This window comes from Aotus nancymaae, unplaced genomic scaffold, assembly GCF_030222135.1.
Source record: "Aotus nancymaae isolate 86718 unplaced genomic scaffold, 86718_ANA_hifiasm-v0.15.2.pri h1tg000193l, whole genome shotgun sequence".
Lineage (NCBI taxonomy): Eukaryota > Metazoa > Chordata > Mammalia > Primates > Aotidae > Aotus > Aotus nancymaae.
In genome coordinates, this window is record NW_026988608.1 from 50,479 (window position 1) to 179,913 (window position 129,435).

The window sequence follows — 129,435 nt, forward strand, 5'->3', positions numbered from 1 at the left end:
CCGGCCCCTCTGGCCTCCTCACCGGGCCCAGGGTCAGTCTGGCTCTCTCGTTTCCTGTTCTTTCCCCTGCCCCTGCCTGTGCTTGGCGCCCCATTCTGATTCCAGGTTCGAGCAGAGCTAGAGGCCCGGAGGCCCGCAAGGTCTGAGCGTGACCCCCGGGCGCGGAGGACGTGGGGCGGGCACACGAACTGCCGGCCTTTGGTGCATCGGTTCTCACCCTTTCCCAGAGGCTCCAACTGGCATGGCCAGGCCACGGGCCTGTGGCCATGGGCCCTCCGAGGGTGCTGCGTCCGGTCAAGCCCGCGCACCCCCTGATACTCCAGGGGACTTGGCTTCCAGGAACTCTCCGCCCAGGCTTCTTAACGCCGGAAATGCAGTTTATTACGCTTTGGAAGGATGTTAGGGAGGTAGGCGGGTGCCCTGGGCTAAGCCTCGATCAAGCAGAGGGCATTCACCCAGTGCCCTGGACCGCAGGCCTCGAGCCCTGGGACTCCAACTTGGCCGAAGTTTCTGGGTGGGGGTGGCTTGGAGGCCGGTACCAGCTCAGGTCCCCGTCTCAGGGCCTTGCACCAGGCACCAGTGGAGGATCTGAGACTGACTCCGGCTTGACATCTGGGAGCCCACTGGTGTGTGGCACGCGAAGCGCTTGATGCCGCTATTTAAATGCAAATGTGAGGGGGCTCATTGAAGCCTCTTCCCGTAAATCCGCACAAAAGGAATACTTCCCACCCTCCGAGGAGGCGGCGGCGGCGGCAGCAGCTCGAGGGCCACCCGTGCAAATCGCGTTGAGCGCGGGGCCCTGAGCGGTCGCTGCGGCCGTCGCGGCCAGCGGGGTCCCCTGTAAAGGTCAGGCTCTGCCCAGTCAGGCCCCTGGACGCCGGTCCGCCCCTGGGAGTGCTCTGTGCATCGAGGTTAGACCTCTGGCCGCTGCGGGCCTGCAAAATTTCCAAAGTAGCAGCCTGTTCCCCCTCCTCTCCCTTCTCCTGGGCACCCAGCGCCCCGTGTTCCCCAGAAAGGGCGAGGAGTGGGGGCAGGACTCCCTCGGGAGGCGACCGGACGCCGGGACGCACTCCCAGCGTTACTCAGGACACTCGGGATTTGACCTGCTCTCTTCCCCATCCCTGGACTGGCTGCGGTGTCCCGCACTCCCCTCTGCTGCTGCTCCAGCCCCATCTAGTCGAAAATCTGAGGGTGGGATAGGGTGGGGGCCCAGGGGGTACCCTCCCAGGTCGCTCGGCAGCAGGCCAGGGTGGAGACCCTGACCGGTCGGCGAGTCCTGGTGCCCACAGCTCCGAGCCAGCAGTGGAGTGACAAAAAAGATAAAGTTGGTGAATGATAAAGGCCGTATTTTCCACGCTTTGGGTGCGGGACCAGATGATCTAGAAAATGAGCTGAAATGGATTCAGCCTCCGAGCCTGTGGTGAGAGCAGCTGATTCCCCCATTTCGGGCCAGATGGCTGCTGAACACAGATTTGCATTCATTTTCGCTTAATATCGTCCAAAATAGTGGGGCAGCTGCATTTGTTGTCAAAAAGGTTTAAAACCCCTTTTCTTTCTGGGGCAGGATCGTTACCTTATGTGATGGGCTTATAGAACTTTTTTTTCCTCTTTAGTCAACAGTATCAGATTTAGAAGGATTTGTTTTTAAACCTTCTAATTTGGTAATCAGATTTAAATCGCCTTGGCGCGTGTAATCTGAATTAAAGATACTGTAAATGATTTTAAGCATGATACTTTCGTTAGTGCAAGGAAGGGGCACCTCTAGCACAGGCTGGACATTTTAGGAAGTGTGCTACAAAGGAAGCATTGTTTCCTATTTCCAACTTCATCTTTCCCGAAAAGGCACTTTGCATATTCTGACAATCACGCTTGCCTGGCCGCTTGCCCTGCGTGAGCCCCTGAAGCAGCGAAACACGCAGAGACAAAGCGTTTCTCAACCCCACCCTCCCCCGATGGCCAACTTTATTTTGCGTTGTTTCTCCACGAAGAAAGTGTTCCCTCCTACACAGGGGTCCGCTGAGAGTGGAAAGCGCTGGGCTTATTAGGAATACAGAAATTTTCTTTTAATTTATCATGAATAGTTTCCATACCTTTGATTTAAGGTTATTAACATTCTATAGACAGTGGCATCTTTAATATGTGGCGATCGCTTCTAAAGACTAATCTCATTACCCTCAAATAGTCACAAAATATGATTTTATTATACTTACGTATTTAATTAGACGGCTGGCACCGTAATGGATTTTGAGATGGGACTGGTGCAACAGCTTTGATAATTCACTTATCTTTGGCAATAGTCATTAACCCCCAACACCAGCAAAATAGATCTCTTTCCAACACATCTTTTTTCTCACTCCTTCCAAGAGGCGCGGGGGTCCCCAGATAAAGTGAATCGGACTTCGATTTTCCTGATTAATTAAAATATTAGCGTACACACGCTGCCAATTCACGGGAAAAGGGAGTGCTGCCCCAGACCCGGCGGGAGGAGGCTGCCCTGCGACACACTTGTGCCCTGCAATCTTTTTTTTTTTTTTTTTTTTAATAAAAAGGGCCTGATTTCTCTTGGCAGAGAAGTGCCTGGGACAGTTCCTGGTCGTCCCCTGGGTCTCCGCTTCGTGTCGCGCAGAAGTCCTTTGGGCGGGCCGCGCGCCTGGGCGCGGACTCCCGGCTGCAGGAGCTGGGCCGCGGGGCCCACCGGCTGCTCGCGCCCGACTGCCCTCCCGATTCCTAGAAACCAGGTCGGGAGGCAGCGGGCCGCGCGCTCACCCGGGTCCGGCGGCACTGAGGGCCGGGCCACAGCGCCCACGGCGTCCGCTCGAGTTTTGGAGCAGTTGGCGCCAGGGCAGTCTGGCCACCGCGCGGGTCGCGAAGCCAGACACCCAGCTCCGGGTCGCCGGAGAGGCCGGGCGCGCTTCCCGTCGGCCGGGAGAGACCCGAGCCTTCTTTGTCACTCGCTGTGCTAAGAACAGGCCAGGGGCCGGGGTCTACCGCGGCCACCGGGAGAGAGAGCGCACCTGGCAGAAGCTGCCTCCGACGTGGATTCCCTGCCCCGCACTCGGCGGCCTCCGCCGGGGTGGGAAGCTTGGGGCGCCCGGCGGGGCTCAAACGGGGACCGGCTGGCCCCGCAGCAGCCTTAGGTCTGCTTAGAAATCAGGCTGAGCTGCGCGTCCAGCCTCGGCGGGGGAGCCCTGGGCACCCCTCCTCCCAGTCCGTTGCCCGCTCCTCCCTCCGGCGCCCTCCCTGCCTCTTCCCACTTCCCCTTGGGGCGGCCCCAGGACGAGCCGCAGCCCCTTGCATTTATTGCAGGCATCTGGGAAACTTGGGGCGCCTCGGCATTTTACAGCCCCCCGCCCCGCCCCTAGTGTGGGACTGCGTGGCAGGTTTTGCAGGGAGGTGCGAAGCGGCCAAGCCGCAATCAAGCAGCGGCTGCGTTTGTTTCTTTTCGAGATTTATTTGGGCGAGTGGTAACTTCCTTGGCCGCGGCTGGGCGCGAGAAGCCGCGGTGCGTGGCGGGGGGCGGCGGCGGCGCTCGGTGGCGCTCGGCTGCGGCGGGGCTCGCGGGGCTCGGGCCGGCTCGCGGCGCCGTCAGGCAGTCAGTCGGCGAGCGCGGCGAGGGGCGGCCGCTCCCATATACGGCGCAGGCACCGCCCCCCGACGTCACCCTCCGACAGCGCCGCTCCCGGGAAAGGGTCCATTCCTCGGGGAGAGAGGGCCGAGTTCCGTGCGCCTCCGTCCGCTGCCTGCGCCCGGGACTGCGCCGCAGCACTCACGGCCCCGTTTGTCTGTCTTCGGAGCAGGCGGGCCGCGCCAGAAGCGGCCGATCCCGCAGTGTCCTGCAGCCGCGGACGCCGCCTGGCTGGGATGACACCGCGTTGAGCGCGCCTGCCAACAACAACAACGACGACAAGCGCCGCCGCGGCCGCCGCGTCCTGCTCCTCGGACTTACTCGGGGCGAGGACATCACCGCGCTGCTCCGAGCTAGGAATTCTGCCGTGTGTGGGGCCGAGGGCCTCGGTCTCGGAGGGGGACCGAGCGCGGTGGCCGCGCCTCACGCCGATCGCACTAAATGCAATTATTTATCGTCACTTTCAGGAGCCAAACAACGAGAAAACCGACAACGGCATCCACTATAGACTCCAGTTACTGTACAGCAACGGTGAGTGCCCGCTGCCTGCTCGCCGCCCCTGCAGCCGCTGGCTCTCCTTTTCCGCGCTGCTGAAAGGACATAAAGATTTTGAGATTAAAATGACATGGATGGAAACACGAAATCTTCTCATGGCCTAGAAGGAAAACAAAACATAAACGATCAATAAGTCGATGGCACTTCACATGATTAACCGGTGGGGCTTGAAGTAGGAAGTAAAAAAAAGATCGATACGGGCTCCAGCAGAACATCACTTTTAAGTGACTTTTTTCAATTTTGCAAATTAATGTTAATTATTGGGATGGGGGTAGCACCATAAACGGAGCATAACTTACTTCCTGTGCACTTTTTGTTTTTGTTTTTTTTTAAATCCTCGAGAGACATTAGAAAGAGTTCAGCCTCTCACTCAGTTTCCATTTGGTGCTTTTTCTTTTCTAAAAATAAACGACCACTTGGGCCCACCACGCACAGCTACCAGGCCTGCTCTCTACCAGGCAAATTCCTTGCATATTGAAATGCAAACCCTAAGAGTCTTAAGGATCTTAATTAAGAAAAGAAAAAAAAAATTGAGCTAGAAGTGGTGGGGTTCTCTTTCTCCCTTTCAAAGGGATTGCCTGAGTTTTGCTGCATCACCGTGGCGGCAGTCCTGAGTTACAGACTTCCTGTGCCCCGTGTGCCCTCCCCGAGGTGCAGCGCTCAAATCCTGATGAGAATTTGTCTCTGTTTTTTGCAGGAGTCAGGACAGAGCAAGATCTGTATGTTCGCCTCATAGATTCAATGACCAAACAGGTGAGGAAGTTTTTGCCTCTGCACGAGTCTTCCCTGCTGGGCCTGGGTTGTTCTGGGCTTCAGAGGCAGGGGCGCTGACAAATGGATCTCGTGGGTTTGCTTTCCATTGAGCTTCCTTGACATGCTAATGAGAATTCCATATTTATTGGAATGACTGAAGCGATTGGTAACATAGTTGATGTTGTCATTAGAATAGGACGTATATGCTTTATTAAATGTCTCGTGATTGGAATCATGTTGTTTTAATTAATTACGGTAATTAATATTTGACAGAAAAATTTCAAGATGTCCCCCTCTTGTTTATTTTTAAATGCTCTGCTAGGAATCAGTTCATTAGCTTTTTTTTTTTCTTTAGCAAAGGCAGCTAACTCCTCTCCGAAGCCCATCGAGTTGGACTTGATTAGTTCGTTTTTCCTCCTTTCCAGTGTGATGGTCTAGTAACAGGAGACGTTTATTTGGATTTAAAAGTTAAATGTGTTGGGGCGAAAAGTCACCTTGTTCTCCTCTAGCCCATCTTCACCTCGCAGCCCCCCAGCTCCATAACTCAAACTCCAAGCTCCAGGGGTCACTCCAACCCGTCCACTGCTCTGCCCCCTCTCCCACCCTCTGTCATACCTTGTAAATAACATAATTACAAGCAGTTCCTTATTAAATTATTTAACCTGTCTTGGTCAACTTTTCCGATGGTAACTATTGGCTATCAGTAATGTGATTAAGTGGAGAAAAGTGCGTCACTGCTTTTTGACATTGTGCAGTCTCTGGCTGCTGGTTTTGTGCCGGGTGGTGTGTTGTTGATTTGGTTGCTTTAAAGATTCCCCCTCTACCCCCGATTTTCTTAAAAGAGTGTTGTGGTGGGGAGGGGGGCAGGTCCAGTTTGTAGATTCAATAAACTCGATTGTTTTAAAATATACTTCTAAGCTGGACTTCACACTTAGAAATAAAAGTGGCTTCCTTGGTTTTGATGCTAACTTTAAGATATATATATTTTGAGACGGAGTTTCGCTCTTGTTACCCAGGCTGGAGTGCAATGGCGCGATCTCGGCTCACCGCAACCTCCACCTCCTGGGTTCAGGCAATTCGCCTGCCTCAGCCTCCTGAGTAGCTGGGATTACAGGCACGCGCCACCGTGTCCAGCTGATTTTTTGTATTTTCAGTAAAGATGGGGTTTCACCATGTTGACCAGGATGGTCTCGATCTCTTGACCTCGTGATCCACCCTCCCAAAGTGCTGGGATTACAGGCGTGAGCCACTGCACCCGGCCTTTATTTTGTCTTCTATAAAATACCTGTACACCTACTGAATACTTCCGTGTGTGACTGCATATGTCATGAAGAATAATTATCTACAGATCACAGATAGAGCTCTTAGGGTTTAACTGTGTATGCATTCCTATAATCTCATAAGAATCCGAGGCTATCCCTTATCTTTTGAAACAGAGATTGGCAATCCCAGGTTCTCAGCTGTTACACTCTAAGCTTAGTAAACATCAGTGAACATCTTATGCTGATCTTCTGAGTGTAAATATTTTCATGTAACTGGCGGGAGGGATCAGGTTCTCCTTTTTAGCAGCTATTTTGCAAGATGTTTTCCTTATGGGCTTGGTCTCGTTGTCCTCACCATGACCTCATAACCACATCAGTCCCAGTCCCAGCTCATTTCTGAGAAAGCTGGGGCTCTGAGCCCCACTGAGAATTGGTGTCTGGGCTCAGGCAGCAGGGACACAGCGAAGGGGGATTTTGCAGGTCAAGGTCGGGAGATGCAAAGCTGGGAGTTGCAGGGGAGAGAGGTTGCTGGGGATAGGATGATGCCAGAACAGCTCAGGATTGGCCTTGAGTTCCCCACCAGAGTTGACCTGATTCTGAAGACCAAGGCCACAGCTCCAATAAACCAGATCCATCCTCATTGTTAGTCTCCTGGGGCCATAAAATATAGGGGAGACAGCGTCCCCTGACAGAACAAAGTTAAATTTCCCAAAGCTCTAGGCATTCATTCACCCTGATCCAGAGCCTTCACACATCCAGGGAAAGAATCATCATTCCTACAGATAACGGACTAAGGCCATAATTCCCTGTGCATACCCAGCCATCTGAGCTGAGTTGCTGAGACTACAGGTGTATACCACCACACCTGGCTAATTTTGGTATTTTTAGTAGAGACAGGGTTTCACCACATTGGCCAGGCTGGTCTCAAACTCCCACACTCAAGTGGTGGCGTACGTGGTCTCCAACAACCTCATCTGGACAAGGTGGTACCGGTGCCGGAAGACACTCGAGTGGTGGTGTACGTGGTCTCCAATGGTCAGGATCTGCAGACGGTGGTAGGGGTGCCGGAAGACACTTGAGTGGTGGTGTATGTGGTCTCCAACGGTCAGGATCTGCAGGGTCTCTGTGGGGCTCTCATGCAGCCTCCATGCTCCTGCTCACACTTCTTGCCCAGCCAGGAGCCTTGCAGCTCCACCCGAGTTACACAAACCCCCGAGTGACACCAACCCGCTCCAACCTTCTCTTCCACAGCCTCCTGTTTATTACTACGAGATTTGATCTCTTTCTTTTGCACCCTGAGTCCCTTCACTTGTGCTTCCACTGTGGGTGGTCACAAGCTCTGTGCCCTTTAGTGTGGATCTCTCTGCTGGAGGACACAGGACACCCTGCAAGTCAAGGACGGGTGTCATCCTTCACAGAGATGGCCCAACAGCTCAGGTTCTATACACACCTGCAAAACTGCTATTTCTGGCTTCTATACACAATCTCTGGCTGGGCTACTGGCTCACGCCTGTGATCGCAGCACTTTGGAAGGCCTAAGTTGGCAGATGACAGGAGTCTGGGAGTTTGAGACCAGCCTGGGCAACATGGTGAAACATGGGAGTTTGAGACCAGCCTGGGCAACATGGTGAAACACGGTCTTTACAAAAAGTTAAACAAAAAAAGAAGAGAGAGAGAAAGAGAAAGAGAAAGAGAGAGATGGGCACGGTGGCTCACACTTGTAAACCCAGCACTTTGGGAGGCCGGGGTGGCTGGATCACTTGAGGTTGGGAGTTTGAGACCAGCCTGGCCAATGTGGTGAAACCCTGTCTCTACTAAAAATACCAAAATTAGCCAGGTGTGGTGGTATACACCTGTAGTCTCAGCAACTCAGGAAGCTGAGGCAGAAGAATCACTTGAACCCAGAAGGCAGAGGTTGCAGTGAGCTAAGATCTGAGATCGCACCACTGCACTCCAGCCTGGGTGACAAAGCAAGACTCCATCTCAAAAGAAAAAAGAAAGAAAGAAAGGCTGGGCAGTGTGGCTCATGTGTGTAATCCCAGCACTTTCGGAGGCCAAGGTGGGCAGATCATGAGATCAATAGATCAAGACTGTCCTGGACATGATGAAACCGTGTCTCTACTAAAAATACAAAAAATTAGTTGGGCATGGTGACATGGGCCAGTAGTCCCAGCTACTTGGGAGGCTGAGGCAGGAGAATTGCTTGAACCTAAGAGTCAGAGGTTGCAGTTAGCCGAGACGACACCACTGCATTACAGCCAGAGTGAAACTTTGTCTCAAAAAACATAAAGATAAAAATAAAAAAGAGCCAAATGTGGTGGTACATGACTGTAGTCCCAGCCGCTCCTCTGGAGGCTAAGGTGGGAGGATCACCTGAACCCTAGAGATGGAGGTTGCACTGAGCCAGGATTGCACCACTGCACTCTAGCCTGGGTGATGCAGTGAGGCTCTGTCCCCACAAAAAAATAAAAAATCTGTCATTATCTACAAGAGATATCTGCTGCCAAACTCATGATGAGGAAATAATGCAACTGACTGAGTACTCTCAGAAACCTGACAAAACTGACCAAGATCTCAGCCAGTGTTAGCCTTGTACTGCAAAGCCCTGCAGTACCATCTGCGACATTTCTTCTATTCACTCAAGAAAAGAAGAGATGAACTTTTTTCACAAATTACTTTATACCATTCAAATCAATACATCAAGTGGTGCATTTAGACATGTTGGTCGAGGTGTCAGAGGCCAAGTGACTAGAGGAGGGGGTGAAGTCTGAGGCCAAGTCAGGTGAAGGCTGAGTGTCAGCTGAGACAGCAGGTCAGCCAAGTGAAGGAGGTGGCTGAAGTACTAGAGAAGACCTAGGGGAAGGAGGTGGCTGAGGGCTGAGAGGTCGTGAGGAGATTTTTTTTTTCTTTTTTTTTTCACACATGAAAGTTCTTAGTTTATTAAGCTTCTCATGAAAAGTCCACAGTGGCCATAGATGACATCATTGCAGCACCTTTACTCCTTCGGCTGTGATCCAATCTCCAGCTCACTTTTTGCCAGCACCAACACTGGCCTTTGCAGTCGCCCTGACTTTCTTCATTCTGTTCTTGCGTTTCTTTCGTTGCTTTCTTGAGGTCGTCTTCTTCTCATACAGGCCATGTCTTGCAAGTCTATGTTTGGGTTCATTTTTCTTTGCATAATCCAGGGAATCATAAATCATGCCAAAGCCAGTTGTCTTGCCACCACCAAAATGAGTTCTGAATCCAAATGCAATGATGACATCCGGTGTGGTCTTGTGCATTTTGGCTAGTTTTTCCCGAATTTCTGTCTTGGGCACCGTTGCCTTCCGGGGTGAAGGACATCAGTGACCATTTGTTTCCTCTGATGTAGTCGGTTGGTCATGAAGACAAGAGGTAGAGGTACTAGAGTACACTCAGGTAGAGGTATCTGTGGTCTCAGAAAATCATCAAGAAGGTGAAGAGATACCAGAAGACACTCTATTGAAATAGGTAGTTGAGGTCCGAGGGGACACTCAAATGGTGGAGCTACCTGTAATATCAAAAAATTATCAGTTGGAGAAAGTGGTTGAGGTCCCAGAGGACACTGGATGGACAGTGTATGTGGCCTCAGAAAATCATCAGCTGGAGACAATGGTATATGTACCAGAAGATACTGGAGTAGTGGTGTCCGTGGTCTCCAAAGATTATGATCTAGAGATCTGGTAGACATGCCGGAAGACTCTCGAGTGGAGATGTACGTGGTCTCCAATGGTTATCATCTCGACAAGGTGGTAGAGGTGACAGAAGACACGCGAGTGGCAGTGTACGTGGTCTCCAATGGTTATCATCTGGACACGGTGGTAGACGTGCCGGAAGACACTCAAGTGGTGGTGTACGTGGTCTCCAACAACCTCATCTGGACAAGGTGGTACCGGTGCCGGAAGACACTCGAGTGGTGGTGTATGTGGTCTCCAACGGTCAGGATCTGCAGACGGTGGTACCGGTGCCAGAAGACACTTGAGAGGTGGTGTACGTGGTCTCCAACGGTCAGGATCTGCAGACGGTGGTACTGGTGCCAGAAGACACTCGAGTGGTGGTGTACGTGGTCTCCAACGGTCAGGATCTGCAGACGGCGGTACCGGTGCCGGAAGACACTCGAGAGGTGGTGTACGTGGTCTCCAATGGTCAGGATCTGCAGACGGCGGTACCGGTGCCAGAAGACACTCGAGTGGTGGTGTACGTGGTCTCCAACGGTCAGGATCTGCAGACGGCGGTAGGGGTGCCGGAAGACACTCGAGTGGTGGTGTATGTGGTCTCCAATGGTCAGGATCTGCAGACGGTGGTACCGGTGCCAGAAGACACTTGAGAGGTGGTGTACGTGGTCTCCAACGGTCAGGATCTGCAGACGGCGGTACTGGTGCCGGAAGACACTCAAGTGGTGGTGTATGTGGTCTCCAATGGTCAGGATCTGCAGACGGCGGTACCGGTGCCGGAAGACACTCGAGAGGTGGTGTACGTGGTCTCCAACGGTCAGGATCTGCAGACGGCGGTACTGGTGCCAGAAGACACTCGAGTGGTGGTGTACGTGGTCTCCAACGGTCAGGATCTGCAGACGGCGGTAGGGGTGCCGGAAGACACTCGAGTGGTGGTGTATGTGGTCTCCAATGGTCAGGATCTGCAGACAGCGGTACCGGTGCCGGAAGACACTCAAGTGGTGGTGTATGTGGTCTCCAATGGTCAGGATCTGCAGACGGCGGTAGGGATGCCGGAAGACACTCGAGTGGTCGTGTACGTGATCTCCAACGGTCAGGATCCGGTGATGGGGGTAGGGGTGCCAGAAGACACTCGAGTGGTGGTGTACGTGGTCTCCAACGGTCAGGATCTGGTGATGGCGGTAGGGGTGCCAGAAGACACTCGAGTGGTGGTGTATGTGGTCTCCAACGGTCAGGATCTGCAGACGGCGGTACCGGTGCCAGAAGACACTCGAGTGGTGGTGTATGTGGTCTCCAACGGTCAGGATCTGGTGATGGCGGTAGGGGTGCCAGAAGACACTCGAGTGGTGGCGTACGTGGTCTCCAATGGTCAGGATCTGCAGACGGCAGTACCGGTGCCGGAAGACACTCGAGTGGTGGTGTACGTGGTCTCCAACGGTCAGGATCTGCAGACGGCGGTACCGGTGCCGGAAGACACTCGAGTGGTGGTGTACGTGGTCTCCAATGGTCAGGATCTGGTGATGGCGGTAGGGGTGCCAGAAGACACTCGAGTGGTGGTGTATGTGGTCTCCAACCGTCAGGATCTGGTGATGGCGGTAGGGGTGCCAGAAGACACTCGAGTGATGGTGTACGTGGTCTCCAACGGTTAGGATCTGCAGACGGTGGTACCGGTGCCGGAAGACACTCGAGTGGTGGTGTACATGGTCTCCAATGGTCAGGATCTGGTGATGGCGGTAGGGGTGCCAGAAGACACTCGAGTGGTGGTGTATGTGGTCTCCAACCGTCAGGATCTGGTGATGGTGGTAGGGGTGCCAGAAGACACTCAAGTGATGGTGTACGTGGTCTCCAACGGTCAGGATCTGCAGACGGCGGTACCGGTGCTGGAAGACACTCGAGTGGTGGTGTACGTGGTCTCCAACGGTCAGGATCTGCAGACGGCGGTACCGGTGCTGGAAGACACTCGAGTGGTGGTGTATGTGGTCTCCAACGGTCAGGATCTGCAGACGGCGGTACCGGTGCCAGAAGACACTCGAGTGTTGGTGTACGTGGTCTCCAATGGTCAGGATCTGGTGATGGCGGTAGGGGTGCCAGAAGACACTCGAGTGGTGGTGTACGTGGTCTCCAACGGTCAGGATCTGCAGACGGCGGTACCGGTGCCAGAAGACACTCGAGTGGTGGTGTACGTGGTCTCCAATGGTCAGGATCTGGTGATGGCGGTATGGGTGCCAGAAGACACTCGAGTGGTGGTGTATGTGGTCTCCAACCGTCAGGATCTGGTGATGGCGGTAGGGGTGCCAGAAGACACTCGAGTGGTGGTGTACGTGGTCTCCAACGGTCAGGATCTGCAGACGGCGGTAGGGGTGCCGGAAGACACTCGAGTGGTCGTGTACGTGATCTCCAACGGTCAGGATCCGGTGATGGGGGTAGGGGTGCCAGAAGACATTCATGTGTAGGTGTCTGTAGTCCCCGAAAATTAGCTAGAGAAGGTGGCTGAGGTCCTAGAGAATACACGAGTTGAGTTGTCAGAGGTCCCAGAACACCTTTAGCTGATGGAAATGGTTGAGCTCCCAGGTGACACCCAGATGGAGGAGGTGACTGGCAAGCCATCAGTCGCCTTGAAGGGTCAGCCATGAGGTAGGGTGAGCAGGGCAATCCTGAGCAGTGCGGATGCTGTGCTGCAGCCATGTTAACCTGCGGGCAGGAGGAGGAAGCGTTTTGAAATGTATTTTGATGGACAGACCCACCATCAACAGCACAGGCTGAACCTTATGTTGCTGCTGATAGATTCTGCACCTTTCCATCCTCCAGGTTTCAAAATAGCACATCAGTATCATGAAGTCACCCTTCCACTAAGTACCGGTGACAGCTGGGGAGTGAAGAAAAGTCATTGTGACAAACTGTTTTCTCCACACGCCACTGTGTCTGTCTGCAAATGTAGGCAGGCTGGGGGCCTGCCCCAGGGGAGACAGAGTCATACCACAGTAAGGAAGAAGCAAGTTTCAAACATGGGAGTGTCTATGTCTATTCTCATTCCTCCCTCACTGCCATCACCAGAGCATGCTCCTTGTATCAGATAAACAGCGAGTAAGAGAGGCATGAAAAGCCCATTGCCCACACGTGTGTTGCAGCTTCTTTTTGGAGAATGTCCTCCAGGCCTTTTATGTTCCGTCTCTGATTCTCAGAACTCTGCAAGTGAGTGAGACCACCTGCTCCAAATCTAAGAAAACAGAGGCTCCCCAAGGAAGGAGAACATGTGCCCTGGGTCACACAGCTTGCAGGAGGCACAGTGGGAGTTGATTCCAGCTCTGCCTGCAGGACCCTCTCATTTCCCCTCTGCTTCCCTTTTTGACAAAGGGTCTTGTTCACTCTGGGGCTGCCCCCCGTGAGCACAAATGGCTCTGGGGAAATGTGCGTTCCTGACGACATTCAGGGGAACTGGGAGAAGGTTTTTCTGACAGAACAATCCGACATACAGAAGTCAGTTAGGCACAGCTGGAATAGTTCTTTGAATTCCCAGGCTATACAAATTTTAAGTGCATTATGACATAAATAATACTTTTGTACATGGAAAAATGAGGTATGAATTCTGAAAAAAGCAAGTTTTAGAAATGTGTTTAATTTCAAGTGCACAGTTCCCATCATGTGGAATCATAAGCCTCAGCAGCTACTGTAAGCACAGAGGCCACATGATAACCAGCATAGCTGAGCATCATTTAAGGCCTTCGTTGGGAATCGTCACTGTGGGAAATAGGTTATATTCACTTTCACTAACTCACAGTCAAGACATATCTTCTATTACAAGTACAGAAACTCTGACACTTAGAATATTAGATCAGGACACCACTGAAGGGGGGTGAAGGCGAGTTTTTGCACAACACAGTTAACAACAGGAATGGGACTGTGATGAACGATGGAATTGACCTTGTTGAAGAGCATTCACAACTGCACAAAGCACATATTAATGTTGGATTAATGAGTTTTCACTTTTGTCACTTCTGGGAACACAGCAGATATTTCAAATGTTAATCACCTACCTTATAGAAGAAAACAAACAAAATCACAGCAAAATAAAACCCCACATATTTCTGAAATAAGATCCCACAACACCTTGAGTAAAGGAGATCAGTCAGAGTTCACTGGGCCATGAGACCTACAGAGGTGGAGGTCGGTGGCATTCCTCATGTTATTTCTGGAAACAGAACAGTAAAAGCCCTTCAGCCCTCAGTCCCTAAGCATTTATGGCTTCTGTAGGTGCCACCCAAGATGACTAGCTGGGAATGGAGAAGCCAGAAAGCTTATGGGGAAGATGTTGCTTTTGAAAAAGTCCAGAGAGAAAACGTATCACAGAACCCACAGAGCAGAGGCCAGGCCAGGAGAGGATGATGGAGGAAAAGATTACAGTGTCCTGTTACAGGTGGAGGGAAAATGACCCCAGCATTTACCTTTGTCTTCTCTGTGTTTTCAGTTGGGATGCAGCTGCTGTTCCTCACAGGAACGGAATGAGGTCCTGAATCTGCTAAGGTCCAGAGAAGGAAATGGGGCTAAATCTGGCTTGCATATTCTGTGCCAAATAAGAAACCCTCCACGCCCTCCGCTGCCATCTCACTCTCTTTGCCACACTCATGTCCCTTACGAGAGGCATAGGGTTTACTGGCCAAATGCCTCAGAGGACCCTGGAGCCTTCTGGGCCTCAGCCCTGAGGAAGACACTGCAGATTCCTGGTCCAGGGCTTTTCTTAACTCTCAACAGGCTGTGGACAGGTCAGGCTCTAACCAGCTGGAAATGAGCTTGAAATCAAAGGTTCCCAGTACACATCAAAGGAAATCACCCATCATGTGATCACAGACTCCAAATTAAAATAGAAACAGTCATAGATGGGAAGAACATCGATAGGCCCCGGACAGGAGCAGCACTGCTACTTTTCTTCAAGCTATAGGGGCATTTAAAATTCGGGGGATTCGTAGTGAATCTACCCTCCACATCTCACCAGGCATCCATATTTATGAACAGAAATGAACATAAAGAGACTTAACACTCATGAGAAAAGATCAGAGTTACCGAAAATAAATGGAGGCTGGGTGCGGTGGCTCACACTCGTAATCCCAGCACTTTGGAAGACCAAGGCGGGCAGATGACTTGAGGTCAAGAGTTAGAGGCAAGCCTGGCCAACATGGTAAAACTCTGTCTCTACTAAAAATACAAAATGAAAAAATTTGCCAGGCATGGTGGCAGGCACATGTAGTCCCAGCTACTTGGGAGGCTGAGGCAGGAGAATTGCTTAAACCTAGGAGGTGGTGTTTGCAGTGAGCAAAAATTGCACCACTGTACTCTAGCCTGGGAGACAGAGCAAGGTTTTCAAAAAGAAAAGAAAAGAAAGAAAGAAATTAACCAGAAAGTTTTAGGGTCACCGGAAAGTTTTAGGGTCACACTTCAAATGTTAGAGGAGTAAGATTACACAGATATTTAGCTTACTAAAGGAGTTATATAATTCACAATAAACAATTTAAACAAGCAAAAAGAATGAAGGAAGTTCCAAAAAGTGCAAATAAATGATTCTTTTCTTAAAACAGACCTCATGATACTGCCTTATTGATCCATGAAGACATTGCCCAAAAATCTCTGCTCTCATCATCACTTAAGCTCCCATTTAAAATGCTATTGTTGCCGGGCGTGGTGGCTCACGCCCATAATCCCAGCACTTTGGGAGGTCGATGTGGGTGGATCACGAGGCCAAGAGATCGAGACCATCCTGGTCAACAAGGTGAAACCTCGTCTCTACTAAAAATACAAAAATTAGCTGGACATGGTGGCGCGTGCCTGTAATCCCAGCTACTCAGGAGGGTGAGGCAGGAGAATTGCGTGAACCTAGGAGGCGGAGGTTGCGGTGAGCCGAGATCACGCCATTGCACTCCAGCCTGGGTAACAAGAGCAAAACTCCGTCTCAAAAAAAAAAGAAGATAAATAAAATGCTATTGTTGTGACTTTTCTCAAATGAAAGAAAAATAAAGGCTTCACACTGACTCAAGGTGGGAAGGGGAGCTGGCCCATTTGCCTTGCAGGCTTATCCTCACAGTTAAAAGTAACCAAGATGTCAGGGTGGGGCAATGTCCACAGTCAGTGGAGGGACCTGAACTGCACCATTCACAGGGGACCAGCCAAGAGCCATTCAGCTAGGGCACCCAATGGGACAGCTGTTCTCTTCATAAGTGCTTGGAACTCTTTCCAGGAAATATGACAATTACCCCACCTGAGCCCTCACCCCCAAAAGGAGAAGCAGGGTGTGGATTGTGCAGCAGAAATTAAGTGGCTGCCTTCATGGGAGCTCCTACCTCTCCAGAGAGCGTTCTCCAGGCACAGGCATCTCTGGGCTGGCTCCTCACTCCTGTGTCTCTCTGGCACTTTCTGCTTTCTCCTCCTTTCCCATACAGAAAACAGAGAAAGAATTAACTTGAAAAAGAATTAAAACACCATGTTCTTTACTAGATACTTAAAGCTTCATCTTAACCCAAAAACATCCTTAAAAGTGACCGTCACAACTGGGCATGGTGGCTCATGCCTGCAATCCCAGCACTTTGGGAGGCTGAGGTGGGCAGATCGCCTGAAGTCGGGAGTTCGAGACCAGCCTGACCAACATGTAGAAACTCTGTCTTTACTAAAATTACAAAATTAGTCAGGTGTAGTGGTGCATGCTTGTAATCCCAGCTACTCGGGAACCTGAGGCAGAGAATTGCTTGAACCTGGGAATTGGAGGTTGCAGTGAGCTGAGACTGCATCACTGCACTCCAGCCTGAGAGGAGAGAGAGATTCCGACTCAAAAAGAAAAAAAAAAATCCATCACAATGACCTACCTGTGCTGCTTGTAGGCAGGCTTCCTCTCGACCATCTCCCTCTCCAAGGCTTGAGCACAGAGCTGTGGAGAGAAAAATACATCCACGTCCTGACCTGGCAGACTATGCCCAAAAGCAAGGAAAACAAACAAACAAAACTTGCTCAGTTGTCAAACTTACCCTTTCTTGCAGAGGGATAATCTGAAAAAGCCACCATGCCCAGCCTGAAAGAACATCTTTCAAGTTCTTTGTAGAATTTGTTTTTTCTAATTTTCACTTCCAGAAATTTGTATTACCTGGGAGTTAAAATCAGAACTGACACATTAAAAAACATCCCCTCCCCAGGCATGGTAGCTCAGGCTCGTAATGCCAGCACTTTGAGAGGTCGAGGTGGGTGGATCACTTGAGATTGGGAGTTTGAGACCAGCCTGGCAAACACGGTGAAACCCCATCTCTACTAAAAATACAAAAATTAGCTGGGTGTGGTGGAAACAGCCTGTAGTTCTAGCTGCTCAGGGGTGCTCAGGCAGGAGAATCACTTAAAGCCAGGAGGTAGAGGTTGCAGTAAGCCAAGATCACACCATTATACTCCAGTCTGGGTGACAGAGCCAGATTCTGTTCAAAAAAAGAAAACTTCCCCCAATTTACATCGACAATTCTCTGTTCAGGACTAAGTGGGGTAAAGACTGATAAATGCGGCAGGGCATGGTGGCTCACACGTGTAATCCCAGCACTTTTGGAGACTGAGGCAGGTGTATCACCTGAGTACACAGTTCAAGACCTCCCTGGCAAAAATGGTGAAATCCCATCTATAACAAAAATACAAAAATTAGCCAGGAATGGTGGTGCATGCCTGTAATTCCAGCTACTTGGGAGGCCGAGGCAGGAAACTCACTGGAACCTAGAAGGCAGAGGTTGCAGTGAGCTGAGATTATGCCACTGCACTCTAGCTTTGGCCAGAGAGTGACACCCCATTTCAAAAAAAAGGAGAGACACTGTTAAATGTGCCTAGAAATCTTCATAATTCATCTATTTTCTGCTTTCTACATATCTTGAAAGGCAGTCCCGAAGGGTGGGTAATTATCTAGGTAGTAAAAATAAAACATACTTCCTCTTCCCTGGAATATAGAACACCATTGTGGGATTAGTGCTTTTTTCTTAGATCACTGTTCAGAAGGAGGGTCAGCCCCCAGACATTCACGTTTTTACTGCTATGAAAGGCAAGAGAAAATGTAGAGCTCAATTTACCCAACGGACAGAAAAGCGCAAATGATGGCACAACATAGGAGCCAAATTCCTATCAAGTACAGACTGTGGACATACTGATCCCTCTCTACCTGCAACTGGGAACATGCACTTGGATGACATCATTCAAAATTACCCTGCCCAGACACACTTTCCACTGATTATCTGAGGGGCAGTTCCAACAGATCTTCTGGGGCTTTCTCTGCATCATGAGATGCAGTGCAGCTCTGCCCTTCACCTTCCTGCAGTTTGTCACCTTGTCCCTGTGATCTCAGAGGAACTTTGTCTCAGGCCAACCGTTTGTTCCTTGGACTCTTTCATTTCCTTTAAAATTCATTTGCTGTCCCAATAAACTGCCTCCATCTCCATCTATCTCCCTCGCCCCTGAAAAAAGGGTGCTCTTTAACCATCTGACCCTTCTTGCAGTCTCATTTTTTGCCCGGCTCCTGTGTTTGTGCCTGTTCTATGCTTTTCTTCTCCTGCTAAGCTGTCTGTTGTTAGTTCATTGCTGCAGTGAACCATTAGAGAGGACAGTGAAAGCTTTCCTTCCAGCCATACAATAGAATTATAAAGCAGAAAGGTGTAGACAGAATTTCCTATTTAAGTGCCAAAACCTCATACTCCACTTCTGATAAAGAGCACAAAGGTTTAAAAAAAAAACAAAAAACCTACTTTGGACCCAAAGCTCTGCTGACATTCTATTAAACAAACATCAACCTATTTAATTTTCATAATGGAAATGGCAGATATTTTTATAATTCTTACGCTAATAAATCATTTCCCTGATGTTTTTGGTAAACCGGGAATATTCATAATAAAGTCAAGAACCGTGAATTGTTTTAAATAATTTCTTCTTTGTGATTACAAGTATACCTCCACAGGAAGTTAGTATACTCACACGGAAGATAATTCTTCGGAGGAAAAGGCCAATTGTGGAAACTCCCAGGAACACAGTAGCAATCGACCTCCACAGAACACGGAGAAAGTCATGTCCAAGACACAAATGATCAAGTAGAAACCTGACTGCCTGGAATAATAATAGTCGAAATAATGAAAAGGTCAATGACATTTATAATATTTCAGTCAATAATAATAATCTTTAGAAACCATCAACCTCCTCCAAGAGGAAACCACACCCCTCAGATATCACCAGGGGATTCCACTGTTTCAAAACAGATTGGAAGTTACCAGTCTCATGGTTTTTGCATGGCTGGTAGTGTTTTTAGGCATTCCAAATGTAGAGTGTGTTTTTTTTTCTTGATGTAAAGCAGGGATATCCAATTTTATGGCTTCCTTGGGCAATATTAAAAGCAGAAAAGTTGTCTTAGGCCACACATAAAATACGTTAACACGAATAATAGCTGATGATCTAAAAAAAAAAAAAATCACAAGAAGGCCAGGCACAGTGGCCCATGCCTGTAATCCTAGCACTGTGAGAATGCTGAAACTAGTGGGTCACCTGAGATCAGGAGTTCCAGACCAGCCTGGCCAACATGGTGAAACCTTGTCTCGACTAAAAATACAAAAATTAGCCAGGTGTGGTGGCGAGGGCCTGGAATCCCAGCTCCTAAGGAGGCAGAGGCAGCAGAATCACTTGAACTAGGGAGGCAGCGGGCTCAGTGAACTGAGATCGCACCATTGCACTCCAGCCCGGGAGACGAGAGGGAAACTTGGTCTCAAAAAAAGAAAAATTACCAACCAAAAAAAAAAAAAATTTTTCTTTTTTCGAGGCAGCGTCCCACTCAGTTGCCCGGGCTGGACTGCAATGGCACAATCTCGGCTCGCTGCAACCTCTGACACTTGGATTCAAGCCATTCTCCTGCCTCAGCCTTTAGAGTAGCTGGGATTACAGGTGCCTGCCACTATGCCCAGCTGATTTCTGTACTTTTAGTAGAGACAGGGTTTCACCATGTCGGTCAGGCTGGTCTGGAACTCCTGACCTCGGCCTTCCAATTATAGGAGTGAGCCACTATGCCATGCCTGTCATTTCTTTATATTTCGATAACATAAGGACTTGTAGACCCTTTCTCCTTTGGGTCACTCAATGACTTACACCATACACACTTTACAAAACAAAGGACAATACAGTCATTCACATCCTGGTCCTGTCACTCCTAGTGACTCCCGCATTGCAAATCTCCCAGCAGGTGCAGCCCTTTCCTCTCCAATCTGATGGGCTTCTCAGCTCCCGTCACACTGACTGGACACAGACTCCCTAGAGGCAGCCCCCAAGAGCACAAGACAGGGATGACACAGAATTTCCTGAAAAGTCATCCAACCAGATGACACAAAACTCAAATGACATTTCACTTTGTTTTATTTCATTTTGTTTTAGAGAAAAGTGCTGTGGGTGTTCTCAGCCCACTGCAACCTCCGACTCCTGGGCCCAAGCGATCCTCCCACCTCAGCCTTTCCAGTAGCTGAGACTACAGCCATAAGCCACCAGGCCTTACTCATCTTTTTTGGAATCTTTTGTCGAGATGGGGTTTGGCTATGATGCCCAAGCTAGTCTTGAATTTCTGGACTCAGGTAATCTGTCCACCTTAACCCCCCAAAGCACTGAAATTACAGGCCTGCACTGTGTAATGTGCCACATGACATAGCCCAATAACAAGGAAGAAACCCTAAGGGTCCAGTATCTACTCACCAGGGTGGATTGATGGGTGGGAAACTCCAACAGGAGAAGCCAAAAGAGCAGCCACTGCACCTGCATCTCCTGGTCTTCTCAGGGTGCCCTGAGGTGGCCAGGACACATGGCGGTGGCTTAGGGCTGGGGGAAGGAAGGGGATAGGGATGGGGTGGGATCTGAGTTGGAGAGGGGCATGGGAGGGAAGGGGAGGGAGGGGAAGGGGACTGTTGGGCACACGGTGGAGGGGGAGGAGAAAGCGGTCTGGGAAAGGATCCGGTTTAAACTAAGTCTTCAAGCAAGAGTGGGAGGTTCAGCTACAAGTCAGGGAGAAAGTCTACCAGGGAAGCAACAGGATATGCGGGTCAAGAAAGGAGGCTCAGGAGCAATTAGATGGAGACCAGAGCTCTGGTTTCCACCAAACCTTCTCCTGTCTGGGCGCTGCCTAAGGAACCCTGGGGCTTTATACTCCCTCTCCACCAATCCCTGGCCCCGGAACATGGTACCTCACAGTGGACATTCCATGGAGCACCTGTGTCCTCCAGTGCCCCTCCCCCATCTCAGGCCCCTTACTTGACTCCTAAGGACAGGTCCTCTCTGGAACCATCACAGACCTGACTTCTGGTCTTTCCCACCAGCTCCCTGCCCCTGCTTCTGAGCGGCTCCTTCCTTCCTGAGTTCCCAGGGTTTCTCACAGTCAGTCTTGGCTGCAAAACATAAGAAACAAATGATGGCAGGATGGCAGGAAGAACCTCAGACACAAGCAGAGTGGGAGGCTCCACAGCCCCCCTCAGCCATTCATATTCTAAGCAAGAAAACATCAGAAGGATGCAGAAGGTCCCAATAGTAAAGCATCTCCATCACATCCACGGAGCCAGCGTCCATCATCCTTTATCTCTGATGATGGCAGATGAGGGGATGTGGAACAACATTCATTTTAAGTATGCATGGTACATTTACAAAAATTAAACTCAATTATCTTGTTCATCAAGCAAATCTCAGCATATTTCAGAGAAGTCCAATCACTCAGCATGTTTCTGATCATAGAATTGTGCTAGAAGTCAATGATTAAAAGCTATCCAAAAAATATATGCTTGGAAATTCAAAGCATATAAACATAAGAAAGAATCCAAAATGAAACAAGACTGCTTTTATACTCGGTGATAAGATCATAACATGACAATCAAATGTCTCCCTCTGGCCCAGGAATTCCACTTTGTGGCACAAGGTTGTGTGGTCTCAGATCACCCCTAACCCACCCAGCCATGTTAACATCTGAAATAGGGTGATGCTGTCACTCATCCATATTATCTTACTGCCTGTGAAGGTGGACTTTTAATTCTGAACTCTAATGAGGGGGAGAAAACCATGTTGACTCTCATGGTTGACTTCCCAGGGATGGCCAAGGAATCTGTGCGTTTCAAGAGACAAAGTTCGTCAGCTTCTCTCCTGGGGGATTTGGTCACAATACCCAGAGGATTTGGCAGACCACGAGTGATGGGTGGGGAGTGCCAGGCAGGTGGGCAGGACTCAGGGGTCTGGTGAGCAGATCAGACCCCCACTGTCCATCATCTTTCCTGGCCCCATCCTCAGCTAAACTTCCCAAAGGCCTGCTTCTGCCTGATCACACAGAGTGTGCTCAAACTCACTCAGGCCTCTCGCAGCTGAAAATCACTGCTTTCAGTGTCTTTACCATTTACTATGATGTAAAGTTTTGGTAAACTGCAAATATTCTATTCATGCTACAAATGCCTTTATCATAAATAGAGAAACAACCCTGAGACACAGGCAAAATGAAACAGGGATAACACAACTATGGCATTCAATTCTATTTGTATGTTGTCACCTGCATAAAGAGCCCCAGATTTGGGTTGTCTTGGTTGTGAAAGGAGAGAACAAGTAAGTGAGTGTGGAAGTCAGATTAGCCCGAAAGTGAATGGCAGAGAGTACCATGATGTCCATGAAGGGTTGCTGGGGTCACCTTGATTATAGCCCAAGCAGAGACAGGGCAAGGCAGGATATATGAGCAGAGTTTGGGGCCTCAAACAGGGGAGGTGATTCATGTAGCCCAGGAAAGGCTCCCCAAAGCCAGGGTCAACCTCCTTGCAGGCAGGTCCCTCGTGGAAGCAGAGCCAGGCACCTTAGATTTGAGACCAGCTGTGTGACCCTAGGCTGGTTTCCTTCCAAACACTTAAGCTGTCTTTGTCCATTCCTGGGTGTAAGCTGAACTAGCTTTGGGAAGGAATTTACTTCATGGTTTGACTCTGAAACCAAATTGGTAACAGCCCTTTCCCAAAAAGAACCCCTCTTGCCTGGGGACCAACCTGCCTTTGCAAGACTAACATATTAGCTACAAGATTAGAAATTACAGTTTAGGGGTCATGCAGTCTCTGCTCCAAAAGTCTGAACTTCCCCAAATTGCTCCTGTGGGTAACATCACAATTGTAAAGCCTAAGATAAGTGCTTGATATATGCTGCAGACCCTGCCCAGGCGGGTAATCTGACCCAACCACCAGTTGTGCCATCATACCCATGAACAGACGACAGCAAGAAAACATCACTTCAACCTCCTGTGATTCCATCTCCAACCTGATCGATCCCCACTTCCCAAGCCCCTACCTACCAAATTGTCTTCCTCTGGTTCCCGAATGCTGGTGGAGATTGACTTGAGTAATACATTCCCATCTGCCACAGTTGGCTCTGCATGAGTTGCTCTTTCTCCACTGCAAACCCCCTGTCTTTATAAATCAGCTCTGCATAGGCAGCTGGCAAGGGGAACCCACTGGGCTGTTACAGGACATTTTATAGATTTAAAGACCCCCCCTTTTTTTTTCCTATCTTAGACTTTGAGATTCTTAATAACCTGTTTCACAACCCTAGGCAGTTGTCAGCTAAATAGCCTTAAATTTGAACATTAAAGAAAATAACTCAGTTGAAAATCAAATGGCAAAACTTAGATCATGAACTACAGAAAGAAAAACTCTGGTGGTGCTAGGCGGAGACACTCATATTTTTCGTTGAGCAAAATTAAACATAAAATTAAACTATGCTCTTCCTTAAAAACCCAAGAGTAATTCCTAATAATCCAAAAAGAAAGAATCCTTCCCAAATCATTTTATGAGACCAACATCATCCTGATACCAAAACCCAGCAGAGACTCAACAAGAAAAGAAAACTACAGGCCTATATCCACGATGAACATAGGTGCAAAAATCTTCAATAAAATACTGGCAAGCCGATTGCAACAGCACATCAAAAAGCTTATCCACCATGATCAAGTAGGATTCATCCCGGGGATGCAAGGCTGGTTCAACATACGCAAGTCTATGAATGTAATTCACCACATAAACAGAACCAAAGACAAAAACCACATGATTATCTCAATTGATGCAGAGAAGGCCTTCGACAAAATTCAACAGCGCTTTATGCTAAAAACCCTCAATAAACTAGGTATCGATGGAACGTTATCTCAAAATAATAAAAGCTATTTATGACAAACCAACAGCCAATATCATACTGAATGGGCAAAAACTGGAAGCATTCCCTTTGAAATCTGGCACTAGACAAGGATGCCCTCTCTCACCACTCCTATTCAATACAGTACTGGAAGTTCTAGCCAGAGCAATCAGGCAAGAAAAAGAAATAAAGGGTATTCGATTAGGAAAGGAGGAACTCAAATTGTCTCTATTTGCAGACGACATGATTGTATATCTAGAAGACCCCATCGTCTCAGCCCAAAATCTCCTGAAACTGATAAGCAACTTCAGCAAAGTCTCAGGATACAAAATCAATGTGCAAAAATCACAAGCATTCCTATACACCAATAATAGACTTAAAGAGAGCCAAATCAAGAATGAACTGCCATTCACAATTGCTACAAAGACAATAAAATACCTAGGAATACAACTAACAAGGAACGTAAAGGACCTCTTCAAGGAGAACTACAAACCACTGCTCAATGAAATAAGAGAGGACACAAACAGATGGAGAAACATTCCATGATCATGATTAGGAAGAATCAATATCGTGAAAATGGCCATACTGCCCAAAGTAATATACAGATTCAATGCTATCCCCATCAAGCTACCAATGACCTTCTTCACAGAACTGGAAAAAACCACTTTAAACTTCATACGGAACCAAGAGAGAGCCCGCATAGCCAAGTCAATTCTAAGCAAAAAGAACAAAGCGGGAGGCATCACACTACCGGACATCAAACTCTACTACAAGGCTACGGTAATCAAAACAGCATGGTACTGGTACCAAAACAGAGATATAGACCGATGGAACAGAACAGAGGACTCAGAGGCAACACAACTTATCTCCAACCATCCGATCTTTGACAAACCTGACAAAAACAAGCAATGGGGAAAGGATTCCCTGTTTAATAAATGGTGTTGGGAAAACTGGCTAGCCATATGCAGAAAGCAGAAACTGGACCCCTTCCCGACACCTTACACTAAAATTAACTCCAGATGGATTAAAGACTTAAACATAAGACCTAACACCATAAAAACCCTAGAAGAACATCTAGGCAAAACTATTCAGGACATAGGCGTAGGCAAGGACTTCATGACCAAAACACCAAAAGCACTGGCAACAAAAGCCAAAATAGACAAATGGGACCTAATCAAACTCCACAGCTTCTGCACAGCAAAAGAAACAGTCATTAGAGTGAATCGGCAACCAACAGAATGGGAAAAAATTTTTGCATTCTACCCATTTGACAAAGGGCTGATATCCAGAATTTACAAAGAACTAAAACAGATTTGCAAGAAAAAAACAAACAAGCCCATTCAAAAGTGGGCGAAGGATATGAACAGATACTTTACAAAAGAAGACATACATGAGGCCAACAAACATATGAAAAAATGCTCATCATCACTGGTCATTAGAGAAATGCAAATCAAAACTACATTGAGATATCATCTCACGCCAGTTAGAACAGCGATCATTAAAAAATCTGGGGTCAACAGATGCTGGAGAGGATTTGGAGAAATAGGAACACTTTTACACTGTTGGTGGGAGTGTTAATTAGTTCAGCCATTGTGGAAGACAGTGTGGCGATTCCTCAGGGACCTAGAAATAAAAATCCCATTTGACCCAGCAATCCCATTACTGGGTATATATCCAAAGGATTAAATCATTCTACTATAAGGACACATGCACACGAATGTTCATTGCAGCACAGTTTACAATAGCAAAGACCTGGAACCAACCCAAATGCCCATCGATGATAGACTGGACAGGGAAAATGTGGCACATATACATCATGGAATATTATGCAGCCATCAAAAATGATGAGTTCGCGTCCTTTGTAGGGACATGGGATGAACCTGGAAACCATCATTCTCAGCAAACTGACACAAGAACACAAAATCAAACACCGCATGTTCTCACTCATAGGTGGGTGTTGAACAAGGAGAACACATGGGCACAGGGAGGGGAGCATCACACACTGGGGTCTGTTGGGGGGAAATAGGGGAGGGACAGCGGGGAGTGGGGAGTTGGGGAGGGATAGTATGGGGAGAAATGCCAGATGTAGGTGATGGGGAGGAAGGCAGCAAATCACACTGCCATGTGTGCACCTATGCAACAATCTTGCATGTTCTTCACATGTACCCCAAAACCTAAAATGCAATTAAAAAAAAAAAGATTTGTTCTGCTGCTCCGATAGGAAGATAGCACTTTGTGTTATTAAAAAATGACCATTTGACTGTTAAAAAATGGCATCTTTTAAAGTGATGGAGGTTGAATGTTATTCACGTTTTGTTAAACATCTGTGCTTCCTCTTTTGTAATATCTACTTATTCATTTTACCCATTTTCCACTGGGACCTTAGTGCTTTTCCTGATAATCTGTATAAGCTCTTTGCAGAGCCTCTAGTTCTCATATTGGCTGCAAATGTTTTCTCGATCTATTTTCCTTCTTTTCCTTGACACACATTTTCACATGTGTGTGTAGTTTTACATTTGCATGTGGTGTATTTCTATGTAAATCGTCTTTTCCATTGTGAATTCTTCCATTGAATTTGTACTAAGAAAGTTTAGATCTTTCTCCATGATCAGATAGTAACCTATTACCTGTTTAAATCTTAATCGTTAATAGTTTTTGATGATATAAAGTGACAAAATAAATAGATATTTTCCTCCAAAAAAAAAAAAAACCCAAGAGTAGCCTCTGTTGCATTAACTATTTTAGTGAAAAAACATCAACAGAAAATAGAATTCAGTCAACTGAGAAGAAAAAGACAAAAAAAACAATTTTGCTGAAAAAAAAAAGACAAGGTCTTAGAAGAGTAAAACAAACAACCAACCAACAAACGAAAACATGAAGGACTTTCCAATGCAAACACACACACACGCACTCACTCGCCTTTCCAATGCAAACACGCACACACGCACACACGCACTCACTCACTCTTGGATGTTACCCTTTTAATTAAGCTAAATTTTAACAAGTAAGTTCCTTTTTTAAAAAAAAAAAAAAAACTCTTTTAACCTTATTACTGTATTTCAGCTAGGACAAAATTCTGCTAAACTAACAATGGTCGCACAAATTATATGATTTCTGAGCCCTCTTAAGTGTAAGCAGAAGTAATACCAGCTGGTTGTTCAATGCGAACTTTATTCTTTAAAAGGAATTTGCAAGACAGAATCCCAAACCAGTTTCTTACCTAAGGTCTCAGGCTACAGACTGCTCAGGATACAAAATCAATGTGCAAAAATCACAAACACTCCTCTACACCAATAATAGACAAGCAGAGAGTCAAATCATGAGTGAACTCCCATTCACGATTGCTACAAAGAGAATAAAATACCTAGGAATACAATTTACAAGGTACGTGAAGACCTCTTGAAGGAGAACTACAAACCACTGCTCAAAGAAATAAGAGAAGACACAAACAAATGGAAAAGAAAAATCCATGCTCATGGATAGGAAGAACCAGTATCGTGAAAATGGCCATACCATCCAAAGTAATTTATAGGTTCAATTATATTCCCATCAAGCTACCACTGACTTTCTTCACAGAAGTAGAAAAAACTACTTTAAATTTCGTATGCAACCAAAAAAGAGCCCGTATAGCAAAGACAATGCTTAGCAAAAAGAACAAAGCTGGAGGCATCACACTACCTGACTTCAAACTATACTACAAGGCTACAGTAACCAAAAAAGTATGTTACTAGTACCAAAACAGAAACATAGACCAATGGAACAGAACAGAGGCCTTGGAAATAACACCACACATCTACAACCACTTGATCTTCCACAAACTTGACAAAAACAAGCAACGAGAAAGGATTTCCTATGTAATAAATGGTGCTGGGAAAACTGGCTAGCCATAGGCAGAAAACTGAAACTGGACCCCCTACTTACACCTTATAGAAAAATTACATCAAGATGTATTAAAGACTTAAATGTAAAACCTAAAACCATAAAAACCCTAGGAGAAAAGCTAGCCAATACCATTCAGGACACAGGCATGGGCAAAGACTTCATGACTGAGACACCAAAAGCAATTACAACCAAAGCCAAAACTGACAAATGATGTCTAATTAAACTAAAGAGCTTCTGCACAACAAAAGAAGCTATCATCAGAGTGAACAGACAATCTACAGAGTGGAAGAAAATTTTTGCAATCTACTCATCTGACAAATGTCTAATACCCAAAATATACAAGGAACTTAAATTTACAAGAGAAAAATAACCCCAACAAAAAGTGGGTGAAGGATATGAACAGACACTTCTCAAAAGAAGACATTTATCTGGCCAACAAACATATGAAAAAAGCTCATCATCGCTGGTCATTACAGAAATGCAAATCAAAACCACAATGAGACATCATCTCACAACAGTTCGAATGGCAATCATTAAGAAGGCAGGAAACAAAAGATGCTGGCAAGGATGTGGAGAAATAGAAATGCTTTAACACTATTGGTGGGAGTGTAAATTAGTTCAACCATTGTGGAAAAGTGTGACAATTCCTCAAGGATCCAGAAATTCCATTTGAGCCAGCAATCACATTACTGGGTATATATCCAAAGGATTATAAATCATTCTACTATAAAAACACATGTACACACATGTTTATTGCAGCACTATTCACAATAGCAGAGACTTGGAACCAACCCAGATGCCCATCAGTGATAGACTGGATTAAAAATATGTGGCATATATACACTCTGGAATACTATGCAGCCATAAAAAAGAGTTCATGTCCTTTGCAGAGACATGGATGAAGCTGGAAATCATCACTCTGAGCAAACTAACACAAGGACAGAATACCAAACACCACGTTTTCACTCATAAACGGAAGTTGAACAATGACGAACATATGGACACGGGGAGGAGAACATCACACACCAGGACTCATCACGGGGTAGAGGGCAAGGGGAGGCAGAGCAGCAGGACAAATACCTAAAGCGTGTGGGGCATAAATCCTAGATGCTGGGTTGATAGGTGCAGCAAACCACCACGGCACACGTACACCTATGTAACACATCTGCATGTTCTGCACGTGTATCCCAGAACGCTTAAAAAAAATAAAAGGCCACAATAATTTAGTAGGTAGGCCCTGGTGGTTTCAATGCAATTCCCGTGTGTAAGAATCATGATCCATCAAGCACAATATCACCAGTGAGTGAAGTTTTAACTAAGAATTATGCAAGGAGGCCGGGCGCGGTGGCTCACGCCTGTAATCCCAGCACTTTGGGAGGCCGAGACGGGTGGATCACGAGGTCAAGAGATCGAGACCATCTGGTCAACATGGTGAAACCCCGTCTCTACTAAAAATACAAAAAAAAATTAGCTGGGCATGGTGGCGCGTGCCTGTAATCCCAGCTACTCAGGAGGCTGAGGCAGGAGAATTGCCTGAACCCAGGAGGCGGAGGTTGCGGTGAGCCGAGATCGCGCCATTGCGCTCCAGCCTGGGTAACAAGAGCGAAACTCCGTCTCAAAAAAAAGAATTATGCAAGGAAACATTACTGATAGATTTACCATCTATGAATGTATTTACATTCTTATAACAAACTTTTAGTGCAAGATTACTAATGTTGATGTGGCTATATACCTCTGCTCCCTCCAGAGTACAAACATGTACACCCACCCCCCCGGCCTTCACACAGACAATCTAGTGAAATCATGAAATTGTTAACTGCAAAGTAAAACAAGAGTATAGGTCACCAATGAAGAAATTATTTTCACAAATTTTTGGAAGATAATGAAGAATGAAATAGGAAACTGCTGTCCAGATTAGTCACAGGAGACAGGAGTCCACTGTCCTGAGTAACTTCTAAAAGGCTCCAGGCCCAGAACCAAAGGTAGGGTGAGTGAGGAAAAGAGGGGTGCTTTTTAACAGCTGAGTCTTACAAGCCACAAATCATTTATCTGAACAATTGCTCACTGATAACAGTGATGTTGTTACCAGTGCTTTGCTGCAACAAATGATGCTGTGAAGGCCACCCACGTACAGAAAATCCTTGCACTACTCTAAAGTACATCTACTTACACACACTTTCCTAAGGTGCTCCCCCACCGTCTTCTGAATCTGAGTCTACTCATGAAATGTCTGGATACGATGAAACAGAAATGTCATGCAAGAACAGCACAGTTACGTTTTAGTACGATAGTGAAGGGGCTTTAGAAATTTTAGATGTAAATATTTAAAACCTAAGAAATAGAAGATGAAGGGGAAGGGTGCCCACATTAATTATATCTGACATTACTGTCCCTTTTAATTTTAGCCAACTTGCTCACATACGGAATTCTTTACAAAGTTAACTTTCATCAGCTTTCTATAACTTGCTTAAACTTTATTTTCTTTCAACTAAAAATAATTCTTAAACTTTCTAAATTAGGCAAAACTCTTTTTTTTTAAGAAAAATCATATTTCCATGCCTTTTAAAAATCAAAAAAACATAATTTTTCTTTTCAGTGTAAGCAGTTTTAATTATGTACCACGTGCTGCAGAGTCTACAAGATACACGTATACAAGACAGAACTGCAGATAAAGTCTGACTTTCCAGCACAGCTAGGGGATGGCTAACTCCACCTGTCAGGCCTTACCTAGAACCCTATCGGCTCCAAACCAGGTAAATGGAACCATTTCCCAAAGTCAAAGAATCAATTTACTACATTAAAGCATTTCTAAAATTTAACCTCTGACTTAAATTAGACCAAATGGATAAATTTTAAAGATATTTTTATTTTACCAATGATTTTAACCAATGTCATCTTTATTTCCCAAAGATTACTGAAGTCACATGAAATAAAAGGCATTAGAGCTTCTACTTTTATGACAAAACATTTAAGAGCTTTCATTTTCTTTTAAGCTGAGCAATTAGAGCTCTGTTACATACACATCAGACACACACAACACTTCCAGACAGGAGAAGATCTCGCAGTCGTAAGTTCTTCTTTCCCATTTTATGAACCCTAACACAACTTTCACAGACCGTCCATGACGTGGGTGGAACTTTCTGACTTGTCCTGTATTTCCCGTCCATGATCACTCACTCTACTTTAGGACAGGAATGTGCCATACAAGATCCTCTCTTGTGCGCCATTTCTTTCGTTCATAAACTTCCTTATCCTAAATACATCTTCATATCCACAACTTTCTTTAAGTCTCTCTCCCCTACTAATTTCTGATGCCCACCCAAACTGAAAAACTCAGATAATGCAAGGTAAAGCAGAGCAGAGCCTGAGATTTTGAGAGGGACCGATCTACTCTACAGCTACGTCATTTAACCATTTTCCTCTGGATTCATTGGATTCTAACCCTACGTATCTCAAATCTTATTAATATTACTGAATCTTAAAGGGGGTTGTGATGTCTTTAGTCTTTAGAAATATTAAACCTATAAACAAAAGACTATATGAGGTTAAACACTATTCAAATTTCTATAATGCTTTAAAACACTGAGGCCATGTTTTGAGAATTGCACCGAGGAAACTGCAGCCAATCTACGACTCTCTCTTCAAACTAAGCTATCCAGTAGTATTTATACATATTCTCCCATGTATCAACAGTACTTCACATGCTCATAACCTTAAAAATAACTAAAGAAGTCTCAAAATTATAGGCCTTACACATTTACATGGGCTTCAAAAATGATACAATGTAGATCATCTTTAAAGCAGTCAATAAAATGTATATACTTCCAGCGCAATCAGTAAAAACATAATAACTTATACCAAAGGTAGTAATACTAGAAATGAAAGAGGGCGCAACACTGCACATGCTCAAAGGCAAAGGTTTAAAAAGCCTAGCTGTTGGTTGTGAGTCTTTGCCTTGGGACATTAGACATGACTCTCCCCCGTCCTCTTCCCGTTGCACAGATGTAGCGAGGAAGCGGCTCGTGCAGACGGCGATACCCTTAAAAATGGTGGCAGAGAAATAAAGGGGATACAGTCCACGTAATAATCTCATACACTGGAACTTATTACCCCCTGCCTCTTGCGTGTCTGCAGACAAATATCTGAGAGAATAAAATGGCTGACTGCTACCAATATTTTATGCAATGCTTCATTTTTTGGCTCCTTGAGTAACTACTTACAAGGCATTAGCCCAATTATGCCAGAGGTTACAATTTTTTTAATTTTTGATTGAGTGAAAAATCAGAACTTGTCGATGACCTTGAGGAGTAGGATATAAGTAACTCCCACATGCTTAGCATTGCAATCATGGAACACCAGGCATAACTGGGTTAGCAGGATTTCTATTCGCATAACTCATTATACAAGTAATTTTTTTCCTCATCTCTAAAACATAGCAAGGGACCAGTTTCTTAAAAACACAACACAGTAACAATTTAACTCAGTTTTGGTTTGTTAAGGCCATCTCTTGGCATAAAGGAAACAATAAAAGGGGAAACGACCCCCACCACGGGTGTTGCAGCACTTGATAGCGCCCCAAGAATAGAAACAGGAAATAGAAGCAGCAACAAAAGAAAATGAAGAGGAACAGGAAGATGAGGAAAAAAATGCAGACTGGAAGAAAGGAAAAACAACAGGTGCCGGAACTAGAAGCCCAATTATGATACATTTTATCCCTTCCCCAAATCAAGAAATTTGAAAAAGGCTAAGACTAACACAACAAAAAACAAGCAAAAAGATACACAAACATTCATCCCCTAAATTTCGTTAAGAATGAGACAATGTTGCAACTCACACCTGGCTCAGGCACCAGCAGGAGGAGGGCACCCTCCAGAGACTGCAGGAGGACGGGGAGGACTCCTCCTTGCCCTGGCTACGCCTCCACTGCTGCCACCAAGGCCTGTAGTACAAGACCTACAGCTTCCTCCCCACCCCAGGACAGGCTGGGCCCTGGAGCGAGCCTATGCCCCTTCCCGGCCCCCAGACTTGCTGCTCCTGCCACAACTAGCACTGATGCCAATACAACCACTGGGGCCACGGCACCCTCCATGCACCAGCCCACTCTAAAGGCTCCTACCACCTGGCCCCACCCTCCTACCACTGGGGTCAAGCTGCAGTCTCCATCACTGCCACCACTGGCGTGAGGCGAGCTGCAGAGCCTCACCACCTGCAGGCTCCAGCCTCCAGTGTACCACAGGTGCCTCCTCCTTCTCCTCCTCCTCCAGCCTGGCTTGGAGCAGCTGAACTGCAAAGCCTGAAAAGGCTAGAACAGGATTCAGGGAGTAGGAGCATTAGAGATTCACCTTGTCGTGCTGGCCACTGGGTGGCAGGTGCCAGTTTCAGCGAAGGCACTCATACCCACCCTCCAAAGTCCAGCCTCTCCTCCTGGCACAAGCTGGCCAGGAACTGGGGCCTGGGGTGGGTGTGAATCCCTTGACTGGAACCAGCCCCTAGCCAGGTCCAGCTGGCCAGGAATTGCTGTGCCAACAAGGGCTGCACTCCTCGAGGAACAGAAATAGCAGAAACTCAGACCCAGCCAGCCCTCCGCACCCAAGTGCCAGTTCCATTCCTGATACCTCCACCCACAGCACCCTGTCCTCCTCACCCCCGTGGTGCCCACTACTCTCCCTGCCGGGTGGCCCCCACATGGACTCCACAACACAGAGCACGAGGGCGAGGGCTGGGGAACCATGGCAGGGGTGTGGGCCCTGCAGTGCTCAGGATTGCCGGAGGAGGAGGAGATCTCCCTCTAGTCTCTAGAGTCCCAGAAGAGGAGAACGGTAACTTCTTTGGAGACAGCAGACCACCACTACCACTGTGGCCGCCACCTCTGCAGCCCGCCAATGCCACTGGCAGTGTAGCCCCAGGATAGTACGCCCAACACACCCCGCCCCAGCTGCAGGCAGTATAGTCCCAATACTGCCCCCGAGCCACCCCTCTGCCACAGACACTGTAGCACCTGATAGCGCGCACAGCCTGATGCCACCATGGGTGTTGCAGCACTTGATAGGGCCCCAAGCCCACCCCCCAACCCCTCCACGGGCAGGGCAGCCTCCGATAGCGCACCCCAGCCACGGGCAGTGCAGCCCCTGGCCATGCCCCTACACCACCCCGCGCTGTTGGGCATCGTAGCCCCAGGTAATGCCACCCTGCCAGACCCCCAACCCCCGCTTCTCCACGGCGGGCAGTGTAGTGAGAGACAGCGCTACTAACCCGCTCCCCGCCTCGGCAGTGCAGCTCAGCGCACACGGCCTGCCTGGCGCCGTCCCCCGGCCTCCCCTCTCTGCCCCGCCGCCAGAGGCAGCGCAGCCCCCAACAGCCAGACAACCCGCCGCACCGCCAGCAACGCAACCCCAGACAGTGCCCCCAACCGGCCCCCCGCCGCGGGCAGCGCGGCCCCCATAGGACGCCCGACCCGGCCCCTGAGGTGGGCGACGCGGCCCCAGATAACTCACCTAAGCGCCCGCGTTTCTACCGCTCTGGCCGAGCTGCAGTCTCCGAAGACGCCGCCAACCGCAGCGGCCCGGCAGGTGGCTCTTTCTCCCCGTCCGACGCCGCCGGCCGTCCTCCTACGGCTCGGACCGCGCTCGGTCACCGCCACCAGCCTCAGTGAGGCCGCGCCCCAGGCCCCGGCCGACTCCAGGCTCCAGCACGCGGCAGGCAACACGCCCTCCTCCCGCTTTGCTGCACCGGGGCGGACGCAGCCCAGGCGCAGACGCAGCAGAGCCGGATGTGGCCTGACGCCGCCGCCTCTGCGTGCTCTGCGTGCTCTGTGAGCTCTGCGTGCTGTACGTGCTCCGCGTGCCCCGCGTGCCCCGCGTGCTCCTCTGCGTGCTCCTCTGCGTGCTCCTCTGCGTGCTACGTGTGCTCCGCGTGATGTACGTGCCCTGCGTGCCCTGCGTGCCGTGCGTGCCGTGCGTGCCCTGCGTGCTCCGCGTGCTCAGGTTACAGACGTGGGGGCCCAGGCCTCCTCTGATTGGACTTTATTTTCATGCTGTGATTGGTTGTTTTAAGACTTGCTCTCACCCAATCCGAGCATGATAATAAAGTCCAATCCGAGTCAGCCGGGAGGTTTTGTCTCGTTCAATCAGAACATGCAGGACAGGAGCCCCATTTGCATAACCTCAGTATATAACCGATACTGAAGGGACGTCGAGCCACCCCAGGGTTCCGTGTCTGCGGGCGGAGCTGTTCCGTGCCCGGCTCAGAGGACCGGGAGGAACGGGAACCGCCGACCCGAGGCTGGAGCCCGCAGCGTTGCGGCCCTTCCGGCGTAGCTGGCGGTTGCGAGGGAGACGGCGGCGCGGCGGGAGCGGTAGGAGGGGAAATCGTTTCGGGGCAGATGGAGGGAGTTAAAGAGGGTGGTTAGTGACAAAGTAAAAAGAGGGTGACGAGAAGGAGAAGGCGTCCCAAAAAGGCTTTGGGGAAAAGGTGGTGGGAAAAACAGGATGGGGAGCGGTAGGGAGGGAAGGTTTTGCAGAAAGACAGTGGCTGAAAAGCTCGTGAGTAGATCGAGGGTGAGAGGGCGGCACGTGGGAGAAGGAGACGGCGCGGCGCGGCGGGAAACGGGCGGGCAGGAGGGAGCGAAGAGTCCGTGAACAGACAGCGGGGGGGAAAGTTTCTGGGTAGGCGGACGGGAAAGGGCGGCGAGCGGGAGGGGAGAGAAGGCTTTGCAGAGTGACGGCTGGGAGGGATGCCGGGCAAAGCGTTTTGCGGCAGACGGAGGAAGAAAAAGAGTCGCGAGAGGGAGGCGGCCGAAGGCGGTCGGGCAAAGACGCTGGGGAAATAACGGTGAGGGACAAAGGTTTTGGGTGGACTTTTAAAAATCACATTATTTGTATTTTTCTTTTGAGTAGTTTGAGTTCTTTATGTATTTTGTGCATTAACCACTTTCCTGATGCATAGTTTGCAAATATTTTCTTCCATTCTCTGTGTTGCGTCTTCATTCTACTGATGGCTGCATCTGCTTTGCAGAAGCTTTTAAGCTTCATGTAGCTCCATTTTTGCTCGTGTTGCTTGTGCTTTTGATGTCTATTTCAAAATTCCTTGTCCTAACCAGTTTCATGAAGCATTTATCCTATGTTTTCTTCTCTAGTAGCTTCATAGTTTCAGGTCCTATGTTTAAATCTCTGAGTAGGTTTTTGTACATGGTGATATTATGGTGTAGATGTATTCTCATACGTGGGGGTGTTGGGTTTTCCTAGCACAGTTTATTGAAGAGCTTGTCCTTCCCGTATGCGTGTTCTTGGTGCCTTTGTTAAAAATGAGTAGACCAGGCCGGGCGCGGTGGCTCACGCCTGTCTGTAATCCCAGCACTTTGGGAGGCCGAGGTGGGTGGATCACGAGGTCAAGAGATCGAGACCATCCTGGCCAACATGGTGAAACCCTGTCTCTACTAAAAATACAGAAAAAATTAGCTGGGCATGGTGGCGCGTGCCTGTAATCCCAGCTACTCGGGAGGCTGAGGCAGGAGAATTGCTTGAACCCAGGAGGCAGAGGTTGCGGTGAGCCGAGATCGCGCCATTGCACTCCAGCCTGGGTAACAAGAGTGAAACTCTGTCTCAAGAAATAAATAAATAAATAAAAATAAATCCCTGCCATTTGTTTCCTTTCATTGTTTTTATAAACTGACATCATACTTGTACATATTCGTAGAGTACATAGTGGTTTTTGATGCATTTACAGTGATCAGGATAGTTAGCATTTCCATCAGCTCAAACATTTACTACTCCTTTATGTTGGGAACGTTCAGTACCCTCCTCTTAGCTGTGTGCAACTCTGTATTATTAAGCGTAGTCATCCCACAGTGATACAGAACGCTACAACTTATTCCTTCCAGCTGGCCATTTGTATCCTTTAACAAATATCTTCCTTCCTTCCCCCTACAAAATCCAGCATCTAGTATCCTGTTCTACTTTTTACTAACGTGAGATAAACATTTTTTAGCTACCACATACGAGTGAAAACATGCAGTGTTTGACTTCCTGTTCCTGGCTTACTTCACTTCACATAACGTTCACCGTTTCCACTGGTGTTGCTGCAAACCACAGGATTCATTCTTTTTTACCTCTGAGTTCTCGTGTGTGTGTGTGTGTGTGTGTGTGTGTGTGTGTGTGTGTGTGTGTGTACCACAGTTTCTTCACCCGTTCATCGGTTGTCGGACACCTAGGTTGATTCCGTATCTTGGCCGTGTGAATAGTGCTGCAGTAAACATGGGGGTGCAGATGTCTCTTTGGTATCCTGATTCCTTTCCTTTGGGTAAATGCCCACCAGTGGGGTTGCTGTATCAGATAGTAGTTCTCTTTGTATTTTTTTGAGGAACCTTCAAACTGTTTTCCATAGTGTCTGCGCTATGGAGTTTATATTCCCGTCAACATTGTGTCAGAATTCCCTTTTCTCCACATCCTCACCACCGTTTGTTATTTTTTGTCTTTGTGATAAATAGCCATCCTGACTGGGCTGAAATGATACCTCATTGCGGTTTGACTTGCATTTTCCCTAATAATTAGTGATGCTGAGCATTTTCTCATGTATTCATTGGCCATTTGTATGACTTGGTTGGAGAAATGTCTCTTCGGATCATTTGCCCTTTTTTTTTTTTTTTTTTTTTGAGACTGAGTCTCACTCTGTTGCCTAGGCTGGAGTGCAGTGGCGTGATCTGCAACCTCTACCTCCCGGGTTCAAGTGATTCTCATGCCTCAGATTGCCAAGTAGTTGGGACTTCAGACCACCACGCCTGGCTAATTTTTGTATTTTTAGTAGAGATGGGATTTCACCATGTTGGCCAAGCTGGTCTTGAACTCCTGACCTCAGACAGCAAAATCTGGAGATGAGCCCATTCACATCCTGGGTTTTATTCAGATGTCTCAGGAGAAATTCACTGGGGAGGCCTTCAAATAAGCAGCTGCTTCCAAGTCTCAGGAAAATACCATTGCAGAGCCCAGTTCTGAAGTGGAATCGGATGTGGAGCAGGGCCCTGCAGACAGCACAGAGAGGGAGGGATGGGCCAGAGGGGAGAGCATCTGTGGTGTGGGTGAGCAGAACTGGCCGTCAGGTGATCCTGTGTAGGATCAAGATGGCTAGGCCCTTCTACGCCTCAGTCTGTCACTGGCTGCGGGTCCCTGGGAAGAGTGTGCCTCTGCAGCAGAGGCGCTGAGGGGCTGGCAGTCCCACCTAGAGGGCTCTGGACATCACATCATCATGTTAGCTATCTTCATCAAGTACCACTTGAGTTGTCTGAATGAAAAGACATCTTTGCACTGAATCTGAGAGCTGTTCCTTCGCTCTTGTGTGTGGAAAAACAAATGCCATGCTGCATATTGCCCTTTCGTGTAAAATGGATTGGGTCCCTTTCACTCCATTTTTCTTAACGGTTGTCTAAGACCTTTTTTAAAAATTGTTAGTCATTTTCCAGACAGGCATGTAAGAAGCCTGTAAGTCGTGATACCCATCTTCCCAAGGAAAAAAAAAATACGACATTGGAAATACCCATTTTCTAGGAATGCATTTGGTACAATATATACAATTCCTTTATGTAAAAAACCACAAAGCATTGCTCAGAGAGACTAAACGTCTTAATAGGCTGGACGCAGTGGCTCACGCCTGTAATCCCAGCACTTTGGGAGACCCAGGCGGGTGGGTCACCTGAGGTCAGGAGTTCAAGACCAGCCTGTCCAACATGGTGAAACCTCCGTCTCTACTAATAATATTAGCCGGGTGTGGTGACAGGCACCTGTAATTCCAGCTACTCGGGAGGCTGAGGCAGAAGAATCACTTGAGCCCAGGAGGCGGAGGTTGCAGTGAGCCAAGGTCGCACCATTGCACTCCAACTTGGGCAAGCGAAACTTGGTCTCAAAAACAAACAAAAAGACCAAAATTAAAAGATGTACCATGTTTATGAGTTAGAAGAGTAATATGGTTAAGAGATCAGTTATTCCCAACTGATCTATAGAATCAGCGCAGTTCAAATTAATTCCAGCAGGCATTTTGTAGAATTTGACAGGCTGATTCTAAAATGGATACACAAAGGACCTAGAGTAGCCAGAGCAATCTGGAAGGAGAGGAACAATGTTAGAGGACTTACATTATCTGATTTCAAGGCTTTTTTTTTTTTTTTTTTTTTTTTGAGATGGAGTCACGCTCTATCACCCAGGCTGGACTGCAATGGCGCGATCTCAGCTCATTGCAACCTCTGCTTCCTGACTTTAAGCAGTTCTGCCTCAGCCTCCCAAGTAGCTGAGATTACGGGCACGCACCATCATGCCTGGCTAATTTTTATTTTTATTTATTTATTTATTTTTGAGACGGAGTTTCGCTCTCGTTACCCAGGCTGGAGTGCAATGGCGCGATCTTGGCTCACCGCAACCTCCGCCTCCTGGATTCAGGCAATTCTCCTGCCTCAGCCTCCTGAGTAGCTGGGATTACAGGCATGCGCCACCATGCCCAGCTAATTTTTTGTATTTTTAGTAGAGACGGGGTTTCACCATGTTGACCAGATGGTCTCGATCTCTTGACCTCGTGATCCATCCACCTCGGCCTCCCAAAGTGCTGGGATTACAGGCGTGAGCCACCGCGCCCGGCCCGCTGAGATACAATTTATGCAGAAGAAAAGGGGCTCAATGCCTGAGGGTGCAGACGGGCAGTAGGGCTCACTGGATCACAAGCAGGACTCTGACTTTCGGTGTGGGTGGTGGGTTCACACATCTTTGACTTGATTAAACATCACTAATTACAGTGACGGCAGGTCAGAATCCAAGAATTATTATGTATCTGAGGCCCAGTTTTAAAAATCCTCCTACCAATCAGTTTGTTAAAATTTTTATTGATTTCAAGATTACTTTTAAATTAATTCTCTGAGGTTACCTGAAGCAGTGCTGCCTTCACACTGTTTCTTACCTGAGGAGTTGTTTGACTTCCCATAGTGGCCACAGCAATTTGCAGAAACTGGGGCTATGATTAGAAACCGCTTCCTTCCCTGGGTGGGGACTTGCAGAGATCTCCCTACTTGGTAAATTTAGAGGTGAAACAGGAAATTCCAAAGGGAAAGGCTAATATGATAAAAAGTTTAAACTTAGTTTCGAAGAAAACAGTAAGTGAAATGAAAAAGAAAGTAGCTTGACCTGGAAAAACTTTTTTAGTAACTCTCACAAAGCCTTAATATCTCTAATGCCATTAGTCTAGTAAGTCCGTTTGTCAGTTGTTGAAGAAGATACCAAGATTCCAAAGCATTAAAACAAACAAACAGGCCGAAGCTGGCAAGTCACAAATGAAGAAAAACGCAGGGGGACGTGGCTTGTGCCTGTAATTTCAGCATCTTTAGGAGCTGAGGCTGGAGGATCACTTGAGCTCAGGAGTTCAAGACCAACCCGGGCAACATGGCGAGACCCCATCTACTAACCTTTAAAAAAAATTAGCCACACATAGTGGTGCACGCCTGTAGTCCCAGCTGCTTCAGGGGCCAAGGTGGGGGGATCACTTGAGCCTGAGAAGTTGAGTCTGCAGTAAGCTGTGATCATGCCACTGCATTTCAGGCTGGTTGACAGACCCTGTCTCAAAAAAGAAAAACAAACTGGTTAATGCATAGAAATATGTTTCATCTCAGTGATAATAAAACAAATGAAAATTAAGGCCAGGTGCAGTGGCTCATGCCTGCAATTCCCACCACTTTGGAAGGCCAATGCAGGCGGATCACTTGAGGTCAGGAGTTCGAGACCAGCCTGGCAAACGTGGTGAAACCGTCTCTGCTAAAAATACAAAAATTAGCCGGGCATGGTGGTGCACGCCTGTAATTCCAGCTACTTGGGAGGCTGAGGCGGGAGAATCACTTGAACTCAGGAGGCAAAGGTTGCAGTGAGTGAGCCGAGATCATGCCACTAACACTCTAGCCTGGGTGACAGAATAGACTCTGTCTTGATAAATAAGGCCGGGCACGGTGGCTCACACCTGTAATCGCAGCACTTTGGAGGCTGAGGTCAGCAGATCAGCTGAGGTCGGGAGTTTGAGACCTGCCTGACCTACATGGAGAAACCCTGTCTCTACTAAAAATACAGAATTAGCTGGGCGTGGTGGTGCATGCCTGTAATCCCAGCTACTCGGGAAGCTGAGGCAGGAGAATCGCTTGAACCCAGGAGGCGGAGGTTGCAATGAGCCAAGATCACATCATTGCACTCCAGCCTGGGCAACAAGAGTGAAACTCCATCTCAAAAATAAAAACAAAAATAAATAAATAAAAGAAATACAAATTTAAAGAACATTCGGGTTAAATGATAAAAACAGAAGTGGCCCCTGGATGCTGTTGGGAAGCACCATGCTGGCTTCTGGCTCCACCTTGTCAGCAGGCCCTTGCAGGAGGGAAAGCCACCTGCAATTTTAAAGACGGTTGTGTGATCTAAGAAAGCTCCTGGGATGTGCTGCTAGGAAGGTCATCTGAAAACACACTCAAGGCTTCCCTGCCCAGAGCGGGTACTGTCAGGCTTGTCTCAGGCCCGAGCAGGAGGAGGGCAGGCCGCCCGAAGCTGCGTGGTTCATGCATAGGCCGGTGGTGTTTCCTTCACGTCTTCTGGACGTGCAGAACATGATGATGGAGAAGGTTTGCGTGACCTCACTGAAAGTGCTGCTCCCTGCTTTTGTTCCTCTGATGGACAGCTACATGGCCTGGGTGTCTTTCCCGCAGTTTTCATGAAGACCAGGAGGGAGCTGGCTTTAAGATCAGGATTCTGGTTTACCTGAGAAGTTCCCCGGTAGGTCCCTGCTCGGTTCACAGTCGCTGGGGATGTGCTGTGGCACCGCCTGCCTATCAGAACTCCTGCCTCTGCAGAGATGTCTCCAGCGAGGTCCCTGGGACATCCCAGGCCACAAGCCAGCTGAAATGGGGCACCCAAAGGCACAGACCGTCCCGTTGCATGGGAACTGTGAGGTCTCTTGGTGCATGTAGAGAAAGCTGGCGAGGTTGCCACTAGTGTTTCCTGCCCGAGGGTCTTGACAGCGGGATCCTTGGTGGAGACTGCACAGTGGGGTGTGTTGTAGGTGGTAGCCAAGGTCGTGGGTTTGACCTCGGCTGGAAGCAGTAGGGGATCCCGGGAGACACTCGGCCCAGAGGCCGGGCTCAGTGGGGAAGCCCGGGAGACACTTGGCCCACAGGCTGGGCACGCTGGGGGAGCCTTCACCCTGTGGGTGCACTTGCTGCAGGACAAGGGCTGAGATGCTACTTGGCTGTGCCAGACCTTGGCAGGGACAGGCCACACCCAGGCCAGCCATGGGGATTTGGGGGTCCAGGTTCTTACTAGGGGAGGGAGAGACAAGGAGACGAGAACAGGCACATCAGGAGGTGTGGGTGCTGGGTGCGGATGATCTGGTGGCCGCCATGTGACCTTTGGTTATCAACTGCGGCCTCCTGGGCCCTGAGAGGCTGGTGGGGAGGGGAAGCACGGGGGCTAGGTCGCCCATGGGCTATTCCTCAGCCTCGCGCCACAGGACCCAGAAGATACATGGCTCATTGGGCAATGAAGTGATAAGGTGGGGGACGTGGTGGGCGGCAGCCAGTTCCCTCCCCTTCAAGCTGCAGGAATCAGAGCAGGCTGAGAACCCCCAGCCAGAATGGCCAGCGGTGGAGCTGCTTTTCCAAGCACTCGAGGCTATGCCTGGTGCCCAGCTGAGCACATGGCCTCCTGAGCAGGTGGGACTGCCTGGCCACATGGGCCACGCCACTGAGACACATGAGGTAGGCCACGGGGCTGCGGCAGCCTCCCTGCCCCTCCAGGCTCGCGTCTGCATCTGCGAATGGGGACGCCTACTCTACTCCAGAGTTTGGCAGTGCCCCCTCTGTGGTGTGACTGCCCTCCCGGAGACCGCCGTGGAGGGTCTGCTGTAACAGAAAGAGCGGGTGGAGTGGGAAGCACTGTCTTCTTCCCTTTGTGCCTCTTAAACATGCGCAGGATTCGGGTGAGATGAAGGAATGCCCGTCAAGGAGCAGTCTGTAGTTAGTCATGCTGTCTTTGTGCAGCCCGGGTGCCCACAGGTCGGGGAGAAACAGCCCCTCCCACCAGCTAGACCCTACCCAGCCCAGACATCTGGCAGGTGGGCCGGCCAGACTTCCCTGAGCTGTGTGTGCCTGGCAGCCCCGCCCCGGCTGAGGTACATGTTCTCATGGTCCTGAGGGCCCCACCTGAAGCAGTGGGAATGCTGGATGGCACAGCGGGTCCTCCGTGGCACAGGGGTGTGGGGGCCGAGGGAGGCCCTTGGCTGTTGTGTGAGGGATTGAGACTTTCTTCTGTGGAATACTGGACCCCTTCTCTGCCTTTTATTAATTTATTTTAGTATCAGAATAGTTTTTTCATACAAATTGACAGATAAAGACAGAACTGGTCTCCCTTGCTATCCTGGGGCACTCTGGAGTTTCGTGGCACATGTTTGAAAACCACAGCTATAGGCAGAGAGAGCCAGTGAAAACATGAGCAGGAGAGTGACGGAGAGAAGCAGAGGTGAGGGCAGGAGTGGCGGCGTGTGGGGCATCCACGACGGTCACACTGCACGGGACAGCAGCAGGAAGCCTGGAGGGCCGAGGTTAGGAGGCTGTGACACCACTCAGTCTTGGGACACCCCTCCCAGAGGCAGCCTGACCCTGGCTGAAGGGGCTACAGCCCGCCAGGGGACGGAGGCCGTGTGGCGTGGGGGCAAGCGCTCTCTCTCAGGGTTCCTTGGCACACTCCGTTTTAGATGTCAGCACCTCATCGTGATTTTCTTTTCTTTTCTTTTCTTTTTTTTTTTTTTTTTTGAGACGGAGTTTCGCTCTTGTTACCCAGGCTGGAGTGCAATGGCGCGATCTCGGCTCACTGCAACCTCCGCCTCCTGGGTTCAGGCAATTCTCCTGCCTCAGCCTCCCGAGTAGCTGGGATTACAGGCACGCGCCACCGTGCCCAGCTAATTTTTGTATTTTTAGTAGAGACAGGGTTTCACCATGTTGACCAGGATGGTCTCAATCTCTTGACCTCGTGATCCACCTGCTTCGGCCTCCCAAAGTGCTGGGATTACAGGCGTGAGCCACCGCGCCCGGCCTCATAGTGATTTTCAAACTTGATTTCTGTTTCTCTGTTGATGAGGTCGTTCTTTTGAGTTGGTTTTGAGTGGCCGAATTTGAGAATGGAATTTCAATTTTTTGTGCGTTAAAAAAAGCAAATTACCTCACACCTGTAATCTTAGCACTTGGGGAGGCCAAGGCAGGTGGATCACCTGAGGTCAGGAGTTCAAGACCAGCCTTGCCAACATGGTGAAACCCCATCTCTACTACAAATACAAAAAAAATTAGCCAGGCATGGTGGTGTGTGCCTGTAATCCCAGCTACTCAGGTGGCTGAGGCAGGAAAATTGCTTGAATTTGGGAGGAAGAGGTGGCAGTGAGCTGAGATTGTGCCATTGCACTCACCTGGGTGACAAGAACGAGACTCCCTCTCAAAAAAAAAAGAAGCAAATGACTTCAGTAATAAGCGAGGCTAGAAGACGTGCTGCTGGTTTTTAACTATGTCCTTGCCTTGCTGGTCACGGCAGCCTGTCTCTGTACTGCAGCCCTGCCATCGGGCCGTGTGACCTGGGGAAAACCAGCTCTTGCCATGCTTGGCCATACAGAAGAGCACATTCTTTCTACATCCGGGAGAGAAAGGGACAGCAAAGTAGGCTTTTGTTCTTCAGATGATTTGTTTTGTGTCATTTTACATGAACAGATTACATAAACAAATTGGAAGTTTCTACTTTTCTGGAAAGTGCCATCATTTGCATGTGGAAGAGGAAGAAGGTCAGCTCACGCCTTGCGCACGTTTGCAGAAGCATTATGTGGGTTGTCTTGATTTGAGTATGCTGTTTAGTTGGACAAGTGGAATGCTTACGAGTTGTAAAATTTTTAAATGACTAGTTTAGAAATGCTGGGAAGACCCTCTTTCTAGCAAAGCGCCCTCTCCGCGCGGGCTGCCCCGGTGGGAGTTGGTCTCAGCGTGCCGCCTGTGTGGCACTGATGCCTTCGCTTCTGCATTTTCTGGATTGTGGCTTCTCCACGTTTTGCAACCTTGGCGTCGAGCTGTCTTGACAGTTCTATTTTAACACCTACAGAGACGACTCTGTTCAGTCCATGTGACAAGCTCCCTCTCGACCTATGGTGGAAAGAGAAGTAAACACGTCTCAAAAGTTTATCTTCTAATCTGATAAAATGCAAGGTCCCTGTGTGGCCGGGGGCTGACTGGAGCGGGCAGTTCGGGTCGTCCCTGTGTGTGCGGCCACCATTGTGGTGTGCGTCTGCCGGCACCTTGGGGGCCCGGGCCCGGCCAGAGTGGCTACGTGCACACTGCTGTCTCAGGGCGGCTGTGGGGCCATCTGGATGGTGCGGCCCACCCATGCCCCTTTTCCAACCCCCACCCTTCCCGGCCACCTGCCCTCGAGCCTCCCCTGAGATGCTGGTCTCCGAAGCCCCTGTCTTGTTTGACCCTTTGTTTCCTCTGGTGCCCGAGGCTGGTTTCCGACAGGGCCTGTGTTTCTCCCAGGGATGCTGGCTCACTGAAGACACACACTCACACACGTACACACGAGGTTTCTTTTTCCGTTTTCTTTTTTAATCTCTTGGCACCAGCCCTGCTTCCAGGTTAAAGTTACTCTTGGCTGCTTTAATTTCCATTTGTTTTTGCAGCCTAGTGTCTTTTTTTATTTTCAACATGTTGAGTTATGCCAGGATTCAGGGTCATGGACTCCTGACTGATCTGCCTGCTGAGCAGGAGAGGATCTCTTTCTTCCCAGCCTCCTGCCCTCGTGCTGCCCAGACACAGAGAAAAGAACCAAATCACATTCATTTTATTTTATTTTATTTTTTGAGAGAGGGTCTCACTCTTTCACCCAGGCTGCAGTGCAGTGGCATGATCTCAGCTCACTACAACCTCCGCCTCCCAGGTTCAAGCAATTCTCCTGCCTCAATTTCCCAAGTAGCTGGGATTACAGGCGCACGCTACCACACCCAGCTGATTTTTTTTTTGAGATGGAGTTTTGCTTTTGTTGCCCAGGCTGGAGTGCAGTGTTGCCATCTCGTCTCACTACAGCCTCTGCCTTCCAGGTTCAAGCTGTTCTGCCTCAGTCTCCCGTGTAGCTGGGATCACAGGTGTGTGCCACCACACCCAGCTAATTTTGTATATTTAGGAGAGATGGGGTTTCTCCACGTTGGTCAGGCTGGTTTTGAACTCTCGACCTCGAGTGATCTGCCCTTCTCAGCCTCCCAAAGTGCTGGGATTACACACCGGGCCTGATTTTTGTATTTTTAGTAGAGACGAGGTTTTGCCGTATTTGCCAGGCTGGTCTTGAACTCCTAAACTCAAGTGATCCCCCCGCTTCAGCCCCCCAAAGTGCTGGGATTGCAGGCGTGAGCCACTGTGCCTGACCCCAAATCACATTTTAAAAAAAATTCTGTGATTCACTGTTCTTTGTTTTGAAGCATGTGATGACTGCGAAGTTTTACAGAAATCACCCTCCCTTTTCCTGGGACTTCTGCTGTGTGGAGAACTGGGTTCCCCAAGGGCAGTATGGGGAGGCACTGGCTGATGCCCTGAGCCCGTGAGCTTGCAGGGTCGTGGGCGAGGGCTGGCCACGTGTGGATGGGTAAAGGACCAGCAGCCGGGCGTGTCCACCTGTCTCCTAGCTGGTGGAAGCACTGCCGCATGCCTCCTCTGCCTTTGCCCCCAGCCCGCTGTCCCCAACGTTCTCCGGCATCCTCAGGGCTCTGCTGGGGCCAGCAGGGCCGGAAAAGGGTTGGGTCCTTGACTCTACTCCCCTGCCTTCCCGGCCCCTGCCCTCCGCCCACCCCCGGGCAGCTCTGTCCGTGGCTCCAGCCCCCTGCTGCCTCTGTCCTCAGGCCTGAGCCAGTCTCCAGCACCTGCACTTGTACTTGGAAAGTCGCCGTGTGGACGTCTGTGCCTCTGGCCTTGACCCCCTCGGTGGGCACCTGGCACTGGGTCGGGGTGGTTCTTATCCTTGCTCTGTGGCCATGGCCTTGGGGCAGCTGGCAACCCTGCCCAGCCTCCCTCCACTCATTTGCCAGTGTGTCAGGGTGACCTCCACCTTAAGGCAGCCATGAGGACCACTTCTTGAGACTACATCTGGGTGGATATGAGGCTGAGGGGCAGCTAGTGACATGTGGAAGGAGGGAGGTGGATCCACAGAGCCCCCAGCATGCCTCCTGCCCGCCATGGGTCCCCTGAAGCCCACCTGGGGTTCCCTGATGGAGCAGGTGAGTGAGGGGTGCAGCATGGTGTGAGCTCAGACATCCAGGCAGTCTGCCGGCTAGTGGATATGGCTCACTCTGCAAATGCCGTGCAGCTGCCTAGAGCACAGCTGCCTCCAAACCATGAGACACTCGGAGATATGACGCCAGGACACTGGGAACATCTTTTTTTTTTTTTTTTTTTTGAGACAGTCTCTCACTGTTGCCCAGGCTGGACTGCAATAGTGCTATCTCGGCTCACTGCAACCTCCACCTACCAGGAGCACACAGTTCTCCTGCCTCAGCCTCCCCAGTAGCTGGGATTACAGGTGCCTGCCGCTGAGTCCGGCTAATTTTTTGTGTTTTTGGTAGAGATCGGATTTCACTATGTTGGCCAGACAGATCCCAAACTCCTGACCTTGCGATCTGCCCGCCTCGGCCTCCCAAAGTGCTAGGATTACACGCGTGAGCCACCACACCCGGCAGAGAACGTCATTTGAAGAGTAGCTAAGTATGATGAGTGTGTCTTCCTTTAAACTCTTTATTTTTAGAAAACTATTAAATTTATAAAGTAAAAAAATTGATGGCTTGTTAGAAGAGCAATTCCCCTAACATATTTAAATTCATTTTTATTACTTGAAAAGCTATAGGGTTTGGAATCAAACTTGAGGGTTGAGAACTGTTACTGATAGAAAATCAGTCAAGCCAGGAAAAACTGAGGCTGGGCGTGTTATTTTCGGGTGGATTCTCCGCCTGGGGAGGCTGGGGACACGGATGACTGGAACTGTGGCACGCTCGCGCGCTGGGGCCAAGCTCCTGCAGGTCCAGCTGGCTAGTTTCGCTTCCAGCAGTGTGCTCTTTCTGCATGGAGCATGTATTGTTTTTCTGATCAGCAAAATACCAGCTCGTGTGGGTTCTTACCTGGCAGACAGTGCAGGGAATCTGGGTCCTGCCTGGGTGACTCTGCCTGACCTGTTCTTGGCACTGTGTTTGTTTGCTAGGGCCACCGTTAACAAAACACCACGGATCAGGCAGGAATTTCCTTCTCTCAGCTCTGGAGCTGGGAGTCTGAGATCGGGGGGCCAGCAGGGTTGGCCTCTGCTTGTGAACGGCCGCCTGCCCTCTGTGTCCTCATGTGGTCTTCCCTCGTGTCTGCTCACCATTGCCCTGCTCTGACCACGCCCCAAGCAGTGGACATCAGGGTACCTGTCCTTGTGAGCTGAACGAGCAGGGACAGAACTGTGATCCCGCTGTGAAACTCTGAAGTGCTGGTAGGTAGCGCCGGCGGGGCAGTTTGCCCGCCGTTCCAAATACATAACTTTAATTATGCTGTTGGATATTTGTGCCACTTATAAAGGCTGGTTAGATACAGCCGAGGCTCTATCCCAGGGGCGGTGGACACTGGCTTTGCAGTGACCAGGCCAGACCTGGTGCTCCTGCCTGGGAACTGAGGCGTCTTGTAGACACGGAAGGAGACTAGAGGCTGTGTGGATGCCGGTGCCGGGGAAAATCCCCGTGGGAGGGATGTGGCACTCATGGGAGGACTAACGGGGGGCAGACGAAATCGCAAGGCATGGGCGGCTAGAGCCAGACACTGCCTTGTCCCCAGCGGTAGGGTGCTGGTGAGCAGTGCAGGGGCCGCCGGCGGCAGTTACAGATAGAGCAGAGTAGCTGAACTGGGAAGAGACACGGGAGCTGGGACTGTGAGGGCTCAGAGAGCAAGATGGGATGAGATGTGAGCTCTGAGGTGCCCGTGTGGAGCGGACACCACCAGGGCCCCCACGCTGGCTCTGCAGATGGTGCCCGGGCCAGACCCTGCGCCCACACTGCCAGGGCTGAGACCTTGGAGACTGGGATTTAGCACCGATTACTTTGAGTCTGTGTGACAGGGTGAGGCAGAGCCTATGCAGATTCACTTCTGTGGAAGATGCATGGACAGAGAGCCCTCAGTCACGGGCTGGGCCCAGGCCATGCGCATATGGTGACAGCTGCTTGGCCTCACACACCAAGGCGGGCATAGGAGGGCTAAGATCCTGAAAAACCTGGAGAATGAAGATGCGAAGAACAGGTGAGAGCAGGATCTGCCACCGCGGGGCCACAGCCAGCAGTCTGCCTGGGGCCCTGATGACTTGAGGCATTTTGTGGAAGCTGGGAGAAAAAAGCAGCTTACGCAGCAGCTTGTGTGATAATATCTTGTTATTGTGAGGGATGATAGGATGATTGATGATAAGGTTTCTTTTTCCTTTTCAGTGTTTCCTGATTCATCAGCAACAACGTTGCTATTTTTGATTGTGGCAGAATAGGCGTAACATAAACTTCACCCTGTCCTCACCGTTTTAGGTGTATAGCTCAGTGGCGTGAAGTACATTCACCTTACTCTGCAGCCACCTCCGCTGTCCATCTGGAGCTCTGTCCCGCTGAGCACCAGCTCCCCAGCCCCGCCATGCAGCCCCTGTCACCACCGTTCTCCTCTGTCTCTCCCTTTGACTGCTTTAGGTAATTCGTATGAGTGGAATCCTGCGGTGTTTATATACTTCTTTTTTTTTTGAGATGGAGTTTTGCTCTTGTTACCCAGGCTGGAGTGCAGTGGCGCGATCTTGGCTCACTGTGACCTCCACGTCGTGGGTTCGAGTGATTCTCCTGCCTCAGCCTCCGGAGTAGCTGGGATTACAGGCGCCCACCACCACGCCCAGCTAATGTTTTTGTATTTTTTAGTAGAGACAGGGTTTCTTCACAATGGTCAGGCTGGTCTCAAACTCCCGACCTCAGGTGACCCCCTGACCTCAGCCTCCCAAAGTGCTGGGATTACAGTCATGAGCCACCGCACCCAGCTTAAATACTCTTATTTCTATACAAAGAAGTCCACGAAGGGTACGGTGGCTCACGCCTGTAATCCCAGCACTTTGGGAGGCCGAGGCGGGTGGATCACGAGATCAAGAGATGGAGACCGTCCTGGCCAACATGGTGAAACCCCGTCTCTACTAAAAATACAAAAATTAGCCAGGCGTGGTGGCGGGAACCTGTAGTCCCAGCTGCTCAGGAGGCCAAGGCAGGAGAATCACTTGAACCCAGGATGTGGAGGTTGCACTGAGCTGAGGTCGTGCCTCTGCACTCCAACCTGGCAACAGAACAAGACTCTGTCTCAGGAAAAAAAAAAGAAAAAGAAAGAAAGAAGTCCGCAAGCACTGACGTGGACCAAGCTGCGCATCTGGTGTTTTTCCGTGGGTGTGACATCGGTGTGTCGCTGTGAGGAATCACAGCTGAGGCACGAGCAGTTCTCCCTGAGGCTGTCTGGGGCCCTCCTCCCCAGCCTCCCCTACCGTGGGGTCAGGAGGCAAAGCCCTGTGGGTGCCATGTGGGCTCTGTGGCTTCCCAGGCTGCTTCCCGAGCTGTCTTCTCACCGACCCGCTGACCTGCGTGGGGCCTGGGCATGGCTGGACGCGCCCCTAGGCCTCTCCTGGCACTATCTGCGTTCAGGCCACAGAAAGGGCAGACTGAGGGACTCTGGGCTGGAGCCGCAGGACACTGGCCTGTGGGGCTGAGGTATGTCCTCAGGCAGCCTGGCCTCGGAGCAACGTCAGCTCGCAGCTGCCTGTGTGGACACCACAAGGCCCCCCTGTGCTAGCTCTGCAGCGGCGCCCGGCTATACCCTGCACCCACCCGGCCAGGGCTGCCCCGCACGTCTCCTTTCTGAAGTGTGTGGAACAGGAAGCTGTGATGTAGAAGGAAGTAGATGGGAGTTTCTGCTACATGTAGATTTCTAGTGAGAAGCATTCAGAATTAACCTGCTGCTGTCAGGGGAGTTCCCTTACATGTGGGGCGGTGGGGTAGGCAGTGGGCCCAGTGCCTCTGTTCTCCCTGATTCCAGTCAGTTCCTGAGAGAATGGGTGGCATCTCACCTGCAATTGTGCCCTCATACCTGTGGAGCTGGCTCAGCACTCCCGGTGGATGCCTGAGCCTCCCCTGCAGAGTCTGTGTGTCTCCATACTTGCATCCTAGTGATACACTTTAATTTGTAAATAAGCACGGTAAGAGATCACAGCGATAACTAATAATAGAACAGTTGTAACAGTGTACTGTCATAAAAGTTACACGAATGTGGTCTCTCTCTCAAAATGCCTTTGGCGCCCGCGGTGAGACGGGCAGGGTGCGGCGAGGTGAGGGCACGGGCGTCGCGACGCAGCCTTCACCTGCCGCTGAGCTTGACCTCCAGCCCGGCGACACCGCTGCAGTCCCGCGCTGGCCACGTAGCTGGCTACCGAGTGGCTCGCAGGCAGGCTGCACACACAGCACGGACACACCGGACGAGGGGATGATTCGGGTACCGGTGGAGGAAGAGTTCATCGCCCTACTCACAACAGCGCGCTATTTAAAACTCACGAATTGTTCGTGAATGGAGTTTTTCTTTTAATATTTTTGAGGGTAGTTGACCTCAGGTGACTGAAATTGCGGAAAATGAAACTGATACTCACGGGTGGCTACGGCATTTGTCCTTCCAGCTCTGTCAGTTCTTGCCTGGAGTAACGAGAAGCTTTTTGGCTGGGTGCCTACACATTTAGGGTTGCTCTGGCTCCTTGGGGAGCTGGCCCGTCTCTTCTCTCTCTCCATAAGTTCCTTGCTCTGAGGACACCCCGGCTTCCTTTTGGCCAGCGCTGGCCCGGTTCCATGTTTTCCCCCTTTTGCTTTCAGCCTACCTACATGTACCAGTATATTTGAAGTGAGTTTACTGTATACATGGCATAAAGTTGGGTTAGGATTTTATTTATCTATTCTGACAATCTTTTTTAATTGGTGTTTTTAGATTATCATAGTTTAATTATCAATATATTTCTATTCAGGTCTACCATTTCATTCTCTGACTTCCGTTATATTGCTGTCTTTATCATTGCTCTATTTCCTTTGAGGTTTTTTTAAACATAGTATTCTGTTTTAATTTATTCTGAATTATCTATATGTTATCTATTTTGCTCTTACTGTTCCTGGAATGCAATGGAAAGAGAACAGATTAGCTTTTCTGCCTCAGAATACAACCACTAGAGACGGCCTACCTCAGATGAGATATTGCCTAGTTATTTTCAAAAGACAGTGAAAATGATGGATATAAATGTTTGCTACAAAATAAATGCATACTAGAAAAAGAAGCATCTGGGTCACAGATACGTTGCAGTCAAATGTGTTCCCCTGTCACTGAGAAGAAAACAAAAATATCCAATAAAATCATTCACAGTGTGGGAGAGGGGAAGTTGAAGGATGGAAAGGCCAGGCATAAAAGGATTTCAGGGTTTCAGTCCATAGAGACGTGGCTTTGTGCATTGTCTGCTGCCGTGGCAAGGGCTCCTTTGTCCATCTCACCCCTCTAGATACCAAGTTTCAGACAGGTGGCATTTTCATTGAAAGGCTGAGACATAGATATAAATATGTGCGTGTGTATATCTATATTTTTAAAGAACACTTGCAGTGTTTGGAGTGGCAAAGGCTACTGTGACAAAAAAGCAGGGAAAGAGATTTTTTTTAAAGCAAACAACATCAACAAAACACACACACACACACACAAAAAAAAAAAAAAAAAAGGAAGAAGTCAAAACACCCTGGGCTGTGACTCCTTCCAGGAAGGGGCTCCCAGAGGCAGCTGCTGTCACCTCTCCATTTACCTGGTTATCATCTATCTATTTACTATCTTTTCTACCTTAGGTCAAGCAGAATAGAATTCCAGTGTATGTTCAGTCCACCACGTGAAACAAGAGCTCTTGTAGGCATTCTCCGTCACATCACAAACCTGAGCTTTCTAAAACAGGATGTGGCAAACTGTAGCTTCCTGAGAAAAGGTAAAGCTTTGATGCTGTGCGTGTCCCAAAATGCCTGTGCTCTACTCTCACACTGGGTTGATGCTTTAGTTGGGTTTAATATATACATATTTCTCTCAGAATGTGAAGGCCAAATTTCATTTTCTTGTTATATCTAGAATTTCAGTGAAAAACTTCAGCACCATTTTGGTTCTTGATTCTTTGTAGGTGATTTTTATTATTATTATAAGTTCGGGGGTACAAGTGCAGAATGTGCAGGTTACACAGGTACACACGTGCCATGGTGGTTTGCTGCACCCATCAACCTGTGATCTACATTAGGTGTTTCTCCTAATGCTGTCCCTCCCCTATCCCCGGCCACCAACAGGCCATGGTGTGTGATGCTCCCCTCCCTGTGTCCATGTGTTCTCATTGTTCAACTCCCACTAATGAGTGAGAACATGTGGTGTTTGGTTTTCTATTCTTGTGTTAGTTTGCTGAGAATGATGGTTTCCAGCTTCATCCATGTCCCTGCAAAGGACATGGACTCATCCTTTTTTATGGCTGCATATTATTCCATGGCGTATATGTGCCACATTTTCTTTATCCAGTCTGTCATTGATGGGCATTTGGGTTGGCTCCAAGTCTTTGTTATCGTGAACAATGCTGGAATAAACATACATGTGCCTGTGTCTTTATAGTAGAATGATTTATAATCCTTTGGGTATATACCCAGTAATGAGTTGGTGGGCCAAATGTATTTCTATTTCTAGATCCTTGAGGAATCATCACAGTGTCTTCCACACGGTTGGACTAATTCACTCGATTTTGTATCCTGAGCCTTTGCTAAAGTTGTTTATCAGCTTAAGGAGATTTTGGGCTGAACAACAAAGTTTTATAAATATACAGTCATGAAATCTGCAAACAGAAACAGTTTGACTTCTTCCCTTCCTAATTGAATACACTTTCTTTCTCTTGTCTGATTGCCCTGGCTAGAACTTCCAATACTATGTTGAATAGGAGTGGGGAGAGAGGGCATCCTTGTCTTGTGCCAGTTTTCAAAGGGAATGCTTCCAGCTTTTGCCCATTCAGTATGATATTGGCTGTTGGTTTGTCATAAATAGCTCTTGTTATATTAAGATGCATTCCATCAATACCTAGTTTATTGACAGTTTTTAGCATGAAGATCTGTTGAATTTTGTCAAAGGCCTTTTCTGCATCTATTGAGATAATCATGTGAATTTTGTCATTGGTTCTGTTTATGTGATGGATTACGTTTATTGATGTTGAACCAGCCTTGCATCCTGGGGATGAAGCACACTTGATAGTGGCAGATAAGCTTTCTGATGTGCTGCTGGATTCGGTTTGTCAGTATTTTATTGAGGATTTTTGCATTGATGTTCATCAGGGATATTGGCCTGAAATTTTCTTTTTTTATTGTGTCTCTGCCAGGTTTTGGTATCAGGATGATGCTGGCCTCATAAAGTGAGTTAGAAAAGATTCTCTCTTTATCTATTGTTTGGAATAGTTTCAGGAGAAATGGTACCATCTCCTCTTTGTACCTCTGGTCGAATTCGGTCGTGAATCCATCTGGTCCTGGACTTTTGTTTTGTTGTTCGTAGGCTATTAATTGCTGCCTCAATTTCGGAACTTGTTATTGGTCTATTCAGGGATTTGACTTCTTCCTGGTTCGGTCTTGGGAGGGTGTATGTGTCCAGGAATTTGTCCATTTCTTCTAGATTTTCTAGTTTATTTGCATAGAGGTGTTTATAGTATTCTCTGATGGTAGTTTGTATTTCTGTGGGATTGGTGGTGATATCCCCTTATCATTTTTTATTGTATCTATTTGATTCTTCTCTCTTTTCTTCTTTATTAGGCTGGCTAGTGGTCTATCTATTTTGTTGATCTTTTCAAAAAAACCAGCTCCTGGATTCGTTAATTTTTTGAAGGGTTTTTCATGTCTCTACCTCCTTCACTTCTCTCTGATCTTCGTTATTTCTTGTCTTCTGCTACCATTTGGATTTGTTTGCCCTTGCTTCTCTAGTTCTTTTAATTGTAATGTTAGAGTGTTACTTTCAGATCTTTCCTGCTTTCTCTTGTGGGCATTTAGTGCTATAAATTTCGCTCTACACACTGCTTTAAAATCCCAGAGATTCTGGTACACTGTGTCTTTGTTCTCATTGGTTTTAAATAACTTCTTTATTTTTTGCCTCATTTTGTTATTTACCCAGTAGTCGTTCAGGAGCAGGTTGCTCAGTTTCCATGTAGTTGTGCAGTGAGGTTCTTAATCCTGAGTTCTAATTTGATTACACTGTGGTCTGAGAGACTGTTTGTAATGATTTCCGTTATTTTGCATTTGCTGAAGAGTGTTTTATTTCCAATTATATGGTCAGTTTTAGAATGAATGTGATGTGGTGCTGAGAAGAACACATATTCTGTTGATTTGGGTGGAGAGTTCTGTAGATATCTATCAGGTCTGCTTGGTCCAGAGCTGAGTTCAAGTCCTGGATATCCTTGTTAATTTTCTATCTCGTTGATCTGTCTAATACCGACAGCGGGGTGTAAAGTCTCCCACTACTATTGTGTGGGAGGCTGAGTCTCTTTTTAGATCTCTAAAACTTCTTTTATGCATATGGGTGCTCCTGTATTGCGTGCATATATATTTAGGATAGTTAGCTCTTCTTGTTGCATTGATCCCTTTGCCCTTATGTGATGCCCTTGTCTCTTCTGATCATTGTTGGTTTAAAGTCTGTTTTATCAGAGAATAGGATTGCAATCCTTGCTTTTTTCTGCTTTCCATTTGCTTGGTAAATCTTCTTCCATCCCTTTATTTTGAACCTATGTGTGTCTTTGCACGTGAGATGGGTCTCCCGAATACATTACACCAATGGGTCTTAATTCTTTATCCAATTTGCTAGTCTGTGTCTTTTAATTGGGGAATTTAGCCTGTGTACATTTAAGGTTAACATTGTTATTTGTAAGTTTGATCCTGTCATTATGATGCCAGCTGGTTATTTTGCCCGTTCATTGCAGTTGCTTCATAGTAGCGACGGTCTTTACATTTTGCTATTGTTATTGCAGTGGCTGGTGCCGGTAGTTCCTTTCCATGTTTAGTGCTTCCTTCAGAAGCTCTTATAAAGCAGGCCTGGTGGTGACAAAGTCTCACCATTTGCTTGTCTGTAAAGAATTTTACTTCTCCTTTGCTTATGAAGCTTAGTTTGACTGGATATGAAATTCTGGGTTGAAAATTCTTTTAGGAATGTTGAATATTGGCCCCCACTCTCTTCTGGTTTGTTGTATTTCCCATTTTTTCCTCCTCCAGCCTCTGGCCACCATTCCTTTTTGAGGCTGCATAGTATTCCACTGTGTGTGCATACTTCATGTTATTTATCCGCTCGTCAGCTGGTGGACGTTTGGGTTGTTTCTACTTTTTGGCCATTATGGATAATGCTGCTGTGGAAATCTGCATACAAGTTTTTGTGTGGACATATGTTTTTAATTCTCTTCAGTATGAAGACTTCAGTAGAATTGATGGGTCAAAGAGTAATTCTATGTCTTACTTTTTGAAGAACTTCCAGACTGTTTTCCAAAGCAGCTGTACCATTTAAATCCTATTGATTTCTTCTCTGATATTTTTATTACGTCTGCTTTTATTTTTTCTCTAAATATGAATCAGGAAAATTAATGCAGCTTCTTCAACAAATAAATTACAGGAAAATGATGCAGGGGATATAGGGGAAGTGTATACCTTATATAGACTTAAAAACACATCATCTGATCACAACATATGAATTTTATTTGGGAATATAGAGGGAACAGAATTGGCCACGTGTTTCTGGTTGTTCTGAAGGGTTATATATATATAGGGGTTTGTTATATTCACTGTTTATTTACATATATATTTAAAATTCTCCATATAAGGGTTTTAAAAATTCCACTGGAAGCCTTATGTGTTAAGGTCTGCAGACATGGAAGTGACTGCCCCATGGAAATACGTTCATACTCATAGACCCCTAGAAGTACGAGGCACAGGGAAGGCATGGGCAGGAGCCTCTGCTGTGGTCTCTGAGGGACAACAAGGCCCAGCAGGGCAGGCAGGCTTAGGCTGGCCAGTGTGAATAACTTCAGCAGGCTCTGGGGCATAGGGGCCATCTCTACCTGCCTCGTACCTGGACCTGGGGTGATTAGGGAAGGGTGGTATTTTCTCCTACAGTATCAGAACAGATAAGGTAAGCGGTTTGGAGTACGGGTTCTAGATTGGTAGTTTAATGGGCTGGCCATGGGAAAGGCAATCTTTTCCCAGTAAACCCCAGATGCTAGAGCATCAGTAAAAAAGAATATAAGAAAATATAATTAATGCATTCCGTATGCACAGATGGAGTCTTCCTTTGCTTCCCCAAAGGAAGAGCGCATGGGAACCTGGCACTCCTGGACCTGAGGAAACCCTGAAAGTATTGGTATCTGCAGATCTCCAAAAAGAGTTTGCCAATCTCTGTCTAAGACTGCAAGCCTGACCCCAGCATTCTGGGAGCCAAAGGAAGAAAGAGACTGCAGATCTCCTTGCTCAGTAAATTGGATTTCACTAAATACTCTGTTTGCCTAAGCAGTATTACCCAGTGTCCTGGAGCTTAGAAAAGTTCTGTTCTGATGTCTGAAGAAAATAAATTGCTTATTTTTCGGATGTCAGGGAGGAGTATTTGATGGCCAGTGTGGAATGAGGGGGTTATGGGATCACACTTCCCAACATGGTTTGAACCAATCGTTCTGTGTCTGCCTCTCCATCTCCTCTGCTTACCTCGAAACTTCAGATCGCTAACACAAGCCCTTCTAGGAGTCTGTGGTGTGGCTCAGCTGCCTCTGTAGGCATCTCTAGGAGTTAAACATTTTCCACTCTAAGTCAGTGCCATCTAACCCTAACCCAACCCTAACCCTAACTCTAACCCTTACTCTGACCCTCAAATGCTACCCTCTAACCCTAAAACACTAACCCTAGACCTAGCTGTAACCGTAACCATGACCCCTAACCTTGACCCTGACCCTGACCCTAAACCCTAACACTAATCCTAAACCCTAACCCCCAACCCTAACTCTAACCTTAACCTCCTAATCCTAACCCCCAACCATAACTCTCTAACCTTAACCTGCATAGCCGTGACCTCGTGAGGCTGCAGAAGCCACAGCCCCGAGTGGGCTTGTCGGTGAGACACACGTGCTCCACAGGCAGGGGCGGCTCGACACAGGCGCATTGCTCACTGAGCGGGGCTGCAGAACCAGGGCCAGCCCCCACGGAGGCCAGCACGCCTGCGCGGGGGCACCGGACACCGGGCCAATGGCAAGCCTGGACGCACGTGGCCCTTGCTGCTTCACGCCGGGTTTGCTGCCCTTGCGCCTTTACGCATGCGCACTAGCTTCCGGGCAAGCGCGCCGGACCGTTGCTCACCTGACCGCTCGAGCGCGCGCAGGACTGCACTGCGCAGGCGCGCTGCCCGGAGTCCCGCCTCCCCTCCCACCCCGCAGGGTTTGCTCCAATCAGGTGGCTCCCAAGGCGGCGGTGCTGGCGAGTCGAGAGGAAACGGCGGGAAGGCCCCTGGCGTCCGAGGCCGAGCGCGCCGCGGGAGCCATGGACCGGGCGGAGGAGGCGAGAGGTAGCGGTGGGAGGCTGAGAACGGTGCGCCGGGGGTTGAACTCCCCGAGGCGGGGCGGGTGGCGGCGGCTTCCTCCGCCCGGACCTGATGGCGCCGATGAGGCTCGGGGGGGTTTCCACAGAAGCTCTTCGGCCGCCCCGTCTCAAAGCCTGAAGCTGTGTCCCAGGGGCTCCCGTTTTGGTTGAAGTAATTAGTCACAAGGCGCCCTTTCCCTTCGTTCCACAGACCCCGTGCGCTCCCGGCCCCGGGGAATCCCTCGCGCGCCTCTCCCTGGAGCCCGCGGGCGTCCCGCGGAGGCGGGAAGGGAGGCCGAGGCGGCCGGTCGGGCGCGTCCGGAAGTCCGGGAGCTGCACGTTCTCCCGGCGTCTCCCCTTCCGGGCGCGGCGCGGCGCGGGGCGTTTCGCGGGGACTTTCACACTTAGACAGAGTGAACCGTCCGTGGCGTCCCTCCTGCTGTCCCTCGGCCTGTCACCGGTCCCGAGCGCGTCCGTGTGGCCGCGGGCCGGGTCCGAGGCAGGCGCCCTGTCGTGCCTGCGGTGATCGTGGCTCAGTGACAGCCCCAGCGAGGCACAGAGCGCGGAAACAGCCCAGACGCCTGCAGGGCGGCCTTTCGGTGTCGCGGTTCCGGGCTCCCCACATAACCTGGTGCATTCAGATGAGATGTGATCAGCGTTGCCGGTGCCTTATTCCAAACTGCTGTAACAGAAGGGCCATTATTTCTCGTAGTTTTCGAAACTAGAAGTTCGAGATCAATGTGCCATTCCGCTTCTGGTGGGGGCCTGCTTCCCGGTTATGGACTTCTGACTTCTCATTGTGACCTCACGTGGGGGGGGGGTTTGCTGCGGATCTCTCTGGGGTCTCTCTTAAGGGCACATCCCGTTGCCGAGGGCCCTACCTTGATGACCTAATCACCTCCCAAAGGCTGCACCTGCTAATGCAGTCACACTAGGGGGTTAGGATTTCAGCATACGAGTTATGTCTGTAGCAACCAGCTATGGAAGAAATTTAAAGGACAGGTTTTCAGTTTTAGTCTATCTGTTTTAAAAAGGAAGCAGGGATGTTACCTTGTTATCAGTGACACTGGATACATTTTAGTAAAAGGTCTATTAGTCTTCACCTAACTGACTGCAGTTATTACAAGAAATGGGAATAAATGGGGAAAGGGAATGTTGGTGTTTCCATTCCTTCTTCACGCTTTTTCACACATGCCAATTACTTGACTACTTTAAAACTTAATACAAAAATTTATGAGCAGTAATTTGTGTAAGATTTCAGATGGGACCAAAATGAGGGGACTCCGTCAACTCAAAAATAGGCATTTCATAAAATTTTATGCTTGATTTCTTTTTATGATTCATGTCATATGTTGAGATATGAATATATCCACACTTACACACACACACACACACACACACACACACGTATCTTGGATATTAGCTTTTAATTAAGCTAACTTTTAACCATTTGAGTTTCTTTTTAAAAATGTTTTAAAATCTCATCAATATATTTCAGCTAAGATGAAGAGCTGCTATTTTACAAGTACCTTTTGTTTTAAGAGGTGTTTTAACTTCAGGGCTCTGCTCTGTTGCCCAAGCTGAAGTGCAGTGGTACAATCACAGCTCACTGCGGCCTTGACCCTGGCCTCAAGCGATTCTCCCACCTCAGCCTCCTGAGTAGCTGGAATCACAGGTGAATGTCACCACGCCCAGATAATTTTTAAAAATTTTTATTTGTAGAGATGGGGTCTTGCTATGTTGCTCGGGCTGCTCTTGGACTCCTATACTCAAGCAGTCCTCCTGCCTCAGCTTCCCAAAAGTGGTGGGATTATGGATGTGAACCACTGAACCTGTCCTTCTGCAGGTATGCATGACTTTTTTGTTTTGTTTTGTTTTGTTTGTTTTTTGTTTTGTTTTTTTGAGACGGAGTTTCGCTCATTACCCAGGCTGGAGTGCAATGGCGCGATCACGGCTCACCGCAACCTGCGCCTCCTGGGTTCAGGCAATTCTGCCTCAGCCTCCTGAGTAGCTGGGATTACAGGCACGCACCACCATGCCCAGCTAATTTTTTGTATTAGTAGAGACGGGGTTTCACCATGTTGACCAGGATGGTCTCGATCCTTGACCTCGTGATCCACCCGCCTTGGCCTCCCAAAGTGCTGGGATTACAGGCTTGAGCCACCGCGCCCGGCGTATGCATGACTTTTAATGGCTGTAACCGATTTCATCCTGTGTGTGTGCTATAACTTACCTAACAAATCCCCTAAGGCATATTTAGGCTTCTTGCAGTTTTTCACTGTTATAAACAATATAGTGATGAAAACCTTGCCCATTATCCATATCCACACTTACTTAGGACATAGTCTTAGAAAAGAAGATGCACCCAAACTTTTGATGTTTACTATCAGAAAGTTTGTAAGGAGACACCTTAATTTTGCATATCTGGTTGACAAAGATGAACACATTTGAAAACATAGGTGATTGGTAAAAATGAAATCCTGGGCATCTTGTATACATCAGTGGAGAGTAATTTGGTAATATCAATGAAAACTGTGGCAAACTTTGATCAGGCCCCTCTGAGCCTTTTCAGCCACGCCTCAGCCTTGGCCTGTGATACGCTTTGGATCTGTGTCCTCACCCAGGTCTCATGTTGAATTCTAATCCCGAGTGTTGGCGGTGGGGCCTGGTGGGAGGTGGTTGGATCACAGGAGACCAATTCTATTTAGATAGGGACTACCTATCTTTTAACTAGATCTCTGAGCTCTGGGAAGAGGCCAAACTGAATTCCCGGTCTCCAAAAAGGGAGAATTATGAGGCTAGACCACATGGATGCTTTTAGAGTGCACTTAAAAAACATTTTTTTAAAGGTATTTCGAAGTGTCTAAAATATATTCTTCCTTAAAAACCCAAAGGTAGCCTTTGTTGCAATAACTATTAAAAAAGAAATCGGGTAACACAATACAAACACAAGCAGTTTAAGAGCTGAGATGAACTTGTCTGTTTACACTCTTAGGGTTGCATGAGGAAACCAGTTTTCTCTCCAAAAGGGAGTCTGGTGCCTTCTCCGTTTTCTTTAAGGAACCTCAGGCTGTTATAAACTATTTTAGGTCCCTCATGCAGCAGAGGGTGCAAGAGAAAGGAGAAACAGCAGAAGTAGATGAAGAAAACAGCATTCAGTCAACTGAGAAGAAAAAAAAATTTTTTTACTCATAAAACACAGGGTCCTAGGAGAGAGAAAAAAGAAAAACCATGAAGGCCTTTTTTTTTTTTTCTGAGACAGAGTCTCACTCTGTTGCCAGGCTGGAATGCAGTGGCAAGATCTCGGCTCACTGCAACCTCTGCCTCCCAGGTTCAAGCAAATCTCCTGCCTCAGCCGCCCAAGTAGCTGGGACTACAGGCACAAGCCATCACACCCAGCTAATTTTTGCATTTTTAGTAGAGACGGGGTTTCACCATGTTGGCCAGGATGGGCTCGATCTTTTGACCTCGTGATCCACCCGCCTCGGCCTCCCAGAGTGCTGGGATTACAGGCGTGAGCCACAGCGCCTGGCCTATAAAGGCCTTTTAAATACACACACACACACACACACACACACACACACACACACACACACACACCCCTTGGATATTAGCTTTTAATTAAGCTGACTTTTAACCATTTGAGCTTCTTTTAAAAAATCTTTTAAAATCTCAACGGGCCAGCGCGGTGGCTCATGCCTGTAATCCCAGCACTTTGGGAGGCCGAGGCGGGTGGATCACAAGGTCAAGAGATTAAGACCATCCTGGTTAATATGGTGAAACCCCGTCTACTAAAAATACAAAAAATTAGCTGGGCATGGTGGCGCATGCCTGTAATCCCAGCTACTCAGGAGGCTGAGGCAGGAGAATTGCCTGAACCCTGGAGGCGGAGGTTGCGGTGAGCTGAGATCGCGCCATTGCACTCCAGCCTGGGTAACAAGAGCGAAACTCCGTCTCAAAAAAAAAAAAAAAAAAAAAAAAAATCTCATCAACGTATTTCAGCTAGGACGAATAGCTGCTATTTTACAAGTAGCAAGTATCAAACCAGAAAGGTATTGATTTAGGAACCAAACCCAGGCTGTCATGGAAAACAGAAGACAGAACCTTAGCTATGGAACTGCAGTATGGGATGACAATCGTAGCTCTTTCAGTTTGACCTGGCTAGCAAAAAGGTGGCCTTGTTATGTAAATAAAGCCCCTTAAGCAGTCAAGATCAAAAATCTTCCCCTCACTTTTTTCCCCCACACCACCCCCTTTTTTGATGGGAATTTAACCACTTCAGAGGCCTTGTTCCACATAATTTGGAACTTTCCTTTGGATTTGATCAAGTGAGATAGAATTGGTCAAACCCAATGGGAAAAGGACCAAAACAGCAAAAACAGAAACAAACACCCAAAAAACCCCGTTAAGCAAAACAAACATATGATCTCCCAACTTAAGTGATTACTGAGCACTCTAATGGAAAGGAAAAATTAAGACCAGCTGGTTGTTAATCTTATCTTTAGTGAAGACAAACCCCAATTCAGTTACTTACCTAAGGATGGGTCTTAGGCTGAAGACTGCTGTCTATCATCTTAGAAGCAGGAAAAAAACCCTCAAACTTGTCTTCCCTGTTATGAGCGAGTTCCAACTCCAAGAAAGAAGAAAGAAAGAGAAAAAGAAAGAGAAAACAGGAAGGAAGGAAGGAGAGAAGGAGGGAGGGAGGAAGGAGAAAAGAAAGAGAAAAAAAAAGAGTTGTACAGCAAAATACACTTTGGATCTCAAACAGAGTTTGGAAGATGAGGGATTCCCTGGACAAGGGGCTTCCAGACCTCAGCAGATTGTCGTATTAGTTTGAGACATAAAGATAGCTCAAACTGCTACCAAGCACTGATAGGATATTTGTCAAAGGTCAGGGGCGCCGCTACTCAGCATCCCTTTGTGGTTGCCAAAATGTGAAAACCAAAAATTGAGACAGGTCTCAGTCAATTTAGGAAGTTTATTTTGCCTAAGTGAGGGACGCGTGCCTGTGACACAGCCTCAGAGGTCCTGATGACATATGCCCGGGGTGGCAGGGTGGTCAGAGCACAGGTTGCTTTTGCGGTTTTTAGGGAGACATGAGACGTGAATCAGCATATGTAAGATGAACATCGGTTCCATCTGGAAAAGTGGGACAACTCGAAGCAAAAGTGAGACAGCTTGAAGCAGTGCCGGGCGGGGGGGGCGTCTTCAAGGTCATAAATAGATAAAAGACAAATGGCTGCATTCTTGTGAGTTTCTGATGAGCCTTCCAAAGGAGACAATCAGATATCCATTTATCTCAGTGAGCAGAGGGATGACTTTGAATTGATTTATTTTTAAAGATTTATTTTATAAAAAGATTGATTTTCCTTTCACAATGTTAATGCCATAAATAGTAATTTCTTCAACCTACTAATTTATTAGGATGTTAAAAATAGGTTCCAATAATGATTATAAAAAATTAATATGAAATATTATTTTATGGGGAGATTTCTGATTTGGTATTGGTTGTATATAGGAAAGCTATTTGTGTTTATAATGCTTTAACCTAACATCTTAATGCATTTTGTTACTAATCCTTATGGTTTTGTAGAAAACTCTCTTAAGAACTTCCTAGATTATGCCATCTGCCAGTTACAGTGACTTTTGACTCCTTGCTCCAGTTTTTTATGCCGTCATTTTTTTTTATTTGACTTACTACATCAGGAGCTTTGACCTTACTTTGAATAGCCTCAGCAGTGAGAGTACACCCCTGCCCTCACCCAGAGTTTTGCAAAGAGGATATCTGGAATGCTTTTACCCTAATAGGGAAGAGCTGACCGTAGAGGAGCCCAGTTCATCTAGTGCACTGTCCACCTCAGGACAAGGAGCAGGGGCACCACTCTGGCTGGAGGCCTGCCCCTGGCCCACGTCAGTCCCAGTCCCGGGCTGTCAGATCCTTCCTCTGGCCTCTCGCCCTGCTGGATTCTGAAATGCTTGGTTTTGTCTCCACAGGGCAGGACACATCCTCGCAGAAAATTGAAGACTTGATGGAAATGGTGAAAAAGCTGCAGAAAGGTCATGTGTCTCCTCTGTGTGAGGCTCAGCCTTACGTTTGGGCCACGCTGATGTGGGTTCAATTTCAGACCCCACAACGTACAAATGGGAAATAATCCTCTTCACCTTTTCTTTCTTTTAAAATTTAATTACTTAAACTAAAAATAGGGCTCCATGATTCAAAATTAAAGAAGCAAAGGGGTATAGAAGGCAAAATGTTTTCCAAAAACCTTGTCCCAAAGTTCTCGCTGACTAGGCTCCCGCCAGCCATGTTCCCACATCACGGTGGGTCTTTGCACTGACTACCTCCCACCCCCACCCAGAGAGCTTCAGGGCCTACCCCCGCCGCTTGATTTGGGGCTGTCATGACACCTTCTCATATCCGAGGAGCACTTCCCACCTCTTTGCTCTTTAACCCCCCTTGCCCTACTTCTTTTTCTCCTAAACAGAGTTAGCACAGCCCCACTCAGTGTGTCATTGTGTCTATTCCCAGTCTCACCCTGCGAGGGCCCCACACGGCAGCTGCTCGCAGTAGGTGCTCAATAGATCTGTGTTGCATGAAAGCGGCAGAGACACAAGGCTGGCCGCCGCCCCACCTCTGCCTGCCCTGTCAACTCAACCTCCTTTCTCCCTGCAGTGGGAAGCCTTGAGCCCCAAGTTGAGGTCCTGATTAACCGGATTAATGAGGTCCAGCAAGGTGAGTTCAGGGGCCTTGGCTGCCAGCTAGGACCAGCTGTATGGTTTCTGGGGCTCAGTGCCAAATGAGAGTGCAGGGTCCCTCGTCCAGAGTTACTGGTTATTCGCAACAGCAGAGCCTTAAATTCAGTACAGGACATTTCTGCATGCAGCTGCCATAGTCATATGCCCATGATCCTGGCCCTGCTATCAGCAGAGCCTGGCAAGAAGAGTCTGGACTCTGGAAGCCTTGTTTCCTACTCTATAAAGTCTAGGCGCCTATAGGTTTACCTGAAGGCAAATGAGAAATGTCACTGTTGGCAAGAGAATAGTGCAGCTGGAGGCTGCACTCACACAATGTCTTTCTGATCTCTGATGAAGCAAAAAAGAAGGCCAATGAAGACCTAGGAGAGGCCCGGACCATCTGTGAGGACCTGCAGAAGGAACTGGACTCACGTAAGGGAGCCAGGGTCACCCAGAGGTCCCCACAGTGTCTCAAGCCTCCCCAACCCTGTATTCCAGATGATCAGCATCCTTGCCATGGCCAAGGGCCCTGTACCCTATCCTGCCGATCTCCCCCTCTCCTCTCTGCTTGTGGGAGTGTTCAGAAAGCACCCTCCAGCCTTACTCCCGCCGCAGGGCTAGGTGCTGACTCTGCTTCCGTGGATAATACAGGTTCCTCTTTCCTCATGTCATCAGCTCTGAGTTAGAATGTCCCCAGACAAGATGACTGGCATTCCCCAGACATCCCATCTAGAGATGGCATCCTGCCTCCCTCTGGTCTTGTGCCCCTCCCTATTTGATGTATTTCTTCACAGCCCTTAATCTCACTTCGTGGGTGTTTGTATTTTTTCTCTCCTCCCCACGTAAAAGCATGGACATCCTGCAGGGCCCTCACAGCCACCCTCTGTAAATGTGAAGGCCCTTTGGTACTTACAGGGAATGTGGGCACCAGAGGATAGGGAGGGGCTCACCTAGAGGGGTTCGCATTTGGGTTGGGGGCAAGGCTGTGCCCAACTTCCCATGTGACTGTGAGCAAGCTCCATCCCTGAGGGCGCAGTGAGTAGTCCCTGATGCCCAAATGCATCACTGTTTTCCAGTGCACGGAGAGAAAGTACGCCTGAAGGAGATCTTGAGCAAAAAGCAAGGTATCTGCAGCTCCCCTCTCTCCAGGCTTGTGCCTTTGCCACCCCACAGAAGCCCACTCTTCCTATGGCAGCTGAAGCCTTTTGAAGCTTGCCTACCTCCTGTAGCTTCCACCAGACTTGCAGTAAATTTTAAAGCTCAATCAGGTGTCCATAGATCTGACACGATCTGGCCCCGTTCCCCCTACCACAACCCAGTACCCTGGCAGGTTCTCACAGGGCCCTGTTGCTCTCCCTGTAGAGACCCTGAGGATCCTCCGGCTGCGCTGCCAGGGGAAGGAAAGTGAGGCACAGAGGTAAGAGCTTCCGGCTGAGCCTAACTCTGCCCCGCCTCTTTATTCTGGTAGAGCAGAAAGACGCAGGAAGATGAGTGTCAGGCCCACAGCTCTCATTCTCTCCCTCTAAACAGTGGAGTGTCCAAAGAGTGTCTTTCCCCTTCGGCTCCAACAGCAGGCTGTAGTGTTGAGGGTAACTGTCTCAATGGCATAGACACTCATTTGCCAAATTATCAATTAAATTTCTTCAGCTGCTTTTTGTTCTTTGCCTTTTACTCTGTCATACTCTTTGTCTATCCACTCATCTGTTCCTTTAGGCATTGAACCAACCATTTGTCCATTGTCTCTCCATCCATTATCTTTTTATCCACCCAATTATTTGTCCATCCATTTCTCCACTTCCTGAATGCTTATTGAGCTTATTTTCTTACCAGAGGCCCCAGGCCCTGGCACACTGAGTTTTCAGCTCTTCGGGGAAACCAGCTGATATGATGTGTGTGCATTTGCTTACTTGACCACGTCTGCACTAATCTCTCTCAACCTGACAACAGTCCTTACAGGGGGCAAATGCTCACATTACCCCCTACCCATCACATGTTACAGAGAAGGACCTTAATGTAGGAGGGAAAAAATAGCCTTAGTACAGGGAGGCAGAAACCCCAGCCCAGCACCCTCCCTGGGCTTAAGAGAACATGGCTGAGGGCTGCCTTGCCTCTCCCAGGAAGCATACCATGTTGCAGGAGTGCAAGGAGAGAATTTCTGCTCTGAACTTACAGATCGAAGAAGAGAAGAAAAAACAGAGACAGCTGAGGTAAACCTTAGCACCTGAGGCAGGGGGGTTGGATGGCTGGTAGTTGGGGTATAATATCAAAGATGGGGGTTAGAAGAGCTGGCTACACTGAGCCTTGGAGGGTTAAGGTGGTGAAGATGCTCCCAGTGGAGCAAGACCATGGGCAAAGCACCCCAAGGTCTGTGCCACAAGACCCACTGACGTGGACAGGCTGTGACGGTGATGATCTCGGCCCATATCCCTCATGCCTGTGGTTGGCCCCCAGGTTGGCTTTCGAGGAACAGCTGGAAGATCTGATGGGCCAACACAAGGACCTCTGGGACTTCCACGTGAGTCCCTCAAAGCCACTCCTCCGGCTTCCACATCTTCCCTAGCAGCACCAGGCCCAAAGGGTCACTTCTTCCTCTCACCTGCCGCATCCAGTCCCTGAACAAGCCCTGGTGGTGCTAAGATCAACATTGCCCGGATGCAGTCCCTTGTCACCAGCCTTGTGGCCCTGCTACCCTCCTGGGTCCACTCAGTGGTCAGGGGGATCTCTGATCAAACCAAGGTCAAGTCTTCCATCAATGTCCGTGGATGTGTTTGGGACCATCACGGGCACAAGGGAGACAATGAGGATAAGCAGCCAGTGTTTGCCCCCCAGGAGGATCCCAGGCACTGAGCGAGAAAGTAGACAGTGAGTGTTGGAAGGGAAGGGCTCAGTGAGGAGGCCCCACCGGGACTGAGGGGAGTGGGGAGGAGCTGCAGAGCCAAGCTGGTACCTGATCCTCCAGAAAACAGCCAGGACTCAGTGTTTGAAGGTTTATCTGTTGTAAATAGCAATCCATGAGCCTCCCCACTGCAGCACTGCAGGGATGTAGGATGACCAGTGCCATGGGCCTGAGGCTGGCTGTGGCTGGTATGCACAGAGGGGCGGAGTTGTTGGAAGTGAGGCATGGTGAGCAAGTACAAGACGAGATCCAGATAGCCTTCTTTGAGGCATGGGGGAAAACCAAGAGGTGTGGACAGACCTCTTTTCTGCCCGCCTCAGAGGCCAGAGCGGCTAGCAAGAGAGATTTGCACCCTGGACAACAGCAAGGAGCAGCTGCTCAAGGAAGGTGAGTCCAGGGAAGGTGGATGGCCCTTACGTGACCTCACATACCCTCGTGTGCTCACCTGCCCCTTCGTGCTGCAGAGAAGATGGTCGAGGCGAAGCTGGAAGATGTGAAGCAACAGCTGTGCTCCCTGTGTGGTGCTGAGGGCCCCTCCATGCTTGATGAGGGGCTCTTTCTCCGAAGCCAGGAGGCAGCAGCCACAGTGTAAGATGTGGAGGTGAAGGCGGGGGAGGAGGGAGTGACCAGTGCTAACCACCCCCTCCTGGGCCCCCCAGGCAGCTGTTTGAGGAAGAGCACAGAAAGGCTGAGGAGCTCCTAGCAGCTGCTGCCCAGCGCCACCAGCAGCTGCAGCAGAAGTGCCAGCAACTGCAGCAGAAGCAGCAGAGGTGTGTGTGGAGGCCCTGTCCCCTCAACCCCCACCAGGAAAGTGACCAATGTTGTATCTCCTCTCTCAACCTTCTATCTCTGACTCTTGAAAACCTCTTGTCCCCCTTTCCTTTCCTTCCTTCCTCCATCCTACCTCTTCCTGTCCAGGCTGAAGGAGGAGCTGGAAAAGCGAGGAACACAGGTCCCTGCCCAAGCCCACAGCATGCAAGAGGAAGAGGCTGGCCCAGGAGATGCGGTAAGCCACAGAACTGGGTGGCAGGGAACAGACAGCTACTGAAGGGATGGGGGAAGGGCAGGAGGACACAGGAGGGTGTCACGGGACTCCTCAGAGGATGGTCTGTGGGGAGAGGCTTTCCCATAGGCTGTCCACCAAGGTGGTGATGGGGTAGGAGGCGACCGTGTGGCCGTGGGGTGAGTGTAGATTCCCATCCTGAACCCTAACCTCCTGCAGGCCGGTCCCAAGCCCCTGAAAGCCCGTGAGGAGAAAGCCCTGGAGCTGCACACCCAGCAGGGCTTGATGTCCTCATAGGCCAGGAGGATACGCTCCACCCCTGACCTCGGCCCAAGGCGCTAATAAAGGAGCTATTTTGAAACAGCCCATCTCGGCTGAGTCTACTGTTGAGGAGTAGGAGTCGGGCTTAAGACCTCCAGGCTCCTGTGACTGATTGAAGCCTTTGCTTGACTCTGCCGCTTGGTCTGGGCCAGAGATATACCACAGGTTTTCAGTAAATGCTTCCTTAACCTCCCGGTCTCTGGGTCCCCAGGCAGAGGGGTGCGCACCTGAGATGCTCTCACAGTGTGCCCAGGAGGTGTGGAACCCACTTCCATACACACATATACACATCTTGTGGTTATTTCTTCAATTCCTTCATTACAGGTCTGGACTACAGACTCCCAGAAATCAAAAAAAAAGAAAGAAAGAAAAATGACAACCAGTGAGCTGGGATTCAAAATCAGTCAGTTCCATGTGGTAGTCCCCACCAGTTAGTTGTGGAGTTTGTGCTCTCAGGGACACAAAATGTATAACTGAGGCACTTTTGGACAGGAGCATGATAGAAGTCCTCAGCGCAGGGAGTCGGTCAGCTAGGATATAAAGCACGTGCCTCTGATGCATGTTTCAAATTCACTGAAATGCATTGATCCAATTAAGGCCAGTGATGGGAGCCAAAGTCTGCATCTCCTGAATCAGAATACATTGAATTAATGACAGAGAGATCTCTTTTCTTGATAGGCTCCCAGACCGGGTAAACCAGTGACATGGCAGAGTTGAGAGGCTCACTGGAGAGCACCGTTTCCGAGGAAAAATGGAACATGGCAAAGTACAGAAATTCTTCAGTCAGTCCAGGAGAGATGAGTTCTCTAAGATGCAGTTAGTCATACCTGTTTTAAACAAACTGGCAATACACTATCAAACATGACTTAAATCAAGTGGGAGTTAGAAAGTACATTGAGCTGAATGTCAATAAAGGCATCACATTTTAAACTGCAAAAAAATCAACCAATGATTGTTCAGTTAATGAATAAAAGGCCTTTGACACAGTTCAACACCTATTCATGTGAAAAAAAAAAAAAAAGACTCATAAGAAAATAAATAGGCAACTTCCCTTAGATTTATTTGTGAAATGTTTAAAGAATTTCATGTTGGGAATAATACAAGAATGTCTGCAATATTCAAATACTAATCACACTGAAAGTTCACTGTAATACAGTGGAATAGTTAAGCCATGGATTTATGGCTGTATGCTCTATGAATCTCAAATAATCTACAGATAAATTTCAGAACATCTAAATGAGTGTAAAAGTTTGCTAAATATAAGTCAATATTTTATTGCATTTTAGGTTTTGGGGTACATGTGAAGAACATGCAAGATTGTTGCATAGGTACACACGGCCGTGTAATGTGCTGCCTTCCTCCCCGTCACCTATATCTGGCATTTCTCCCCATGCTATCGCTCCCCACCTCCCCACCCCCCGCTGTCCCTCCCCTATTTCCCCCCTGACAGACCCCAGTGTGTGATGCTCCCCTCCCTGTGTCCGTCACTCATAGGTGGGTGTTGAACAATATAGGTCAATATTTTAAAATCACCTTTATGTCTCAGTGCGAGAGCAAAGGACCCACAAAATACATCATTTAAGAATCTACAGCTGGTTGATAGAAAAGGATAAAATGCAGCAGTGACAATGTAATGACATGCGTCAGGTACGGATGACCGTCTCAGCCACAGGCTGCCTCCCAGTGAAGGGTCGGGGGAGGCTGGCGTGAGCTGTATTTTTTCTCTTGCAAGGTTGTGTCAGAATGTACTTCCTCAGATGAGAAACCAGCTGTGTGCATAGAATACCTCAGAGTGGGGGAGCTGTTCTGGTTCTCTACACTCTATTTGGAGCTGTAGTGTAGGAGTATAGCGTCAGCTGGGCTGCTTACATACCCTGCTGGTCATGTGGACATAGTCTCACTGTTAACCAGCTCCCAGCAGAAGATCACCTATGTTTTCACCAACACCAGGTGGGAACCTGTTTAATTGTCACTTTTACTACTACCAATAGCGATGGTGATGAGATGGTACCAACCACACCCAAACTCAGCTTGGATTCACTTATTAATCTGTATATTTGACACCTCAATTAGGAGTCACTGCCATGCAGGCACATCTCATTACAGCCAAATAGCTCAGCCCGTTGCATACCTGCTAGAATAGCCAGCTACACAAAGCAAAAATCAACTTTAAAATACAAACAGTATTATAAAAATATTATGTACCAAGGAATTAATATAGTGACAGATGTATATTATTTCCCCAGAAAAACTAGAGAAAATTTAAAAGATCTGAGTAAATGGAGAGATAAGTCATGTTCATTAATTAGAAACTCAATTCTGTAAACATGCCATTCCTGCCTAAGGACATATGAGCCCATTATAATTTCAATAAAATTTTGCAGAAACCTCTTGCATTCCAGACATACTGTTCCTTATAAAAGAGTGGTCCAAATTCCACTCGGTAGTCAGGATCAATCACCCCAGCCTGTAAATCCCTCTTTGCTGCTTGATTCAGAGGCATGAGTAGCCCGACGTGGCCAGTGGGAGCCTTGCAGTTCGGTGGAATCACTAGGGTGTCTCTGAGTGGAAGAATTTCCCCCTTCAGAAGTAAGACCTGAGAGCACAATCATGAGAGCAGGATGCAAAACCTTTGCTAGCGGGTTGCTAGGGGCGATAATGGGGCCGCTAGTCTCGTGTTGGTCCCTTGATTTTGAACTTGTGAATTATGGCTACAGGAGAAACTACTAAACATTGGGTACTGATTCAGAGCATATACAGCCTTCTAGAGAACCTTGTTCCAGCCCTACAAGGTATTGCCACCCGGCTGATACTTTGAGTCTTCAAAAGGCCACTCCATTAGTCTTTCAAACCAGCTGCTTCAGGATGGTGGGGAACATGGTAAGACAAGTTGGTTCCCTGAGCGTGGACCCACGGAGGTGCCTCCTTTGCTGTGAAGACTTGTTCCTTGATCAGCAGTCCTGTGTTGTAATACCATGGTCGTGGAAGAGGCGTTCTGTAAGTCCACCAGTAGTAGTGACGGCAGAAGCGTGGCCTGCAAGCAAATGTGTAAACAGATGTGTCGTTGTCATTCATTGTTCTGTCTGGAGGTGTAGTCACCACTGACAGTAACCAGGGCACTGTAGTAACCATTTCACTTGTCAGGATGCACAATGCTGGACTCCTGAAAGAGGCATTGAATAAAACTAATTTCCCTGATATGCCCAAGATAGATGACTTAATGAAGAGTCAGAGTGGTCTCCTAAAAGAACCCCTTTCCAAATTTCAGTTCAGCAGTGGACCCCTAAATAGGTCTCTACCTGGTCACAGCCCTTACTTACTCTCCTAATTGAAGGGTTCTTTATAGACTCGCCCTTTATACCAACTTGAAAAACCTTCCCATCACCCTTTCCTATGTTTAAAGTGGGGTATGTCTCATCTCTACGTATACAAATACTGCTTATAAATGAGGATCTTTAATAATTTTCCTGTGTTTGTAACATTTTGTTCCTGTCCCCATCCCATAAGGGCTATACAGGCCAGGTCCAGTAACTGTGAATTGTCCCATGGGCCAGATAGCTGCCCATCTGTAGTAGGACCCATGTAAGCCTAACTTTCACCATCCCTGAGTCCTTCCTGAATATTTCTTTTTTTTTTTTTTTTTTAAGATTTTTTTTTTTTTTTTTTTTGAGACGGAGTTTCGCTCTTGATACCCAGGCTGGAGTGCAATGGCGCGATCTCGGCTCACCGCAACCTCCGCCTCCTGGGTTCAGGCAATTCTCCTGCCTCAGCCTCCTGAGTAGCTGGGATTACAGGCACGCGCCACCGTGCCCAGCTAATTTTTTGTATTAGTAGAGACGGGGTTTCACCATGTTGACCAGGATGGTCTCGATCTCTTGACCTCGTGATCTACCCGCCTCAGCCTCCCAAAGTGCTGGGATTACAGGCTTGAGCCACCGCGCCCGGCCTAGATTTTTTTTAACTTAAGATATATGGCATCTTAAATTAAGGTCAAGTATCAAGGGATAGTTTTTTTTTTTTTTTTGAAGTTCCAGGGCATGTGTGCAGGATGTCCAGGTTTGTTACATAGTAAATGTGTGCCATGGTGGTTTTCTGGACCTATCAACCCATCGCCTAAGTACTGACCACCACGTTTCACTTACGTTTGCGACCCATCACCTAAGTATAACTTACCAGCATGCACTAGCTATTTTTCCTGATGCTCTCCCTCCCCGCATAGGCCCCAGAGTGTGTTGTTCCCCTCCATGTGTCCGTGTGTTCTCATTGTTCTGCTCCCATTTATGAGTAAAAATATACAGTTTTCTGTTCCTGCATTAGTTTGCTGAGGATAATGGCTTCCAGCTCCATCTATGTCCCTGCAAAGGACATGATCTCCTTCTTTTTATGGCTGCATAGTGTTCCATGGTGGATATATACCACATTTTCTTTATGCAGACTGTCACTGACGGGCATCTAGATTGAGTCCATGTCTTTGCTACTGTGGATAGGGTTGTGGTGCACATACACACAGATGTTTCTTCATAATAGAATGATTTATATTCCTTTGGGTATATACCCAGTAATGGGATTGCTATGGTAAGTGGTATTTCTGGTTCTAGGTCTTTGAGGAATTGCAACACTGTCTTCCACAATAGTTGAACTAATTTGCATTCCCACCAACAGTATAAAAGTGTTCCTATCTTTTTTCTTGTCTCCCCTCCCCTCCCTTCCCCTCCCCTTCTCTCTCTCTGTCTCTCTCTCTCTCTCTCTCTCTCTCCATGGTCTCACTCTTGCCCAGGCTGCAGTGCAGTGGTGAGATCATGATTTAGTGCAGCCTCAACCTCCCAAGCTCAACTGCTCCTCCCACCTCAGCCTCCTGAGTAGCTGGGACTACAGGTGCATGCCACCATGCCTGGCTAATTTTTAAATTTTTTTATAGAAACAGCGTATCACTATGCTGTCCAGTCAGTTCTAAAAATCCTTGACTCAAGTTATCCTCCCACCTTGGCCCCCCAAATTGCTGGGATTACAGGCTTGAGCCACCATGCCCGGCAGGTATTTCTTATAATTACACAAAGTAGACTAATGTAGTCTATTTGGATTTTTATAGGTCCAGCACTTTTAACTTCCAATGTCAGTGGAGGAAGAGACCCACAAATAGTTAGCTGCTTCAAAAAGGTCAGAGTTGGTTTAAGTTTAATTTTCAATATTATCAATCCCTGCTTTTAGGGAACAAAGCAGTTCAGGTTCAGGGTGGTTGGGAAACTAGGATTATTTTTCCCTCCAAACAGTACTTTGTTTCTTCTCAATTTAGAAAGAAAACACCATCCCAGTGAATGTACTGGAGTGATGTGACATATAAGAATGCATCCTTTTTCTGAGAATGATTCAAGTGGCATTTAAACTGGTTCATACCCAGGGAATTTCTGAACTTGATTTGAAATCCCGACCACAGAAATATTTTCTTTACTCCAAGGGATTGGTTGATTTATTAGGGTGGAGCTTAATGTGGAAAAGGAGCTCTATACCCACCAACACTGAATGGGACTCCCCACTGATACTATTCTTAGTTTTCCCTTGTATAGTTAGGGGTGTTATGGGAATAACTTACCAGCAAATCCCTTGAAGCTACATCAGTATTGATTATCGTCTTGAAAGTCAAACTCTGGGGATTTTTTTTCTAAAAGGGAAATAGGGTCGAAAGCATTAGGTCCATTAAGTGACTGGTGCAAGAGTGGGCCGCTGGACTCATTTTTCCAGTGGCTTGACTGTTTACAATGGTGGCCGATGTATTGAGGTACTTAAGTGCTTCATTATTTAGGGCTACTAGATTTTGAGTTATAATATACATAAGCGTCGGGCACTGTGGCTCATGCCTGTAATCCCAGCACTTTGGGAGGCCGAGGTGGGCAGATCACGAGGTCAGGAGTTTGAGACCAGCCTGACCAACAAGGTGAAACCCCATCTCTGCTAAAAATACAAAAATTAGCTGGGCATGGTGGCACACACCTGTAATCCCAGCTACTCAGGAGGCTGAGGCAGGAGAATCGCTTGAACCCGGCAGGCGGAGGTTGCAGTGAGCCGAGATCTGGCTACTGCACTCCAGCCTGGGTGAGAGTGAGACTCTGTCTCAAAAAAATATATAAATATATATATACATACTCATGAGGAGGCCCTCTTGGTTTTTGTTCCTGTAACTGTTGTAGCTGCAAAGACATGAACTAATTAACCTTTGATTCTTGATTATGTTTTGTTCTAAATTCTATCAAAATGTTCACCTATGGTAACCAATTCAGCCATATCCATGATTTCCCCATCCAATCTTATGTTTTTTCAGGTCAGTAAGCTCTGGTTAGAATGTATTAATGAATAGGGCTGTAAGAGCCATTTCAGCTACAGCAGAAAATACTCCCTGCTGTATTTTAAGCCAAAAATGCCTAATAAATGACATTTCTAATCTGTCCCTGAAATCAAAAACTGATTCCTGATGGAGGAATCCCAGACTTTGATGCTTATAAACCCAAAATAACCTGTTCTAAAATACACCTACTTGAGGCCTTCAGCTGGACATAATTCAGCTCTTGTCAGACACCCAGTTTGACTTGAACACCCAATCCAACAACTGAATCCCAATCTGGATGCTGGACCTAGTCCAGAAGCTAGTGCACTAGAGTGGTGGACCTAGTCCAGTTACTGTAGAACACCCAGTTTGACCTCAGGAGCCAATCAGAAATAAAATTTCTAAAATAATCTCAAAGAGTTCACGATTCAAAATGCAGAGCTTGAAGCTGAGGACTTACCCAGAACCACCAGATGCAGACAGAAAGCGGTGAGAGCAATGGGCCCAGCAGGTGCTTTTTACCTGGTTCCTCAGTGCTCCTGGGATCACGGGTGTGTGTGTAGCGGGGAGTGGGGTGAAGTTCCATCTCCTTGAATCTCACTTCTGACACCAAACCATAAGAAGAAATCTGAGCCACAGTAAAATTTTAAAGACCTTATTTGAGTAAAAAGCAATTCAGGAACCCCAGACCTAAAGAGATTCAGTGTTCCGATGACTAAACATCACAGGCAAGTATTTGCTGGAGGAATATGGAAGCAAAATAAAGACACTGTGTGCGTTGGCTTGCAGTTGCAAAATTGCCTTTTATTTTTATGTATTTATCATTTTTGAGATAGAGTCTTGCTCTGTCACTCAGGCTGCAGTGTCATGGCACAGTCTTGGCTCACTGCAACCCCTGCCTAGCAGGCTCGAGCGAGTTAGTATCTTCGGGATTCCTGAGAGCGCTCAATGGATGTGGTCAGTTTCCAAAATAACAAAATGAACACATTACCTTACTGGGTATGTTTCCCTAAATCACGAATCAGTTTAGCAGATTTGATGGCAGGATATTCAAGCCAATGTTGCACATGAGAAAACTGCCTTTTTTCTGTTATTTAAAATTAAATTTCGTTTTCTCAAGCTGCGTAAGTAACACATCCTCATTTGAACAGAGGAAACGACGGGACGGGACGGGAAGAAAGCGCGGGTCCCCCCTCCGCGCTCGGGGCGCCAGGGTCACCGTCCGGCACGAAGTCCGCCCACGTTCCTCCCTCTTGTTCACGCTTCTCGGAGACGAGCGTTGCTTGATTATAGAAAACGGGTCAGCTGACACCGCGCGCCTCCTTGTCGCTTTCGGTGCGTGTCCCATCGTGTTGTATTCCTTAGACATACACACTAAATTTAAAAAGACAGGAACTGAAATGAGGAGGAAGTCTCAGGTCTAAAAATTAAATACGTAGCAGGCGGCAGAGCATGGACCCGCGGAGCCTTCTTTATTTTGAGAGGACTGGGGGGTCCTGAGACGCGGATGCTGCTTTCCCATCTCCTTCGCATGGAGCTCCTTTGCGGCAAGTCTTTGTGGCAGGGATCTTCCTTGGGAAGCTCCAGATGGAGACAGCAGCTTGGCAAAGGCATCGCCTAAGTCCAGGAGCTGCCAGGGAGGCTGGCCAACAGCTCAGGGGGCAGGCAGGGTGGCCAGGCCGGGCTGAAGGGTCAGCAGCGTTGAAAGAGAACTTGTGGCCCTTTAAGAAACCTACCGCACCACCTCACACCGTACAATATTAACACCTAAAGGTGATGAGGAAAGATTAACACAGAAGAAAGTACAGGAGACGTTTTTATTACGTACAGATAGAGAAAATGCCTGAAGCTGAGCGCCAACCAGTCATTCGCTACATTAAAATGGAATATTTTGGTTAAATAAAGTTGTAAGTGCCATTAAAATATAAGCCACAGATAAGGTAAAGAGATTATAGTTATATATACATATGACAATATAGGCTTAGTATCCATGATTTGTAATAATCTCCTGCAAATTCACAATGATAAAGAACTCAGTACTAAATACGGACCAACAGTTGAAGGGGTAACTCACATAACGTGAAAGCTCCAGGACCGATAAACACGTGGAGACGTGGCCAACGGCGCGACCCGGCAGGGAAACGCGAGCATCGTGCTCCTACTTGGAAAATGGCCCAAAGCTTCGAGGTGTGTCAATGGAAGACAAGCATGAGAGCAGCAGGCTTGTGCCCTCCTGGTCGGCACTGACGGTTTGTAATAATTTGTTTCCTCCGAAAATCTGATAGAAATCTGGTGTTTCTTACGTTTATCTTATACTTGTCTTCATATGTGAAATAATTTACGATAAAAAACTTTAAAACAGAAAAAGAGCTAATGTCACGGGCAATCATTGCTGCCAAAAGAATAAAGAAATTAAGTAGCATGTGTAGAATGATTTCATTTTTGAAACGATGACAGTTATGTCGTCTGCAAACCTAAAGGGCAGAGGGCAGGCACTGAATGGGGTTCTGGACGCTTCTCATTTTTTTCTGTTTCTTTTTGTGGTTTTTATTTCCTTCTCCTATTTCTAAATTTTTAAAGTTCAACTTGCGTCGCACTTTTTAAATTCTTACTTTTTTTTTCAGAATAAAATTGCATTCATTGTAAGTCTACAGAGCGCCAACCCTTTATTCCATCCTTGGAGTTTAGGGGAAAATGTGATCCTGGCCTCAGGAAGTTTAGTATACAAACAAAAACACAGGAAACTGTTCTCATACAAAGGAAGCAGTTAAATCCTCACATTAAGGTTACAGGCAAAGCAAAGTGTTTGTGTAGCAGAACGGGGTCAGTTAGGGAAACCAGTTTGAGATTGGAAAGATTCCACTGAGATTATTGTAACAGCGTTCAATTAATTGAATTTTGCGGATTTCTGAATTAAAATTTTATCTCATTTAAAGTCATATGAGAGCCTTTAACTAGAGGGTTTTATATCTTGAGAAAGTGACATCCTCTAAGTGTTAAGGGTCAGCACCTGTCGGTGTTCCCATCTGATGCCTGTGCTGAGATGACAGAGCAGGAAAGGAAATTCGCCCTGCACTCAAACAATTCCGTGATGGTTAATACTGAGTGTCAACTTGACTGAATTGAAGTCTTGTTCCTGGGTGTGTCTGAGAGGGTGCGGCCAGAGGAGACTGACACTTGAGTCAGTGGACGGGGAGAGACAGACCCACTCTCAATCTGGGCAGGCGTCATCTCATCAGCCGCCAGCGGGGCCAGAATAAAGCAGGCAGGAGAAGCCCGGAGAGCAGACTTGCGGAGTCTCCCGGCCTCTGTCTTTCTCCCACGCTGGATGCTTCCTGCCCTCGAACATCAGACTCCAAGTTCTTACACCACTGGTTTGCCAGGGACCCTCTTGGACCTTCGGCCACAGACTGAAGGCTACACTGCCGGCTTCCCTACTTTTGAGGTTCGGTCCTGGAACTGGCTTGTCCACGCCTCGGCTTGCAGACGGCCTGTTGTGTGACTTCGCCTTGTGACACTGTGAGTCAATTCTCCTAACAAACTCCCTGCATATACACATCTGTCCTACTGGCTCCGCCCCTTCAGAGAAAACTAATACAAATTCCCCACCTCAATATGTTTCTGACACTGAAGTGATGTGATCCTAGATTTAAGAGCTTCTCGATAATATGAAAGTTATGTTTAAAACCTCTCTGTGGCCAGGCACGTTGGCTCATGCCTGTAATCCTGGCACTTTGGGAGGCCGAGGTGGGTGGATCACCTGAGGTCAGGGGTTCCAGACCAGCCTGACTAACATGGCGAAACCCCATCTCTACTAAAAATACAAAAAATTAGCTGTGCGCCTATAATTCCAGCTACTCGGGAGGCTGAGGCAGTAGAATCACTTGAACCCAGGGGGCAGAGATTGCAGTGAGCCGAGATCGAGCCACTGCACTCTGGCCTGGGCAATAAGAGCAAAACTCCATCTCAAACAAACAAACAGAAACCTCTCTCTGTGAGAATCACTTCAACAAATAAGATATTCCATGACGTAATGTACAGGTAAAATAATCATGTGATGATTTGTTTATATTCCAGGAAAATGTTTATTTTCAAATATTCATATGCAAAGAAAGGAATAGGTTTGAGGAATCCTGACCTCAAACAATTTGAAAACTTGCTTGAAAGTGGGGGGCTCAGGAATGCGTGTGTCCTCCTCACACTCATGAGCGGGGAATGACGCGGAGTTTGTAATGTGGTGGAATGCAGCCAAACCCAATCTTTACAGGGCTGAGATCAATATCCTTTGGGTCCACGAGAGACTTCAAACTAAAATGCTGCAAAATGGCAGACAGCAACAGAAACAACTCCATGCGAGCCAGGCCTTCTCCAGCACACACGCGTTTTCCTGGAAGGAACAATGGTACCGATGAGACACGGAGGGAGTTTCAGAGACGCGACAGTGTTAGCAGTGAGACTGGGGGACGTGCGAGGGGAGGCTGTGGGCAAATGGCGTCACAAGGCAGGGCCCACCCCTCTGCCTATTAAAAGAAGCACAAAATGTACTCGAGTGGACGAATACCAGCGACATTGACTTATTCAGAGACCAGCCTTCACGCAACCTCAGTTATCCAGAGCTCAACTGCAAAAACCTATGTTAAGTTGGGAAGACCGTCTCTGCCCAGAAAAGAAGGCACCCCCAGGGTTCACCAGCGATGCCCACAGGAGGGAAGTAGGGCCCTGTTAGAAGCTGGGGCTCCCGCACTGGGTGTTAAAAGTATAGAGTTGGTTGTGTGATCTTCTCTCACAGCAATCCCTAAGATGAGGCCCTGGGAAGGACCAGTGTCTCAAAGAGAGTCACGGAGTCACATCCCAGGAAGGCTTTGATGCTTCCTGTGATGATTCTAGGTAACCAAACGTTAGATTTTGTTTAGCAGCTCTGGTTTAAAATCAGGAAGAATTGGGTAATATGGTTTTGAGACCTTTTCACTAAGTCTTGTTAAAATAGAAACAGAATTTAGCAATGAATGGTGTGAAATGTCTAGTCTTTGGGAAGAAAGTCCACCCAGGCCACTTCATTCCCAGGAGGGCAGCTGGAGGATGTTACGGACGTTCTCTGAACAGGGAGGAGCACGTGTGGGTCTCGTGGCCAACAGACAGCGGGCACAGTGGGCTCGGGTGTCAGTGCGGGCCTGGGGTGAGGGCAGAGCACACGTGGAGCGCAGGCGAGGCGTGCGGGCTGCTCCTCAAGGGCATGTGCCCTGCCTCTGGTCTTTCTTACCTGCGGAAAACGGCTTGAAATAGTCGCTGTATTTGAACTTCCCGTTTTCATTCAGGAAGTGTTCTGGCTTAAACTTTTCTGGATCAGGAAATTCCTGGTTGTCATACAAAACGGAGGCCAGACTTGGAATTATGACTGTGCCCTGGAAGAAACAAAGACCGTCTCAGTGAGTCACGTTAACAAAATGTGGGCTTTCATCCGGACGCCCCCCCGTGAAGAAGCTGCTGTGAGTATTATGTGATATACGGTAGCATATTTCCAGTTGAGGGAGTTGCTCAGGGAAGGACTAGATAGAAAGCGGTCAGGGGTCAGGTCTAAATGGAGGCGAAATCACAAGATTAACGCCGGGGCTGGCTGTGATGGTTTGTTCCCGGTATTAGAGTCCATGAGTCCCAGGGACTGCCCGCTGAGGCACTTTTGCAGACTTCAGCCAGCTGTCTGGTCACCAGACCGACGTGAGCACTGCTGCGGAAGCCGCACTCCTCAGGGTGGGCGTGGGGGCCGGCTCCTCCATTCAGCGCCCCCTGCCAAAGCGAAGGGTCTTTGGGCCCCCATCCCGCCCCCTGGCAGGAAGGCAATGAGCGGACAGGATGGTGTTCGCGCTGTGCGCGCCAGGCTCATGCTTGACCTTGGGGATGACGTATCCTCTGAAAATGGTGTCTCGGGTTGCTTCGTGCGGCAGGTTGGAGGGCACGAGGTTGATGAACCGCTGAATCTCATGCACCACAGCGTCCACGTAGGGCATCTCCAGCCTGTCCTTGACGGCGGGGGTTCGGCTTGGCCCAATCACCCTGTCAATTTCTTCATGGAGCTTCTCTGCCAAGATATGAATGGGACAAATTTAAGGACCTGGCTCCTGGCCAATGGGACATCCACCATCTAGCCGATCACCCTTTTATCCATCTACTGCCTACACATCCATCCACCCCTCCCTCTGTCCGCCCACCGCCCGCCCTCCCATCCGTCCTTCCATCCACCCATCTGACCCCGGACCTGTTGGTGTCCCGCCGGTCACCTGCCTACCTTCGATCTCAGGGTATTTCATGAGAATCAGGAGCCCATATCTCAGAGTGGTGCTGGTGGTCTCTGTCCCCGCAAAGAACAGGTCGGCCACGGTCACGGTGATACCGTCCATTGTGTACAAGGGTTCTGCACTGGGCTTTTCCTGTGATGCCAGAGACAGACGGGAGGAGAAGGAGCTGCCTGTCTCCCTTCAGCACAGGACCAGCCACCTCCCGGGTCCACGGGGACAAAGGAGACAGTGTCCGAGGGGTCCCCCCGGTGGAACTGCAACTCGGAGCTGTGAGATACAGGGTCACCTCCACCTCACAGCCAGGGAAACTGAGGCCTCGGGAAATCCGCTGAAGGCAGGACGGGGCACACAGGCCATCCTGGGAGACGTGAGATGCCCCTGACCCTGGTCACAGCTCAGGCAGGAGCTGAAGGGCCCCTGCTAACCCCTCCTGCTGCAGGGCTAGCGTCTGCTGCCGTGAGAGGCCAAACTGGTGGAGGAGGTGCTCAGGCAGCCCCGGGAAATCAGTGTGGATCCACATGTTCTCGAGCCACAAAAGGACAAGACAAGGGGACAAGAAGCTTCACCATGCTGGGCAGGGGGCAGGGGACCCTGAGGGCTGCAGGTGAATGAAGCTGGGGAGGCCTGGAAGTCCTGAGGTGTGCACAGATGGGGAGTACATGCCCACAAGGAATGCTGAGGGCTTCTCCTCAGACAAGATGCAACTCTCAAAGTCTGTGGACTAGAAAGCGTTGGGCAGCAGGGCCTGGAGGGGGCTAAAGGGCCCACCCACGCCACTCCGAACCACTAGGCCGGCTTGGCAGCCAGGCAGCTGGCTTGTGCCAATGGTCATGCTGAAGCCAAGCGTGTGTGTGAAACTGAGACCGTGCTGCGGCCAGAGGCAGGTCACACCGCAGATCCAAAACGCACGCTCCCTGCCCACCCCGGAGAGCCCACCTCACGGGAGGGCCGAGCCTACCTTTTCCATTTCCACCAGCAGGCAGTCGGTGAGGTCCCGGGGGCAGGTGGGGTCCAGAGATTGGTGGTGCTCCTTCACCCTTTCAGACACATACTCTTTTATTTCAGCCACATTTCTTATGACTTTCCTATGGCTTCCAGGCAAGTAGTGGAGATAGCTGGAAAAATTATTGTAAAGCTAGAGAGAGAAAAATATTTCACTATTTTTTTCTGGATGCAATGTAATTGCGTGTGTTGAACCAACAACTTTCTCCAAACCTGAATTTGTGGCTGAAATAATTGTTTATTTGGAATGTTTTGGGTCAACAGTGTCCTTCTTGGGCACCATTCTCCTCAGCAGTGCAAATTCTGTGGTGCAAATGTGCACACATAGGTCGATACGTATCCTAAGGTTAGCAAAGGGGTGCATAGGAGCCCAGAGATGTCTCTGGGGAGAATATTTGGGCTCTCCCTGAAGCTATGTTCTCTGGCTTTTGCAGGCCTATCACATATAACTTGAATTTTCCTTCTTTTTCTAATGTAAAGTATACAATTGACGATGATTAGAAAGGAACACGGCTTCACCTGGAGCCAGGGCGTACTGAGCAGCTGGAAGTTCTCATTAAACAAATGCATCAGCCTCAGAAACTTCTCATCATCGTAGTCAAAACGCTTGTGGAAGAGGATGTCGGCTATGACGTTGCAGGGCGCGCAGCCGATGAGGAAGGTGGGGTCGAAAGGCCGGCCTGGAAAACAGGCAGCCAGACCGTCGGGGGACGGGCGCAAGGAGACCCGGGGGGCTCCTCCCCCACTCGGTCACCTGCTGGGGCTCACCCAGGCCTGTGAGGAGGCACTCTGAAAACTGGCCATTTACAAAAGACAGTGAATGTCTGAATCTGTCTGGGGCTTCCTCGCTTTGTGACAGCATTTAGGATACAAGTCACGTGCTTAACGGCTCCACTTGCTCCCTGAACTGTGTGGCTGGAAGCTAGAGTTGTAAGCACCGTGTCTGGGGACTCCTGAGACCCTCTTCTCGTCCGTAGGTCCCTGTGGTTCGGATGTGGTCTAGGGGTCCCGGCCGGGGCTCCCCGTGCCCCTGGCCTGCGTGAGGACCGGGCCCTGCTGGGCAGCAGATACACACCCTGGGTCTTCCTGAGCGCTTCCACCAGGAACTGGGCCTCCCTCTGGATCCGGCCCTCGTTGCCTTGTTTCCCCATCCCGTAGTTCCGGAGGGTGGTCAGGGAAAACCGCCGGATGTCCTTCCAGGTCGGCCCGTTATTGAAGATAATGCCTAAGGCAGAGGGGCCAGCGAGGGTTATTCTGAAGGCCCATTTTGGGGAGAGACGGGCTAGAGAGGGCCTTGGAGAGCAGAGCAGGTTTGCAGGTGTGTAACGAAGTGACGGAGGGGCATGGGAGCTGCCAGCACAGGCCACTTGCTGGTCGGGTTCTGGGGGAAGCCTTTCTGGGGTCCTCGCAGTCTGCACTGCGGTTTTTAAATCACATTTAACCTCTCCTGGGCGCTCTTCATGCTGTCAACTAAGCTTCTTTCTTTTCCCTTTCTGCTGAGTCTTCCCCATGTTAAATAAAACCACTCCAAGAACACCTCCCACGTCTTTCCTGTCTACCAACAAAATCCTTGAAGAGCCAGCCATTCTGTTCTCACAGGGTGTTTAACCCTCACACCACACACGCCTCAATTTGCAGCTGTCCGGCTCCACGGCAAGTTTCTTCACTAAAATCTGGCAGGTCACACAAGCCCCTGACTGTGCAAAGCATCAGAGCTGGGAAACCCAAGAACTGTCCCTTCTGAGCTGTCAAGGCCTGGCCCTGCCCTGTCTCTCCTCCCGAGAGCAGCCTGCTGGATCATCCTGGGAGTAGGAGCACATTTGGAATCAACACATCTAAACTTTGTATTCTTTAAGAATGTTCACATATCCCCACCTTTATCTCAGCTAACTATAAACCTTTTCATTTTCTCCCAGATAGGAACCTTGACATTATCCCTCGTCCTCTACACACTCCCAGCCTCACCCCTCACACCTCAGGGGCCCCCTGCCCTCTCTGCCTCGCTCTCTGTGTGTGTTCCTTGTGTCCATCATCATTTCCTCAGCAAATACATTTTGGGTAGCTCCTGCATTTCCGACATCCTGCCAGCTCTGAGCATTCTGCAGTAAACAAGGGTCATATCCTAAGCAGCTTCATTAGCTGACTGACCACTGACCACTGACCACGCCTGGGAGGCGCCTGCGGGGCGCTCAGAAAGCGCTCACCTGTTCCAGAAGCAAGGTTGGCCGGCCTGAGAGGGGTGGGGGGGCAGATGAGCTGAGGTGGGCGGGGCAGGGGTGCAGGCTGGACTGAGGGTTTCATTTCAGCCTGAATAGTGGGAGGAAGGACTAAGACTGAGGAGACGGGGCTGGGGGGAGGTTGCCGATGGTGGTGGTGGTGGCGGACAGGCAGACGTGGTCATGCTGAGTGCAGGGTATGCCGGGATGACCCATTTAGACAGCTGTTCAACAAGTTAAAAATCTAGGTTGGGATCCGAGCTGTCTCCGTTTTATGTACTTTTCTGAAAGGACTGGGCAGTTCCTCTGGCAGACTGTCACACAGCCTGTGCTCACTGTTATGCTAATAAGGAACATTGTCGTCATTGTCCCTCCAGGGCCGGGTGCAGCCCATGCCCAGGGCTCTGCTAATTTTCCACCAGTCTGGGCCCTGTGGGTGATACACAAATGAAACTTTAGAGCCCTCAGGCAGAGGCAGCAATGTCCCCTCGAGCCCGAGCTGTGGAGATGCAAGTCGCGCGCCCCGCCCTGCTGCCTCGGACTCTGCCTTGGACCGTGGGTGGCAGATAAGGGCTCCGGGAACCAGAACTGAGCTCCTCAACCGCAGAACCGGGGCCCTCCTCCGGTAACGCGTTTCCTGTGTTAGCGACAAGGACTGAGATGGTTAATTTTGTTTTTGGGAACCCCAGAGAAGTAAAACCCCGCAATGTAGAAGGAGAAGCAAATGACACTAATTGTGACACAATCTAACCCGGAAACGTAGACCGGACAAACAGGGCAAAAACACCAGCTCTCGGATTTAAAAATTCCACACAGAGTGGCAAAGGCTTTCTGGAGCCTCGGCATCAAAGTTGACTCGAAGAACTAGAGGCTTCCATGTGGGACACTGTTTATTTCGAATCGACTTTGAAAGCCCCTGCAGGGCAGGGAGGGAGGGAGGAGGAAGAAGCAGGCCGGGTCTGGAAGCAGGAAAGAGGGAGCGGCCCCGCCGCGCTGGGGTCTGAAGCCAGGGGGCTGGGAGAACGCTCAGATCAAGACCAGCCAGACCTCCAGCCCCCAGCCCTGCTCTCCCTGGAGAGGGAACACGCCGCTTTCTGTGTGTGCTGAACTCGGAGCTCTGGAGACAGGGAGGGCGGAGGAGGGACGGCAGAGGTGAGGCTGGAGACGGGGCTTCAGTGGGTCTCTTCCCCCTTCCTGGTCTCAGAACATCCACCCCGGCGGGACATCAGAGCCCCTCTCTGGAGGTCACCAGCTTCTGGCGCCTCAGCGCGGGTGAGGGGACCTCGGCGGCAGAAGCCACCTGTGCCCGGGCCGTGGACGAGGAGGGACGCGCTCCCCGAAGGAGCCTGCGGGCCGAGAGGCGGGACGTGGGGGTGCGGGAGGCGCCTCCGGCTCAGAAGCGGCCCCGCCGCCGATCCCTGTAAACTCGCCGGCCGGGTGGCCTGGAGGCCGGACTCGGTGGCGACTCAGGGCGCGTCGCGCAGCAGGCAGCGCGCGGGGCCACCGCCCGAACCGTCCTTCGGATGCCGTTGCTGTCATATTACGGCGACTGTAGCATTCGGCCCGCGCCGACGAGCCTGGCGCCCGTGACTGCCCCGGGGCGCGCGCGCCCCCCGCCCCGCTCCCGGGACGCGGACTCACCCCTGTCCTTGTGCGCCTGGAACGCGGGGATCTCGCCTCGGCCCGAGAACTCGCTCTTGTGGTCCAGCAGCGCCTCCCTCACGGCCTCGTAGCCGTGCAGAACCAGCACGCGCCGCGCGCCCAGGTACAGCGTGAACACCGGCCCGAAGCGCTCGGCCAGCTGCGGAGACCGAGGCCGCGGGTTGGAAGTCACGCCCCTGCCGCGCGGCCGTCGCCGTTGCTCCGGAGAACCGGGGCGCGCGTGGGGAGCCGGTCTTTGTCCAGCCCGGCGTGGGGGCTACCCTCCCCGCAAGGGGCTGCTGCGTCTGCGGGGCGCGCGGGACGGGCCATCTGCGCACCCGGCCGCCCCGCTCCGCCCCCGCCCGGACTCGGCCCCCTCCGCGGCCCCCGGCTCGAGTCCCTTCCCTGAGGCGCGCCCACCAGCCACCCCGTCGCTCGCTTGCAGAGTCAAGGTTCGGGACCCGCCGCCAGCCCGCGCCCCGCAGAGCGCACGCTCCAAGACGCGAACGCCCAGCGCCTGCTCTGTGCTGGCGGCGTTATCGGCTCGTTTAATTTTTAGGTTTGTTAGCCGGTTCAGTGTTCACGGCCGTCGTAGGCGGCGGACACTGTGCCACACGCGCGGGCCCCACACTTCACGTTCCAACTCGCGCTTTGGCACACGCGGGCTGACGCCCAGCCGGTGCGCATCCGGCCGTGAGCGCGGTTATCCCGGCGTCGCAGCAGCCGGGCCTCGCCGGCCTCCCCGTCATCAGCCCCAGAGGAGGCACAGGCGCGGGGGGGCTCAGGGCTCCAGCTGGGCGACACGTTTTGAGTGTCACTCCAGGATGCTGTCAATTCAGTTAATTCATAACAGGCTGGTATCGAACAACCACAGTTTGTCTGCAAGTGAGTTGAATGCACACATACCAGATCCAATTTCTGAGTTATTCTCCCTAAAATCAACAATATTTCTCTTACCCGGGTGAAGGACTTGGGAATATTCTTCAATTCCAAGTGGAAGAGATTCCCGACGATGGGAAGTGGGAAAGGCCCTGGGGGCAGATTCCAGCTGCTGTGCACCTGCCTCCAGATGGACACCAGCAGGAGAATGGCCGCCCACACCAGCAGGGCCACGGTGATGCCGAGGGCAGACATGGTGCCGCTGGGGGCCGGCCGCCAGCCTGGGAGGACGACCCTGGAGAAACGTGGGGCTTTTTATGCTGTGTTTTGAGAAGGAGGGTGACCCACCGACCAATGCCGTCTTCCTTCTCCTCTAGCCCAAATTATTAGTTTATCATTACCTGCTGTTGGCCATCATTTCAAAGGCTGATGCCCTCAGTGGTGGCCCCAGAGGTTCCACCCAGTGACCTGGCGAGGATGGAGCTGGCACCTGGTGCTGTGCCGGTAAACACATCCAGGGACAGGTCGCCAGCCTGTGTCCCTGGGCTGGGGGCGAACGTGGGGTGACGGACTGTCCTGACCTTTGGCACTGGTTGGACAAAGGGGAGCTCCAGCCACATTGCCATGAATTTGTTTGGAGTAGGGTTATGTAATGCAACACCAACCACACGCTGACCACCTCTAGACACGGTACCAGCCCTCCTGGTGCAGCAGCCTCTTGATGTCTGATGAAGAGGTTTGTCTGGAAGTCACTCAGACACCCCTCTGATGTCCCACTGAGGTGGATGTTCTGAGACCAGGAAGGGGGAAGAGACCCACTGAAGCCCCGTCTCCAGCCTCACCTCTGCCGTCCCTCCTCCACCCTCCCTGTCTCCAGAGCTCCGAGTTCAGCACACACAGAAAGCGGCGTGTTCCCTCTCCAGGGAGAGCAGGGCTGGGGGCTGGAGGTCTGGCTGGTCTTGATCTGAGCGTTCTCCCAGCCCCCTGGCTTCAGACCCCAGCGCGGCGGGGCTGCTCCCTCTTTCCTGCTTCCAGACCCAGAAGCAGCCCCCAGTAGTACCGGAATCACCACCTGCCACATGAATGGGGCCAGAAGGAAAATTCAACATCTGAATTCTATTCCACTTTGTCAAATTAACTGGAAAATTCCATGGAAGAAAAAAAAAAAGGAAGAGAAAGTTAATCTCTGAATATAAAAAAAAGTTACATATTCTTGCTGTAGAAAATTAAGAAAAAATATTATTTGGAAAGATTTTAAATTCAAATTCTTTTAAAAATTACATTAGGGTTTTATTGGATTCGTTTTACATCAGGTTAAACGTGGAAGACAATTTTAACCATGTCTTTGCCGATCCAGGGGCCCAGCAGAGCCCACGTTCACTAGCTTCACGCAGGCCCTCTTCCACCTTCTGTTAACGTGGTCTGCAGGTATTTTCTGGAGCTTTTCTGTGTGCATGGTTAGAATGAAGAGAAGGTTTTCATTCTGTCTTCTAACTGGCAACATATGGAAGTTCTTAATTCACAGCTTGCAATTTTATCCTTTTATATTAGTAATGAATCTTTACGTATAACAGAAAATATGATAAGAAATGAAGAAAATAAAAGTCATTTACAATCCTACCGAATTACTTGTGGATTTTGAGTTATTTATATGAAAATGAGTCTACATACTATATGTGGCATTCTAACCCGGTTTTTCTCTTGACAGTTATAAGCCACGTGAGTCACTGGCTGTGCTGCACTTCACAGGGCGCCTCTCCTAAACCGAGAAGGGGCATTGGCCTCTGGCAGAAGCTTCAGGGCCCTTTGCCTCCCTCCGTTTTTTTCACCCCTCAAGGTGAGAGCTGACAATGTAGACTCCACTGCCTCGTGGGTGGGTTAGCACGCCCCCTCCTCCTGTCTTTCCTTTCCAGTGGCCAGTGTGAGGTGGCAGGGACAATTCCCGGGGCAGACGCTGAGTGTCCAAACCCCTGCACCCTGTTCTCCTGCTGTGGACCCAGCCAGGCCTGGCGGGGACAGACACCCATTGGGGTCCACAAGTTTCCGTGGTTACTGGTTCCTTTTCCTAGTGCTCAAGAGGGCCAGAGTCTGATTCCCGCAGACTAGAAGTGAAGGCTTGGCTTTGGTGGGATGAGAACAGGAAGCATCACAGTGGGAAGCAGAGCAGGCCTCTGGCTCCCCTGGGCTGAGGAGAGCATTGTCTGTGCAGCTTACCTGAGTGTGCACATCCCGGGCGGGACCACGTGCCCTGGACCATCTGTGCCTCACAGGGATGCAGCTGTGGTCTGAGTCCTGTGGCCATAATATTGTTAGATGCCCAACCAACATCAGATTTTAAATACAGGAGCCTATGTTGTTTGAAAATAATGACATTTCTGTGTACTTCTTTTCAGAAGCCGGGGCTTTTATTTGTTTTGCATCTATCCCATTGGCAGGACCTTCCAGGGCAAGGTTAAACAATCAAGAAGACAGAGTGCCCGTACCTGTGCCTGTGCCTGTGGCAGGGAGTTCTTCAGGCTTTCATCACATCTGCTGTTGGCTGGGTGCGGCAAAGAGGTAACTGTATTCGGGCAACTTTCTGCTTTCTCTAGCTAACTAACAGTGTTTATCAGGGATGAGAGCTGGGGTAATGAAACGTCTTTTTGATCGAGACAATTCTGTGATTTTTCTCCTTAGACCTGCTAGTGTGAGGCTAGATGAAAACACTGTCTCACAACGTACCATAAAAGTACCATATACTTTTATATTATATCATAAAAGTTCCTCGTAATTCCACATCACAATCAACTCTGTCATGGAGTGACACTCTTTCAACACTCTAAGGATTCAACTTGTTAACAGTATTTTTGGTAATTTTGCATCTATACCTGCAAATAAAATCGGGCTATAGCTTTTGTATTATATTAGCTTCTTGCATAAAAATTGCACTATTCTAGAAACCACTGCAAAACTCCCATCGTCTGTGTGCCTGGAGACACTTTATATTGTAGGGGAATTGTCTGCGCTTTGAAATTTTGAGAGAACTCACTAGTAAAGCAATATAGAGAAGATTTATTGGAATTGAATAATTGTTTATAAAGATTAGAAAGATAATTTTGGTCGGGAAAGTAAAATATCTCCTTTTAACAAATGCAAACAACACAGAAGTGGATGAAGTGAAAACTGAGAGTCCCAAATTTACCCTACAAAGGCAGCCTCCATATTTTAAACCCCATTAAGAAGGAAAATCCTGCTAATTCTCTTATTATTTGTAGTTTTTATTTTATACCTACTAAAATACTTCTTTTGCACTTACTTTAATTCTGTATATAATGTGGATTTGACTTACTAGTATTCTTTTATTTTGGCCCGAGAGACTTCCTTTAGTATTTCTTATGACAGGCTTATGAATTCTCTCAGTTTTATCTGAGAATGTCTTATTTTCTCTTTCTTTTTGACATTTGATCTTAGCCAAAAGGCTAAGATATATTTTAAATTTTAATTAATTAATTAATGGGGGAGGGTACCAGAAAATGTGCTAGACAAATTCTAAAAGAGCTGTAATACTTCATTCTTTTTGGAAGCGTATTTTCTGGGTACAGAATTCTTGGTTGGCAGTGTTTTCCTTCACTGCCCTGACTCTGTCATCTCACTGACTGCTGGCCCCGTGGCTTCTGGTGAACAGGGGCTGTTATTTTCTTGAGGGCTGAGTTACCTGACACCTCATCTCACTATTGCTGCTTCCAGGACCCCCTCTTTCCCTTTGATTGACTATGGTGTGTGGGGTGTGGCTCTCCTTTCACGTATTCTCTTTTGAGTTGGTTAAGGTTTTGGATATGTAGATGGATGTTTTTCATCAAATCTGGGGAATTTTGAGCCATTATTTCTTCAAATAGTATTCTTGTCCCCTATTTTCTCTCTTTCTGAGATTCCCACTGTGCCTGGGTCCCACAGGTCTCTAAGGCTCCATTCACACTTTTTCAACAGTTTTGTTGGTGTTCACATTGCCATTCTGGAGAAACAGATTTTCAGAGCTTCTTATCCTGCCATTCTGGAAATGCTTCTCTTGTCTATCCTATTCATCAAGAAAATAAGAGCTTTCCAAGAAACTTTCAGAAAATGTGAGATTTTTAAATTATTGGCTAGAATGTCACCACGCTTATGTGCAAGAGGCTGGAAAGTGGGAAGACTTTAGGTGAATGTGTTAAAAGGTTACGGGAATTAGGAATGGGATTTGATTACTAATAATAGCATGTACTATACTCTGGTTAAAAGTATTCTGTGTATTTTTCCAAACTTTAAAACAATTTATATAAACATACAGCACATACTACATTTTATGAATATTTCACAATTTATCTATTTTGAGTTAACAAAAAATTCAAATGGTTTCCCCAATTATTTATGTTACAAAGGGTGCCACAATGATACCCTATGGATGCATGTTTGTTCAGACCTGCATGTATCTCTGTAAGTCAGTTTTGTGGGAGTGGGATGGTTAGATCACTGGATATGTGGACTCAAGATGTTAACAGATACATAAAATTGCTTCCTCAAAAGGCTGAAACACTTTAAACGCCCCCTACAGTAGTATGGGGATGCCAATTGCCGCATATCTTTTCCAACATTGGTGACCGTCAGCCACTGATAACTGAAAATTCGTAAGTCATTACTTTACTTTGCATTTCTCTGCTTAAAAAAGGAAAGCATCTTTCCATCTATTGATTATTTATTTGGTTTTTTTAATGAAACGATTCCTTCTCTTTTCATATTGGCATTTTACATATTTCCTCTGAGATTTTAAGGACTCTTTGCGTATCAGATAAATAGTAGTTGTTTTTATGTTTTATGGTTTGGAAGCTACTCCCAGTCTCTTGTTTGGTTCCCCATGTAGAAAATTAGATTTTTATACAGTTAAAATTTTCAGACTTTTCCTGTGTAGCCTTTGGAATTTAGACGATGTTTTCTAAAAGACTTTCCCCATCAATTGTTTTTAATTTAAAAGTTGCCTTTAGAAAAAAATCTATATGATCTTTTCATTTCTAGGTAAGGTGCTTTGATTCCTCCCACTATAACCATGTTTTATTAAATTATTCTTTATTTTAAAAATCTACTGTTATTTTCAATATATATTAAAAATTGGCAATTAATCTAATTGTATCTTTTACTGTTATATAAACATCTTTTTGTCCCCTCTGATAATTGCTGCTACATGTGTTTGCTTTTTGTAGTATTTCCCTGGTCTTTGTTCATCATAGTATTTAAAGTATCTTAATGTCATTTTGTTCTTGATAGATGTCCTGTAAACATTCTATAGATTTGACATAAACAGAAAGTTTTTCCTTTTAATAGGAGAATTAAACAGTCATATTTATCATGATCACTAAATTTGGCTGTCGTGATGTATGTGTGTGCATGTGTATGTGTGTGCAGGTGTGCATGTGTGGGTATGTGTATATGGGCGTGTGCATGCATATGTGTGTGTGCAGGTGTGCATGTGTATGTGTGTGCATGTGTGGGTATGTGTGTGCATGTGTGCATGTGTGTGCATGTGTGCAGGTGTGCATGTGTGGGTATGTGTGTACGGGCGTGTGCATACGTGTGTGTGCGGGTGTGCATGTGTATGTGTGCAGGTGTGCATGTGTATGTGTGTGCATGTGTGGGCATGTGTGCAGGTGTGCGTGTGTGGGCATGTGTGTACAGGCGTGTGCATATATGTGTGTGCAGGTGTGCATGTGTGGGTATGTGTGTACGGGCATGCACATACGTGTGTGCAGGTGTGCATGTGTATGTGTGTGCATGTGTGCATGTGTGGGCATGTGTGCAGGTGTGGGTATGTGTGTACAGGCGTGTGCATATATGTGTGTGCAGGTGTGCATGTGTGGGTATGTGTGTACGGGCATGCGCATACGTGTGTGTGCAGGTGTGCAGGTGTGGGTATGTGTGTATGGGCATGTGCATACGTGTGTGTGGGTGTGCATGTGTGTGTGTGCAGGTGTGCATGTGTATGTGTGTGCATGTGTGCAGGTGTGCGTGTGTGGGCATGTGTACAGGCATGTGCATATGTGTGTGCAGGTGTGCATGTGTGGGTATGTGTGTATGGGCGTGTGCATACACGTGTGTGCAGGTGTGCATGTGTATGTGTGTGCGTGTGTGCATGTGTGCAGGTGTGCAGGTGTGGGTATGTGTGTACGGGCGTGTGCATACGTGTGTGTGCGGGTGTGCATGTGTATGTGTGTGCAGGTGTGCATGTGTATGTGTGTGTGCATGTGTGGGCATGTGTGCAGGTGTGCGTGTGGGCATGTGTACAGGCGTGTGCATGTGTGCAGGTGTGGGTATGTGTGTACGGGTGCACATACGTGTGTGCAGGTGTGCATGTGTATGTGTGTGCATGTGTGCATGTGTGGGCATGAGTGCATGTGTGCATGTGTGGTTATGTGTGTATGGGCGTGTGCATACGTGTGTGGGTGTGCATGTGTGTGTGCAGGTGTGCATGTGTATGTGTGTGCATGTGTGGGCATGTGTGCAGGTGTGCGTGTGTGGGCATGTGTGTACAGGTGTGTGCATGTGTGTGCAGGTGTGCATGTGTGTGCGGGTGTGCATGTGTGGGTATGTGTGTATGAGCGTGTGCATACGTGTGTGCAGGTGTGCATGTGTGTGCAGGTGTGCAGGTGTGGGTATGTTACGGGCGTGTGCATACGTGTGTGTGCGGGTGTGCATGTGTGGGTATGTGTGTATGGGCATGTGCATACGTGTGTGTGCAGGTGTGCATGTGGGTATGTGCATACGAGCGTGCGCATATGTGTGTGCAGGTGTGCATGTGTGTGCATGTGTGCAGGTGTGGGTATGTGTGTACGTGTGTGTGCATACGTGTGTGTGCGGGTGTGCATGTGTATGTGTGTGCAGGTGTGCATGTGTATGTGTGTGTGCATGTGTGGGCATGTGTGCAGGTGTGCAGGTGTGGGCATGTGTGTACGGGCGTGTGCATACGTGTGTGTGCAGGTGTGCATGTGTATGTGTGTGCAGGTGTGCATGTGTATGTGTGTGTGCATGTGTGGGCATGTGTGCAGGTGTGCATGTGTGGGCATGTGTGTACAGGCATGTGCATGCATATGTGTGTGTGTGTGCTTCCTTTCCCTATATTTAAAATGATATTTTGTTTGTTCTTTTTTTCGTTTGATGATTTGGAATCTTGATGTCCTGTTGTTGTTCTACCAGTGGTTACCCTCGAATCTGAAAGTACATATAGACTTAGAGTTTTTTTATTAACTTGAAGAATTTGTCGATGTGTGCTGAACAAGAAGCAACCTTTAGCACAGTTTTCTTCTGTACTTCTCTTGCAATATACAATCCACCTCAAATCTCAGGACTTTTAGTTTTAGAATATTACTTTTAAATTTGTTCAAATATACTTTCTATTTTATAAATTAATTTTTATCGAGGGCATTCATATTTACAGCCAGCTATGGAGGGATTATTTGCTTTCAAATCTTCGTTGCGCCAGTCCCTTTGCCTGTTCCTTCTCTATCATTAGCTTGTTTTCCTTGGATTCCTGCTCCTAGACACACAAAAGCTTCCACCTTCAGGACCCAATTTTATGGGGAGAGGGTGAGCCGCACAAGGGCGCAGACCCGGAATGCGACCTCCCTGCACAGCCAAGCTGTCATCAGTGGCAGATCACGTGGCAAAAATGTTTTCAGACTGACGCGAACTCGCCTCCCCGCCCTTCGCACTCGCAAGCCGGAAGCACGAAGCGGCTCAGAAGCGCTCCAGGAGGACCGTCCGCGGCGCAAATCCTTGGATCGCTGGACCACGGAGCTGGGGCAGAAGAATATTACTTTTCTGGGCACCCAAAAGGCGCTGGCTAAGAAGGGAGGGCAGCACGGATGGGACGAAAATCGCGGGCTCCGTTCCGGAAACTTCCGGGGAACCCTGAGCGGGAACCTGAAGTTCAATGCCACCAAAACGCCTTCTCCAGGTAAGACAAGCGCAGAGAACACGCGGGCCCGCCGCGTCCGAAGGGCGAGCCCGGCTGCTGCGGGAACAGAGCCTCCCGCCCCGCGGGGAACCGGCGCCGCCTCCCGGGCAGGGACGCTCCGCCGGCGGAGCAGGGCGCCCCCTGCGGTCCGCGGGGCTGCGGCTTCCCGAGGCCCGAGGACGCGGCTGGCCTGCGCCCCGCCCGCCAGAGGGCGCCCGAGAGAAGCCGCGGGGGAGGCGCCGCCCTGTTGCGCCGACGCCCCGAGCGCCGCCTGAGACGCGGGAAAACGCGCGCGGAGCGCTGCGGTGACGCGGACGCCGGGCGACCCGCTCCGGACCCCGAGGCGCAGCTCCCTCGAGGCGCGTGGACGGAAGCGCTCGCATCCAGCCGCCTCGCTCTGGGGGCGGCCGCCGGCCGGGGTTTGGCTTTGGATGCTCCCTGGGATTTTCTTTTTTCTTTTTTTCTTTGGGACGGAGTTTCCCTCTCGTTGCCAGGCCGGGGTGCAACGGCGCGACCTCGGCTCACCGCAGCCTCCGTCTCCCGGGTTCCAGCGGTCCTCCTGCCTCAGCCTCCCGGGTAGCTGGGGTTTCCGGCGCGCGCCCCACGCCCGGCGAATTCTCTGCATTTTTAGGCACGCGGGGTTTCTCCAGGCTGGTCAGGCTGGTCTCGAACTCCCGACCTCGGGTGATCCGCGCCTCGGCCTCCCAACATGCCGCGCCTGCAGGCGCCCGGCCGATTTTGGTTTTTGTATCATTTGATTTTCTTATTTTTGAATTTTCGACGGAGATTTCACACCATTTATATTCCCTGATGGAATTTTTTCTCATCCTTTATCGTTGCCACGTGGTGAGATGTTGCTGCACAGAGTTCACCGACGTTGTGACTCCGCAGCTGTGAGTGTGTCACGCTTTGCTTAACCGCCGTCCTGTCAGATCATTCCCAAGGTTTTGCAGTTGCAAACTAGGGACCCTTTGACACGTGCTTCCTGGAGCACCGTGTGGTACCCCCAGGCCAGGCGCGCACCCGGGCGACCTCGCACACGTGGAACCAGATGGCTTTCCAAGTGTCTGACCACGTACATGCCGACAGCGGCGTCCACCCGGCCCTGTCACTCTCAAAGTAGGTACTAAAAAGTTTCTTAGTATTTTCCCATCTGGTGGATATAAAATGGCATTTAATTGTGGTCCCGTTTTGCCTTCCCGATTATAAATTGGAGAAACTCTCTGTCTCTTGTCAGAATCACACCTACTCTTCTCTGAAATGCTCTCCCCTTCCCTTGGGGTTTGTTTGTAGGAATCTTTACTCTCATCCTTTCTCAGTTCCGTGTTGCAGTGACTTTTCCCACTCCTTGGGTTACTGTCCTGCGCTATCTGGATTGTTTCTTATGAACAGATGTTCTCAACTTAGCAGTCTTTCATTTTCGGATTAGTGCTTTTCGGGTTTAAAAAAAAATCCCTTCTTCCAGCCTGGGTGTTGGAGGGACACCATGTCTCAAAAAACATAAAGTAAAATAAAATAAAACTTTATTAGCTGGAAAGATTAGAAAGATAACTATTTATTTATAAAGTGTTTTTTTGTTTGTTTGTTTTTTGAGCTGGCATCTCACTCTGTCACCCAGGCTGGAGTGCAGTGGCTCAATCTCAGCTCACTGCAGCCTCTGCTGCACTGGTTCAAATGATTCTCCTGCCTCAGCCTCTCAAGTAGCTGGGACTACAGCCTCCTGCCACATTGCCTGGATAATTTTTTTTTTTTTTTTTTTTTTTTTTGTATTTTTAGTAGAGATGAGGTTTCACCATCTTGGCCAGAATGGTCTTGAACTCCTGACCTCGTGATCCACCTGCCTCAGCCTCCCAAATTACAGAAGTGAGCCACCACTCCTGGCCAATAAGGTTTTACTGTTCACATTTATGCCCTAAATATATGTAGAATTTACTTTTTTATATAGTAAGGACTAAGGAAGTTTGTTTTCCCATATACGTATGAATTGTTCCGGGATCCTGTCTCTGATCCCCAATTCTTCCAGCACAAGACAAAGTTCTTACACAGGGATGCGTCAGAGGCCTGTCTCTCCCTGGTCCAACGCCACAGCATTTTAATTATTATAGCTTTGTAGTAGTATTGATATCAAATAGTGCAAGTCCCACCACCATTTCTTATTTCAAGAGTGCACTGGGTCTTCGTTCTTCCATACAAATTTTAAGACTCAGTTAAATTTCCTTAAGAAGTTTTTTGGGATTTTGATTGGAATCACATAACCTCTGTGAATTAAATATCTTTAAAATACCTATTTTTCCTTTCCATGACGTAGAAATCTGTTTCCATTTATTCAGGCTATTTTTAAATGTTTTCAATAAATCATATAATTGTCTGCATATAAATTGGACACATTTTTGTTAGATTTAGTCTTAGGTAACTTTGAGCTTTTTAAGCAGAGTTGTTGATAAGTTACATTTTCCAATTGTTCACTGCTAGCTTACAGCAATACACATGATTTTTGTCTATTGATCCTACAGGCAGCCTCCTTGCTAAACCCTCTTATTTCCAGTAATTTCTGTGTGGATTCTTTTGTGGTTTCGCAATAGACCATCCTATCATCTGTGGCCAATGAGAGTTTTGTTTTACATCTTTCAAACCTTATTCCTGTCATTTCTTTTTGTTGTATAATTGAACAAATAGATCCTCAGTGCATTGCTGCCTTGGTTTTTATTTTAATAGGAAATATCTCAGAAGTTCTCTGAGAGGATGCTCAGTAGCCATTGCCCCTTTATGAATGATGTTTGTTGTGGGGTTTTGATAGGTGTCCTTTGTGAGTTTAAGAAAAGTCCCTTTTATTTCTAGTCTACTAAGAATTTTTAAGTTAATGATTGATATTGAATTGTGCCAAATGCTTCTTTTGAAACGATCAGATGACTTTCCCCTTTAATTTGTTAAAGTGGTGAATAAATTTGTATGTTCTCTGATGTTGAACCGCTGTTGGGACCCTGGAACAAACACAATTTGGTCTTGACACTTTGTCTTCGTAATGTATGGACAGGTTTGCACCCAGAGGGAGGCTCACGGGCAGCTGCCTTTGGTCTGCTCACAGCTTGTTCTGGATTTCTGCATCTGTGCTTAGTATGAGGCTGGCCCATAGTTCTCTCTTCTGTCTTTCTGGGCTTTGAGTATCAAAATTGTCCAGGCTCCACAGAATGATTTGATGATCTTCATTCATATTTGATCCTTTTCCACAGTTTATGTAAGATTGAAATGATCTAATAGGTTTAGAAGAACTCACTTTTGAAACCATATGGTATTTTATTTGTGAAAACATTTAGAATTAATAATTCAATGTATTTAAGAGCAGTAGAGTGCTCAGGCTTGATACTTCTTGAATTAATTGTAAAAACTGTATTTTTCCTAGGAATTTGTGATTTCTTGTAAGCTTTCAAATTGTTGACGTAAATGTATTTTAGTATTGTCTCATCTTTACAATCATGGCTGTATTTACATTATGTTCCTTTTTCACCCCAACATTGTGTTTTTTTGTGCTCAGAAGCAGTTTATCTACTTTATCTTTTTCAAAGAGCAGTTATTGGTTGCGTTCCCTTCCATTTTCTCATTATTTTGTATTTCATGATCTCTGCCTTTAGTATCTTGCCCCTGGCCTTTCCTTGGGTAGTTTCCATTGGCCCTTTGGCTTAGATATTAATTTAATAAAACACCTGTAGGGTATGTCATGTTCATAGGTTAGAAAAGATTCTTGTTAATGTATCAGTTGTCTCCAGTTTTATCTATAAATTCAATGCTATTCCAATCAGTATCTCAGCAATCAGACATTGATCAAATGATTAAAGGCAAAGGAACTAGAACAGTCACAACGATTCTGAAAAGAACAAAGTTGTGGGACTCTCGTTACCCAATTTAAAAGATGTGGAAGCTGTGGTGCTTTTAATGTATCGATCCTGTTTGGAAGTTTCAAATGCATAAAATATGTCAGTTGTATAACATAGCCTCGGAAACAGAGTTCTAACACTTCATAGTCTGTATTTTTTTAACTTAAAACTCTATTTAAAGGACAATCTTCTGTGTCATATGTTTTGCAGGTTAATATATGCCCAGAAACAACTCTGACAAAACCCAGACTCCTCAAGTGCAGGCCAGGGAATAAACTTTGAATGAAATCGAATGATAATATGTTGCAAGAGTTAGATTGATCTTCAGAAAAGCACGTTAAGTGATGAATAGAAAGACGTGAAAAGCTTCTGAGGGTGGGTGTGAGGACATCACCAGTGTATATCAGTTTCAAAAGTTCTTATTTTTTTAGTAACTTGATTTCAATTTCTAGTTAATGAAGATTGGGGGAGTTACCTTTTAACTACTTCTAACTTTGTTGGCTTATGATCAAAGAATGAGGACTGCAGTGTTGACTTTTTATAATTTGGTAAGATTTACTTTGTTCCCAAGTACAAAATCGATTTTTGAAATTGGGACATGAACACACAAACAGAGCGTCTATCTTATGTTTAAAAAGTAAGTTTAATGATTACATTATTCAATTTTTTCTGTATGTGCTTTTTGCACTAAATTTGTCCAATTCTGAAATTGTGTTTTGAAGGTTACCACTGACATAGAGTTTTTGTCTAATTCTTTTTTTTTATTTCTAGTAGATCTCAGGGCAAACATTTAGTTTCATGTTGTTTGATATATACAGATTTGTGGCTGTTCCATTATCTTCATAAATTATAATTGTCTGCTACCTCTTTGTGTCCTGTTTAGTACATTTAACTACAGATACTGCAGCTGTTGTCCCCTCAGTACTACCAAATGCATGAGGAAATGCATGCTAAGTGTATAGCCTGATGGGTTATCACAACATGAGTGTGGCCATGCTGATGGGCTTTCAGAGTAGAAATAAAACATCACCCACCCTCAGAAAAACATCACTTTCTGTCACCAGCTCCTCCACCAGTCCTAGGGGAGTTTATCCTAACTTTTAACACCACAGAATAGTCCTGGCAACTTTTAGACTTTATGTAACACTCAGTGAATCACACAGTATGCAGTATTTGTGTCTTAATTCTTTTACTTGACTTGTTTGTGTTACTCACGCATGTTGTTACTTGTCGACGTAGTTCATTCTTTTTCACTGCTATATATTGTTCCACTTCGTGAGTATAGCGTGTGCCCCAGATGATACTATGTTTTTCCCACTTTTCTGCTATTGCAAATAATGCTATCATGAGCATTTCAGTTCCTGACTTTTAATGCACACGTGTTGCTTATTTCTGTTTATATATCTAAAAGTGAAATTGCTGTAACATAAGGTAAGCACAAGTCGTAGGTCAAGGTCCTGCGCGTGCGGGTCAGGGCTTTGTGTGGCTCCGTTGGTTTATCCGTGCCTTCTCGCACCAATCCCACACTGTCTTATTCAGAACCATTTAAAAATCAGTCTTGCTATCTGATAGTGTAACTCTTTCAACTTGGTTCCTCTCCAAGGGGATATTCTTGACCCTTCGCGTTTCTACCTACACTTTAAAGTCATCTTGTTCATTTCTACTAAAAACTGCTGGAATGACTGGAACTGCACTGAATCTACAGACCGATTTGTGAAGAACGGAAATGCTGCAACACTGACTGCTCTAATTCTTAAACGTGGTGGCAGTTATTTCTGTGCAGGGAACCTCCCAGAACCCTCTCCTGATCCAGGCTGGGCTGGGTGGAGTGGCCCTGCCTTCCTTCAGGTCTGTGCAGCTCTGCTTCACATCTCTCATCCTCTCTGGAGCAGTGCGGGAGCTGACACGTGTGTCCTCACGACCGTGGCCGGAGCACCTTCTCAGACACTTCCTTGCGTCGGTTGCTCACTGTTTTAATCATGCACTGTTGGGTCTGACTTGAATCTGGAGAAATCTGTGACCTACCAGAGGGCTCAGAAGACGTATCCGGGGTCTCTGCATTCTCTTCGTTTGCCGCAGACAAGTTGTTCAAAGCTAAGGTTCAGGGTGTGAGGGCCCTCGTGGCAATTTCCCTGCTGCGTTAATTTGGGAATTTTCTTTTTTTGTTGCTCCATTGTTACTCTTTGCCAGTTTCAAAAGAGGAGAATACAGTAAGAACGACAGGCGTCCACCATCATCAAACGGAAGTCTCCATACTACTTTTTGTTCTTTTATTTTTCAAAATCATCATATGTAAATTAGACTTCTTTTCCTTTGGTGTACAGATCTATGAAATACAACCCTATTATATGTATTATATATTATATTTCGTGTAACTACCTCCATAAACAGGTACAAAACAATTCCCTCAATGCAATTATTTATCCATTCTAGTAGTTTTTTGATAGAGTCTTTTTTTAAAAAAAAGAAAAGAGGTTTAATGGGCTCACAGTTCTGCAGGCTGTACGGGAAGCACAGGGGCTTCTGCTTCTCAGGGGGCCTCAGAAAATTTACAATCACGGTGGAAGGCGAAGGGGATGCAGACACATACCACATGGCCAGAGCCAGAGCAAGAGAGCGGGGTGGGGAGGTGCCGCACGCTTTTAAACAACCAGATCTTGTGAGAACAGCGCCCAGAGAATGCCACACCATTTATGAAGGATCCACTCCCGTGATCCATCACCTCCCACCAGGCCCACCTCCAACACTGGTCATTACAGTTTGACATGAGCTTTGCTGGGGACAGATCCAAACCATGTTAATACAGATATCCAGTTTTTCCATATTATTTGTTGAAAATACTTATTTTCCTGGCTGGGCATGCTGGCTCATGCCTGTAATCCTAGCACTCTGGGAGGTCAAGTCAGGTGGATCACTTGAGGTTAGGGGTTTGAAACCAGCCTCGTGAATGTGGTGAAACCTCATCTGTACTAAAAATACAAAAATTATAGCTGGGTGTGGTGGCACGCACCTGTAATTCCAGCTACTGGGGAGGCAGAGTCAGGAGAATCACTTAAACCCAGGAGGCGAAGGTTGCAGTGAGCCAAGATCGCACCACTGTGCTCCAGCCTGGGTGACAAAGCGAGACTCTGTCTCAAAAAAAAAAAAAAGACATTTTCCCATGGATTACTCTGACACCCTTGTAAAAAAAGTAATAATTAACCCAATATGTGTGAATCTACTTCTGGACTCTATGTTCTGTTGATCTATAGGTCTATACTTTTGTTTTGTTTTGTTTTGTTTTGTTTGAGATGGAGTCTTGCTCTGTCTCCCAGGCTGGAGTACAGTGGCACAATTTTGGCTCCCTGCAATCTCCGCCTCCCAGATTCAAGTAATTCTTCTGCCTTAGCCTCCTGAGTAGCTGGGATTACGAGCATGCGCCACCATGCCCAGCTAATTTTTGTGTTTTTAATAGAAACGGGGTTTCACCATGTTGGCCAGGCTGGTCTCCAACTCCTGACCTCATGCTCTGCCTGCCTCAGCCTCCCAAAGTGCTGGGATTACAGGCGTGAGCCACCGCACCCAGCCTGTCATTCTATACTTTCACCAATACACAGTATCATGCTGTGGTTTTACAGCGTCTTGATGTCAGGTAATGTAATTCCTCCAATGTTGTTATTTATGTTTTTTGAATTTGTTCCGGGGCCAGGCAAGGTGGCTCAGATCTGTAATTTCAGCACTTTGGGAGTCAGAGGTGGGAGGATCACTTGAACTTAGGAGTTCGAAGACCAACCTGAGTAACATAGTGAGACCTCATCTCTACAAAAACAAGAAAATCGACCTGGCGTAGTGGTGCGTGCCTGCAGTCCTAGCTACTCAGGAGGCTGAGGCGGGAGGGTCCCTTGAGCACAGGAGTTGGAGGCTGCAGTGAGCCATGACTGTGCCACTGCACTCCAGCTTGGGCAACAGAGCAAGACCTTGTCTCTAAATAAATAAATAGCTTTGGCTAATCATTTCTTTGTATTTGCATATAAGTTTTTCAATCCCCTTATCAATTTCTATGAATAGGCCTGCTGAAATTTTAAAAGAGATTGTGTTGGATACATAGATGGAAGAACTGACACGTTAACCAAGACTATTGAGGCCGGGTGCAGTAGCTGACGCCTGTAATCCCAGCTACTCGGGAGGCTGAGGCAGGCAGGACTGCTTGAACACAGGAGGCGGAGTTTGCACTCCAGCCTGGGCCACAGAGTGAGACTCCAAAAAAAACAATCAAAAAAGAGTACCGAATCTGCCAATCCATAATCAGTGCCTCTCTTCATTTAGTAGACCTTCATTCATCTCTCTCAGCAAAGTGTTATAATTTTCACTGTATAGGTCTTACACATGTTTTTTGAACTCTCACTGCATCTCCGAGTGGAAGGGATTGTTTTTATTTTGCAAGATATACACATTAAAAGCAACAATAGCTACCAAGTGTACTTTTTTTTTTCTTTTTTTTGAGACGGAGTTTCGCTCGTTACCCAGGCCGGAGTGCGATGGCGCGATCTCGGCTCACCGCAACCTCCGCCTCCTGGGTTCAGGCAATTCTCCTGCCTCAGCCTCCCGAGTAGCTGGGATTACAGGCACGCGCCACCGTGCCCAGCTAATTTTTGTATTTTTAGTAGAGACGGGGTTTCGCCATGTTGACCAGGATGGTCTCGATCTCTTGACCTCGTGATCCACCCGCCTCGGCCTCCCAAAGTGCTGGGATTATAGGCGTGAGCAAGCGTACCTTTATCATCTTTTCCTAAAAGGGCATTTTAATGCCAAAAACACAGATGTCATGAGCTCAGTGTAGTAACAGTGGCTGAAATCTACCTATATGGCAGCCATGTGCCGGCTCCTGTTCTGAGGAGTCATGAAAACTGGAAAGGGAGTAACCCAGAGGCCGACAGATTCCATGTTAGTTCTCTTCCACCTCCAGTTCACCTAGCCTTTATGGCAGACAGAATAATGGCCCCGAAGATGTACATGGCCCGATCTCTAGAACCTGCCACATGCTGTCTCACAGGGCAACAGGAACTCTGGACGGGAGGGAATTAAGCATTGACACGGGGAAACTGATCCTGAATTATCCTGATGCGCCCAATGTCATCACAGTCATCCTAAGAAGTGAGGGTCAAGGTCAGAGGATTGATAGGGAGACAGAAACAGAGGTTGGAGCCCAGCACTCTGAGAACAGGTCCATGAGCCGAGGAATGAGGGCAACCTCTAGGAGCTGGAAAAGGCATGAAACGGATTCTCCCCTAGAGCCTCTGGAAGGAATGTGGCTCTGCAGACACCTTGATTTTGGGCCATGAGACCCATTTTGGACTTCTGACCTCCGGAACTATAACAGACTTGTGTTATTTGTAAGCCGCTGGGTTCGTGAGGATTTCTTACAACCCATTTTGGGGAACAATGACCCGGAAGGAGGGTGAGGACAGAGAAGCCAGAGTCAGCACAGAGGTGCCGGGAAGTGGGAGCAGAGGAGGGCCGAGCCGTATCCCAGACAGTAATGGGGCTGAGTGACTGGGCGCTGGTCAGGCTGCATGAGAAGGGAGATGGACGAGGCCACTGGGTTGGGTGGCGCAGAGGCAACCGGCAGCCTTGGCAGGAGCGGCTCCCTCTAGAAGGAAGGAAGGACGCCCGGCTGCAGTGGAGTGAAGGCTTTTGCTCGCTTTGCCTCACCTAGATGCCACACGTCGGCTGCCGCACCCAGCACCCAGCAGGCACAGGGCACGCAGTTACGATGAGCAGCTGACCACTCTGACTCTTCACCCTCCCACCGCTGGGGACTCCGGCCTCGCCGCGAACACGCCCTCACTCACCGGCGCCGCAGGGCCCTTGCACTGGCTGCTCCCACGGCCTGGACCACCGTCCTCAGAGGTCTCTGGTGGGTGCGCGCTGCTCAGCACCCAGGCCCACGCAGCAGCCACGGGCCACGTGACAGTGCCACCTATCGAAAAGGCAGTATGAAGACGTTAGAGTCAATGAAGGTTATCAAAACTAAATTCACCGTTTTCTTTTCACCGTTTTTATTTATTTATTTATTTTGAGACGGAGTCTCCCTCTGTCGCCCAGGCTGGATCTCGGCTGACTGCAACCTCCGCCCCCCGGGTTCAAGCAATGCTCTTGCCTCAGTCTCCCGCGTAGCTGGGGGTACAGGCGCGCACCGCCACGCCCGGCTAACGTTTTGTGTTTTTTCACACCGTGTCGCGCAGGCGGGTCGCGAACTCCCGAGCTCAGGCAATCCGCCCGCCTCGGCCTCCCAAAGCGCTGGGATTACAGGGTGAGCCACCATGCCCGGCCTTCTTTTCATCTTTTTTAACGTGGCGACCGGAACCCTTAAGACGGCGTCCGCGGCTCCCGTCACACGTCCCCGGGACAGCGCACTCTAGGCCAGGCGGCAAGCTTCCCCGCGGGCGGGACGGTCAGCGCCTCGCGCTTCTCAGGCCGCCTGCCGCAGTCTCGGCGGCAAGAGTCAGCCAGAGATGACGTCACTGAGCGGCAGTCCGTGCGCCGAGACGCGCAGAGATGACGTCAGCGAACGGGAGTCCGTGCGCCGAGATGCGCAGAGATGACGTCAGCGAACGGGGGGGGGGTCCGTGCGCCGAGACGCGCAGAGATGACGTCAGCGAACGGGGTGGGGGGTCCGTGCGCCGAGACGCACAGAGATGACGTCAGCGAACGGGGTCGGGTGGGTCCGTGCGCCGAGACGCGCAGAGAACGGTGCTGGGCGGGAGGCGCAGACAGTGAGTGGCCCGTGCCTGCTGTGTGGTGAAGAATCCTGGTGCCGGCGCGGTAGAAACCCCATTTCTACTAAAAGTACAAAAAAGTAGCCGGGCGCGGTGGCGGCCGCCTGTCGTCCCGGCTACTCGGGAGCCCGAAGCAGGAGAATCGCTTGACCCCGGGAGGCGGAGGTTGCGTTCAGCCGAGACGGCGCCACAGCTCGGCAGCCTGGGCAACAAGAGGGAAACTCCGTTTCAAAACAAATAAATAGGTAAAAAATAAAGAATAACCCGAACGTCCCCAGAGAGAGGCCTGGCTTTGGCCCTCCGCCCCGGTAAGTGGTCCCGCAGCCCCTTGGAGGGCCAGCCTGGATGGGGGCCTCAGCCCGGCCGCACAGCGGGAGGGATCCGGAGTGGCGTTCGGCCCCGGTGGCGTCCTTGACCCTCGGGGACCGGAGGCTGAGGTCAGCCACACGGAGCGCAGAACGGTCCCCAGGAAGAACCCGGACGCGAGGTCTGAGGAGGGGCCCTGGCTGGCAAGACTCCCGCGTGCCTCCCGCGAGGAGTGAGGAGGGCAGCTGCCGACTGTCTCCCGGCCCTTTTCCCAGCTGATCCAGCGCGTCCTTCTCTGTGATAAGCCGTGACTGTGGACATGGCTGAGTCCTCCCGGAGAACGCGCGAGTATGCCAGGGTCCTGGTGCCCTCCTGATGCGTAGCTGGTGTTGGGATGGAGGGTGCCCCACGTGGACCGTCCCTCCTGCTGCGCCGTGGCCTCCCCGCTCCCCTCCCGCCTCTCAGCTCCGCCAGACTCACCCAGAGCTCCCCCAGCAGGGCCGCCACCCTCCTCCCGCGCTGCACGGCCAGCTCACACCCGGGTCTGCGTGTCAGCGGGAAGCGCACTCAGGAACTGCCCCAGCACAGGGCGCTGAGCAGCCCCAGCGAGTAGCACGGTCCGCTGAGTCGCCCAGGTGGAAGCGCCGGAAGCGGTCCCACTGGCAGCCCAGCGTCAGGCCCTCACGGGCACTGCCACCTCCATGGGGCCTCATGGATGGCAGCAGGCCCGGCCCGCAGGGCTGAGGGAGCAAAGAGGTCTCAGTGAGGGGGGCACTCACTTGCGTAGTGAGTAAAGGGCATCCCCCTCCTCTTGATGGAATCTTTATGGTTTTCTGTATGTAATATCATGTCACCTTCAAACAGGGACAGTTTTATTTCCTCCTTTCCAATCTGGATGCTTTTTTTTTTTTTTTTTTGAGACAGAATCTGGCTTTGTTGCCCAGGCTGGAGTGCAGTGGCTTGATCTCCGCTCACTGCAGCTTCCACCTCCCGGTTCAAGCAATTATCCTTCCTCAGCCTCCCGAGTAGCTGGGATCACAGGTATGTGCCACCACGCCCGACTGATTTTGTATGTTTAGTAGAGATGGGTTTCTCCGTGTTGGACAGGCTGGTCTTGAACTCCCAACTTCATGTGATCCGCCTGCCTCAGCCTCCCAAAGTGCTGGGATTACAGGCATGAGCCACTATGCCTGGCCTGGATGCCTTTTATCTCTTGCTCTTGCCGAAGTACTCTAGCTAAGACTTACAGTGGTACTGTGTTGAATACAAGTGGTGACAGTGGGCATCCTTGTCTTGTTCCTGATCTTAGATGGTTTGACGCTTTTCTACAGTGATACGCTTTGACTATTTCCTTTTTATCTTTGTGTATCTACTACAGATTTTACTTTGTGGTTACTTGAGGCTTGCAGAAAACATCTTATGTTTATAACTAGCTATTTTTAAGCTGACAGAAACTTAATTTTGCTGGCATAAACTACATGTCTACTCCCCCCCTCATATTTTATGCTTTTGATATCACAATTTATATCGTTTTATCATTTGTATCCCTCAGTAAACTATTGTAGCTATAGTTGTTTTGAGTAGTTTTATCTTTTAACCTTCATACCAGAGAGAGAATTGTTTTACACAGCATTACATTGCATTATTAGTATTTTGAATTTGATAGTGCGCTTACTTTTACCAGTAAGTTTTTTATTTTCATTTTTTTATGTTATTAATTAGTATCCTTTTTCTCCAGCTTGAAGAACTCCTAGAATTTCTTATAAGGCACATCAAATGGTGATATCCTTCCTCAATTTTTGTTTGATCGAGAAAGTCTTATTCTTTCTTTCATTTATGTTCTGCTGGCCTAGAGGTCTTAGTTAAAAAGATGGTATTACCGGGTATTGTATTCTTGAACAGTAATGGTTTTTTTCTTTTAGGATTTTGAATATGTCATCCAGCTCCTTTCTGGCTTATAACATTTCTGGAAAAGGAAAATCCATGTATATCTGATAGAGTGGGAGTGCCTTTTATGCAGCCAATGGCTTTCCCTTGTGCTTTCAAAATTCTCTCTGTCTAAATTTTGACAATTTGATTGTGATGTATCTCAATGTGTGTCTCTGGATTTTTCCTATTTGGTGTCATCTGAGCTTTCTGAATCTTGATTTCAGTTTATTTCCCCAAGATTAGGAGGTTTTTTTTTTTTTCCATGGCACCATTTCTCAGGGTGATCAGCCAGCTACCTGGTGGCAGGTTGATCACATTGGACCTCTTCCTTCACGTAAAGGGCAGAGGTTTGTCCTCACTGGAATAAATACTTACCCTGGATATGGGTTTGCCTATCCTGCATGAATGCTTCTGCCAAGACTACCATCTGTGGACTCACAGAATGCCTCATCCACCGTCCTGGTGTTCCACACAGCACTGCCTCTGACCAAGGCACTCATTTTAGTGCTAAAGAAGGGCCGCAGTGGGCTCATGCTCATGGAATTCACTGGTCTCACCACGTTCCCCATCATCCTGAAACAGCTGGATTGATAGAATGGTGGAATGGCCTTTCAAAGGCACAATTACCACGTCAGTTAGGGGACAATGCTTTGCAGGGCTGGGGCGACGTACTCCAGAAGGCTGTGTATGCTCTGAACCAGCACCCGACATATGGTACTGTTTCTCCCATAGCCAGCATTCACGGGTCCAGGAATCAAGGGGTGGAAGTGGAAGTGGCACCCCTCACCATCACCCCTAGTGACCCACTAGCAGAATTGTTGCTTCCTGTTCTCGCGACGTTACATTCTGCTGGCCTAGAGGTCTTAGTTCCAGAGGGAGGAACGCTGCCACCAGGAGACACAACGATTCCATTGAACTGGAAGCTAAGTTGCCACCTGGACACTTTGGGCTCTTCCTACCTTATATGTCAACAGGCTAAGAAGGGAGCTACACCGTTGGGATGCTTGACCTGGACTATCAGATGAAATCAGTCTGCGACTCTGCAACGGAGCTAAGGAGGAGCATGCATGGGATACAGGCGATCCATCAGGGCATCTCTTAGCATCATCAGGCCCTGTGATGAAGGTCAACGGGAAACTATAACAGCCCAGTCCAGGCAGGACCACAAATGGGCCAGACCCTTCAGGAACAAAGGTCTGGGACATTCCACCAGGAAGAACAACCATGGCCTGCTCAGGTGCTTGCTGAAGGCAAAGGTGTGGGTAACACCCTCCATGGGCACTGAGGAAGGAGAACTGTCCAGACCCCAGGCATGACGAGTGCCTGAAGAATATCTTAGTTTATAGTGTTATTGCTCAGCTGTTTCCTTTATATAATCCTTCATATATAATCATATATTAGTTTATAGAATTAGTGCTTGAAGTATAACTTACTGCTTACATATATCTAGCACACTTAGTTCCATATAATCTTTCTATATAATCATACAGGTATTGTAGTCGGAGCTGCACTGACACATTTAGTGCTGATTTATAGAATCCTTCCATATAACCAAATAGTAGTTTGTAGCAGGAGGAATGCCTAGAGCAGTCACAGAACAGAAGCAGTACATAGGAAAACAGCCAGACCAGGATGAGAACCAAAGACCCAGGCGGTGGCGTCCCTGCCTGAAAGGGCACACGCTGTATGGCAGGCTTGGAGCAGGAGCCGCTCCTCCTGATAAAGGAGCTGTAGCACCTTGCATCCAGTTCCTGTGGAAAGTAGGCCTCAGGCCTGAGATCCTGGAAGTAACCGAGGGAGAAGAACCCCTCTGGTGTGACCAGTCACGGCGGCTGTACACCCCGTCAGTCTTTTCTCGCTTCTGTGCCAGCTCAAATCATCCTCCCATAAATATCTTAAGAGAAGAGCACAAGTCTGTCAGCTCCCACTGCACTGGCTGACAGTATCCTTCTATTAGAAATCCTCTGAAGTCTCCAGCCCCCGGATAAGAACTGTTGCACACGACACCTGTGGAACATAGCCCACCTCCTTGCCTCGGTGACCTATTGGGGGTGGACCCCTTTTCTGTACATGACCCTCTACTACTGCACATGGCACAGCCCCCGGCTGCACACGGCCCACCTCTCTGCCCAGGTGACATAATGGGGTGGTCCCCTCACTTGTAACTCACGTGATTATATATGCCCTATTACTAAGCCTGTAGGTGATAACCTCACTCATGATCCTGCCCCCTGCTTGTACCTGCTAAATACAGATGCTCTGGGGTATTTGGGGGCTGCCGCTGATCTCCGCTCACAGGTGGCGTGGCCTCCTGAGTCCAGATGCTCTTCACCAGTTCTTCACTGTCCTGTCTCTTTACCTCTTGGATCCCGCATCTCTGCACAGCATAAGGGACACCCCATGACCGTGTGGGGCCTCCACAGCCCTACACAAAAGGAATACAGAATGGGCAGTAGAAGAAGGTAAGCAATACTAGCTACAACCGCGTGACAAGCTGCAGAAATGAGGACTGCAAAAGCATTAATCCTGGGCGTGTCTGTGAGTGTGTTGCCAAAGGAGGTTCACATTTGAGTACCCAGTGGGCTGGGGAAGGCAGACCCACGCTTAATCTCATGGGCACCATCTAATCAGCTTCCAGCGAATATAAAGCAGGCAGAAAAACATGAAAAGGCAAGACTGGCCTAGCCTCCCAGCCTACATCTTTCTCCCATGCTAGATGCTTTCTCCCCTCAGACATCAGACTCCAAGTTCTTCCATTTTGGGACTTGGACTGGCTCTCCTTGCTCCTGAGCTTGCAGACAGCCTATTGTGGGACCTTGTGATCATGTAAGTGAATACTTTAAATAAACTCCCCTTTATATATATATGTGTGTGTGTTATATGTGTGTGTGTGTATATATATATATACTTTACATATATATAGATATTCTATTATATATATTCTGTTAGTTCTGTCCCTCTAGAGAACTCTAACACAGATTTTGGTACCAGGAGAGGGGTGTTGTGTTGCTGAAAAGATACCCAAAAATGTGGAAGTGCCTTTGAGCTGAGTAACAGGTAGAGGTTGGACCAGTTTGGAGGGCTCAGAAGAAGACAGGAAAATGTGGGAAAGTTTGGAGCTTCCTAGAGACTTGCTGAATGTCTTTGCCCAAAATGCTGATAGTAATGTGGAAAATAAAGTCCAGACTGAGGTGATCTCAAATAGAAAGGAGGAAGTTATTGGGAAGTGGAGCAAAGGTGCCTCTTCCTATGTTTTAGCAAAGAGACTGGCGACATTTTGCCCCTGCCCTAGAGATCTGTGTAACTTTGAACTTGAAAGAGATGATTTAGGATATCTGGTGGAAGAAATTTGTAAGCAGCAAACATTCAGGTGATTTGGCTGCTGTTAAAGGTATTCTGTTTTATAAGGGAAGCAGAGCATAAAAGTTTGGAAAATTTGCAGCCTGACAATGCCATAGAAAAGAAAAACCCCATTTTCTGAGGAGAAATTTAAGCCAGCTGCAGAAATTTGCATAATAAGGAGCCGAATGTTAATTCCCAAGACAATGGGGAAAACGTCTCCAGGGCATGTCAGAGGTCTTCAAGCAGCCCTTCTCATCACAGGCCCGGAGGCATACAAGGACAAAATGGTTTCCTGGGCCAAGCCCAGGGTCCCTGTGCTGTGTGAAGCCAAGGGACTTGGTGTCCTGCTTCCCAGCTGCCCCTAGCCATGACGAAAAGGGCCAAGGTAAAGCTCCAGTCATGGCTTCAGAGAGTGCAAGTCCCAAGCCTTGGCAGCTTCCACGTGGTGTCGAGCCTGTGAATGCACAGAAGTCAAGAACTGAAGTTTGGGAACCTCCATCTAGATTTCAGAAGATGTATGGAAACGCCTGGATGCTCAGGCAAAAGTTTGCTGCAAGGGCAGGGCCCTCATGGAGAACCTCTGCTAGGGCAGTGCAGAAGGGAAATGTGGGGTTGGAGCCCCACACAGAGTCCCTACTGGGGCACCACATAGGGGAGCTGTGAGAAGAGGGCCACCATCCTCCAGACCCCAGGATGGTAGATCCACTGACAGCTTGCACCATGTACCTAGAAAAGCTGCAGACACTCAACGCCAGCCCATACAAACAGCCGGGATGGAGGCTGTGCCCTGCAAAGCCATGGGGAGCAGCTTCCCAAGACCATGGGAGCCCACTTCTTGCATCAGTGTGACCCAGATGCGAGACATGGAGTCAAAGGAAATAATTTTGTAACTTTAATATTTGACTGCCTTGCTGGATTTTGGACTTGCCTGGGGCTTGTAGCCCCTTTGTTTTGGCCAATTTCTCCCATTGGGAATGTCTGTATTTACCCAGTGCCTGTACCTGCACTGTATTTAGGAAGTAACTAACTTGGTTTTGATTTCACAGGCTTACAGGCAGAAGGGACTTGTCTCAGATGAGACACTGGACTGTGGACTTTTGCATTAATGCTGAAATGAGTTAAAACTTTGGGGGACTGTTGGGAAGGCATGATTGGTTTTGAAATGTGAGGACATGAGGTTTGGAGGGGAAGGGGTGGAGTGATCTGGTTTGGCTGTGTCCCTACCCAAATCTCAACTTGAATTGTATCTCCCAGAATTCCCACATATTGTGGGAGGGACCCAGTGGGAAGTAATTGAATCATGGGGGCTGGTCTTTCCCGTTCTATTCTCGTGGTAGTGAATAAGTCTTATCATATCTGATGGGTTTATCAGAGGTTTCTGTTTTTGCTCCTCCTTATTCTCTCTTGCCGCTGCCAGGTAAGAGGTGCCTTTCACCCTCCACTATGATTGTGAGGTCTTCCCCAGCCACATGGAACTGTAAGTCCAATTAAACCTCTTACTTTCATAAATTGTCCAGTCTTGGATATGTCTTTATCAGCAGCATGAAAATGGACTAATACACTTCCCCCCACAACCCCACTCACTCACTCACTCACTTCCACTCTTGCCTTGCCATGTGATCCCTGCATGACAGCTCCCCTTCACCTTCTACCATTGATGAAAGCAGTCAGTGCCATCATCAGATGCAAATGCTGGCACCATGATTCCTGTACAGCCTGCAGAACCATGAGCCAAATAAACCTCTTTCCTTTACAAGTTACTCAGCCTCAGCTCTTCCTTTATAGCAACAATAAATGGACTAAGAAAATGGAGATAAAAACTTTAAGCACCAGCCAGCAGATATGGGTGTAAGAGTTTTCTTTCCCACTGAACCTACCAAATGCCCCGAAAACAATGTCCAACATTCCCAATCTATAATCCACATCCATTCCCAATCTGTAAACTACATCTATCTGTTCCTTATGTGGTGCCCCTAGTTCCAAAACTACTCTTCCCCCTGCTGTAGCCCCCATCCCTGCTCCATTTGAAGTAGCCAACTGGAATCAGCCTAGAGTGTGCAGTCTGATCCCAGCCAATGGGGACTGGACACAGTAGCAGGGACTGACTACATTAAGGATAAAAATCTCTTCCCTCCATTGTTCAGTGTGCTCTTGCAGTGACCAGAAGAACAAGCAGCACCCTTCTGCAGAAGTAAATTTGCTTTGCTGAGAAATCATTTAATGGAATGGTCATTTTCTTTGGAACTCTCAGCTCTTATTTCCAACAATGCTTTTGCAAATGGTGTTATTTGATTGCAATTTCCAATCCTTGCTATTAGTTCATAAAAACACAATTTGTTTTTGTATATTTTATTTTATGTGACCTTGATAAACTCAGTTATTAATGCAAGCAGCATAGTTAACCTTGAGAGAGAGAGATTTTCCTGGTAAGCCTGATCTAAGTGCACAAACTCTTTTAAAAGGAGAGTTTTTGCTCCAGTTTCAAAATGGCACTGTAAACTAGAAGCAAGCTGGTTTCACTCTCTCCCACAGAAAACCAAAAACAAATATATGGCACCAAGATTATCACCAGAAATATCCCAGAACTCAAATATAAAGATGAAACCTTTCCAGGGCCACAGAGAAGTGAAAACACTGAATAGTTGGTAAGAGGAAAAAAAAAAAAAAGTCTGGCAGTCCCACCCAGGGCAAAACTGCCCTTGAGCCGGCCAAACTGCTGTGTGCTCTCCTCCAAGTGGGAGAGGCCCTCAAGCCTCTGAGTAGCTGACATACTTCCAGGCCAGTGAAGTGGCTATGTGCCTGTATTCAGGGCCTGAGTAACAGTTTTGAGGTGCCCTGTCCCCTGCAGACAAGGCCCTGAGTTGCCCAATGACCCTTTGTCCACAATCAGAGGCTGAAAAACAGTTCCAGGGGCTGCCATTAGCAAAAACACCCCCAGAACAACCAAGCAATGTGTGCCCTGGGACTGAGAAACAGCTCCATTGGCCACGCCTGGTGGGCTAATCCCCAGTCCAGCTGAGAAGATGCATACCCACATCCCAGGTCCAAGAAACAGCCTGGCGGCCCACCCCCAGCAGACATACACTCAGGCCAGATGAGCAGTCATGCAGCTGTGTCCTGGGTCTGAGAAAGAGCTCCATAGGCTGCCTGCAGCAGACACACCCCCAGGCCAGCCAAGAAGCCCTATGCCTGCATACCAGGCCTGAGAAACAGCCCTATGGGCCACCCATGCTGAGTATGCCCACAAGGTGACCAAGTATCTATGGTCATGCTCCTGCCAGTGTAACAGCCCAGTGCTCCCAACCCCAGTGAGCCAGACCTCAAGTTGACCAGCACATAGGTGTGTAGACACACACCCCCAATCTGAGAAACAGCCTGGCAAGCCTGACCCAAGTGCACAAGCTCTTTGAAAAGGAGAGGCAAAGCTGCACCACCAGTGCCCAAGACTCTCTCAGACTAGGCCACTGAGAAACTTGAAACCACCACTAATGTAGATTATAGCTGGAAAAAACTACACAGAGACTACATTACTGCATCCATCTAGAACCCAGGACAGTGCACCCTATTGAACTGACACCCTGAGACCCATTCATATGAATGAGTCTTTCCCTTCAAAACTTACTCCATACAAGCAAAAGAGGTGATTTTTTTCCCAATAGATGTTTAGAAATCAACATAGAGACACAGCAACACATTAACCATGAAAAAGCAAGGAAACATGTCACCTCGAAAGAAAAATAATAATTCTCCAGTAGCAGATCCCAATCATAAGGAAATATATTAAATGCCAGAAAAATAATTCAAAATAATAATCTTAAGGAAACTCAGTGAGTTACAAGAGAATATAGATACAACATTCAATGAAATTAGAAAATAATTTGTGATTTGAATAAGAAATTTAACAAAATGGTAGATATCATTCAAAAGAGCCAAATGGAAATCCTAAAGCTGATGAATTCAATGAATTAAATTAAAAAATACAATCAAGGGCTTCAACAACAGATTAAGCAAAGGAGAAGAAAGAATTTCTGAACTTGAAGATAGGTCTTTTAAAATAATACAGGCAGACAAACAAAAAAATTTAAATAATAAAGAAAGCCTGCAGGATTTATGGGACACCATTAAGCAAACAAATATTATGGACATTCCAGGAGGAGAAAAGAAGGGAAATGGAAAACACATTTAATGAAATAACAGCAGAAAAATCCCAAGTCTTGGGATAGAGATGAACATCCAAGGTCAGGAAGCCAAGAATCCCAAATGGATTCAACTCAAACGGGTCCTCTCCAAGGCACATTATAGTCAACCTGCCAAAAGTCAAACATAAAGAATTTCTAAAATAGCAAGAGAAAAGCATGAAGTCAGATATAAGGGAATCCCAATTTGATTAACAGCTGATTTCTCAGCAGAACCCTTACAGGTCAGAAGAGAATGAGATGATATATTCAAAGTACTGAAAGAAATTTTTTAAACCTGTCAATCAAGAATATTATACCCAGCAAATCTATCCTTCCAGAATGGAGGAGAAATAATTTTTCTTGAGAAGGAAAAACTAAGGAAATTCATCACCACTAGACAAGTCTTGCAGGAAATGCTCAAGGGAACCTTACATTTGGAAGTGAAAAGACAATAACCAATCATGAAAATATGCAAGACTATAAAACTAAGTGGTATACAAAAGAGAAAGAATCAACCCTTATCACTACAGAAAATCACAAAACTGCAAAAATAAATAATAACAGATGAAGCAAGGACCAAAAATATACAAAGCAATCAGAAAACAATAAAACGACAGAAGTAAATTGCCACCTATCAGTGATAACTTTGAATGTAAATAGATTAAATTGCCCAGTTAAAAGGTAGAAAGGCTGAAGGATTTTAAAAAACAAACAAGACCCAACTATATTCTGCCTTACCTATAAAGACACAGAAAGACTGAAAATGAAGAAAGGAATGGAAAAAGATATTTCAAGCAAATGAAAGCCAAAACAAGCAGGACTACCTGTACTTATGTTAGAAAATACAGACTTCAAGCTAAAAAATGTAAAAAGATACAAAGAATGACATTATATGATAATAAAGGGATCAACTCAGCAAGAGAACCTAATAATTGTAAATATGTATGCACCCAACACTAGAGCACCCAGGTATATACAGCAAATATCACTAGATCTAAAGTGAGAGGTAGACCGCACTACAGTAATAGTTGGGGACTTCAACACCCCACTCTCTGCACTGCACGGATCATCTAGACAGAAAATCAACAGACATAAATTGCACCATAGAACTCTAAATTGCACCACAGAACAAATGGACCTGATAGACATTTACAGAACAAATTGCACCATAGACTCTAAATTGCACCACAGAACAAATGGACCTGATAGACATTTACAGAACATTTCACCCAACAGCTACACAATACACATTCTTTTCATCAGTACGTGGAACATTTTCCAGGATTGGTCATATGCTACAACACGTGATTAACATCCAGAATACAAAAGAAGCTGAAACAGCTCAGTAGAAAAAAAAAAAAAGATTTCAAAATGGGCAAATGATCTGAATAGACATTTCTCAAAACAAGACATGCAAATAGACAAGATGTTTGCAAAAAAACGCTCAACATCACGAATCATCAGGGAAACAGACACCAAAACCGCGAGATGTCATCTCACCCTAGTTAGGATAATTATTATCAAAAGACAAAAAATAACAAATTGTGGCGAGAATGCAGATAAAAGGGAACTCTTGTGCACTGTTAGTGGACGTGTGAGTTAGTACAGCCATCATGGGAAATTATGGAGGTTTCTCAAAAAGCTAAAAGTAGAACTACTGTATGAGCCAGCAGTCCCACTACCGGGTATTTATCCAAAGGAAAAGAAATCAGTACATCAAAGGGTTACCTGCACCCCTAAGTGTCCATCAGCGGATGAAGGGATAAAGAAAATGTGGTGTATATACACAATGGAATACTACTCAGCCATGAAAAAGGATGAAATCTTATCAGGTGCAGCAACATGGATGGAACGGGAGGTCATTGTGACAAGTGAAATAAGCCGGCCATAGAAAGACAAATATTGCATGTTCTCACTCACATGTGGGAACCTAAAAAGTTCATCTCATGGAGGTAGAGAGTAGAATGATACTTACCAGGGGCTGGGACGGGTGTGGGGCAAGGGTTTGAAGAGAGGATGTTAAGGGTTAGGGTTAGGATCTGATCATCACACTCGGGCACCTGATCTGATCATCGCACTCGGGCACCTGATCTGATCATCGCACTCGGGCACCTGATCTGATCATCACACACGGGCACCTGATCTGATCATCGCACTCGGGTACCTGATCTGCTATTTACATAGCAAATGTACACCCTTATTTATGTATTTTATTGTTTGAAAATTTTACCTTAAAAGGAAAAATAACTATAAACAAATGTTTAATGACGTGCATGCAGAAGTGTTTAAGAGGTGGACTGATGTTTTCAACTGGCTTTGAAATGCGTAAAATAAGATAGATTGGTGGATGGGCACAGGGTAGATAGTCAATTAAACAAAGGGGATAAGTCAGTGACAGGATGTAGTTGATGGTGCATAAGTTGAAGAAGGAGAATGCCCTTCTCTGAAAGGAAGTAAATCCATAAAACCTCATGTATTTCTTGCAGGTTATTAAGAAGAAAGGCTGGATAACACCATCTCTCACCCTTCACGGTGCCAGGACCATGAAACCTCACACGGGGAGGAGAGCATTTCTTGTGTTTTCCCTGACCTCACACCAAGAGGAGCTGAATTGGAGATCAGGGTTTGGATGATTTTCTCCAAAGCAGGATATCGAGAAACCTCCCCCTGCCAGTGTGCCCTGAGGCATATCTGTCTCTTGTATCTCACCCCTGAATGACAACCCCTGACTAAAGGAAGACATGGCCAGCGGCACCCTCCACACAAGCAAATGCTCCCGCATTGCTCCTGGGGCCCAGTTGCCAGTGAAAGGGAGTCAGGTAGGTGCATGGGATGTCGGGGGCGTTACGTGACCCTTTGGGGCTCCTGCTCAGCTAGCCACTGGCTCTCCCTTAGCTCCCTCCTGCCCTGTAGCCCTGACCGCACGTACTCTTAGGGCCTTGGGATGTTGGAAGTTCCACGATGAACAACGGCAGCCCCGTGAGGGAGCTCGTTATTTATACATCTGTTGCGTTAATTACCTTCTTGTTCCTTGCTGCTTGCATGAGATTCTCAAAGTCATATGTTGAAATTAGCTTGTTAATACCTGGAACATTCCACAGCGGCCACTTCCCTTCCTTTTACCCGATGCAAGAAAACGCTCTCCTGAGTGCCACTGTTACGTGCCAGTTCCGCAGGGAGTAGGTAGGCGTTCAGGGTGGGGCTGACCACGCCAGGTACGGCACAGCCAGCACTTTGCTGTCGTCCACGGTGGAGCGGGAGCCGGGGGGGTGTCCGTGTAAATGACGGTGGTGCGGCACGTGCAGGCGGCCGGCAGATGGGAGGAGCGCGGGGAGGAGGCCGGCCGCTTTGCCTCCTGCAGTGCGGATGCGCGGGATGCTGGGCTGCTGGCCATGGCGCAGCCGTGGGACGCCGTGGTTAGCAGGAAGCTGACCACGCTGACCACCTGTCTGCGACTACGATCGTGACATTGCTCAGGGTCGTCGGGCAGCAGCAGGGTGGGGCCTCACACAGAAAGTGGTGGATCTGATTGGGGCACAGAAGCCGAGCCGTGCCATCAGGCCCGTGCACGCTGACTACACCGACCACTGACCGGTGTGCCACAGCGCAGCGGGTAGCAGATGGCCACGCAGCAGTCCTAGGCCACGTCAGGACGAAGCGCTGGGTCGTGCAGCCTCGGGAGATGGTGCTGCCGGTGGCCACCAGCCCCTGCGGCAATTTGGGGAGGACGGTGGCTGGGCAGACAATGTGTAAAAGAGTCAGGTTGGTGAGAAGGAAGTACATGGGAGTGTGAGGCCTGGATTCAGGCTGACGGCCATGACCGTGAGGACGTTTCCCGCAAGTGCCCTCAGGTAAAAGAGGAGGAAAACAGCAGCAGCCCCGGAGCCGAGGGTCTTCGGAGACACCCTGCAGGACAGGCTTCTGTGGCTGTGTGGCTGTTCGCTGCCATTAGGGGTGCGAGGCCCCCAGGGGTCACTGGGCACAGCTAGTGCCACCAGCGCAGGAAGAGGGTGGCCGTGAAGCTGTCCCCTTGCCCGCTGTCCTGCAGAGACTCTCTGGGAAACTTTCCTGTTGGCAACTTTGCTGCAGAAAGCACATAGTTAAGATGTTAACACGGGTCCCCGCGCCCAGGAAGAAATCAGGGCATGAACCCTCCACTCCGCGGGGGTCAGCAAGCCCGGCGTCACTCGCCCCCGAGGACAGTGCTCCCCGCCTGTCTGCAGCGGGGCTGACATCACGGAAAATAGCAGAAGTGCAGCAGAGGCTCTCATTGCTTTGATTTTAAACATTTCCTCCCTTACCCCAGCACAGGGAAGCTAGTGTGCCAGGCCCCTGAGGCGGGTGGACACCAAGTTAGTGACCTGGGCACAGGACTCTGCGTCCCAGAGAAGAAAAAGCAAGAGTGGGCCAGGCTTTATAGCCCCAGGACAGGCAGGTTTCACCTGCAGAAGCTGGAAGGAGCCCTCTCCAAGAGGGACGTGGGGACATCAGGGCAGTGAGTGGCTCCGGACACCACCAGGCCAGACTCCAGCTCTTTTGGGCAGGTGCCCTCGGCTGTCGGCTTTCGGCTACGTGTTGACCTGGCCACGGTTCTTTAGCGGAAACCACGACTGTGGCCCTTTCTCCGCCACCCCAGGCCGCTCCCCTGGGAGGGCAGACCCCATGCAGAAGCAGGCAGGGACCGGCCATCCCTGTTCCAGGCGGGGCGGGAGGCTTGTTTCCTCAGTGGGTGTCAGGCTGTGTCAGAGACAGGATCTATCAAGCAAAGGCACAGACCCAGCCTTGGCCCAGCTCCCAATCCAGTGCCCCCACCCAACCAACCTCACACGCCTCTCCCACCACCCATCTCTGACCACCTAGCCTCCTCAGCCAGGGCGAGGAGAGGCAGCTCAGTCAACATCAGAGGAAACAAGGCCCAACTCATTTCCGTCCCAGCCCAGGCAGCGCCTTCAACCCAGGCAGCCTTCAGCTGCAGCCCCAGCCACAGAGCTCCCCCAGCCCAGGCAGCCCCAGCCACAGAGCTCCCCAGCCCAGGCAGCCCCAGCCACAGAGCCCCCCAGCCCAGGCCGCCCTCGGCCAGGCAGTCCCCCTAGCCCAGGCAGTCCCCCCAGCCCAGGCAGCTCTCAGCTCAGAGGGTCCCAAAGACCACCTGGCTGCCCCGTCTGAGGCCCCGAGCCCCATCTGCCTGCGGAGCTGAGGAGGGGCTGACTCGTGACTGCAGCCTTGCACCAGATTCACAGGAAGCTTCCAGGCCTCACTTACAGATCTTGATCTGCCTTAGAGGCCAAACCACAGGGCTCTGGCTTTTGCTCCCCTGATCGAGGGCACAGATAGGCACAGAGCAGACCCACAGAGGTTCCCGGGCACTTACAGTTTTAAACTGAAACCCTTAAGGCAACAGCAAAGCAATTTCAGCAACGTTATTTTCCACATTAAAATAGGTCAGGGCAGGGTAGAACCAGATCTGACTTCTAAAAACGTTGAAAGGAAAATTAGGTGGCTCATCCATGTGGAAGTAAGGCACGGAGGGACACAGCCACTCACTGAGTGTGGCGCGTGGCGGGGCCAGCTCCTGTCTAAACGGTGTCCACAGGTCCGTGGACATGATGGTGCCTCAAGGCTGGCGCCCGTCTCTTCCCACTCAGTCTCCTTTGCTAGATGCTGACCTTCGCGTGAAGTGTGTCCCCTCAGGGTGGGTGCTGAGGTTGCTACAGAGGCCCATGTGCCCCCAGGAGCGGCTCTCAGGGAGCAATTACCCCACCTGGAGGTAAAGAGGGGTCCTTGTGGGAACTGTCCCCAGGCTTGAGCAGAGACAGGCCTGGGCACCTGCAGGGCTTCTGGGTGATGGACCTGGGGAGAAGGAAGCCAGAGCTGCTGGCTTCTCCCCGCACCTCTGCCCTGGCACACAAGGGCCCCGTGCAACCCTCCCTGCAGGAGGATGGAATTTTATTTAAATAGACTGAATTTTTTAGATAGTTTTAAATTTGCCCCCACCCAGTTTCCTCCATTATTGACATCTCCCACATGAGCACAAGTGTGTCACGTTACTGTACCAACTGCAATCCATGGCTGGTCCCCGTGTCCTCAGTGTTCACCACTCAGTGGGAGGAAACATCTTAACCACTGGTGCCAGGACAACTGGACAGCGACATGCAAAAGAATGAAGTTGGACCCCTACCTCACGTCACACACAAGAGTTATTTTAAATGTCACAGACCCAAGTGTAAGAGCTAAAAGTGCAAACGCTTAGAAAAAACATGGGATGAATCGTTACCTTGGGTCTGGTGCTGTTTTCTCAGATATGACAGCAGAAGTACAGGCAGCCGAGGAAAAACAGATAAATTGAACTTCAAAACTGAGACCCTGAGATGTCAAAGGACGCGCCCAAAGCGTTGAGGAGAGGATCCACAGTACGGGAGGGAGTATCTGCAAATCGCGTCTGATTGACACTTGGATCTAGAATTGTTCAAGTCTCAAAATATAAATAACCCAATTAAAACAGGCAAAGAATCTGAATAGAAGTTTCTCCAGAGAAGACCTACAAATGGCCACTAGGAACGTGAGAAGATACTAACATAATTAGTCACCAGGGAAATTCATACCAAAACCACGAGTTACCGCTTCACACCCACTAGCACGGATATAACGAGAAAGGACGGGCAGCAGCGAGTGCTGATGAGGCTGGTGGGAAGAGTGAACGGTGAAACCACGTCAGAAAAGAGGTCGGCAGCTCCCGATGTGTCAAACCCAGTTTCCATTTGCTCTAACGATCCCACTTCTGGGCATATACCCAAGAGAAATGAGAACGTGTACACAGAAAATTGTGCACGAATATTCCTAGTACCGTTATTCATAACGACCAAAATCTGGAAACAACCCGAATTTCCATAAACTAATAAACAGACAAAATGTGGCATAGCCACACAATAAAACATCATTTCACCATAAAAAGAACAAAGTTCTGATGCACGCTACAACATGAGTGAACCTTGAAATCAATACGCTAAGTGAAAAGAAGTTATAAAATACTAAATATTATACGACTCCATTTACATGAAATGTCCAGGAGTAGAGAAATCCACAGAGGCAGAGAGCAGATCAGGATCCGAGCAGAGCAGATCCCTGCTGCGGGCGAGGGAGGGTGGAGAGTCGGGCCGCGGAGGGCTAACGCGTACAGGCTCTTTACTTGGTGATAAAAATGATCTGAAATTCATGGTAGTTATGGTTGCAACATTCCGTGAATATATTAAACACTATGGAATCTTACACTTGGATGAATTGTATGGTGTATGAATTAATTCTCAATAAATCTGTTACCAAGAAAACCTCAGTGAATTTTTATTTCAGGGCACCGTCATTGTACTCCGGACAAGTCCTAGGCTTATGTTAGAAGCAGTGCAGGTGGTCCTCGTCCTTGAGGGCCCGGGGCCCCACGTCTGCCCGGGGCCCATGCACAGCGTCCTGGGTGAAGCCCCTCCAGAGGCATCTCAGTCCAACCACAGACCTCACTCAGGATCACGGCGAGTAATAAGATAAAAATCTGTGAGCAACAGTAATGACAGGAGGAAGGAGGAAGGGAGCCCACTGCTGTGGAGCTCACAGTGTGGAGGGCGTTCTTCTAACCGCTTCAAACCCAGCAGCAACCTCCATCCCACTGATAACCCTACTTTGCAGGTGTGCAAACTGAGGCAGAGGGAGGTCCAAGGTCCCACCACTAGCAGGCGTGAAGGGAAGGCCCCAGGGCCCACTTAGGGCAGGGCCCTTCCCCACTGAGGTGAGCAGCTGCCTTCATCCCCGCCGACCCTTCTCCTTAGGGGCCAGGAGGGGCTGGGGGCCCCAGAGCCACAAACCGGAAGAAGGTGGAACTTTCTGTATTAGCTGAATGAAATCGTCAGGCTTTACACTTCCTTCTACCTGTGAGGTAGGAGGCGGGTCCACCCCAGCTGGGGCGTGGTCCCGGGGCTGCCCAGGTGGGTGGCCTGGGTGTTAATCGTGGTTCCACCACTGAGCCAAGTTTCAGTCTTTGGGGACCAATTTGTTCCTCGTAAAACCTTTCCCATTGAACAGTTACTATGTTAAAAATCTCCTGGGATTCCATTTAGTCATGATCTCCAAAGAAAAACAGAATTCAGAACAAGAGAACGAAATGTGCGGCTGGAATTCTTTCTTAGGCAAATCAAAATGCGGTGATAATTTTAACACATTCGACACCATCGTCAATCCACAGACATATCCAGTGGGCTCAGTCCATAGCTCCAGGGAGGTGGGACTCAGTCCCTTCACGGACCCCTCCCGCATCCGCCAGTCTCCCTGCGTTTGAGGAGCCCGGCGTCCTGCCCTGGGGAACGTCTGTCTTGCCTTCAGACGCCGGCTCTGCCCTTCGCCCGGCGCTGCCAGGAGGCTGACCCACAACAGGGCAGTGGCTGCGGGCTCCCTTCCTGCTGGGCCCTTTCTGGGCCACGCTGGTTCTCACCTCGGAGTCCAGTCGGCCTCCCACCACCCCTGCTGCAGCTGCCGCCACCCCAGGGACGCCAGGGTGGCCTCCTTCAACCTGCCCCACCCTCCTGACAGCCCTTCAGTAAACTCTTCGGCCCCTCTGGGCCTGCCGCCTGCTTCCTGCTGGGACTCTGACATCCACCACGGTCTCCTGTGTTTCTGGTCGTGGGCTCAAAATAGTAGTAAGTTTTCACTTGTTTTTTGAAATATTGAAAATGCTGGCGGAAGTCGCAGCAATAAATGCGTGTCCAGCGCAGCGTGATCGGCTGTTCCTGCCTATTTTGTGACTCTGTGCAGTTTCTCAGTTGCGAGGAGCGGTGGCCACACGTCCGCACCACTCGCTGGCCTGTGGCCTTGCAGGGGGACCCAGCCTCCAGCTGCCCAAGGCCGGGATGCCCTTCCTGCCTCCCCAGCCGAGCCCCTTGGAAGGCACTCAGGCAGAAACTCACCCTCCGGCCGGACACCAAGATAAAATCCACGCAGAGGAGAGAGTGAAATGCTTGCAACTGTGCAGACCCCAGAAACTGAGGGCCGTGACTATGGGATTGTTGATTTCTAGATGGTCCAGAACATCCATATTGACTTTCTCTTTGACCCAAATTACTTGCCGGAATGTTTCTAAGTATCAAGGCTGTTCATTGTGAAGCCACTTCTCAAAGCTGGCTGGGACTTTCCTGTGGCGCAGAGCACACCCAGCAACAAAGGCTGGGCCCCCCCCCCGCCCAGGTGTGTGCGTGAGAATTGAAGCATGATCAGGTTTTTCAAATATCCTGTGGATGTTTCGTATTGACGCTTGGAGACGCAAGGATCCGTCTCAGTCCATGGAGCTCCCCGACGCCTTGCAGCGGAGGCGAGAGGGTGCAGGTGTGTGTGTCCTCGGGGCCTGCGTCGCACCGTCCTCCGCCGCTGTGAGCACCCGGCTCCTCCCAGCTCCAGGCTCCGCGTGTCCCATCTCATCCATGAAGCCTCGGTGTAAAGGTCACAGGAGGGCTGACACAGCGCCCAACCCAGAGGTCCCCGGGCTCCCTCCGTCTCTTCTCCCCATTCCAAATCGCTGTTCAGCGTGTGTCATTATCTGTCACGTTTCTGGTTTGTTCCTTTATTGCCTCCGACCTCCAGGAGCAGCTCCCTGAGCCCCGCCTTCCCTGCCTTGTTTTTAGACTGTTGGGAGCTGGCACTGGGCAAACTGTTAAGGCAGTGAAGGAAGGAACAGCCAAGCTCTGCCCATGTCTCAACATGGGGGCTGGTGCCATCAGCATCGGGGTACAGCGGGGCTGTGGGAAGGTCCTCCTGGCTCTGCTCCCCACTCTGACGGAGGGTCCTTGGGCTCCAGGTTTCCCCATGCAAGTCCGCTAATCTGCCTGCCCCTGCTGGGTAGGAAGCCGCCCTCCGGTGGAATCCGGGACACGGCGATTCTAACAGAAGCAGACAGGTGCGCCTCAAGGTGCACTGGACCAGAATCTAAGAGGGAAAACGTCTGAACACCAGACAAGGAGCCGTGGGATACAACTTTGACCGTGATGCGCCCACTGTGACCGGACGTCGTCAGTTGCCGGCAAGCGTTTCCGAGTGACCTCCATCATCCTGGGACCTGTGACGGGTGCCCTGAGGTAACGACCTGAAGAGGACTCCGACGTCATTCCGCTTTTGCTGTGGGTCAGTCCCTGTGATGAATCTTTTTCCCGTAAATTATATCTAAATGCCGGCCCATTAAAACCGAGCAAGGGTAATGTAACCGTGGGTCACAGATGAGTGAGAGCAAGCGGGAATTTCCATCCGCAACAAGTGAACGTTCTGAATATAACAGAAGTGCCGGAATCATCTCTAGGCTCCCATCACTGCTGAGATTCTCAAAGACAAACCATTTCGGGACGTGAGGGGCACATCAGGGAACGCCGTCCGTGAAACCCCAAGATCTGCCGCAGAGGCTGACGAGAACCACCGGTGAGTAAACTGAGTCTCCCATTCACGTTCCAGGGAAGCAAAACCGTCGCCACCTCATAATCCTGCGAACATCCTGATGCTTTCTGCACACTCTTCTCTTCGGTAAAGTTAAGTCATTACATGTGTAATTACTAAGCTCGTAACTTCACACTTTTAAGGCTACACGAATAAACTCATAAGTAAGGAGACCTCCTTCGTTGGCTCACACAGGCTGGTGATGGCTTAGGCCGTCACTCACCATCATCCTGTCCAATCTGCTGCTAACCCACAGTTCCAATGGTCACAACTGGAAGGGGGCTGCACTGGCAGCTGGTGGGTGGAGGCCGGGCATGCTGCTCAGCACCCGTGATGCACAGGGCGGCCCCACAGAGAGCAACCCAGCCCCAAAGTCAGCAGTGCCAAGGCTGAGGGGTGGTCTGCCGGCACATGGGCTCTGACACTGAATTACCGCAACGGAGCCATTCCCTCCCCCACTCTCCAGCCCCACACGACCCGGCAGACACGCCCCCCGCCCCCCTGCCATTTTCCTCTCCAGGACACCTCTTCCCACTGGCCTGGGTGTCCTACTGCGCTTCCTTTGAGCCACAGCCTCCCAATCTCCGACCTTTGCTCCCGCCCCACAGCCTCTTGGGCAACATCTGAGCCGCCAGCCCACCCAGAACAAAGATCAGCCGTGGCCCACCTCTGTCAGGGGTGGGGTCCCCTGTGTGCCCAGTGGGACACCTGGCCGGGCTCTGAGTCTGTGGGGAGACAGCCCAGAGGGGAGGAAGGCACTTAGTGTGGCCTGGCCCCCAGGCCCACGTCTGGACCTGACTGAGGCTGTCCTGCAGGACTTGCCTGAACACTTTCTTCCTGCCGTGGGGAGACCCCCCGGCGCTAGGGCCACCACTGGGAAGGGACCACTCCAGAGGAACTCTCAAAACTCAAACAACCCAATAAAACACGAGCGAAAATTCTGAACAGACACTTCAACAAAGAATATATACAGATGGCAAATAAGGACGTGAAATCATGTTCATTATCATTAGTCCTTAGGTAAATGCAAACGGAGACCACAAGGACACGGCACTCTACTGTTAGAATGTCGGACAGTATCAACTGAGTGGCGGCAGCCTCGAGGAGGAAGTGGAACACTCAGAGATTCCGGGGGCTGTAACGTGGTGCGGCCGCTCCGGAAAGGTTGGTAGAATGTCAGCCCTGCACCTACCTACGGTCGTTCCATTCCCAGGAGGCCGAGAGAAATGGAAGCACGTGTCCACATGACTCGCCCACGAACGTTTGTCGCAGCTTTTTTGCGATAGCTAAAAACTTTAAGCAACGCGATGCCCATCGACAAGCGACCAGACGACAGCACAGAGGAGCACCGTGTATCAAGAGGAAGAAATGAACCACGGTTTCTCACCACCTGCGTGAATCGCAAGTAATTGTGCTGAGCAGGAGAAGCCAGACTCTCACCCCCCAAAGAGCGCATGCTGTGTAATCCATTTACATAAAATTCAAGTAGTGCGAACTAGTCCACAGTGTCAGGAAGCTGAACCCGGTCACCTGGGGCGTAGGGCACAGGAAGGGACGGCAAAGACAGGTGTTCAAAGACACATGAGAAGCGCTGGGGTGAAGGATGTTTCCATTCTCAGAGACGCTGCGATCCTTCCAGGGAGCAGGCGCGTGTCAAAACTTGCTGCAATGTATCCTTTAAATACGTGAAGTTTATTGTATGCTAATCATACCTCAATAAGCCTATTAAAACAACATCACGACATATGAAAGCTCTTGGAATGCAGCTAAAGCCATGCTAAACGGGAAAGTTATCACCTAAAATATATGCATTAAAAGAGAAAAAATGCTGAATATCAACAATCTGAATGTCCATATAAAAAACTAGAATAGAAGGAAATCACAAAGATGAGAGCAGAAATTAATGAGACAGAAATCAGATGTTCACTAAGACAAACCAAGACGACCAAAGGCACAGGCTCCACGTGCCTTGAAAAGACTAACGGGACGAACAAGCCGTCGGCAGCACGGGTCGAGAGCAGCAGAGTGCCCAGAGTCCCGGCTGCGCGGGGGCTGTGAGGGAGGATCGCTAGAGCCCGGGAGCTTGAATCCAGTCCAAACACACTGAGACCCTGGTCTCTTAAAAAGAAAAAAAGGACAAAAGAGAGAAGACACAAATTGCCGCTATCAGGATTGAAGAACGCACATGACTAGAGATTTTGTAGACATTAAGGGTAATAGAAAGATACTATGAACAAATTTATACCAACAAACCTGAACATTTAGATTACATGGACCAATTCATTTTAAAAGGAACTGAACAAAGCAGATCGAATAGTGTGGGAAGTAGAAAAGTGCTTTTTTAAAGTTTCCATTCTTGTTAAAGAAAAAGTGTGCTAATAAGTTTGTTAAGCCCTAGCCTAGGTCGCTGTCAGACATGCCGTGCTTCCAGGCACGTGGCACATTCTCTGTCCTTGTATTTTAACCAAGATGTCTGTGCTGGACGTGCTCACAGGCATGTCCCAGCTCTCCACTGCTTTTACCTGTTTAGAAAAGTTTTTCTTTTTTTTTTTTTTTTTTTTTTTGAGACGGAGTTTCGCTCTTGATACCCAGGCTGGAGTGCAATGGCGCGATCTCGGCTCACCGCAACCTCCGCCTCCAGGGTTCAGGCAATTCTCCTGCCTCAGCCTCCTGAGTAGCTGGGATTACAGGCACGTGCCACCATG

General features: G+C 48.6%; 2 protein-coding genes and 1 pseudogene across 5 annotated transcripts; 1 reads left to right on the forward strand and 2 right to left on the reverse strand.

The window, feature by feature from the left end:
* The first annotated feature begins 3,971 nt into the window (after nucleotides 1-3,971).
* SYCE1 (synaptonemal complex central element protein 1) lies at nucleotides 3,972-72,828 on the forward strand. 4 transcript variants are annotated; one of them, XM_064371820.1, is made up of 14 exons: nucleotides 3,972-4,156; nucleotides 4,878-4,933; nucleotides 64,623-64,685; nucleotides 65,302-65,361; nucleotides 65,721-65,795; nucleotides 66,440-66,487; nucleotides 66,726-66,780; nucleotides 67,481-67,570; nucleotides 67,815-67,878; nucleotides 68,580-68,646; nucleotides 68,724-68,847; nucleotides 68,919-69,029; nucleotides 69,178-69,265; nucleotides 70,262-72,828. In XM_064371820.1, exons 3-14 carry the CDS (start codon nucleotides 64,658-64,660, stop codon nucleotides 70,298-70,300), a joined length of 849 nt encoding a protein of 282 aa, XP_064227890.1. In that variant the 5' UTR covers nucleotides 3,972-4,156; nucleotides 4,878-4,933; nucleotides 64,623-64,657; the 3' UTR covers nucleotides 70,301-72,828. The 4 variants fall into 4 exon arrangements, with proteins under 4 accessions (XP_064227890.1, XP_064227888.1, XP_064227889.1 ...); XM_064371818.1 differs by lacking the exon at nucleotides 3,972-4,156 and adding an exon at nucleotides 4,203-4,340; XM_064371819.1 differs by lacking the exons at nucleotides 3,972-4,156; nucleotides 4,878-4,933 and adding an exon at nucleotides 58,507-58,614.
* A 7,135-nt stretch (nucleotides 72,829-79,963) lies between these two features.
* Nucleotides 79,964-88,222, reverse strand: CYP2E1 (cytochrome P450 family 2 subfamily E member 1). Its single transcript, XM_012474227.2, has 9 exons — nucleotides 88,012-88,222; nucleotides 87,055-87,214; nucleotides 84,273-84,422; nucleotides 83,717-83,877; nucleotides 83,154-83,330; nucleotides 82,186-82,327; nucleotides 81,791-81,978; nucleotides 81,163-81,304; nucleotides 79,964-80,289 (listed from the first exon to the last, which is right to left on the reverse strand). The coding sequence occupies exons 1-9, from the start codon at nucleotides 88,186-88,188 to the stop codon at nucleotides 80,105-80,107; spliced, it is 1,482 nt and encodes a 493-aa protein (XP_012329650.1). The 5' UTR covers nucleotides 88,189-88,222; the 3' UTR covers nucleotides 79,964-80,104.
* Nucleotides 88,223-91,445: 3,223 nt separating this feature from the next.
* Nucleotides 91,446-91,481, reverse strand: LOC135273021 (U7 small nuclear RNA; annotated as a pseudogene).
* Between the last annotated feature and the right edge of the window lie 37,954 nt (nucleotides 91,482-129,435).

Excerpts from the sequence above, each read along its gene's own strand:
- CYP2E1 (XM_012474227.2), bottom strand. The coding sequence starts at position 88,188 with ATGTCTGCCCTCGGCATCACCGTGGCCCTGCTGGTGTGGGCGGCCATT. Across the intron at positions 83,331-83,716 it reads TCAGTACGCCCTGGCTCCAG|CTTTACAATAATTTTTCCAG; the intron begins GTGAAGCCGTGT and ends TTCTCTCTCTAG. Across the intron at positions 82,328-83,153 it reads TGCTGGTGGAAATGGAAAAG|GAAAAGCCCAGTGCAGAACC; the intron begins GTAGGCTCGGCC and ends CTGGCATCACAG.
- SYCE1 (XM_064371818.1), top strand. The coding sequence starts at position 4,318 with ATGGCACTTCACATGATTAACCG. Across the intron at positions 65,796-66,439 it reads GCAGAAGGAACTGGACTCAC|TGCACGGAGAGAAAGTACGC; the intron begins GTAAGGGAGCCA and ends ACTGTTTTCCAG. Across the intron at positions 69,266-70,261 it reads AGGCTGGCCCAGGAGATGCG|GCTCCCAGACCGGGTAAACC; the intron begins GTAAGCCACAGA and ends TTTTCTTGATAG.